The following is a 116081-nucleotide window of genomic DNA, read 5'->3' on the forward strand; positions in this document are numbered from 1 at the left end:
CCTCCGGCTCCAAGCCTTTGTGAGCGTTATTTCGATTTTTGGATTGTTAGGCCTTGTGCCACAGTTTTTGTGTAGTTATTGTATATTCTGTAAGTAGTGTTACTCCTCACCATCGCCACCTATTTACATAACTGTAAATAGTATTGAAGCTGTAGGGGGGAACTGCCATTTTCTTTCGACTTGTTTTGTCTTGTTTTCACACTTGGGGAGGTTTGTTTGTTTGTTTAGAGACTAGCTTGCACTTTCTTCGGTAAATAACTTATTTTGTTTATTATTTTGGCCTCACAACATTCACAGTTCCTACTCTCACCTCCAGACTCCTCGGCTTTCTCCTCTGCTGCTGTCTCAGGACATGCCTTTGTCCTTCTTTGCCCAAAAGTAGCATACTTGGTCTGCAGCAGGTTTTACGCCGGATCCCCTTCCTGATTCAACCCTCCCCATTTATCTGGGTGTGGGATGGGCACAAAAGGTGCACTGGCTTGTACAGCCTTCGTTGGTGGGTAAGATAATACATTTAAATGTTGTATTTAATTTAAAAGGACGAACAACAAATGTTCTGTACTTATAAAGTGCTTTTCTACCTATTTTACTGAATCTTATTCATCCATTCGCACTCACAGTTACGCACACTGATGAGGGAGCTCTACCTTCCTGTGCCACAGTCGCCCCAAGAAAGGAAGAGAATGTGGCAGGAAACAGATTTATGTTTAAATCTGTTTTTTACCCTAGAGGCTGTAAGATGATTCATATAAACGTAGCTCCCCCTTAGCACCCGCACATCACTGTGCTGCTAAAAGAGCAGCAGGTGCTATCCCAAGGTTGCTATCCCGAGATAATATGGAAATTGTTCTGAGATAAAGGCATTAAAAAGTTAACTGAAGCCATGGCTCTACTCAGCTTCCCCACATCAGGCACGTTCTCACAGGCAGTTCCTCCAGGTAATGTCATGATGAATTTCAGGGTTGTAGTTCAAGTTGGAAACAGTCACTCTAACAATTTGATGCATGCAATGTTTTTATGATGTTTTAAATTGCAAGCTTCTGCAAAATTTAAAAGGGAATCATTTGGACTCATGTTTGGATAGAAACACAACAAATTCCTAGAGGGACTGGGGAAAGCAAGCTTAAGAATTGGAACAGCACCCCCTACCCACTAAGAGAGTTCACCAATACTAATGCGAGTTTAAAACTTATAATGTTGAAGGAAAAAAACAAACTAAACAATGTTTAAACTTTGAGCTCACACAATCTTGTCCTGTTGGGAACATCGAGTATGCATGATAATTCATGCCAAAGCTATTGTAAACTGTAAATAGCAACACACATATATAGCACTTTTATCCAAAGCACTTCACAATGTTGATTCCCATACACTCCGATGGCGATGGGTGCCATGCAAGGTGCTCTCCTGACCCAACAGGAGCAACTTGAGGTTCAGAATCTTGCCCAAGGTCACTTTGACATGTAGCCAGGAGCAGGGATCGAACCACTGACACTGTGGTCCATGGTCAACTGCCTTACCAACTGAGCTACAGTCGCACATACATGGTTAATGGTTACACCTTCAAAGTAGCATTGTTTCTTGAATATTATGCCATAACATTGTGATTCTGAAAGCTGACCAAGCTGCATTTTCATTATTAACCTAATTTAGATTTTGGGAAGGAAGCAGTAACTTAATACACTGTGTCCTCATTACATTCTGGAAGAAGACATGTACAGCAGTAGTGAAGCAAAAGAAAACTGTTGCGATAAAAGTTGTAGACCCAGCAAAGGATGAAAAGGTTCCTGTCTCTGGACATTGAGATTTCCAGGTCTTTGAAACTTCCCAAGATTGTCATTACTCTTCACCATAGCACAAAGCTGGTAATACACATAGTTAAAATAATTTCAGTTTTAAAATAATTGCATAAACAGCATGAGAGTTACTGTACCAAAGATGGTAGATGTTGTTCACCTAGCCAGTGTTCACTTAAAAATATATGATAACTGGATGCAAATCCCAGATGTAAGATCAGACACCAGTGAAGACTGTGGCACCTCAAGACAAAACAGTTAGGGGATCTTATTTTGAGCCTTGGTTCCCCACTAGGGCATCATATCACCGGAAGTCCTAGTGAGGTACAATTCCTGTGGTTGAGTTTTTCTGACTAAAGCTTTGAGCAACATCTTGGAGGCATGGACTCTGAGGAAGAACACCTGGAGAGGAGATTGAACAATCTGGACCAGTTGGCAAGTACTACACGAAGCACCATCCACAAATTATTTTCTACAAGAAAGATACACTTTCATAATTCTCTGTCTATAAAATGCAATAATATAGTTCTGACATTTTCTTTACTGGACTTGTTCACACAGTGTTTGCTGCTCATAGCGTCTCTTCTACTGCTCATGGACACAACTGTGATTCTCCTTTTTTAATCGTTTAGTCATACAAGTTGAATTTTCTTTACCAGTCCTGTCACACATAGTATGAATAACATAATTCTGCATGGAAAACTGCTTCCAGCTTGATATGTTAGTGTTTACTTGAGTGCTTTAGGTTTCTGCATGTTGAACCATGTTGTCTACTGGTGTGAATGGTCAAGGTAGATGGGAAACAGCGGAGCTACTGTACATGCTGTAGCTTAGCTTGCTAAGGCTGCGAGATGCTTCCACCAAGTGGCCACTTACTGCCATTGAACTTGGCGGTGACCAAAGAAACTTATGGAAACTAGTTATTTCACGTGTCTGATTAGAATTAGAATTTTTGTCAATACACATTGTGTTTTTACTTTTTGCGACAGGTTTTAAAGGGAGTAAAGACAGCATTTGCTCGCGTTTTTTTTTTTTATATTTTCATTCTTAGTTCACAGAACACGTTTCAGTCAGGAAACTGACGCTAATAGGAGTAAAATAGAGTCTAAGCATGTGCATTGCTTTTATTTCGAAGGCCGGAAGTTTGATTCCCGCTACTCTGACAGACTTTGCGTTTCTTCATCACAGGTACGATTCAACTTAGGCCATTCTCGATGCTTTTACACCTGAATTTGTACGTAAGCGAATCGCCCCTTCAGGCCCCGTTTTCCGCCTTTTTTTAATTATTTATTTCCGTGTAAACTGCAGTCTTGATATAAAAACATTGATGGTGGATAATTCAGCCGTGCGCTGAGGGCCCCGGGGAGAAACGCAAAGGATTATTAAGTCTTCTCAAACGTCCGATTTTCTCCAGCGACATGGCTCGACCACGGCCGCGAGAATACAAGGCAGGAGATTTGGTTTTCGCTAAGATGAAGGGTTACCCGCACTGGCCGGCGAGGGTGAGTCTGGGATGCGGCCGGGCTGGGAGCACAGGGAGGCGGGGTTGATTTACACAATACGGCCGCTGCTTTGCGGGGGGAACTGAAGGGATGTTAAGGTGCTCCGAGCTCGGATACAGCCTGTCTGCGCATTTTAGTTGCCGACGACCAAAATGTCAAGTCCATGCGTTTGATTTTCTACATCATAATTCGACTTTAGGTTGTTTTATTGGGCTTCGTTTTTTTCAGCCCGTTTCCTGTTCCTTTGAGCTGGGTTGTAACGCATTTTGCCATGTTATTATTCCATTAATTCTCCTAATTAGCTCAGCGTGTGTTTTTCATTCACAGTTGACCTCGGTTAACCCGTAGCGCCTTTCTTTTAACACCACTGTTAAACCCATAGGTGTCATTAGCGTTGGTGGCCGTTACACTACACACAGCACATGCCTCTAATAAAGGGCAGGGTCTGCTCTTCATTTCAGTGGCCCACATAGACCGTCATGTCATCACTATGGATTCCCAGTTGTGCAGTGGGCAGCCAGGCTCCATTTGTAGCCTTACAAGTTACTACAGCAGCGTCTCTCTCTCTCCGCATTAGTTCAGTTTCATCACGCTGTAACGTTAGACAAACGCGCCAAGTAGCTCCTCGTTTATCCTTAAGGTAAAAGCCTGAGTAGACATTAGCACGATGATGGCAATCATTAAAAAAAAAAAATGTTGCAATCACAAAAACTACATGCTTAGCATTAGGATGAGTAGAGCCTATAATAAATATTTAATTACGCTTTCTCTCTGTGTGTCGTTCAGATTGATGAACTTCCTGAAGGAGCTGTCAAACCACCTGCCAACAAGTATCCCATCTTCTTCTTTGGGACCCATGAAACGTAGGCACTTCATTTTCCAGCATGTGCAGCATCTCTTAGACTGTAAGAGGAATTACGTTCACATGCTCATAATAAAACAAATATTATAGAGTTGTGATATGGTGCGTCCCATAAAAGTGTGCAATTTTGATCATGTGGTTGCAATCTGACACCATCCGTTTTCACTTGATCTTCACAACAGATTTTAATCTTTTTTATTTACGAAATATAACAAACTAAAAATTAAATTCATGCGTTAAATGAAGAACTTTGCCATAATAGGATATAGTCAAAGTTAAGTTATTTTCAAACAAAGCAGTGCACAGCTTGTAGACAACCTTCCAAGAACATTTCTGCCAAACTTAAATGTACTAGTTTAAGTGTCTGAATGCTTGTATGAAAGAAACATTTCGGTTTTTGATTTTTTTAAAAACTTGTTAAAAAAAAGGAAAAACTGTGTTTTCACTTTTTCATTATGGACTTCTAAGAGTAGAAAATTGCAATTTTATCCATTTAATTTGTGCTTTCAGTGAATACTTTCTAAAGACACTGTCATTACCTTTCTACACACTGTGCACACACCCAAGTTGTTGAGCTAGATTTGCACCGGTGGGCATGTGTCCAGAACACTTGGCAGTCAGGACAAGACAACTTAAACAGACTCCAAAGGACACTAACGATTAACTGAGTCATAGCAACAGTAACATGCAAAGAGTAGAAATCATGATCAATTGTTTTGCTTGTAATCTGAACAGATTAGTAAGATAGTGGGGGAAAATTTTTTTTTCAGCTTTTGTGGTTTAGAAGAAAAAAGGAAAACACACAATTAAAGCATGTTCAGCTGATATGAACTTTGTTGTTGGAGTAGTTGGTTTCTTTTTTTTTTTTTGGTTCTCTCGGTTTATCTCGTGAGTTCAGTGTCGCCACAGCAGATCATTGTCCGCATGTTGATTTGGCACAGTTTTTTTTTTTTTATGCCGGATGCTCTTCCTGACGCAACCCTCCCCAATTTCTACCGGGCTTGGACCAGCACTGCACAGCTGGGGAGGGGAATGGGCTGTTAGGGGTTCAGTGTCTTGCCCAGAGACACTTCCACATATAGCCCATTTGAAATTACAGTATGTAAAAAGTTTAGTTGCTGTATGTAACAAGTTTAGTTCTTGCAGTTTCTAAGATTTGATTTAAGTGGATAATATAGATGCACCCATAGTTGTTTTTTTCTGGCCCTCTATCCAAGTGGTTTCTGCCAATGTCAAGACCAATTTACTACTTGTATTCACCTACAGTAAAATTCCATTAAATATGCACCTTGTGCATTGAAAATAACAGCTGTGTTGTTCTTACTGGAGGTATTGGCTCAAAATTCTTAAGTTCATAAAATTTAAAATTTCATTTGAATGAAACAATAACTAACTATGACAATGAGAATTCTGAAATTGAGATGATCTCTAGAGAGAAGATATCTTCCTCTAGTATTTTCCAAATTACCGATACACTAAGTCCACTTGTGGTGTTGCAGTAGTGCCTTTACAAATTGGAGTATCTTACCTCACAAACAATCTTTGGCTGAGTACAAACTACACACAGCACATTAATAAAGTTATTCGTAGAATTATTGTTCATTGGTAACAGCTGAAACAACCTTCCATTGGTAACAAACAATATGTGCTATTAATAGTAGTAATTAATGTCTCTTCCCTTATTTAGTGCATTCTTAGGTCCAAAGGACCTTCTCCCCTACAAAGATTATAAAGACAAATTTGGCAAGTCCAACAAGAGAAAAGGTTTCAACGAGGGTCTGTGGGAGATCGAGAACAACCCCGGAGTAAAGTTCACAGGCTATCAGGTTAGTCACTGTTATGTGTTCAGTGGGAAAAAAGGACGATAACAGCAGAGATGGCAAAATAGCCAACAAAGCCACATTGTTGCAAACGATAAGAAACAAACGAAAGGACTAAAGCAGAGAGTATGTTTTTGCATATCTTAAATTTGAAATGAATGTTGTGAAGGTAGTCATTCCATCTTTAAGTGCTGCAGAACAATTGGTGGGTATTTTTTCACACACAGGCCATTCAGCAACAGAGTTCATCAGAAACAGAAGAGGGGGGGAAATCTGCTGATGGCAGCAGTGAGGGCGAGGAAGGAGACTCCATTGAGGGAAAAGATGAGAAGGAAAAGCTGAAAGGAGACAAGACTGGATCCAAACGGAAAAAGTCAGCCAGCACCAAGGTACTTTAGTCTAGCTGAGAAACATGCTAACACAGATGCTAGGACTGTGCAAGTACACCCACAGCACTCACAAGAGTTTATGTGTCATTCATGTTTCTGGTTACTCTCTTGGAATCCCATTCACCTATGAAGGTGAAGACATAGGTGCATTTACGTTGGGATCATTTGTTTTGAAATAGGCTTCATAAACTCAGCTTTAAAACAAATGCTGGGGTCTGATCATATATCTACAGTTGATACTGGCACTGGCATCTTAAGTTGTGTCACTTTCAAGCAAACTAGTTCATTTAAGTTGTTCGAATAACAAGTGTGGGTTTAACATTTTAGTAGAGTTTAACCCACCTTTTGTTGCTGCGAGGCCAGACGGAGGCTATTGTGTGTCCCAATCCTCAAAAGTTTCTTCCTCTGCTTACACAGCTCCATTGTGTCCAAAAATGATTTAAAAGCACCAGTAAGCCACACTGCACACGTACACTGTCGGTTATTGTGACTCGGTCCACCTGGAAATACATACTAGGATGCCAAATGTCAATTCATCTACCACAGAAAATATTGTATTTCTAGATGGACATGTGAAAGTTAGAAAATTTGAAAATTCATTTATGCAAATATTTTGGTTAGCTTGTTTGCCTTTGTTTTGAAAGGAGTATAAAAACTTGCACGTTTGAAGGGATCGAGTTCTGCAGCACCACCACACTGTGTTACTGTATTAGTGGATAAGCCACTGCTGCTGTAAATGGAAGCAGGTTGAAAAAGTCACTAGCATCCCACTCCTCGCTTAGCAACCACCGTTACCTAGCAACTGGGTCCCATTACGTACAGCACGTGGTGCATCCAAAGGAATGTGGCACTGCTGGGGAGCGGTGCACTGATGTGTGTATGTGTGTACAAGAAGCACATGAGGGAACTGGAATCTCTCGGCAAAGAAATGATTAAATGTGATCTCTTCATTGGTGGTTGGGAAGTGTGGAGGATGTAGTCATCTGCCTTTTCTAACTCCCCTTTCAACCCCACCCCCCTCACACACACACACATATACATGCATGCTGATTAGTGTTTATATGTAAATAAAATAAAGTTCTTGAAGTAATAGGCCTTTATTTTTGCACTAAAAAGTTGGAAGTGACCAGAGGTTTCAAACATGACTACTGACATTTCTTTGTATCTGTGGCAGAAATCCTCTAAGTTGTCGAGGATCTCGTCCGGGGACGATGACCTGGAAAAGGATGGGAAAGATGATGACCAGAAGAGCAGCTCAGAGGGAGGAGACCCTGACAACATTATCCAGAATGCCACAGACAGCAAGGTGGGATTCATAAACAGCTTCATTCTCAACACCCTGATCACTCTTAGTGCTCATTTGACAGTATTTGTGTCAGTGGCAATATTATTAGCAAAACATACCCAATTCTGTAAAAAAACCATCTCATATTTAATGACTAATTTAGGACCTGTGCATATCTGTATTTTTATATTATAGGTGTTAAATATATTGCTTTATATACTGTTTGGAATATTATTAATTTTCCAAACTTTTGTTTGTTTTTAATATATATGAAATTATTTATCCGATTCTACAAATTTAAATGATCATAATGATCAAATGATCATAAAATTAAGGGAAATAATTTAAAATGATGTTTCCATTCTGGTAAAATTTTGTGTTATTTTTTTCATGGTTCACATCATTCTGTCTTTACTGTGCTTTGTACTAATAACAGAATCATTTCACTAGTTTCTCTTTTAATTGTTTGTCTCTTGCATTGCACTTTGGTTAACATTTAACGTGTGAACACAACAGTGTAATATTACTATCAGTAATACTAACAATTGCTGTGTTTCTTTCTTACTTTGCCTCCCAGAACCAGCTGCTCATGGAAGAACATTAAGGAAGAGAGCATCAAAGGGAAATGATTCATTGTAGCTGTGATGTTGATGGAAAAGGTGAATTTACAACATGATTTCTCATCAGCACCATCTCCTGGCTGCCATCATCACCCCCCCATTTCTGTTGGACTTGTACATGCTTGTATGAAAGATGCACCCATACTGATACAATCAGTCATCATGTGTCTACCAGGGTAAGACTGGGCATTATGTCACACACTTTTTACAGCACTTAAAACAAATGTCTATGGCTTTGTCAAAATTCAAATTAAAGCCTTCGTCATCCTGAAAATAGAGATTTGGAATGCTTTTTTTGTTCAATTTAAATGTTATCGTTAGGTAAACATAAAGTATAGGATATGTAAAGGGGCATTAAGTACTAAAAGACATTTATCATGCTCTGTTGGCTTCTATTCAGCTTTGTGATAACTTCCGCTGTGTTTATATGGAAGCTTTTTTCTACTGAGGGCCACACTAATCACCCCGTCAGAATAAAATCATGTTTTAAATTAAGAAATACCCTTGAAGAATCTGTTATGGTATGTTTACTTGTCAAGGAATTAGTAGCTCAGTTATAATTCCAATTTTAGAATAAAAAAAACATTTCATCCAAAAAATAATGTCAATTCAGTTAGTTTGCTTAACCCTTCAGAGATCCTAGGGACAATTTGTGCTATTGAGTGTTTTATTTTCAAGTCACATGGCTATGCTGAATAAATATAGCTCAAATCTGCCAGAGAATATTTATTTTTTAAAAAGTTTAGAAATGTCATGTCATTTCCTTAAATTTGCTTAAAATGGCTTGGCTACATAAAAATCAACACATTTGATCTTAACGACTACATTTCCCATTAAAATTCATTGAAAATGTCTTTTCTGCCCCCCCCATGTATCTTAACTTTAACTAATCGATTCCTTTAGGTTATTTCATTTTTGACTATTGGCCTTGTATTTGTAATTTTAGATTTGTCCACCAGATGGCGCTACCTTTCCCATTCAAAGCATGCAGGAACAATCCCCACTTTTTAGGATCTTTTTCAAGGGTGCCTTGCTAATGAAGTATGAGTGTGTCACTACTGACGTTAGATTCATGGTGTGTGTGTGTGTGTGTGTGTCTGTGTGTGTGTGTGTGTGTGTGTGTGTGTGTGTGTGTGTGTGTGTGTGTGTGTGTGTGTGTGTGTGTGTGTGTGTGTGTCCAAATTCATAAATGCTTTCTCTTAGTAGGCCGCACTTTGTTTTGGTAAAATAATTGGGCTGTTATGGTAACATATTGGCTTTTAAAAGGTTAAAACCCCAAAAAAATAATTAATATTTGATATGTATACTTTACGCTGAAGTGGTTTTAAAAGATTGAGTCATTTAAAGTTGAAAAAAAAATATTCACTATTTTCACAGCAGTTTTTGAGAAGGTGACATTTTTGTCTTTAGGATCAAATATAGATTTTCTTTATTTTAAATCTAACACTGCAAATAAACAGAACAAAACAATGCATCAATATCAATTTTGCTGCCAATCATTGACCCATCTCAGGGCCCAATAATAATAATAATTAAATCCTCCTGAAAATAGTGTGGCTGTAGCTCAGCTGGTAAGACATTTTTTGTCATTAGGATCAAATGTGTGAGTGTTAACCTGCATCTCACAGTCATCATAGAGTTGTTGGCTGGCATGAAAATAAAGAGAAATGTATGGATACAAATGATAAATTTAGAAGCAAAAATATGTGTACTGTCGTATGTATGTTTTCACAATTTGACAACAGACTGAGCTAGAGATGGAGTCCAGTGAAGAAATGATATATTAGCATGAATTCTGATGACAAAGCTATGTGGTAGCAGTAGTGTGGGATGCTGGCAAACAGCTAAATTTACCAGTTAGTACTGAGTATTGAACTCACAGTCAAACACTTAGACGTTCTGTTTTTAGTCAGACTTCTCTTCCCCAGCTGACTGGCCACAGTTGCTCCATTGTACATCTAGTGTACTTTTATGTCCCTTTTGGCTTTAAACAAAAAGAAGGGAAATGAAAAAAAAGAGTTTGACACATGCCCCTTTTTACGTTTTAAGACATAAAAGGAAATGTATTTTAGGGACAACTCTAATGATGTGTAAAAAAAAAAAAAGATACACAAGATGATATTTTTATAATGACAGCTTAAGTATAAATTGTGTTTACAATGGTATTTATTTAATACATTTGTTACAAAAACTAGAATGGGGACAAATAGATAATAAATAACAAAAAATCTGATGGAAAGTGAAATAGTGTCAAGGTGTGGACTACATTTCTAAAACAGTAATTAGATACCTGTTTTGTCAGGGGCATTAAAAGCTCAGAAATTCATAAAATGGGTTTGTTTGAATTTACTGTATTTATATCGTTATCTAGTCTTAATCACATGTGTGTGAAAGCCATGTTTAAAAAAAAATCATTTAAAATTCAAATGTCTTTTTCAGCTACAAGCTCCTATATATTTTATTTTAAAGTATTTTTTCCAGATCCTTATCACTCGCTATCTACTTATGTACTATTTAACTTAAAATAAGCTTAGTTACTGCCTTCTTGATTCTTGTTAAACGGGAAACTAAATGTACTTAGAAGGTAGTATGTGAAATTTTTGTTATAATACAAATACAGTATTGGTGCATCTCTACCCTGAATGTGACATCATATGATATCAACATGTCACAAAATGTGATACTTTGGCCAGATTAAATTGGGTTTAAGCGGCTCGTGATCTTCCCAGTATGTCACAATCACACAGTGTAAATAACCATCATTCTGTATTTATACTGGCCCGTACATACCTGCCTGTATTGTATCACTCATGGTCACCTGTCACTGTCGAAACGCATTTGATACGACCTCCATATGTATACTCTCCTACTGTCCATGCTATATATTGGGTATTGCAATGTACTGATCACTCTGGTTGTAGCTGGAAATAGCTTTTCTACAAGGATAATCATTGGAAGGACTTACGGAGTTTTCAGTAACTGTCAAACATGATCCATTACGCTATATGTTGCTCTTTTATGTAACCAGAAAAAGAGGAATGGAAACACATAGATAAATGTATGAAGTGTTGTGCACAATTGGGTTACACATTGTAACTCGATATTAACTATATCTGTATATTTTACTTTGTTGTAGAATATAGGACCACTATTCTATTTGGACTGCACTAGATAATGGCTCATCTTTTTATGGAAAAGTGATACATCTGTTCTGTGTATCTGTGAAATAGATCACTGTATATTTCAGAGATTTTTATAGTGGCATGCTGTACTGTTGTACTCCAGGTCATTCTTTTTGAACATGTCCATTGTTTCTTAGCTTAAAATCTTTTTTTTTTTGGGATGGAATGGACTTGGAGAAAAAAATGACACACAATCCACTTGTTTCTGTTTCTTTGCCTCAAAGTCCCAAGCTGACAGTATATTGAACCACATTGACTTTCTAAGAGACTGAGAGCCCCAAAGATGGGTTTTCACCTGAAATATTCTGAACATACAGTGTAAGAATGTGATGCATTTTCACATCATATTGCCAAACCTGTTTTTGTCCCTGTGGGAGTTTAACTTTGAGGTTGATGACAACAGACTGCTGTCTTTTAACTCTGTGCTAGCTGCCTTTATGTTGCTTTCATTATTATTGCCATGAGATATAGACTTATTTATTTTTGATGATAAGAATAAGACAACTTCTGTATTTAATGAATGTTTTTTTTAATTTCCTTAAAAATAATTATGCTCATATTTGGAACATGTTTTGCATTTTCAAGGTTTGTAATTTACTGTAAACTGTTTTTGCTGTTTATGGAGAAACCTTTTACTAAATAAAGTCATTGGAATGCATAGTGTGGTTGTAATGCTGATTTAACACAGCACATAACAAAATTGTCACTTGAAAAAAAATGGAGATACGTTTCCACTCTGATGCTATTCAGTTCTTACATCTCCTTAGGTGCTACAGAAAAAGCTGTTTTATGAATCCAACAATGGCCATGGAACGATATTCACATTTCCATATGGTATAGTTGGACAAGTGTTCGTCTCGGCTTTCAGGTACCATTTAACATGCTTACATTAGCATCCTGTCATTTCTGGAACTAACAGTAAACTGTTTTTTCCTGAGGAAAGACTTGTGGCAAAACCTAAATAAGCAGCATTGCGTCAAGAAATTATCACTAGATTTGCTTTTTTAGCAATACTAACCTCAGCAGAGTTGAACCTACTAACAAACCCTCATTTCTGAGAGAAGAAAATGCTCTCAGAGAATAATAATTGAAGTGTGGTGTTTGAATGAGTCCTTTGTAGCCTTCCCCGAAATGTGGTGGAAGGTCTGTCAGAGTTTGGGGCTGCATTTGTATTTTTCATTGGCCAGTGGTTCTGGTGATGCTTATCGGAAATTATGGGATTACAAATGCTATAAAGTACAGACAGGATTAAATTTATCCTGCCATTCCTTCTTGACCAGTTTTATTTTTCAGCATGACACTAGTCCCCAGCACTTTACTAATGCGGTAAAATTATATTTGAAAAGAAAAAATAAAATGCTGACAGTTGTGGGCAGGTCTCCACAGAGCCTAGACTTGAATATCTAAAACGGGATCACCTGGACAGAAAAAGACTTAAAGTCGGCCTTTGTTTTAAAGAAGACCTCTGGGAAGTGCAGAAGGAAGCCTGGTATATAATATACTAGGAGATTACTTTAAAAAACTCAAAGACAGTCTCCCCAAAAGAATTCAATATGTGCTAAGTGCAAATTTACAAACTAATATAGACTAAATAATATATTATATTTTATACATAATCCCTGGATTTTTGGTTAAATCTTTTCAAATAAAAGGAAGTTCAATTCAACTTTATTTATATAGCGCCAATTCACAACAATGTCATCTCAAGGCACTTTACAGAATAAAGTCAAGACTATAAAGATGTATAGAGATCAACGGCTTTCGGCTTGTCCCTTCAGGGGTCGTCGCAGCGTAACATGTTCCGCACGTTGATTTGGCTTGTGTTTTTACACCGGATGCCCTTCCTGCTGCAACCCTCCCATTTTTTCTTCCGAGTTTGGGACCGGCACAAAGGGTGCCCTTGATGGCTGGGTGGGGCCACACCTGGTGGGATTGATAGAAAGAACCCAAAAATTCCCCCTTGAGCAACCCCTAGGCAACAGTGGAGAGGAAAAACTCACTTCCCCTTCAGCAGAACCAGGCTCAGGGTGGGTGGTGAACTGGGTGCTGGTTCCACAGGAGAGGACGTTTATAGCTAAAGGCTCTGCCTCCTATTCTACCTTTGGAAATTCTGGGAACCACAAGTAGGCCTGCATTCTGAGAGCAAAGTGGTCTACTGGGATGATATGGTGCTATGAGGTCTTCTATATATGATGGAGCCTGACCATTCAGAGCTTTATATGTAAGAAGCAGGGTTTTAAATTCTATTCTAAATTTAATGGGAAGCCAATGGAGAGAAGCTAGTGAAGGTGAAATATGATCTCTCTTGCTAGTTCCAGTCAGCACTCTTGCTGCAGCATTTTGGATTAATTGCAGGCTCTTTAGGGAGTTACTGGGGCATCCTGAAAGTAGGGAATTACAGTAGTCCAACCTAGAAGTAACAAATGCATGGACCAGTTTTTCGGCATCACTTTGAGACAGTATGCTCCTAATTTTGGCAATGTTCCGTAGGTGGAAGAAGGCTGTTCTAGAGATTTGTTTTATATGTGAGTTAAAGGACAGATCCTGATCAAAAATAACTCCAAGGTTCCTTGCAGTAGTACTGGAGGACAGAATTATGCCATCTAGAGTAATGATATGGTTGGACATCATGTCTCTGAGATTTTTGGGCCCAGATACTATGACTTCAGTTTTGTCTGAGTTTAGAAGTAAAAATTGTGGGACATCCAGGCCTTTATGTCTTGTAGGCATGAAGCTTAACTACCTTTTTTTTAAATCTGGTTCCATAGATAGATATAGCTGGTTATCATCAGCATAGCAATGGAAATGTATGGAGTGTTTTCTAATAATGTTCCCTAAAGGAGACATATATAAAGTAAAAAGTATTGGTCCTAACACAGAACCCTGTGGAACTCCATAGCTAACCTTTGTGTGCATGGAGGATTCATCATTAACATGAACAAATTGAAATCTATCAGACAGATACCATTTAAATCAGTTCCTTTAATCCCAATTTCATGTTCCAGTCTTTGTAATAAAATCTTGGGCCCAATGGTATCGAATGCAGCACAAAGATCTAACAGAACAAGTATAGAGATGAGTCCATCATCTGAGGCCATGAGAAGATCGTTGGTGACTTTTACCAGTGCTGTTTCTGTACTATGATGAACTCTAAATCCTGACTGAAAGTCTTCATACAAATTATTCCTATGAAGGTGATAACATAATTGTTTTGCAACTACTTTTTCAATTATTTTAGAAATAAAGGGGAGATTAGATATTGGTCTGTAATTGGCTAAAACACCTGGATTAAGACAGGGTTTTTTAAGTAATGGTTTAATTACAGCTACCTTATAGGCCTGTGGTACATAGCCTGTTTCTAAAGATAGATTGATGATATTTAATATGAATGTATCTATTAAGGGTAAAGCTTCCTTGAGCAGCTTAGTTGGAATAGGGTCTAGCAGACAGGTTGTTGGTTTAGATGAGGTAATAATTGAAGTTAGTTCAGAGAGATCTATGGGTAAAAAGCAGTCTAACAGGGAGTGGGGCCTTATCGATGACTCTAGCACTGTTGAACATGAAGATCTATCTGTAATTTTTGGGGGGAGGATCTGGTGAATTCGTTCTCTAATAGCTACAATTTTATTCATAAAGAAAGTCATGAAGTTATTGCTGCTCAGAGTTAAGGGAATAGTAGGCTCAACAGAACTATGGCTCTTAGTCAGCCTGGCTACAGTGCTGAACAGAAACCGGGGGTTGTTCTTGTTTTCTTCTATTAATGATGATTAATATGCTGTTCTGGCATCACAGAGCTTTTTTGTACATTTTTAAACTATTTTTCCAGGCTAAATTAGATTTATCTAAATTTCTGGAACATCAATTCCTTTCAAACTTTTGTGTTGCCTGTTTTAGGTTGTGTGTTGGTGAACTATACCATGGAGATCACGTCTTCTGGTTTACTGCCTTCTTTTTCAGAGGGACAACACTATCGACTATTGTACGTAGTGAGGCGCCAGGATTTTCAACAAGGTTACCAACTAGTGCAGGAGTAATGTTAAGGTGGCTACTTTCCATTGTATTGACATATGGTGAAGCAAATGATGAAAGGGTAATTTATTTAAATTTGTTTACAGCTTTTTCCCTCTAAACATCTGCTGAGGATTATGAGGAAATACTGTTAAATTATCTGTTTCAATTCCATATATAAAGACAAGGTCTAACGTGTGACTAAAACAGTGAGTGGGTTTATTTACAGTTTGGGAAAAACTAATTGAATCTAACAATGAATTAAACGCAGTGCTCAGACAGTTACTGTCAGCATCTACATGAATGTTAAAGTCACCCACTATAATGACTTTATCTGTACTAAGCACTAAATCAGATAGAAAATCTGACAAAATAGATATTTGGGAGTTGTTTCCTGGGAAGCAAGGTTTTTGAAATTTCACTGCAGGAGTTGCGCACTCTGCACGCTGCGTAATTTGCGCGCAGTTTTGGCTCACGTTGGTTTGCGTCCACTGACGCATGCGCAATACGTTGAGAGTCATTCGGCGCTGAAAAGGAAGAACCAGTTAGCAGTGATACAACACCAAAGCACTACTAGCCGGGAAATAGCTGTGTCGGCTGTCATTATAAAGGCATCTAGCGTTATCTAGTTATTTTGCTTTTGGGCATAGTGACGCAGCGCAGAATTTTTTAACATGGCTGATAAAGAGGGTAGGTATTGTAGTGATGGTCCATTTCCTCGTGCACGTCTGTGTCTGTACCACCACATATAACGTTACGTCTGTGGGAATCACGGCCGAAATGAAGTGTGTGATGGAAGCTAGCGCGGGATGTTAGCATAGTAAAGTCCTAACTGGAGGTTCATTGGTTTTATCCAGCCTTTAACAGGCTGTCATGTCAAACCTGTCGTTTTAACCCCAGTAACGTTACCAAAACATTGCACCCAGTTCCTCAAACTTTACCAATTTCAACTTGGCGTAAACAAGATGTTTGCTTGTTTTGTTCCTTACTCCGCCGCAGCTCTTTGCCAAACACTGCGCAGTGAGCGCACAATAAATCAGGACACTGAACAGTAAATACTAAACAGAATATGTGGTTAATTTATGTAACGTTAAAACAAGCTAAAGTCAACGTAGCAGTAAACCTGTTAATTAGAAACGTAAGTACTATTGTGATAAATGTAGATCAGAGGAAAACACCTGTAACTTCCACAATGTCTTTCTATCCAAGTGTATGATGATACAGTGGAAGAAAGAGTCATCAATGAAGAGTACAAGATCTGGAAGAAAAACACACCTTTCCTCTATGACCTGGTGATGACTCATGCACTAGAGTGGCCCAGTCTTACTGTACAGTGGCTTCCAGATGTTGGCAGGTATTCATCTTTTCATCATTTAAATTACAAGAAAGATTAACAGTTACATTTCTGCAGCATGCAACTTCAAATTGTAAAGCATCATCAGCCAAAAGTAAATCTAAATATTTAAGTGGATATTCATGTTTTCTAAATCGAAAAATATCTATGTATGGACCATTCCTTTTTATTATTATTGACTAAATTAGAGACATCTACATCTTTGTCTTTACTTTGATCTTTTTTTTTTTTTCAAAACCTTAAAAATTCTGTCTGGTTGCATTGTGTGTGGGAGTGAGAGGCAAACTGTAGTGATTTGTCTGTTAAGGTAGAACAGCTCTGTATAAGAGCAGTACTTTTTTTTTTTTACCTTGATTCCAGATCAAAAGCTGAGGACAGCAAATCTATCTTACCATGCAAGTGTATTTTAAACTTATGTTTGTGTTGTGTAATTCTGCAGGCCGGAGGGGAAGGACTATACCATCCACAGACTGGTTTTAGGGACACATACATCAGATGAGCAGAACCACCTTGTGATTGCCAGCGTCCAGGTACCAAATGATGATGCCCAGTTTGATGCCTCACACTACAACAGTGAAAAAGGAGGTAAATACAGCAGCATTCATGCTGCAGAGTACTACAACAGGGTACTTTTTCAATATACATTTTATTTATATGCTTTACATACCACACAAACAACTGGATAATATCATATTTGTTTGGTAGAGGAACAGTTACAGTTTACTTGCTGACACAAACTGAAAAGTGAGGTTTCATTTTCATACATGTGTGCATGGCCACATGCAGCTACAACCCTGTTTTTAAAAAAAATTGGACATGGAGTAAAATGTAAATTAAACACAGTCCTATGATAAAAGATTTGGGACAGAGATGACAAAGAATGGAAAAGTTTTTAATAACAGGGTCTTAGAACATGAGATATGAATGCAGTCTTTAGCAACATTATTTTCCATCAGTGGTCAAACAATCCACAGAATATATTTTACATTTGATTTCACTCAAGCATAAAGTAGGCTCATAAGGAAGTCAGGTAGGTTTTAAGTTAACGTAGCTTAATCCTGACAAAATACAACCAGTTTTATCAACCAGGCCCCGTGTAGGAACCTGTCACACATTTATTCATTTAAACTCAGATTTATTGTCAAGTCTCAAGTTTTTTTAATGACATGCATAATTTTATTTTAGTTACGGATATTAAATATTTTAGGTATATAACATAACATTTCATTCATGCTAAATTAATATTTTGTTAATATATCATCAACATATACATATATCATCACCATACACCATACTGAGATATTTTAGTTGTAGTATTTTTATGGGTACATTAAGGTTCAGCAGCTTTTGCAGCTCAGTATAGTAACTTTGAAATAATATAGCGAATGTGTTTACATCTTTCTGTTGCCTTTCAGTTTTAATGCAGAACTTTTTCTACTGTAGTTATTATTCTGTCTCAGTGATTGTCATTCTCTCCGATTCCTCACACATCATTCATGTAGCGATTTGCATTATTTATTTATTTATTTATTAATTCATTTTTTTCTGCACCCCAAACCATTCCCTCTTGCCTTCTGGGACTGACAGCTACTTTGATATAAACATTTGATCTTTGTCATATCTATGATATGACTAATGACTCTGCTATATTAGTTATAGCTAGGTTGTAGCTGATTTCTGTCAGCAGAATTGAAGCAGCACACTGTAATTTTTTTTCCCCATGCATTTAACATTTTGCTAATGAAACTTTTGGGTACCAATTACAATTTTAGGGGTGTTGTTTATGCTAATGATCAAATATTAGGACAGCACAGCTAAAATTAGCAGTTTACATCAAGTGTGTGCAGTTAAGAGAGTTTGGTAAATCTAATGACGAACACTAGTGACAACAACCCTCCCACAGAAAAGAAGGATACATTTTGTACAAGAAGACAAATGTCTTTGTCTGACACTCGTTTAGTCAGTGATTAGCTTAGGTGTTGTAAATAGTGACAGATGAGCTAAGAATCAAGTTGTTTTCCGTTGAATTTGTGTGCTGAAAGTGTGTTATTGTGTCTTTCAGCAGGTAGGTTGATGCTACCCATCTCTGTGAACGTGTGCTGAAGGCTTACTGCTCCTTTGGTGTGTTGCCATAGGTATTTTAAGTATGTTAATGTGGCCACTGAACATTTTTAAGGTACAGTCATTGTTTAAACCTTAACACACATAAGCAGCATTTCAGAATAAAGTGTAACCTGAAAACTGTTGCTTAGTATATTGATACTGAAAAGATATTACGATACCCTGCCAGTGAAAACAAAAATATTCCCTCTTACTTTAGTATCATTAATATAGGGGAAAAAGTATTTTAGGAAAGCAAAGTTGCATTGATGTGCAACTGTGTGTGTGTGTGTGCGTGTGTGTGTGAGTGTGAGCAGTGCTTTTCAGTGGACATACTGCTTTTTCGCTCTTTTATGCTGCATGCAGTTCTCATGGTGAAGAGAGGTATGGCTGAAAGTGCAGGAGCTCTTCCCTCCCGTACATGCAAAACCTTAGGTGCAAAGTAAATATGGCATTGTTTATTCTGTCCAGCCAACAGTGAGAGTGAACCCACGGACACAACAAAACCCCTTTGTAAAAACAAACCTATGCAAATCATGGGCAACACGTTCAACATGGCAAAGCCCCTTAGAGCAACAGGTTTGTGGGATGAATAACATGATCACAAAAAATATTAGTTTGTGAATGTGAAGTTCTTTGTACAAACTCAAAAGTGACTCTGAGATCAGAAACTGATGTTGGCTAAATGTTATTGTTGTTATTTGCAAAATGCAGCTAGCAGCTTCTTGTTTTTAGCCAGTACAGCCACTGGTTAGAGTGACCTCTCCAAAAGCAGTACGTCTGAGTGTGTGTGTGTGTGTGTGCTGTGTGTGAGCGAGTGTGCTATTCATTGTCAATGAATGGATTCAGGGCCACTTCCATTAGATGTTCATGACATATTCATTACCAGATCCTGGGGTTGACCTAGAATAAGCTGCATCTCATGATCCTGGTAACACCTCAGAATGTGTGTGTGTGTGTGTGTGATGGTAAGGGAGAAGCAGTTTAAAGTGCTTTGGGAACAGATAAGGCAGAAACTGCTATGTAAGCACAGAGCATTTACCATATGATAAAAGTAGGCATATTTGGAAATTGTCAATATTGTCTAGCACATGTCAACATGGTGAGAACCCATTTCATTAGGGCTCGAACTATAGGTTTTGTGCCATTTCAAGGGTCTGACACAAACACTGTGACAGAATTTAGCAGTTTACATATAATGCAAGTTAATCTTCCCTTTTTCACTCACTTTTGACGACTAATTGTAAGAAGCAATGACAACATGATGTAAAACATAGGCAGGCATCAATAGAGAGAGTAGAGACACAGGTATTTAAACTAAATACATTGTTTTTGTTCTGTTATCAGAGTTTGGAGGATTTGGTTCAGTAAGTGGGAAAATAGAGATCGAGATCAAGATCAACCACGAGGGAGAAGTCAACCGAGCGCGTTACATGCCCCAGAATCCATGCATCATTGCCACCAAGACTCCTACGTCTGATGTGCTGGTTTTCGACTACACTAAACACCCTTCTAAGCCGGGTGGGTCACTGCACTACAATACTTAAATACAGTACTTAGAACTATACGCATTTTCAATAGCCAGCGATTGCCACATCATGAAGGCAGTGTGTATGTCTGTGTTTCAGATCCTAGTGGGGAGTGTAATCCTGACTTGAGGTTGAAAGGTCACCAGAAAGAAGGGTATGGTCTTTCCTGGAATCCCAACCTTAGCGGCAACCTCCTCAGTGCTTCTGATGACCATGTAAGTGATGAAAATTAAAACCTAAGGAAGACGGAAGGGTGAAAAGCTAATAGTTATTTTCGTTATTGACTATCTTTACGTGCACTTACGTAACCAGGTTTCTCAGAGAAACTGGCTTTTACAGTTAATCTTGGGATGAGTTTACATGCAGATGTTTTTTAACTGTGTGTTGAATGGCTGAGTTGAAATTCACAAATTACTGGCATTTCTTTTTTTGCCTGGTCTGATAAGTGGAATTTAAAAACAGCATAATGATGAGAGCTAATGATACTGGAACACGGGCATAGTGCACCTACATGAGAGCAAGACACACTGGAAGTGTTGAGACTGCATATGTTCAAACCATTAACAAAGCAGTGACTTACCGTTTTTACACCACTCTCACTCATAGCAGACAGTTCTTTAACTAGTTCTGATCACGAATATGCGATAAGTTACAAATTAAAAGTACAAAAAAAACCTCCAGCACATCGGGTGTGTCCTTCAGCGGGATGTCGCACTATCTTCCCGAGCAGCACCTGTGACCTACACACTGCTGTGGTCATACGAAAACACTCAGAGCTTGACAAGTGTTATCAAGGAAGCTCATCTGTTAAAGCTGTGGCGTATGTGACACAAATCATTAAATCAGAGAAATCACTGCTGTAATCATCTCCGCACAGCTCATTGCTACAGCCTCAAAGTTCACTGGACTTTTTGGGAACAGGACGTGATGACAGAATGTAGCTGTTATGCAGAGTTTAACCAGCTGATTGTGGCCAACTCTGTGCTCTCCCTGCTAATACTCTCTAGACCATCTGTCTATGGGACATTGGAACTGGCCCAAAGGAAGGGAAGATTGTTGATGCCAAGACGATCTTCACGGGCCACACAGCAGTGGTAGAAGATGTTTCCTGGCATTTGCTCCATGAATCTCTGTTTGGCTCAGTGGCTGACGACCAAAAACTCATGATGTAAGCAAAGGGTAGTTAATACAAGTGGTAGTCACACTGTTTCATTTTAGGTTATGATGTCGTGCCAAATATTTTCTGTTTCGTCATCCTTTACTAGATGGGACACTCGATCGAACAACACCTCCAAACCCAGCCACTCAGTAGATGCTCACACTGCTGAGGTCAACTGTCTGAGCTTCAATCCCTACAGCGAGTTCATTCTGGCCACTGGTTCTGCTGATAAGGTAGAGAAAATGCAAAAATACCGATTTGTAAACATGGACCTGGGCTAAGATCTCAGCTTACGGAACTTTTGAAATAAAAGTTTTATACACAACTTGTTTTGTTCATCTCAGACTGTTGCATTGTGGGATCTAAGGAACCTGAAACTGAAACTCCACTCCTTCGAGTCCCACAAAGATGAAATTTTCCAGGTGAGATCTCGAATTGCATCCAACAATTGTGTCACAATGATTGTTAAATAGTTTTGTAATTTAAAGCGTAGTCCATAAGTTTCTGAGGGTGCTGTGTATTTCTACATTTATTTATGTGGTAAGGAGCTCACGTGTAACTGGCATGTATAATATATATGATACATTTTCATGCATTTATAAAGACACATTAAGGTAGAGTTGTCTGTCAGCATCACAGAGGTCATGCAGGTGAAAAGGGAAGATGTGCAGAAAAAGGAGCAGAAATCTCAAAACAGTGTTTTGATATTCATAATGTGCATCAAGACTTTTAAAACTTTCATTATTGTCCATTATTTATGAGCCACATAAAATGTATGTGTGAGTGTATTAGCTCTAATTTATGAAATGTATTAAACCCTTTAATTCAAAGCTGAAAGTTTTGACTGAGTGAGTGTTTGGTGAGTGTTTATTCAATGTGGTGGTGTACAAATCAGAAAAACGTATCGTTCCAAGAAGAACCTGACTGACTTTTCTAAGTCTTTTTTTTTACTTTTTAATTCATTAGGTGCAATGGTCCCCTCACAATGAGACAATCCTGGCCTCCAGTGGCACTGACCGACGTCTCAACGTGTGGGATCTCAGGTAAAACCTGAAAAAGTAATAGATATTTGTTCAGATCAGAGTTGGGTGGCTAAGACTTTCTGATGAATGCTATAGTATAAAAATAGAAACTAATTTTAAAATAAAAATGGAACTGCATCAACACTATGCCTGTGATCTTTAAGAACAATAACTGATGGCTGAATCTCTGGCATTTTCTCTTTCTAGTAAAATTGGGGAGGAACAGTCCGCAGAAGATGCTGAGGACGGGCCACCAGAGCTGCTGGTAGGTGATTTAAACATTAACACCACTGACTCCTTTTAGATTTGTAGTTGTCATGAAGTCCTTGTTGTGTCACAGGTATAAAACCTTATTAAGTGTAAACACAAAAAGTGCATGAAATGTGACTGGACAGTGTTGATCCGGTGTGTCTGGTGGTATCTGCCCACAGTTTCAGTTAATGATTAAATGAACATATTTTGTCCATCAGTTCATCCACGGTGGGCACACAGCCAAGATCTCAGACTTCTCCTGGAACCCCAATGAGCCCTGGATCATCTGCTCTGTGTCCGAGGACAATATCATGCAAGTCTGGCAGATGGTGAATAAATTGGTTGTCTATCAATCTCACACACTCAGTTTAGGTTGTTACCAGTACACAGAACCACACACTCTCCAATTTAGACTTGTATTATTGTTGTAGTTAACTGTTAACAGAAGGAAGCAGACTCACATAGGCCTCTTCTGCCCATTCAAGTCAGGCTTAGGTTCCCACTTGCCACCTCCGTGTCCGGTATTAAAAGTACTGGATAAAAAGTAGACTGGGACGTGGGGCTCATTGTAAACTCCTTGATGCCATGATATGTAGAAAAATTGGTGCATCTGTTCTGCCTCTGAATAATATAAGAGTTGTGTTTTGTGATTTGGGGCAAATAGGTGTGAGATTTTGGTGAAGTTTGATAAGGCATTATGATTATGATTATGATTAAAGATGACTCAATGCAGTGAACACAAAACTAAAACCAAAACCAAGAGTCTCATTTTGAAGGTGGGCAACGTTACTGCCCAAATGGGCGGCTGTTAAGTCTTGTAACATGTTCTACATGCAGTAACTTCATGCTGGAATGGTGAAATAACATGGAGCTAACAATAGCTCACATAGTATTTTAGTAATAAGCCCAGTAACATTATAGTTATTAGTCTATTACTGAGTTTCTTTGTCTTAATGGCAACATTCCCACACTTTAGTTAACTCTAGCTGTTTCTTCTTTGCTGCAGATGAAAGTTAAGCTAGAGGCAAGTAAATGTAAGATTTTCTGGTGTCTTTCTACAAAGAATCAACCCAAAGAAAAGGCTTTAAGATACCATTTTAAATGTCACAGGTAGTGAGAAGTTCTATACACATTAGCTTTCTAGAAAAGGGCTGAGTGATACTCAGTGTAGTGTTGGATTGGACTTTGTACAGAAGTTATGAAGAAAACGGCAAATGTGGAATTTTTTAGGGTTAACAAACAAGGGGAAGTCAGAAATAGGTTTTCTTCCTGCCACTGAGGTAACTATTTGTTCATTTGCAGAACTGCCAGCTGAAATTTTAACCACATAAATACAGTTTTACCCTCCTGTGAACTGGCTCAACTCTAAATTTCAATACTTTGAGTGTAATTATCTTGTTTCTTCACCTTCCAGGCAGAGAACATCTACAATGACGAAGAGCCTGACAACACCCCAGCATCAGAACTGGAGGGTCAGGGATCATAACCCAGCTCTATAGGTCTCTTTCTGCAGACACAGAACCTCCATTGTTCAAGACCCACAGTCAGCCTGTCCTCTTCCTTTCTAACTTATGTCAATTGCAAAAAAGAAACATTTGCTTGTGGAGTGTTATGTGGAGCGTTAAGAGGCAGCATGGACTCTTGCAAACAGACATTTGGATTTAGACTCCTCTTGCTTACACATCACCATGGCCCAGGTTCCCATAAGCAGATAAGATCCCACTTGAGTGGTAGCGTCTCCAGTGTTTGGGGGAATTTAAAATTTGGGGTGAAGGGCCTTTGCCGATTTCAGGAACTTAAAACATTTATGTGCACAGTCACAAAGTTCATTTAAAATACTCCTGCAGGGACAGAAGTATTATTTTCCATAGTGACTGAGGAGTGAGGAAACCACTAAACAGGGTTCCCTTAGATCGAAGTATCGATGGTTACTTGGACAAGAGTTTTGAGGAACCTGCTGCTCACGTACAGGGAAGCGTTCTTTTCTACCTTATTTTTCCACCTGCAATTGTGGCTGTTATTTCTTACATAATATACTTACATACTGTGCTTGAAAGAAACATTCCCTGCTGTTTGCCTTTGTTCTTAAGGTACATAAACTCTTCAGTATAAAGCTTGAGTGAGTGATGAGACTTAATGCACTTGAGGGATCTTTTCCTCGCCTGTTATTACATATAGTGGATTACTTTTGTGTCCTGCACTAAAAATTGCAATAAAACTAATTTTTTCAAAAGTTCTTGTGTAAAATTTCAATGCCTCAATAGAATTGATGGTTCTTTTATATTTTAGAAATACTGAACATCACATTCACCAACAAAAGACCCAAGTATTACTTCAAATGAAGATATCGGTAGCAAAGACAAATTCTACAAAATGTTTATTGAAAAGCAAGAAAGGACTATAAGAACATTGTACAATCAAAGAGGTGTGTGGGGGTTGGGGCTGTGGGGTCATTGTTTTTTAGTAAAAATAAAGCTTTCCAAAGCTATGGTGACTCATGCCTCTTCTTTCACAGTCTCACCTGCAGAGGTAGATTCTGACATTACCTGAGAGTTAATCTGGGGCAACGCCTAAGAAAAAGGAAACTGATGCGGATGCTTCCCTCAGCTTGTCCTCTACCCAACAAAAGTACACACACACACACACACACACTTTACTGCTTACATGCATGTTTTGAATCCACAAAATGCAAAAACATCAGAAAAATTAAATGGTCAGGAAAGATCATAAAACCAGCTGGGAAGGCAACACCTTTGAGGACATCATACACATTCATGTGGCTTTAACAGCCAGTCTGCATACATTTCAGAAACATTAATGCGTCTCATTGTCATTGATTTGACAATATACAGAGCTCAATGATTACTGGCTGATGAGCATTAGGGACTTGTTAACGAGCACTTCACTTGCTGACTAAAAAGGAAATTTTAGAGAATGCTGATCTTGGATCAGCGTTGCAATGACGACAACGAATGAACACATTAAAGGGGGTTAGCAGACCAGGACAGGGTTAACAATTTGACAGTAACCACAAATGAAAAGTAGTGAATACAATATGCAAGCCGGGTGTAAACACGGGAATTTTTATACCGAACAAAAAAAAAAAAAAAACCTCAAACACATTGTTTCACTGATCAAATAGTCCCCCCCCCCCCCCCAAAAAAAAAACCAACAAACAAACCAAATCCCAGAAGTTGACCCTGCTTATGGTAATTTCGTACATTCATATTATGACTCTACACAGACTGATCAGTTTCCTCATCAACGAAAAATAGCCCCTTTTTAATATACATCACTGATGGAAATCAACATGTTTATTTAAATGCATTAGAAAAACAAATCACATTCAATTTTCTTCCAGTATAATTTTTAAAGATAACAAGGTTCATTATTATGACAGTACTAAAATGTCTCCATATTTCCAAACATAATTTACATAAAAATGATATTTCAGTGGATGAAGACATTTCAAGAACTGCTGAGTTGGTTCTAATCTGAACATCCTGTTGACTGTGCAGATAAAACCATATAGGAAATCATATTACATATTTAAATTAAAATGCTGAGATGCAGACTTAATTCGAAACATTTACTGAACATCATTTTAATTATTTTTTCTAGGGGGGGGGGGGGGGGGATATTATTCCAAAAACATTTTCCCTAAATGCCTCAAAGATAAGATGAAAATATCAAACTGAAGTTGAATCCTGGATGAGGTGGAAACATCTATGGTAAGATGAGTTTAACAATACATGTCAAAGAGTTCTGCTGGAACGAGTCACAACCACTTCACACAGGCAACTCCACCACTGGTATCTAAAACAGTCCAACGTGTATCTGAGCCCACAAAGTACTTTTAAGTATTAAGATCACTGACAGGAAACAAAATCTGAAGACTATTTCAGATTCTGAATTAAGTCCTCTAAAACATCATATTTAACAACTGTAAAATAGAGATTTGTAATTTGTTAGCAACAAAAATGGGGTTTAAAACAAAATTACCAACTTAATAAATTTAAAGAGCTTCAGTGACAGATTTTGTCAGACTTGTGGTTTTACCATCAATTCAGTTTAGTTTCCAGGGACTCTGCAACATTAGTCAGCTCCACAATGTAAACAAGCAAGACGACAAAATGTGGCACTTCAAGACCTATTTAGCTGCCAGTGAGTCCAGACAGTTAGTGGTTTTAGCCACTCACCAGAGGTTCGACCTGAGCTCCTGTGTTTTTCCAGGCAGACTGAGGGAAATTGAGGGATGACTCTAGGGAAAGACATAGGTATTCGGAGGCTGTCAGTCGTACACGGAGTCAATTCTAAAAGCTCAACTGCTGTTTGAAGCTCAAACTTGATGACGTTTGCATCCCTGATATTATATATTGCACTAAACAATTTTCTAACCCTGCTCCACTAAATACCAAACAACCACAGCCTCCTGTAGTATGGTTAACATTTTTAGCCAATAATCAACCAATCTAGCTAGTAGACTCTCAAACTGACTTAAACAGGATCCACAGACCACATTCCACAGTTTGGGTCTGTTAGTGGTGCCTGTTCACTAACTTCAGTCATGAGCTGATTACCCTGGAAAGCAGGTTGTGTGCTCAAATCAAATTACCGTTGGTTTGTTGGGCAGCCCCCAACCGTCTCCACCCCTTCCTGATGTTGGACACTTTTACAGCCACTTTACACCACACCCAGCTGTGCAGCAGCAGGAGTGGTTTGATCTCCACTTTAGCCAGTTTTTATTCTTGGAGCTCTATGGCAGCTGCATCGTTGACCAATCCCGCCACATCTTTAGCCACCATTTTTGAAGCCCAATCCCAAAAAAGCTCCCACATATTGTCAGATAGTGTGGCCATGTGATTTATTATTTTTTCTAAACTTATAACCCACATTCACACGGAAAAAATGATATCTCTACTAGCTGGTTGGCCAAGTGGCAGGAGCTCAGCAACTGTCGCTGAGATGCAGACCATTCTTATATGTTCCCCGGCTTTAAATGAGTGTCACCTACTTTAAGAGGACTTGCAGCTTAATTCTGCTGACACTTGCATCTCTTACCCGGAAAAATAAAAATTCAGATTAAATCACTTTCAAAATGTGATATGATAAAGAAAAAAAAAAAAAAACACTTAACTTGGATACAAACTCCGCTAAGGATGTGACTAACTGTTCCAGGTTTTCCAGCCACATTCTGACTATAGAGTTATAGTAATAATATTAAAAATAATAATAATAATAATAATAAAACAAACCTGATGAAAAGCTGGAAACTGCACAAACTAATAAAATGTGACATCTGGGGGTTAGGGTCTGGGTAAACAGCTTCAGTTTGACTGTGCGGAAGTTTCCTAGGAAAATATAGTTGTGGTAGAAAAGGGAGCATGAAGCGGTTTCCACAAAACCAATTATTACATCCAACATCAACAAGGATAATCTTTGACATAAGCATCTTTGATACATACAGTCATTTTGCTCTTCTGAACCACAAAAACATACAGGTTCTGTTTTGGGGTAGAAACCTGGTTAGATTAAAAAGATGAAAATAAATTTCTATTTCCATTGAAGATGGGTTGTCTGGCTAGTTCTCAAACTAGGAAGTGTGTCGAGCCCCTGCTATCACACACACACACACACACACTCTGTTTCTCTCTCTCTCACTCACTCTCATACACACACACACACACCCCCCGACTGCAAGTTCACTCAGTCCTGCTGTGTGCTGTCTGTTTCTGCAGACTGGCTGCTGGCCATCAGAGCAGTAGTGGTTTTGTTGGCAGCAGCCAGTGAGGGGTCAAGTTCAGGTGGTCTAGGAGCTTGTTGGATGCCATCTGTTTCCTGCTCAACCACCTGTACAGAGCCCTCTGCATCATCATCATCATCATCATCTTCCTCCTCCTCCTCAGCTGAAGGCTCATGTAGCTGGGCTTCGGGGGTTTCTGTGTCTTTGTTTCCCTGCTCCTGGAGGAGGCAGAGCCGGTTGTTAAGGTCATTCCTCTCCTTCTGCAGCGCTCTGCATAGCCTCTCTAGCAGCTCCAGCTTCCCCTGCAGGGCTTTGAAGTGGCCATCGCGCAGAGTTTTCTACAACACACCATCCAAGTTTACTAATTAATTTTTTTTTAATATTTCGTCATTTTACAGAAAAAGTAGGAAACACATCTGAAAGTTTGTCAGAGCTTTCAACTAGAGATGTTAACGGTAAGAATAATTTCAACTTATTAATTCCAATTCTGCTTATCAAGTACCAGATTCGGACATTAAATCAAATATAAAAAAAGGCATCAGGGATCCACTGAGGAACTGCGGGAAGAATCTAAACATTTGTCCTGCAGTTTTGGCTCGGTTCCAGAACCTGTACTCCCCTAAAATGCCAAAGTCAGGATCATTTGTGACATAAGAAGTTCACTCTAACACAAATATACAATCAGAGCTGTGTGTCTATAGTTCCAACAACTCCAAAAAAGTGAGACATCACTTCCATATTCCCCTTTTAAACTTTTACTTAAGCTTCTAAACTCTAAGCTGTTTCGAGCAGAACTTCAATGTTTGGATAGTTTTACTTTCCAAAATCATCAGCTATTCTTTAAGATTCTATTTAATTATACTGCACAAACTTTTCACTACACATTTTGCATCTTTAACATGGAAATGTTATTACTGTGGGAACAAAGGCTTAGCTTGTCTTAATCCTTCCATTCTTACTACCACCACAACAACCAGAGAAGAGAGTGGATAAGAATCACCTCCTCAGCCATCTGCAGCAGAGCCTGGTTGTTACTCTCCCATTTGGTCCTCCACTGCGTTGTTTCCTTCTCCAGCTTCTTGATCTTTTTGGTCATCTTTTAGGTCAGGAATATACACAAAGTTAACATCATAAGACAAAGAGGGAAGTCGGTCACTAGTGGCGACGCAGTTTCTCACCTTTTCCATTTCTTGTCTGAAGGTGGTGAAGACCTCATTGCTTTTAGCCAAAGTGCTCTGGAACTCCTCAAACTTGTCCATGTAAAGGGAGAGCTGAGGGATGTGAACAGTGACAAGTGACAAGTTTGTTTTGAGACCTTCAGCTAAAATGTCGTAATGTAGCTTTAGAAAAAAAGCAAATTCAAATCAAAATTTTTTAAAACAAATGATTGAAAATGTAAACCTGAGTACAATATGGAGACACAGCAAACTCTCAAATTTTCAGAGACTAGATAATGAGCAAAACAGAAAATCCAAGTACAACTGAATCTTCAACAAAGCACAAAAACTGACATGGTCTGACTTCTTTCTGAAACTACAGAGAAGTAAAAGAAAGTCTTCTATATTACCAGCAAACTACAATGCTAACGTCTGCAGAAACGCGTGTGTGTGCGTACACTAACCTGTTGCTTGAGCTGCGTTTCTTGCTCTTTCATCAGCTCACACTTTCGTCTGGACTCTGTGGCGTCCTTCAGGAGCTGCAGTGCCACAGTACAGTCAGTTCTGTTGCCTCTCACTGGTACAGCACATACCTTCAGAGTTTCTAAAGTGCTTTTTAATATTTTTATGTTTGCTCCACTATGAGCTAGTTACTACTAGTATCTAAAGAAATAATGAAAACAGACCCTCAGAAAAAAAAGATGTACTCACAAAGTCTCTCTCTCTCTGCTGCTTCTCCTCAACCTCCTTCATCATCTCTGTGATTCTCTGCAGCTTAGCATCCATCAGCTGCTGTTGCAGCTCCTTGTGCTTGAACACCTTGTCTATGTGCTGTAAAAGTGATACACATCAACACTACAGCTTTTAAACGGATCTGCACTTTAACACCAAATAAGTCCAAAGGGGGAGAGATAGCAGTTCTAATGTCTTGGCTACCTCCTTCAAACCTCTCTTTAACTAATTTAGCCAAAGTTGTCGTTTGCCACAACTCCTTTGATTCTTTTAGTAGGTGCTGCTTTTCTTGTGACTAGAGTAGCACTGGCCAGGATAGACTATACACAGGCGAACATTGAAAGTAAAGACACTGACTGCCATCTTACCTCCTCTCTGAGCTCATACTGCTCAATGAGCTTTTTTAACTTGTCTGCCAGTTCCATGTTCTCCTGCCTCAGCTTGGTGTTGTGGGAGCTGTGCTGCTCCATCTGCAACTCAATATCATTTAAGGTCATCTGAAAGTGCAGCATTGCCTCCTTCCTTTGCTCCTCATACTCCCTTGACCGCTGAGCATTCTCCTCCTGTCAGGTGCCACATGTGGGAATAAAAGGAGGTCAACAAAGACATTCTAGTAAGGATGGGAGAAGGAAAACGTAAAAATGGGCCTTTATTTTCAGAAGCTGGAGGCACAGTGACAGTGACAAGAAATAAAGGGGTTCCAAACAAAAAAGGAAAAAATAATCTGTGGGTGCAATGGGTTTATCAGTCACGTTAGTAGCAAATAGCCATTTAGATTTACAATAAGGTCTGTTATTTTTAATACCAGCTGATTATAAGCCAGACAAGAAACAAAAGATGAAACCAAAAGCAATGAGAACAATGGCAGCAGGCTAAGTTGTACCTTCAGTGTCTTGTTGTGTCTCTGCAGCTCCCTACAGAGACTTTCCAGCTTGCTGCGGGCCAGGATGGCCTTGCTGTGCTCCCCCTGCAGGTGGACCTTCTCCTTCACAATCTGAGACTGCTTCTTCTGCAGGGCTTTCAGCCGCTTCTGCATGCAGCGGCTCTCCTCTAGCTGAACACACACAGTAAGCATTACTGTGACTACATTATGGTTAAACTTGGTAATTTGCCTACCGCTACATTCATTTGGAAATTACTATATAAATTGATCATATCATTTGCATTTGAAAATAGAATCAATTAAATCTTAAGTTTTTTTGGTAAAAGACAGAAGAAACTGCTACAGATAGTGTGTTTTCATAGGATGTGTGACAAGGCATTATATTCCCTGAGACCACTCTCAAGAGTTTTGTTGTTATTGAATATACATATTCAAGCATGTAGAGTAAAAAATGTTTATCGGTTAATCACGACACACAATTACGGATCATGTGACAACTAAAACCATTTTTCAAAAAGGGTAAACAAGCTGATAATCTTATATTACAAGAGTCAACAATCTCACGTTTCAGGTCAATCATAGGCCAGACCGTTTTTATGCTGAACTAAAAATATTTAATTGATATTATAATTTTACAATTATTCTTCCATGTTTGCAACAATCCCCAAACAAACACTAAAAATCAACAACAAATTGCTTGTACTTATGCTTAGTGTCTATCAGAGATCTTGTACACGCACATTACAGTGGCTTACTACATACAGTGCATCCAGATTCCCTGTGCTTAACTGTTTCAACATTTTGTTACGTTACAAGCCTTATTCCAAATGTATCAAATTCATTATTTTCCTAAAAATTATTTGATTGGAGTACAACTGGGGGAAATTCAGTTAATTGGACATGATTTTGAAATGCATAAACCTGTCTATTGAATGGCGAATGAGAGAGAAGTGCCTAAGTCAGGGAGGTGACCAAGAACCCGATGGTAACTCTGAAAGAGCTCCAGTGTTTGTCTGTGGAGAGAGGAGAACCTTCCAGAGGAACAAGCATCTCTGCAGAATCCCATAAATCAGGCCTGTATGGTAGAGTGGCCAGACGAAAACCACTTCTCAGTACAGCCCACCTGAAGGACTCTAAACTCTCTGGTCTGATGAACTGGGAGACTCAAGGGAAAGATGAATGCAGCAATGTACAGAGACGTCCTTGAGGAAAACCTGTTCCAGAGCACTCGGCACCTCAGACTGGGCGACAGTTCATCTTCCAACAGGACGACCCTAAGCTCACAGCTAGGATAACAAAGGAGTGGCTATGGGACAACTCTGTGAATGTCCTTGAGTGGCCCAGCCAGAGCCCAGAAATGAACCCAATTAAACATCTCTGAAGATCTGAAAATGGCTGTGCACAACTGCTCCCCATCCAACCTGATGGAGCTTGAGAGGTACTGCATAGAAGAATGGGAGAAATGCCCAAAAATAGGTTTGCCAAGCTCATAGAATCATACTCAAAAGTACTTGAGGCTGTAATTGATGCTAAAGAAGCTTAAAAAAAAATAGTAATAATCAAAAGGAGGTGAATACTTATGTGTGATTTTATTTTTTTTAAAATTTAGAATAAATTTGCATAGATTTCAAACAAACTTCTTTCACGTGGTCATTACCGAGTATTGTTTCTAGGATTTCTAGGAAAATAAGTAATTTTGTCCATTTTGAAATAAGGCTGTTACATCACAAAATTTGAACGAAGTAAAGCACTGGGAATACATTCTGGATGCACTATACATGTAATGTAGCATTTGGGGTTATTTTTTTTCCTCGGGGCTGAATGTTGAGACACACAAATCCTACTCACCAAGTCTGCATATTTTTTGCACAGCGCTGCCAGTTTCTCTTCGGGAGTGGTAAGAGAGTTTAGGGCCTGCATCAACAGAGAAACTTCCTTTCCTGAAACATAAACCACGAGAAAAATTCAAAAACTAAAGCTATGGTTCAATTCATTCGAGTACAAATGAGCAAACAGCGTTTATAACCAGGGATAAAGTAATGACCAAAAAATATTATACACCAATCAGGCATAACATTACGACCACCCATGCAAATCAATGCAATCAAATGCAGTAGCTCTGCTATGAATTCTACTTTCACAAGGCTATAATTTCCCAATATTTGGTTAAAAGGGTTGGGAAGGTGATAATTCTGCTATTTGTTTATTATTAACAAAGTGGGTAGTGGAGTTGTGCTGCAGTGCATTATAGGAAGAGGTGGATCTAATGTTTTGTCGACCTCATTAATGTTAAATAGGGTGGTCGAAAACCTAAGAAAGGAGAAATTATAACATTGTTAAAGGTAAAACTCATGGCAGAGCCACTTTATTTGATTGCAATGAATTGTGCAAAACTTAACTTGTAGCCATCATCCCTCTACTACCATCTACCATCCCTCTAGTGCCCTCGATGGCGAGTGGCTTTAGAGGAGAGGTTTTCCTTCTAAAGTCAATGACCAGCTTCCTGGTCTCGTCTACATTAAGGTCAAGGTTGTTTTTCTCTACATACACAAAAATGTTGTCAACCAGCTTCCTGTACCCAGACTCATCCCCATCTTTGATGTCCTGGAAGGGGACGCGGTCATGCGTGTAAAGGGTGTAGAGTTGAGGCTGAGACAGCAGCCCAGGAGTGTTCCTGTACTCACTCTGAGATTTGCTGACCACCTTCCTCCCATCCCAACCACCTGTGGTCTGTCAATGAGGAAGTCCGAGGTCCAGTAACAGGTTGTAGATGGAAGACCAAGGTTTGTTTTCCTGAACAGATTGTATTAAAGGCCGAGCTATAATACAAAAACAGGATCCTTGCATGTTTTCTTAGGGTCCAGGTGTTGGAATCTGTGATCTAGAGCGAAGGGCCACTGCATCATGTGGCTCAGAAGGTTGAGCAGTTATCCACCAACCCCAGGATTGTTGGTGCGATCCCCAGCTCCTCCGGTCACATGTCGAAGTGTCTATGAACAAGGCACTGAACCCCCACTTAGTTACTCCCAGTGAGTGTAGGCCAGCCACATAGCAGCTTCTCCCTCGGTGTGTGATTGTGTGTGAGATTATGTGAATTAGAAGCAGTGTAAAGCACTTTTGGTACTAATAGGAAGAAAAGCCTTATAATTGCAGACCATTTGCAATATCATCGATTGATCTATTGGTAAGATAGGCAAATTGAAGTCGTTCTACAGTGTCTGGGATGTTGGAGTTTATGTGTTTGAGTAGAACAGTTTCAAGACAATTCATGACAACTGGTGTAGGAGCCATAGGTCTAAAGTCAGAAGTGGAACTTCTGCTTGTGATATAGAAGTTGAAAATGTCTTTGTACAATCCTGCCAGCTGTTCAGTGCAGCTCTTAGGGAGTCTTGGTGACACAGCGGTTAAATTATCTCAGTGCCTTCAGAACCTGTGTGTGTTGCCTGGAAAGCAATGTCCTCAGTGTTGCAGGGAAGTCTGGAAGGTGTGTGTGATCATTTTGTCAAATCGGCTATAAAAGCTGTTAAGGCTGTCCAGCAAGGTGGCGTCATCCTCGATCATGATGGTGCTCCTACAGCAGTTGGTGACAGACTGGAGTCCCTGCCACATAGTACATATGTTGTTTCGTAGATACAAACTTGCAAGTTTTGGTTTGGCTTAAGTAAGATAGTCACGTGAGCTAATTTTCCAAAGTGGGGTTCGTGTTCAGCTGCATGACTTTTTAAATATTACAGACGTTGGTAAGTATGTTGTTTACTCTAGTAGGAAAGGCTACATTTTGATACAGTTTTGGGACTGTTTTGTGGGGACTACAGTGATTCATTTTTCTTAAGATAGTAGAAACAGCATCTGGATACACATTTTCTTGCTTAATGATCAGGTTGTGTAGAAGCTTTAGTGCAGCCTCCCCCTTGGCAGAGGGTGGTATATAAACACTTACATTAATGCACTGCAGTTCTCTGGGTAAATAGAAGACATTTTAAGGTCAAATACTCAATCTTCTGAGCAGTTCTGAGAGATAACCTTATTGTCAGTGCACCAGGTCCACTAGAATGGTTGTTTCTACCCAGTGGCTCTTACCGCAGTGCTTCTGTCAGCTCTGAAGATGATGTGGCCCCTCTGGTGTTAAGGGCTCATCTGGAGCATCTTCACCGAGCCACGTTATGCAAAAATACATCATGGTGCAGTTTAGTAGGAATCCCTGTGATGATATCCTTGCGTGTACTTTATTTTCCAAAGACTGGATGTTTGCATGGACGTTAGTATGACCGGTAGCTTTAGCTTCCCTTTGCTAATCAGTCAATGAAGCTTCCACCTAGCTCCTCCCTGCCGGCCCCGCTTTCACTTCAGCCTGGTTTTGTCTGTTTAGGTCAATTAACGTATAACAACCGTAATTATTTTAATTATTTCTCTAGGTTGTGATTACTCTTACATGCCACGTGAACAACATTTATCTATGCAATGTCACACAGGTGGTCGTCATGTTATGCGTGATCACTGTATATAGAGAAAAGTAAAATTACATTGTAATAATATTCCACACCTGCTGTGTGTTGGACAGAGCACTAACGGTATTGCCTAATGCAATGGCTAATGATTTTACTGTTACATTAATCACAATGATGTCAAAGCTCTGTGGTATGAGCAGGACTGTGGGTTTTTTTGAGGATGTGAAGGTGTTTATATTCTGCATCAAAACAAATGTATAAAAAAGAAAAGTCAATATGGAACCAGGCTATTTTTAAAAACATAACTTTTTGTTTAAACTAACGCTTAACTCCGCAATACATAGTAATTATACTGAACGATATTTAAATAAAGATAATTTCTAGACATCTAGCCATGATTTGAGTAGAAGAACAGCATTTATTTTATTAGCAATATAATGGTGACGGTTGCGCAGGAGGTAGAACAGTCATCCACCAATCCTAGGGTCGTTGGTTCGATCCCTGACTCCACCTGTCAAATGTCAAAGTGTGCTTGAGCAAGACACTGAACCCCAACTTAGTTGCTCCCGGTGAGTGTTGTCCATCTGCATAGCAGCTCCCCCATCGGTGTGTGAGTGTGTGTGTGATTGTGAGTGTGAATGGGTGAATAAGAAGCAGTGTAAAGTCCTTTGATTGCCAATAGGTAGAAAAGTGCTATTCAAGTGGAGACCATTATTCCCCATGTTTTATAAAGTGTCAAGCTGAATGTTAGCTATATTTTTGATTTAAAGACATTTTATTCCAAGCTCCTTCAAAAACCTAAGCCAATTCTTACTCCTTGCTAACTTCAATAAAAAATATCAGGACTATACCATTCTCTGCTCTACAGCCCTGTAGAGATACAGAAGACACACTGGTAAATGTTCTGCACTTATATAGCGCTTTTCTACCTATTGGTCCTCAAAGCGCTTTACACTGCTGTTCATTCACCCATTCGCACCCGATCAAACAGCGATGGGGGGGGTCTGCTCTGCAGGTGGCCAATCCTCACCGGTAGCAATGAGGTTGGGGTTCAGTGTCAAGGACACTTCGACATGTCACCGGAGCAGCCGGGAATTGAATTATCAACAGGCAGGACTGGTAGACGACCACTCTTCCTCCTGCACCACAGTCGCCCCACTGCAGAGTTTATCTGTACAAGCAATGGCTGTTGGTTATTTTTGTCACAGTCAAGTTGCAAATTTTATAGGTATATCCTACCGAAGGCCTTGTCCTCTCCAGTCTTGGAATCTCCTCCGGGGTCCAACTCCGTCTCCCCCAGGTGGCTGGGGCTGTCCTCCCTGCCTGGAATTTCCCCCCTCTCCTCAGCACAGCACAAGCCCAAACCAAACTCTGCAACCTCATCCTAATGACAGACAGACACATGAAGTTTACGTAACTTTAGAGGATATTCCATTGACTTACAAATCATTTCCTGGAGACTTACCCTAACCCACCCCAAAACATACGCCAATCTTAAACCAAAGTATCATTTAATGATTTCCTCATGGGGACCAGCATATTTTCCCCACAAGGAAAGCCATGTCCCTACATTTGACTTTGTAGTCAGATCTTAGTCCCCACAGTGTGAGTAATACACCACAAATAACTACAAAGCATTTATAACATCTCACTGAACAGCTGTTTCAAACGGGCAGTTTTTCCCTAACTTAGAGGGGTTCTGTGTCTTGCCTAATTGTGCCTTAAAAGCACATGATGGTGAAAATCTGGTGAACCTACATCACACCTTTCTCAGTTTTTCCATCAATTTTCCAGCCGGTCTGCAGTTTCAAACTTATTTCTTTCCCCACATTTACGGCCCTTTTCAGGCATTGAATACACAGCATTGGTGAGTTTGTCTGTCCGGTAAAGTGATGACATTTTATCATCCAGATACAGATACTTTTACCCACAAGACATTTACGAAAAGTCCTGCATGGTTGCAAGAAACAGGTGTAGAAGAGGCAGCGAATTAAAAAATACTGAACAGAGTAAGAATGTTCTTTCACATGTCTCAAGCTGCACCACTGATTGGATTTAAAAGTTATTTTGTATTTACGCATTAATTACTTATGAGTGCAATGAGCACTCACCTCCATCTCTAACTACTACTGACATATCAGTTTCATCATTTCAAGTAATATCAAACTATGCACAAGCATTGAATGACCAATTTCCTTTTTATTTTTGTGTTTTGCTAGATATCCTCTATTCATGCAACTGACAAGAGTAAACACTGAAAATACAAAGAGACTGCAGTTAAACAGCTCATCTCACATTTTTTTGGTCAGGCAAAACCTGTGGATAATACCTGATACACTATGGTTTTATTATTACCTAGATCAAGGTTCTAAGTGAGATGAGGCAATACCAAAAGGTGGCGTGGAAACACAGTAGTTTGTTCCGAAATCCTCCAACATTCTTATGTGTGTCACACTGAAGAAGACATCGCCACAGTTCCATACAGCATCATTATTATGACCAGCTACACTGAGATGGTGCTACATTTGCAGTGGAAAAGAAAATACCTGGTAGCAAATGCAGATTACGTCAAGTCAAGTTGCTAACATGTGATGGAATAACGTAGTAAAGTAACAGCAACAGTAAGGAGAATATGTTAGAAAATAATTATCTGATATGTCAGGGTCCATCTCCTCAGCACCTTAAAATAATATATTTTACAGTATTTCAAGCAGGTTTATTAAACTGAGACGATGACTGACATGACACATTTATTACAGTTATGTTAAAAGGCAGTAGAACACATGCTTTTAAAATCTCTCTGCACCATCTTCTTGTTTTGTTGCAGCTTTTACATTGATCTGTCAGCTTTCACTTTAGACTTGTCATAGTTAAAGTGACACAGACAAGTTACAATGTCTGACCTAGTAAGATTGTCACTGTGACTTCAGTCCAAAAGACCCAATCAAACCAAATCATTTAGATATCATTAGGTAAAAGTACTTGAAGCGGGTTCACTTTAAAACCACATTTAGAACTTTTGTGTCCACTTTTACTTTATCTATTGCTAATAAGCATTAAAGACAGCATATTTGAAATTAGGATGAATGGCATATGAACACACACACACACACACACACTCTTAGTGTTTACCTGACTTGGGCTGTCCAGCTCAGGTGGAGAATCACTGCCTCCCACCATTCTCCTGGATGCCACCTCAATTTCACAAACTCCTGATGTCTCCATTAGTTTCAATCAAAAAACTAGAAATTCAGAGTAAACCACATTGTTAGTAAATGTTAATCAGTAGTAGTATTGCAATTAAAACTTCAAAAATTTGATTAAAATAAAAACAGGGCTGCATTTCCGTGGATCCCTGTTACCTTAACAGTGCCCCAGCAAAGCAATAATACTTATTCATAACCATACAGAGACATCAACCACGTGTGTACTGTAGTGACAGGAACAACATGAAGACCAAAAATGGCAGTGCAACACTCAGCATGACCCAAAGAGCTGAAACCAGTATGAATTAGCATGATTTCAGTCATTAAGTCTCCCACAAAGTCCCCCAACCAGAGGAGTGCAACTGCCGTCTCAGACCTACAAACACCAGCGTTTAAACTTCCATATTATAATGTTAACAAATGGTAACGAATGCTAGCGGTTACCTTGGTAGCCTTGCACTAACTTTCATAATAATGCTAAATAATTTCAACAGGTTGAAGAAATTTCAAATTCAGTTAACTAATGTTACATAACGTTACGATTGCATGGTGATACAAGCGCAGGTAATTTATGGAAGTCAGTGACAAGCTAACAAACCTTTTGGCTGATTGTAGTTTATGATACAAGCTAACAAAGGGTAGAATAAAAATAAATACTAACTGTTGGTCAACTTACACCAACTGTCTAACATTAACACGACGGATGTGCAAGTGTTGCTACTGAAAATGGCAGACAAGACCAGAATTAGCTACGCGCACTGCAGTTTCCCGCAAAACGAACCAAGACTGGAAAGTACATTTTAACATGCTTATTTAACTTAGCAAGCCGGATTACTACGTCCATTTAAAACCAACTTTAGGATGATCTCATCTAACAAAACCAAAGGGAATCTTGTAACGTTAACAAACACTCCTAGTCTAAAATGCTAGTAGTATCAGTGCGTAACGTAATGTCTTAAGTTATTTAACTGTAACTTTGTCTTAATCCCTGGCGCTATTAACGTTAGCTTCTGTTAACAACTTTAAAAAGTTAGGGAAAACAACTGACTTGCGCACCAATTGAAGTATAATTCCCAGGCCGAATTTAAAAATGCCAAATTCTGCCCAAACATAAATTCTAATATATGGAGTATTACCATTATGGATTAGCAGATCGACTTGATAAACGTAAACCCTCGATACTCTTATGGGAATCTGGTGTGACGTTCCATCGACTCAGGTTATGTTAGCTACTTTGCTAAACGCACATGCCATTATTTAGCTTATCCCTGTAACTAAACTACCGTTAGCATTAACGGTGTTACAACATCCATTCAGAATTACTAAGCGTTGCCTTGTATAGTAATAAACGCAAGTGGTAAACTATCACTATTTAACAGCAGAAGTGTAAAACAAATATCTAACGTAAACTAACATTAGTTTGCTATCGTTAGCGAGGCTAACCCTGTGCTAACAGCTAACCCAGTTGATGGCTAACACTAGAAGTGAACTTTACTTCGCCAAACACCAAATTTCTTTTAGTAAATGCGAAAGCTACATGCTCATAGTGATATTTGCAGGAAACGTACCGCGTTGAGTTTGTGTAAAATAAGAACAATTTTATTCCGATAAAGCGAATATGTTATTGAAATAACTAAAGCCTTTACCTGTGTTTTCACTGTGGCGTAAGGGACAGTTATCAAGTTAGCGTTGCACTGCCAGAGAGAAAGTACGACGTCCGTTTAAATCTCTTCAAAATACAAGATCAAATTTACGGAAACAGTTAGAGGTTAGCTCCACTTTAACCATCTGCTGCAGCAAATGGCTGTTGACAAAAAGATCGGTACTAATAAGATTCTATTCCTATATCACAAATATGGGACTTTTCTACATTGACTTTTTATTATTTTTTCTGATTCAATATTTTATACTTTCACTTTGCATTTTCAGTGCAGCACATTTAGTTGTAATAGAGTATTTGTACAGTGTTGTAATAATAATTATATAAGAAATGCACCGTCTCCTTACTTTAAGTTCTGACCTTTTAATCCTCGCTTGTACACACGAAAATGTAGACATTAGACATTTTCGTACGCTCTTAATTTGAAGGGCATTTCGATTGTGTTTTGAAGCTGAAGTCAAAACCAAATGCAAGAATCTGAGAGCCCTTTTTTCTGGGAGGACAACAACAGCCACTTGTTACAAAGCCATTCATTTACTTAATGAACTAAATAATTAATCCAATTGAAAATATCTCAGTAGAAGTGCAACCCTTTATGATGAAGCTATCATCACTGCCACATATAGAAGAGTAAACTAGATGGAAATAGCATTATGAGGTGGCCATACCTTACTTCTTGTTCTTCATGTAAGGGATATGTACTTGCAGTGGGGAACACATGATATATGTTACCCTAAATATGACAGTTAGACTGTGATAGGCAGACATTCACATTAAGTGGCCATACTGTTTTATGTACTGGATATTCTGTGCTATTCACAATACAGCATTGCCTCCTTTCTGATAACTGATATGTACCATAGCTTACATAAAAGCATACACAGCCATTGGAAATCAGATAAAATTCTCTCTAGCTACTGTTACATTGTTCATACAATTACCTGTTGGAAAACATGTTGTCACAAAAATGAAATAATGGTTAATATTAAGGATGTTGAAAACTGTAAAATATGTGACTGCAGTTTACAGTAAATTACTGGTTAAGCTGCATTATGTTGAAAGTAACTTTAAATGCTGTGTTTTGTAGTAAATTGGTAAATGCCAGCTGTTCGCTATGAGTTTACATTCAACTATGCCTGCAAATTATTGTGATTTAGACTGATTAGTAAACCGTTACTTTTAAGTGTTCGATTACTATGATTTAGCAGTATGCTGGTGTAGAAATATATGTTATAAATGTAATTTAACTCAGTAGCCATTAGGTTGCTGTAAATTAACATTAAAGTTAACAATGTAAAATATCCTAAATCTGACTAAATCTACACTACACAATTATTTTGCAATGAAACATAAACTGAACAAGCCAGTGCAACTACTGGGTTATATATTTATGAAGTCTTGGTAGTTAAACTTGCCCATGAAATAATGAGTCAAAATGCCTTTTTCACCTGGCTGCATCATAGATCTGTCCTGTATGATTCAGTGATCTTAAACTTTTTTTCTAGAAAAAACAAAGCAGTCTTTCTGCTAACCACCAGAAAATGAGCCCAGATCTGGACTGGATTAATTAATCAATGCAGAACATCTACAACACCTCCACCAAATATTTTACAGAGTCTGCTACAGTTTCATAGAACATGAAAGACTCAGCCCAAATTACTTATGGGACCAAAGGAAGAGGAGGAACTGTTTGCAGTTAGGCTACGTGAAAAACTTGACAAGACAGGGGACACAGATTTCGAGAAGCCTAAGATGTCAGGCTTTAAGTGTTGTGTCAAGTGTTTTCAGCAATTCAATGAAAATCGTATCTGCATCAAATACTGTACAATATGAACAGTTTTCAGTGTACACCAGTGTCATTTGTTTGCCATGAGATGGCGCCAGTGTTATGTTTTGTTATGTTGTAGAATTTGTCCTATTTAAATCTCAGGAGACTTAGCTGATAATAGTTAGTTTAACAATTAGGTTGGTTAAGCCAACTCCAAACTGGTGTAGTGGAACTTCCATAACATTGATAGTCTAATAGCTGTTTAATCATTGTTGGATTGTGAGATGATGGGTCCTCTGGGGACACACAGCCAAACGAATCGTAACCACCTCAGCATACTACAAAGTGTACTTAACAAATCAAAAAAGACACAGTTAGATCCAGAAAATGCTCTGCACTTGTGTAGCACTTTTCTACCTATTGGCACTCAAAGTGCTTTACACTGCTTCTTATTCACCCAGTCACACACACACTCACACACAGATGGGGGAGCTGCTATGCTGCTGGCAAACACTCACCAGGACTCACCCAACACTGCCCCAGTCAACATTAAAGGATCAATAGGACTGAAAGATTGTGACATGCCTCATTTGTGATTATCAATGCTTAAAAGCCTAATAGCCACTGTGTAAGACTGTCCTAACAAGACATTTAAAAAAATACTAATATAAATCCTGCACTTAACATACTAGACCTAAAAAAATATTTGCTCAAAAAACCCCAAAAGTAAACAAGTTCTTTATGTGGAAAGGTTCTTTTCATAGGCCTATATTATTAGATTACTGATGCATTAATGCTTTCCTCAGCTTTGCAGGTGGTAAAGATAGACCATAACAACCTTTTGTGACATTTTGGTGATGATGATATGCTTTTAATCTAATAATTCCAACTTGAATTACTCTACATACTGCTGGGTACCTTTTGCTACTGTATTGTAAATTGCATACTTGAAAGTATCCAATAACGTTATTAGATAAACGCAGTAATTATACAATATTGATGTGAAGATGTAGCAAAATTAAAGTTGCCTTTGTAAAGTTACTGTACAACCGAGGCATGCTTCAAATTTGGTTTTCAATATTGATATTTGTAATATCCAGTAATTGATGGCTCAGTCATCTACGATTTTAGCTGTAGTAATTTGGACTGGGAGGTCTTTCTTCGCCAAACCAATAAGCAATCGACACTGCGTTGGGAACAAAACCAGATTGGTTCAAAACCGTAGATTGTTGTCACATCGATACCTGATTGGTCAAACGGGTTGCCCAAGCTTTCGAGACCCACCCCAATGTCTCTCCTTAGTGAGGACGTCGTTTCCATCCAGAGCGGAGGGAAAAAACAGCGCAAAGAAAAAGGAGTTCTGGACGGAGGTTTGGCAGGAAAAAGGGGGAAACCAGCGGTTTCACCAGGATAAAAATATCTCTTCCGAGAGAAGAGAAGCTGCAGCCTTCAGCGGCCTTTCGTTTACGGTACGTTCACCTCTGCTTTTGTTATAGGGGCTGGTAGTTTGACTGACCCCGCTGCTTCGAGACGCACTGGTGTCAAATAACACGAAAATCATCTTGTTCTTCCGTTGGGTTTTCCATATACAGTACATTGGTTTTTTAGGAATTGATTTGCAAATAACAGAAACTGCAAAGACCCGTTCGCACTGTGAAGGTAGTCTGTAGTTACTTTATTTCATCCACCAGGTAATGTTGTGTCAGATTCATGGACAGAAGGAAATGGACTTTTTTTGAAGTTTACCCAGTGAGGCTTTTTCTTTACTTAAAGACTTCTTGAAATACTGAACTCCCTGTTAAGGATTACGGCAATGCAACAACCACTAATGGGTTCCAGAGAGCAGACTGTATCAGATCCTGAAGCTGGGAACTCCAGTGCTACCTTAAAGGGCAGTGTTTCCCCCCCAAATACTAAAGATATAACTGAATGTCAGAGCTGCCTTATTAAATATGAAAAAAAAAAAATGAGTGTTGCCTAATCATTCCCTAAGTTTGCACAAACTGTTATAGATAATAGCTGGAATCATGATGTAATCCTGGTTTTATGTTTGTATTCGAAATTTGTTTGTAATAAAGTTAATATTATGTAATCCCCATTTTAACCCTAAAATAATATTAAGCCATTTTCCCATAGCTGCAGCAGTGAATTCAATGAACAACAAGAAAAGAAAATCTCTTAACAACGATATTTAAAATATAAGCAGGGGGGTGGTGGGTTCACAGTTTGTGAAAAGCAGCTCACTAGAAAACTCACTTTAGTTGTCGTCTGTGATGACTGGGAATATGCTGAGTTGTAGTCTTTTTGGTTCTAGTGGTGGGAGACTGGCTTCATATTAAGTGTGTCACCGATGTAGGGCAGGTTTTGCCCAGTTTGTGCATGTGCTACCCAGGTAACAGAGCTTAACATTGCCCTTTTTGCGTGAGCAGCCCCTGGAGGTCTTTGAAAAAAGAAGTAAATTTAATGACAGTTTTCATTTTTAGGATGTTTAAAAACATCATCTGATTATTCTAAATTCAGAGCTCTTTGTGCCAGTGCAAACAACAATGCATTCCAGATATATGTTAAGCAAATTGTATCAGAAAAACAATGATTTGGCTCAGTTATGTAGTGGTAATTTGTATTTCTGGTACCAATTGGAATAGGTGTCCACTACAAAGCACGGAGTATTGTAAACTGACCAGTAGGGAAAGCAGTCATAAAATATCTGGTTGGAGTCAGGTTCTTCTATACTTGTTCTTTTAGTCAGGTCATATTTCGCTGATTGTAGACAGTTTTAATCTTTAAATTTAAAGAGTTTGGGCCATTTCTTGTGTTAACAGTATTATTTTGTAGGAATGATTTTAGATCCTTCATGGATCTGATAAATGCAGAATACCTTTCTATCATAGTACATTTAATATCTTTGAATTTCCAATGGTTGATAAAACAAGCCTTACTCATAGAATTTATGATGACATTTTACACTATTACTGAAATGTTACAGGCCAATTGAATGATTTATTATGAAAATAATCGGTAGCTGCAGGTCCACCCTAAATATATATTCCACTCTACCACCTAGTTGTCCGAAAATTAACCTCCTACTGTCAACCCATCTAAAAGGACTTGTGATGTTTGTGCACTGCATTCCAGCTGCAGGAGAAAGGCATTTGTTAGCATTTGTTTTTGATTTACTGTATATGTTGAATTATTCTGGGTGGTCTTCAGGTTGTAGTTAGAGAGAGTCTTTTTGTAGTCAACTAAACTCATGCTAGTTCTGAACTAAATGCAAGTGCCCTCAGCCTAGCAGACTGACAAACTGTGCTTTCAATGGTCTGCACTTGTATAGCGCTTTATTTCCTGTTGGTACTCTACACTGCTTCTCATTCGCCCACACACTCACACACTGATGGGGGAGCTGTTATGCAGCTGACCATTACTCAAGAGCAACTAAGTTGGCGTTTAGTGTCTTGCTCAAGGACGCTTTGAAATGGGATCAAACCAGCAACTGGGGGAATTGGTGGCTGACCACTCTACTCCCTGTGCCACAGTCATCTGTAGAACATTTCATCAGGGGTACAGTCAGATTGTTTGCAGAGAGAGCGTGTGGCCACTGAACTTTAGGTCATCTAAACCTGTTTTGTTTATGAAGTGAACACAAGTGTTTGACCGCTTCCAAAGATTTGGCAATTCATCCCCAGACCACATAGTGGAATGAAAAATCAGCTTAGCATAGAGGAGAAGGAAGCGAACAGAAATGTAAGTATCGTTTAAGTCAGAATGTTTTATGACAAGGTGTAGATGAGTGGGTTATCCCTTTTTTTTCTTGCAGCATATCTTCCCCAAATTTTCTTAGGTTCCACACAGCAGACAGCACCATCTGTTGTGCTTCCTGTAGCTGCCTCTGCTTTGTCTGTGTGACAGCCCTGCCAGTCTGCACTCTGCTCTCTCCACATTTTCTCCTCCTTTGTCACCTCTCACATACTCCTGTCCTCTGTCTAATTAAACTCCGTGTGCTTTGCTGGGCCTGATTGCTGGAAATAAAATCCATCTGCCTGTCTTGCTCAAATATGTATATCACATTTATACACACTTGCGCTAATGGAAGTGGACAACATGCATACAGGCTGCAATCTGTACGGTGACTTATGTGTGTGGTTGTCATGGAAACAAAGACTTCTGAATGCAAAGAAAGAGCAAGATGCATGTGGGTCTGTGTTACACACCCTGTCTGATTTCTCTCTCTCTCTCTCTCTATTTCTCTCTCATCCCTCTCTCTCTTATCTATCTATCTATATCTATATTTATACATATAGGGTTTGTACATGCCCGTACAAACAGTATGGCAGACTACGTAGTAGATATTTAAGGAATAGACTCAGCCAGACTACCACTAGGCCAAGGTTTCCCAGAATATGAAACCAAGAGCTGAGCAATGGCTACTTTTCATCCACTTTCCTGTCATGGTTAATGCCATTTGCTTGTGATGGTTGTTCTTTACGAATGAGAAAATTTTAAAAAAACAAATCAATAAAAGTAACATGTACACAGAAATATATATACACACATATGCAGTAATATGCATTGTATTACAATACCCTAACAAACCAATACTCGGTCGTTCACCAATCCCACAGTTGTTGGTTCATTCCCCGGCTGGACCAACAACTTAGCAAATTAGCATCTGTCACACAGCCATTATCCTGTTGCCAGCTTCCTTTTCCATTTGGCCCTGGCGTTTCCCATTTTTCATTAGGTCAAGTCATTTAACCTGAAATGAAAGATCATGTACACTCTAAGATTGAACACACTGCTCGCAGCTCTACTGTTAAATATGATTTTACCAATTTGTGGCAGGGTGACACATATAAATTAATGCAGAGTGTCACATTTATTTTTCACATTCCACTTTCCTAAACATAGAGTTTACTTGCCCCAGGCAAGCTTTAATGTTGATCCCCACTGAAGCAGCAGCTTTCACTGTACCCTCACATCAGTAAAACTTAGTGAATTAATAGGGGGACTGGAGCCTATCCCAGCTGTCATCACGCAAGAGGCAGGGTACACCCTGTACAGGTCTCCAGTCTGTCTCATGGCCAACATAGACAGACAACCATTCACACTACCATTTCAATTTTTCAATTCACCAATTCACAACAAAGTTATCTTAAGGTACTTTACCTAATAAAATCAAGAGTATAGATATATATAGAGAAAACCCAACAAATCCCCCTCGAGCAAGCCATAGGCAACGGTGAAGTGCGAAAACTCCCTTTAACAAAAGAAATTTCTGAGAATTCTTTGAACCAAATACTACAGTGCATCCAAAAAGTATTCACAGCATTTACCTTCGTCTACATTTTGTTATGTTATACATTATTCCAAAATGAATGAAATTCATTGTTTTCCTCAAAATTTTACAAACAATACCCTATAATTACAACACGAAAAAAGTTTGTTTGAAATCTTTGCAAATTTTTAAAAAATAAATAACTAATAAAATCTTTGTTGAAGCACCTTTAGCACTAATTACAGGTTCAAGACTTAGCTTGGCAATCCAGTTTTGGGCAGTTTCTCCATAGCCACTGTTTCTTGGCTGTGTGCTTTGGGTCCTTGCTCTCTTGATGAACTGTTGCCCCAGTCGGAGGTCCAGGGCACTCTGGAACAGGTTGTCATCAAGGATGTCTCTGAACATTGCATTCATCTTTCATCTAGTTCCTGCCACTGAAAAACATCCCTGCTGCATGATGCTGCCACCAACATGTTTTACTGTAGGGATGGTATTGGCCAGGTGGTAAGCGGTGCCTGGTTTCCTCCAGACATGACACTTGACATTCATGCCAAAGAGTTTAATCTTTGTTTCACCAGATCAGAAAATTTGTTTTTCAAGGTCTGAGATTCTTACAGGCAGGTTGTCATGTGCCCTTTACTGAGGAGTGGTTTCCATCTGGCCACTCTATCATACAGGCCTAATTGATGGAATGCTGCAGAGATGATTGTTCTTCTGGAATGTTCTCCTTACTCCACAAAGAAATCCTAGAGCTCTTTCAGAGTTACTCTGGGGTTCTCTGTCACCTCCCTCTTGATCGCTCAGTTTGGTTGGCCAGCCCAGTCTAAGAAAAGTCCCGGTGGTTCCAAACTTCTTCCACTTACAGATGATGTAGGCCACTGTGCTCATTGGGACCTCCAATGCTGCAGAAATTATTCTGTTCCCTTCCTTATATGTGTTTCGATACAGTCCTGTTTTAGGGGTCTACAGTCAATTCCTTGGACTTCATGGCTTGGTTTGTGCTCTGACATGCACTGTTAACTGTGGGACCTTATATAGACAGGTGTGTACCTTTCCAAATAATGTGCAATCAGCTGAATATCCCACAGGTGAACAATTAAGTTGTACAAACATCTCAAGGATGATCTGTGGTAACATTATTGACCAGAGCTCAATTTTGAGCATCATGACAAAGGCCATGAATACATAAGTATGCGTGATTGTTTTTTTTGTTTTTGTTTTGTTTTTTATAAAGTTGCAAAGATTTCAAACAAACTTCTATTAAGTTTTCATTAGGGGGTATTGTTTGTAGAATTGTTTTCATCTGGTTTCATAGATAGATATAGCTGGGTATCTTCAGCATGGGAATGAAATTTTATAGACTGTTTTCTAATAATGTTGCCTAAAGGTGGCATATAAAAAATACATAGTATTGGTCCTATGATACAGCCTTATGGAACTCCGTAAATAACTTTTGTGTGCATGGAAGATTCATCATTAACATGAACAAATTAGAATCTATCTAATAAATAAGATTTAAACCAACCTAGTGCAGTTGCTTTAGTCCCAATTACATATTCCCGTCTCTGTAATAAAATATTGTATCAATGGTGTCAAATGGAGCACAAAGATCTAACAGAACAAGCAGAGACTAGGCCATCATCTGAAGCCAAGAGAAGATCGTTGGTGACTTTAAACTGCTGTTTCTGTACTGTGATGTACTATAAATCCTGACTGAAAATCTTCAAACATGTTATTCCTTTACAGGTGGTTGCATAATTGCTTTGTATCTACTTTCTCAAGAATTTTAGAGATAAAGGTGACATTGGTCGGTAATTAGCAAAACACATTGATCAAGACAAGTATTTTTAAGTAGTGGTTTGAATACAGCTACTGTTCTTGTTTTCCCATATTAATGATGAATAATATGCTGTTCTGGCATTAAAAGGCCTTTTTATATGTTATTAAACAGTTTTTCTAGGCCAACCATGAATCTTTAGTAGTAGAATTGGTAGCCACTTCCTTTCTTTTCTAACTTTCATGACGCCTGCTTTATGTTGCGAGTTTGTGAACTATGCCATGGAGATCGCATCTTCTGATTTCTTCTGATCACCCTTCTTTTTCAGAGGGGAACAGTATCCAGTATTGTACGTAGCGAGGCTGCAGAATTATCAACAAGATGATAAACTTGTACTGGCGTAAGGTTAAGGTGGCTACTCTCCCGTGTAGCTGATGAAAGAATAATTTCCTTAAACCAAGTTTTAGTAAGACAAACTAAATCGAATTGATGATCGCTTATTACAGCAGTGGCCAACCAGTCAGAGACTAAGAGCCACATTTTTTACTGTTTTATCGCAAAGAGCCACATCATACACATGGTCACACATGAACATCACCCCATCCCTTCATCACACACACACACACGAACACACAGACCTCTGCTCAGCCAGATTTATTGTAAATGTCACACACCAATATGATAAAGACAGAAATTGACTCCTACAGTACTAAGACAACAGGCCAGTCATTTTCAACAATGAGCTTTTTGTGCACTGCCTCACACACACAAACTCTCAGTTCAACCAAGCCCACAAATAAAAATACAATAATTTAGAACAATGTTTTTCTTTTACTATGCGTGTTGCTTAGTGGGACTTCTGGCATTCCTTGCCTTGAACAATCCTCTTCCAATCTGGCTTGTATTCCGTTGTTGCCACTCGAAGCAATTCTTTCACGTGGGTGTCAGTCAGAACAGATCAATGCTTTGATTTCACGTGTTTCAGCGTAGAAAACAGACTCGCAGACGTATGTTGACCCAAACATTGGCAGTATCTTAAGCGCAGCCCCTTTGACATTAGGGTATTTTTCCATTGGCACACTTTTCCAGAACTCAATGGTACCTTCCCTTTAGTAGGTTTCAGTTGGTCCTCCTCACAAAGATCGATCATCTCCAACTCAGCCGCAGCCTCATCTGTGGCTTTCAAACAGTCTGTCTCCACATTCAATGGGTCGACGAGGAACGTAATCTGTGGCCTTTTCAGTTGAAGATCACAGAAGCTTTCCAGCAGGTTAAACGATCTTGTCCCAACTGGGAAATTTTGAGGTATTTTCATCTCACGCACATGCGCGTTTGACAAAAACATTGAACTCAAGCGAAGCGAACACGCAAAAAAAAAACACAAACACAAACTTCGATATAAACAAAAGAGCCGCATGAAACCAAGCAAAGAGCCGCGGGTTGGCCAGGCCTGGCTCATTAAGTAATTTACTAACAGAGATTTAGACGAGAGATCTGATGTTTAATAATAGTAAATGTTGCACTGATATAGAGCTTTTCTACCTATTGGCACTCAAAGCACTTTACACTGCTTCTTATTCACCCATTCACACTCACAATCACACACACACATACTGATGGGGGAGCTGCTATGCAGCTGGCCAACACTCACCAGGAGCAACTAAGTTGGGGTTCAGTGTCTTGCTCAAGGACACTTCGACATGTGACTGTAGGAGGTGGGGATTGAACTAACAACTGTGAGATTGATGGACAACCGCTCTACCTCCTGCACCACTGTTGCCCCATTTATCTATTATCTGTCTATTATCTGTCTATCCATATCCATCTATATGCTGCATTTACACCTACGGGCAATTTAGAGTCACTAGTTAACCTAACATGGATGTCTATGCACTATGGGAGGAAACCCATGCAACCCGAGAGAACATGCAGACTGCACACAGAAGGCTGGCCAGGGCACAAACCCACAATCTTAACACCAAGATGTGAACAAAGCGCGTCAGGTGAAGCTGATGTTAATTGCAGCTGATGCTATTAAGAAATGTAACGGAATTAGAAAATTGCGTTTGCCCTGAAGAGACTCACCAGATGTTTTAGCAGGCTGGAAGTGACATTTATAATTCTTTATGCAAGAAAAAACCTTGGTTTCATAATGTGTCTTTAACAAATATTGTATCAAGAATATTATATAAATAATGTGTTAAAGAAGAATCTGTAAAATTATATTGAATCTAAAACATCTTGTTTCAGTTCTTCTTTTTGACTTTCAAAACCAGCTAAGCAGCTCTGCAACATAAAAAGTCTATACAGCTCTGGAGTGTAAACACTGCTCTGTCTGTTTTGGTCTGTTCTTTCCAGTATGTTGCCTGTGTGTGTCCAGCCGACCTTTTGTTTGCTTCACTTCCTGTGTGGAATATCAACATCCTCTCATTTGCTGCCCCACCCTCCGAAACTCACTCAAACCACAAACCACAAGAGCTTCTCCCACTGTCTGCTCCAACTCACCTCTTTGCCCCATCTCTCACCTGTTTGCTTAAATTGCTTTTGATCTGTTTGCAGAAGATGAAAGTGTCTTTCTCTTACTGTTGGACTGGATTTGATTCTTGAGGATTGTAGTACAGTGGTAGGAATGCTGTCATAGTTATGCTGGTGCCGTTAGAAGCAGTTCTTGTGTACCTTCGCTCCAGCTGCCTAAACACATTCCAGCCCTCTCACACTGCTACTTTTCTCTCAACATCTCCTATCTGTCCCACACTCTTACACTCGTTTTTTGTTTTTTGCTCCCCCATGTGTTTTTGTCTCTAGCTCAGTGACTGTCGGGCCTCCCAAGATCTTTGAAAGTAAATTGTCCTCAGCATGGAGCGATAACAGATTTACTGTGTGATCCAAACATCCTGACAACTGTGGAAGTCAGCTTCTAAAATGATCACCTTTGAACTCCACTTTATCATGCTTGGTACATTTGAACGGTTAACGGTCAACTCTCTGGAAAGTTGATTTCCCTATTTGTTGATTTCCATATATATATATATATATATATATATATATATATATATATATATATATATATATATATATATATATATATATATATATATATATATATATATATATATATATATATGAATGTTTGTATATATACGATATGAACATATACGAAAAACCTGATTTCAACCCGATTCTTTTCATCCATGCAGTAATAGCCAACTACATTACTTCCACTCCTGTCCATCTGTAATGTTATTGCCTGAGCCCAATTCAATTCAATTAAAATTTATTTATATAGGACCGATTCAGAATAAAGTCATCTCAAGGCACTTTACAGAATCAAGTCAAGACTATAAAGATGTATAGAGAACCCAACAATTCCCCCTTGAGCAAGCCCTAGGCAACAGTGGAGAGGAAAAACTCCCTTTAACTGAAGAAACCTCCAGCATAACCAGGTTCAGGGTGGGCGGCCATCTGCTTTGACCAGTTGGGGGGAGTGCAAAATGAAAAGAGAAAAGAAATACAACAACAAAACATCGGGCAGGTTGATAGGACCCTGGAACACTGGAAAACACACAGCTTCAAAGCCTGGGGACATCTGCAGAAAGGGACACGGAGAGGGAGACAGAGAAGGAGAACGACAATTGCGGGAAAAAACTCTCATAGTTAATGTCATACAGTGGTGACAATTGTGGGGTGAGAGAAGAGGAGAGAGGGTCAAGAGGAGGTAAGGAGCTCAGTGCATTTGGGGGGTTGTCCCCCAGAAAAAGCCTACAGGAGCTTAACTATAACTAAGTATAAGCTTTATCAAAGAGGAAGGTTTTAAACCTAGACTTAAAAGTAGAGAGGGTGTCTGGTTCCCGAATCTGAACTGGGAGCTGGTTCAACAAGAGAGGAGCTTGATAGCTAAAGGCTCTACCTTCCATTCTACCTTTAGGAATTCTGGGAACCACAAGTAGGCCTGCATTCTGAGAGCGAAGTGGTCTACTGGGATGATATGGTGCTATGAGGTCTTCTATATATGATGGAGCCTGACCATTCAGAACTTTATATGTAACAAGCCGGGTTTTAAATTCTATTCTAGATTTTATGGGAAGCCAATGGAGAGAAGCTAGTGAAGGTGAAATATGATCTCTCTTTTTAGTTCCAGTCAGCACTCTTGCTGTAGCATTTTGGATCCGCCATCCAATGGCACAAACAGTAGAATGCTCACTTTTAACACCTGTACTGCATAGTTGGTAACCTGGATGTTTTGGGCTAAGGTAATTTTGTTGTCTAAAGAGTCAGGTTTGGGTCAGATTTAAGTGTAAGTAATTAAGAAACGTCTCTTTTTCTCTCAAATTGTGCTGATTGTTGAGGGTTCATGTATGACATCTGCTGTGAGTAAATACTTGTATGGACTATTCAGTTGGATGATTGTGGTCACTGTGAGTTAGCTGTGTGTTAATAGTCAACAATTGATCGCTTCAGTTTTAGGATTTTGCAGAACACTAAAGTGGACTTACTTATAGTGGGTAAAAGTCATTTACAACCTCTTTTTTTATTGTAAGTAGTACAAAGACAAAATATCAGAAGTTAAAACTGAGAATGTTTTTAAATACTTACTCATTTTGAATTTGATGTCAACATATTTCCAAAAAGTTGGACAGATGTTTACCACTGATTTGCCTCATCTTTGAATTGCACATTGTTTTGGGGAGGCTAATTGGTTTCTTTGCATTCTTATTTATAATAGGACTTCAGCTGCTAAACAGTTTGGGGTCTGCTTTGTCATATGTTTCAACTTCTAATGCTCCACATGTTTTCAGTAGGTGACAGGTCTGGCCTGCAGGCAGACCAATTTATGATTTGGACTCTTTTACTACTGAGCCATGCCGTTGTGATACCTGCAGAATCTGGTTTGACATTGTGATGCTGATATAAGCAAGATGTTCACTAGAAAAAGAGTTTGTCTGGATGGCAGCATATGTTGCTCAGAAACCTGTATATATTATTTAGAAGTAATGGTGCTTTTACAGATGTGTAACCTTGTGGAGCTTCAGCCTATACCATTTAAGTCTGCAATAAAGAAAATATATTTTATACTTTTTAAAGAAATGAGTGCCATCGAACCCATATTAAAGCTACAGAGTGGTAAACATCAGGCCCACAATCAACAACTATATACAATTTTTTTATTTTTACTACTAGTTAATTCACAATATTTAAACTCTATAATATATTCCTCCATCTGCCTGTTTCTACCTCTAGATAATGACTTGAACATCTGAACAAAAACCTTACTACTGCAAACCAAATAAAGACGTAGTGTTCTGTAGTATTTGTATTGGGAATATACGTGTATATATATGAATATAAGTATATATAAATATACGTATATACAAATACGGTAAGGCAGTTGACCATGGACCAAAGGGTCAGTGGCTCGATCCCCGCTCCCGGCTACATGCCCAAGTGTCCTCGGGCAAGACAATGAACCCCAAGTTGCTCCCGGTGGGTCAGGTGAGCACCTTGCATGGCAGCCACCACCATCGATGTGTGTGTGTGTGAATAGGCGAATAGGAAACAACATTGTAAAGTGCTTTGGATAAAAGTGCTATATAACCTCAATAATAAACATTGAGTAGGATTATCACCTTTCTGACAGTTTCATTTTAAAAACTAAGAATTTATAACATTGTAAAAGAAGAATTGATGGCAGAGCTGCTATATTGGATTCCATTAGAGTGTACAGGTGTAAATAACAAAGTGGGCAGTAAATGAGCATATTAAAACCTTTTTTGTGGATACTGATGGTGAGGAATAGATATAAATTGTATCCAACACATGATACATGTTTTTATATAACAAGTGGAAAATGTAAATTTACCAATGTCACATTAATCACACTTATTTTATTTTATTTTTTGACAATATCTGGGTTTTGTCTATACATTCTACTGGCTCTAGGCCCTATATTTCAAATCCATAATACATAATGGGAGCAACCATCCGTTTCAAGAAAGCAAAGCTTGGTGGTAACTCACTTTGTATTTACGAACAAACCCTATTAGGAAAGCGTAGCCTCTTATCCTCCACTGTGACCGCCTTGGTGTAAACCACCTTTATGTGTTTACCATTGAAAACCTTTTTTACATTCTTAATTAGAGAAACCCCTCTTCTAAAAAACAAACATTTTTTGTTATACTAAGATGAACTTTTATGCCACAAAGAGAATATAGAATATTTCCAGTCGTTTTATTTGTTTCTGTAAGTCCCTGCCTGTATCTTACAACTTAACCATATTATCAGAATTCAACAAGGTCGGCACTGGCACCATCATGAAGTCATGAAGTGTGTAGATAACCTCAGGTCACAGTACAGTTCAGGTGAATGAAAGTGTTGTGGTTTTATGTTTTATATTATTTACTGATTTTATTTATTGCCAGCTGAGTTTTGGCATGGCGGGCCACCACACAGAAATTTCCTCAGTAAACAGTTCAGTTTCCTTTAGTTTAAATACTGTAACAGAATAGAAGAATGAACATGAAAGTCACTTTTAATGATCTATGTTCTCTTCTGCTGCTGAACTGTCTCAGTGTCCACCAACACCTGTGACATATTAGGCTGAGCAGTTATTCATTATGTGGAGCATATACAGCTTTCTATGACTTCCAGCTTTAGGTGGATGCAAACAAATGTGTGCGTAGCAGTTAGTGATTAACCAACAAGCTTGTTGTGGTGAACACGTGACCATGGATGGGGAACTGCAGGCTCTCGTAAATTTATTGCTTTTCTGCACGTTTATGATCATTTAATGAGTGGTTTAATTGTTTCTTCTTATAGACCATTAGGTTGCGCAGCATTACCTGAACAGGTATTGATGTTGTCTGGTTGAGTTAAGGAGTAACTTTGACTTTACCTGAGCTGTCTGCTTCCTCTCTGCTGCAGACAGGGATACTTGGCTGAGCTGCACCCTCGCTCAGACTCAAAGAAAAGAAGCCGCTCCACAAGTTTCTTTTCTTATTCGCTATTGTCAGTGATGTCTTTGGAATTCATATCTGGTGATTTCAGAACACAAATATATGTTCTAGTTAACCTTTGACAACTAAATCTGCACACTGTGAGGTAATTTCTTTATTTGTGTCAATCCCCATTTCGTAAATGGACGTATTTCTGTAGTGTGGACACAATGCCCCACCCCTAAAGTAGTGTTCTTTTCTCCTTGTCATCACAACATTTTAATTTATTTTTTTAAATCTGAGCTCCAAATGTTTACAGAGTTCAACTTATACATAGGAGCACAAATTAAGATTGTGCTTGTAGAATGGAGATTGTCCCACACATACAGGGCAACAGGACATGCAGGACTTTTAGTTTGAAACCCATAATCCGTGCTACCTACTGATTTACCATAACACATACTTAGTAGTATTTAAGTTTTTAAATAAATCCAAATGCAACAGAACCCAGTGGTTTAACTTGTTGCATAAAGGGTTATCAAACTCCAAACAGAGGCAGCAAAGACAGCGGCTCTGTGCACAGAGTCAATGTTTTATTCTTGGAGCAAGAGTGTTTCCATCGGGGTGGAAGAGAGTGTATGTTTGTGTGTGTGTCTATGTTTAGCTGTGTTTGTTTAGTACTCTGTAATTATGGCTGGTAGCAAGAGTTATAGCAAGAAAAGGAATGTCTTTGTTCTTCTCCTATCACTGAAACCCAACTATGGTCTTTTCAAACCTTTTCAAAGTTTAACCTATATCTGTGTGTGTGTGTGTGTGTGTGTTTAACATGAGAGTTTTGTAAGTGTTTTTGTGTCTTACATGAAAACTTATGACCGAAAAGATGTGTTTTATATCCTTATATCAGTAGATGTCAAGTTTATTTTCATAGCTTATATATTTGGTTGTGAGAGACTCAGACTTGGAATAACCCAGGCAAAACCCCCTCAACACAAACCGTCTCTTTCCAGGCTTCCAACAAGTAATAATCCATAACTTGCCCTGTAATGCACATCTTGATCAGGTGGAATCACCAAAAGATGAAATTGGCTGTTCTAAGTGCATTAATTACCCAGGTTAGGTTTCTCGGGAAAAGCTGAAATGATTCGCTAATATTACCACCACAGTGGATTTGAAATGAGACATTTTAAGTACATTGTGAACTGTAATGTAATGGTCAGGGGTGCAGTGGTTCACCACATTCATGGTTCAGTGAATCAGGCAATTTTAGCATGCTGTTCGCTTAGATTTTGGTTCTGCAGATATTTCAGCCTATTTTAAGCTGACTAAATAGTAAACACATTCTCTGGACCATGATTAGCAAAGCGTCTTAGCTTTTTTGTTTAAACTAGAACTGTCCCACTACTAGGTCACATCATCAACACTTACAAGAGGCAGCCATCCTTCCTTTGGCAGCCATCATGAACAGTTCCTCTCTTCTTTGAACTCTTCTATTGCCATTGATCTGGTGCAAGTTGAGCTTTGTCTTATCTACTAAAAAAAGCCTCTTTATTATTTGTTAAGTCTTCTTTTAATTGTTGACTTTTGCCGACCTCCTAGACTGTGGTTATTTATCTGATCAGCTGTGATAAAGGGGTTTTTCTTTTCTAGGCAGAGAATTCCTCTGTCATTCATCACAGCTGTTGTCCTCTAGGTCATTTCCATGGTCATTCAGCTTTGTTTGTGTTTTGTGTTCCTAAACTCATCAGTGTTGTTTTTTTATGATATACTCAAAATGTTTTAGCTATATCTGATATTTTCTAACCATGGCTTCTTTATAACTACCATTGTTTCATTGCCGATGGAAGGTGGTGTAATACAGAGCCATACAGTTAAAATGTTCCACTGTCCATATCTGTTTTTTTACCATGTTTCAGAGCCTGGAATTCCAGGATTTGCCATTGGGTTCAACCAGATAACATTATTTGAAACCAGCTGGGACTATGCTGCTGTAGAACTGAGCCTATAACATCTGTCTAATTTATTTACAATGTCTGTATGTCTTTGTTGTTTTAATATGTATGGTTATGTAAGTGTAGGTTTGTTTCAGGTAGGTGTTGGGGGTTTGAAAAAACTGAAACTAGTTGGTGCTATATTAACTAGTCAGCTGTGTGTCTTATACATATTAAGTCAATATGTAGTAGTGTGATTACTTTGGAAATTCAATTGGACTCAGCCTCTACAAAGACCCAATTTTAATAATTTTAATGGATTAGACCTGCTGGAACAGTGGGTTTATCACAGTTATGCAAGTTAAAAAGCTGTATCTGTATCTCTTCCTTGAAGCACATAGTGGTGTGCTTGTGCATGTAAATGACACACCATCCCCCACCCCCAGGGTGGTTGCAGACATATTTGCTCAACTTCAGGGCTCACTTGCCTCTGCTGATACTGATAAAGCCAAGCCCACATGCTTAAATGGAGTATCTGCCTCAGAAATCAAATAAAAAAAATGTCCCATCAGGTTCTCCAACATGTTTTTGCTGCTGTCTCTCTATCCTTAGCTCAGTTCTTGCCTGTACTATGAGCTATATACTGTTTGTCTTTACAGCTAAGTCAAGTGTAAAATATAGTTTACACTGCAGAAAACATGCATAACACACAGCTGTCTCTTCATCTTAAAGATCAGCTTTATTTTTATCATCAGCCCCTTTTACACATGCATTGGAATCCTGACATTCTGACATTCTGTTTCCACAGCCTAAGTTTTCTATCATGTTGTGCCTCCTGTGTGCGCTGATCTAGCACTGAAATCAAGCAGCATTTCTTGGCAGGACCTTTTTGACTTTCGAACTTGATTTTCCACATGTGTGAAACACAACTCCGGACAATGTCCAGGGCAGATTTTTCAGACATTGTCTGGAATTCATATTTCAAACAGGCGTGTCAATGCTTTTACATGCAATTAGGTAACTAGGATCCTCAGATATATCAGCTTTCTCTGGTAAACAGGGAAACGTGTTTACATGAAAACCCATATATACATGCAGCAGCTGAGTAACGTGATTTCTCCTCTAGCTCTGAATTATTTTGGAAGCCTGGCTCTCATATTTATACTGTACAGTACAATCTGGGGGGAATTTAGAATTTTATGAGGCACTTACAGTTTGTAGTCTGTAGTCAGATTTTAGCTGTACTTTGTTTTAAAAATGAGGTGGCAGTGCTCTGATATTGAACTTTCCCTCATTCAGCCTTTCACTCAGCTGCTTCTTCCCTTCTGCAGTCTTTTTTTTCCAACTGCACATGAGAAACTGGATTATGTATATACAGTCTTTGGGGAAAATTCCCCAGTGTACATGACAAACACATCCACATTCTCTGGCAGAAATCCACCTGGGGAAGTCAGGTTTCCCTAATCCCCTACCCCGAATTCAAAAACTAAGCTTTTCCTTTTACTTAGTTAGTAAGAAATCGTCCTTCCTCGAGAAAGCTAACTGTAACCTGGCTACTTGAGTCCATGTAAATGCACTGATAGTGTCTTGATGGTGCAGAGGATTTGGTGACCAGCAATTAGCCACTGACAAACCCATATCAGTTGACCACTGCTCTGTAGTTCCAAAAACTTTGTGAGACCTCTTTAGTTTTCAGATTCTTCAACTTTAAATGTTCATAAAATTTCATAAATCAATAAATTGACACAAAACAACAACTTTCCTCTGTAGAGGTTGTTGGTGATGTCACAGTTTTTTTGTCAATTGAATTTTAGATATATAAAAGACTTAAACTCACTAAAGATGAGTAGGTACATGCAGCTGTGAGAGAGAGCCCAAAAATCAGTCAGTGTGAATGATGTTATCACTGGAAACTCTGGAGACTCTGGAAAGGGACAAAGGATTTAATAATTTTTTATGTATTGAAGTAGAGTATTGATTGGAATCCAGATTACTTGTATTTAGATGACTGTGAATGTTAAGAGCAGGTGTTCGCATTGAAGGGGTCTCAGGTCTCACCTCTCTGCTTCACCTGCCTCAATGCTTTATTAACCTTAAATCAGTTTCTAATTAATGGCTCATCAAAGGGCCCTCACACACTCATCAGCACACACCTCCAACATTGTGGGGGTATTTTTGCTCAGAAATGTACATTACATTCGAAACGTGCCATTATTGGACCACATTTGGAAATAAATAATATTTGTAGTTGTTGGATGTGGGGTGGGGGAAGGGTTGGAGCCTTAAGCCAGTGTGTGCTCTCATGTCTTTGTCAATGATACCTTGTTTGGCTGATTGTCTGGCGTTTAAAAAGTGCCTTAATCCGTACAAGGGTCTGTTAAAACCCCACCCTCTCCCTCCATCATAATGTGCCTGGCTGCTGACTGAGCTTAGTGTCACATTAGCTGTAAACTCTGCTTCCTTATGAGAAAAGATTAGAGGCAAAGATTAGAGACAAATTCTAGGTTGTTCAAGAAACCAAATTAGATAAAAACAGACTCTGAAAATTCACATTTTTTTTCTCAGCAGAACATGAACCCTTGCCACAGTATTTTTTTTCAGTAAAAAGTCTATTAGATACATCTAAAATTTAAATATAATATTAAGAAAATAGCACAAGAAATAATATTTCTATGGCAACCTGCCACGGCAAAAGGCAAAAAATCCAACCCCTTAGTCACTTGCTCAGGCAATGACTCTTGTCTCTTTCAGTAACTACTTTTTTGTAACCTACACTTTAAGGCTAACTAAAGCAAATCATGAACAGTCTTACATTTTGAGATGATGCAGAATAAAGAAAAAGTTATTCGGTGTCACTGAAAAAATATGGGATTAGTAGAACTAGAATTTAGAGAAAGGGACGGTGTGTGTGTGTGTGTGTGTGTGTGTGTGTGTGTGTGTGTGTGTGTGTGTGTGTGTGTGTGAGACACACAGCTAATGTGGGGCATCACGTCATAGTGATCAGTTTATATTTTATGAGCAAGTCATGGGCAGCTAGTCTGTTAAACCTCTGTATGAGTGAGATGTGGTCCACTTGTGTGCTACACCGGGTTACTGTTTTATTTCTGTATCTCTTCTTCAGGTTAGAGGAGATGATTAGCGAAAAAACCCAAGTATTTGGTTGATAACCCCATATCAGTTGACCACTGCTCTGTAGTTCCAAAAACTGTGTGAGACCTCTTTAACTTTAAATGTTCATATCATGTCATAAATCAATAAATCAAATTGCTCTTCCTCGGTATTTTCTTTTCTCTTTCCACTTTTTACTCACTCCAAACACCATGAAAGATGACCAGACTGAGTGTACTTCAGGTGCAGCCTGAAAAGTAATAATTGTGATAATTATATTTTAATAACTTGATAATAATTTTGAAAACAAGCTGCAATGGGATACATGTAATGACTGCAATAATATCCCCATTATTAGATTTATAATGAGCTTGTGCTTTTTGTTAAGCCGTGAAAAGTCCCCAGTTATTTAGAGTTGGTTCAACTTTTTCTTCAACATGACTTTATTCGGCAAAGTATTGACCAGTCATGAACATGCAAACATTCCTGCTGTTGATTTTGTGAGTTATACACTGTGTGTTTTAGTATTTAATAAGGTTGTTAAACACACTCAGTGGTTCCCCTGCAATAGTACAGGCGTGACCTTTACATATAAATGCAACAATACAATACAAGACAATTATAGGAACAAATCTAAAATGTGAATTGACAATAGCACAGTGTATTACTTTATTCCAAACTGGCCAATTTCTGAGCTCCATTATGACTAAGAAATTATCACTGTGCACTGTAGTTTAACCCCAGCTTCAACCAGGTCAATTCCATTACTACCCATTTTTGTCAGAACAGTGCATCTGTACATCTGTTCATGAGGGCCTTGATCCTGGCTTCTTGGTTATCACTTCCTCTCATATGTAGGCAAATATTATCCATGGTGTCTACAATAAAATGTGTAACACTTAGTTTCCCAGTCACCAGCAAATGTTGAAATCCTTTGTTTTTGCAGAGCATCGTCCATCAAGAATGATGGACAGAGATCAGCTGTAGCATGTCTCATTTACTGTTAACATAATTCAGTAATGTTTATATCCTATATCTTAAGGCATGTATTGCTTATTGAAGTGAGCAAAGTTCTGCCAAAAGCACCAGGCTGTGCAGACGCCTAAAATAATGAGTCAAAGTGAGTCAAACAAGAGACAAAAAATGTAATATTTTAAGAGCAAGACAAATAAATATGTTTGTCTTTAGTACGCACTTTAAGCAGTAGAAAAAATTCAAAATGACTTAGATGTCATGACGTCATACGTACACTGTTATGGGAAAACACATTAAAGCACTTCTACTCAAATGGCAATGCCAAGTTCAGTGTTTCCCATATAATAGTACAGGCACGGCAGACCACAATGCCTACAAGACAGGCATTTTAAAAATGTAATACGATCAAACATACACTCATTTGGAAATCGTTTGTGTTTAGAAGTCTCTCTCAGTTGCCTCTTCCTGTTTCTCCTCCCATGATTCTCCTGAATCTGATTCGGTTTTGAAAGCTCTTGATTAACCCCATTATACGTACTCATTGAAATACTAAACTTTACATTTTATTTCTAGAGTGTTATTGGTGGATATGAGAGGACTTTTTTTCTTTTTTTTTGTTTTAAAACGTTTCAGATTTGTGTGGGAAATCAAAGTCAGAGAATTTACCATATATGGTTCCTTCCCCACCTAGGGTAAAAAAAATTTAATAATATTTGGATCAATTACTGCACAAAATACACACATAAAGATGAAGGAATATTTATTTCCAAATGTAGACATTTATCTTACGGAACCTATGACATTGACTGTGTCAAAATATCAAGCACATGATAAAGTGCAAAACCAACTGCAATTCGTAATTTCAAACCTTATGTAAACATTGTAAAAAAAATAAGTGCACTTTCAAAAATACAACTTGTAAATACAAACCTTAGTAATCTATAAATGTAATCATGTTAGAAACCTGCTTTTAAACAAGACCACTCTGATCAGCTGTCATGGTCAATTCCAGTTCAGTCCTGCCTCATGGTACTTTATGAAGCAGTTTGAGTTGTGGGGGTGATGTGGAAGTTATATGGTTCCTTGCCTGATAAAGGCATAAGGAGAATTGAATGGAAATGACGGACTTTCCAGTAAGCCCTAGCAATTTCGGCAGTTAATATTAGGGATGTGAAGTTTTATCTTATCTCATTTCGGTTTTTATTTGTACCTTTTTTCCATTTCAGTCATGAAATTTCATCATCTGCCTCATCTTAGCTCTTTCAGTACTGATGAAGAATAGGATGAGTGTCTGTTTGCATAACTGTACACATTATGCAAAACTCTCTCAGGCTTTTCAACCGGGCGAAGCTTTGAAGCTGTTGTGCCCTGCAGACCTGAACCTTTTTTAGCTCTACTTACTCAACAGCTGAAGGGCGCTGAACATGCTCCACTACCCTAACATCATGAAGGTTATAATAGCAAAAGATAAAACAAGATGTTGTATGAATGTTGCTTTTAATACTGAAGCAGCAATAGTACGCCTGAATAATCTGGTCTCTTCCTGTACCTGACTAAAATACGTTTTAGGCAATACCAGCAGTTCATTACTCAGCAGAAAATTAATCAGCAGCATTTCGGGTGTTTTGCTTAAAACAAAATATTTATTAAATATTTTCCTCTTCTAACTTTTTTCTTTATTTCTGGTGCTCAGACAGAGTTGGAAAGCAGAGCTTACATTTAGCTTTACTTTTGTAATAATAATTTAAGAGATAATATGCTCCCAAATAAATATTATTGTTATTGTTGTTGTATTGTCAGCCTCACCTGAGGCTGCAGCCATATTACTTTCTAAGAGCTTTTTAGTGGGGCTCATTCCTCTAATCAGAGAATTCTATCAATTTCTGCTGTTTATCGTTGCAGCCCCTTATTTATCATTATATGGTACTGGGTAAAATCGTGGTTGAGCACCACAGACAGTAGAAGAGTAAAGCAGAGCAGAGAGGAAGATGTGCAGTTGGGGCAGAGTGGCTCTATGTTGAGTCTTAAGTTGCATATTGTAGCTTTAAAACTGCTGGAATTTGTCCCCTGTTTTTGTCATAAATCATTTATTAGAATCAGTAATATGAAACATAGTGTAATATTTATAGTTATTAGTGTCCTGTGTTGCTACACCTCAGTAGTGGTGGGAATTGGAAATATGCTCTTCCACATAAAGCAGGGGCAGTACAGGTTTCATAAAATGTTTTCATCCTCATACCTGAAATTCACCAATTTCATTAGTGTTTAAAACAGCTGTTACCTGTTTTCACAGACATCAACACCTTTACAGTAAAACTACAAGGATCTGATGAAAATGGCCACATTTTCACACATTGGTCAATGGTTTGTCGTGGATTAGGAATGTACTTTATAATTTGCTGAAGTGGAGCCTCTTGCTGCAGTAACACCTGGGGCCCAGTGGGATTTGAAGTTCTCTTCTTTGATATTTTTGGCACAGATGTGTGAGCGATGTAGTAACTGTGTATACAGACAGTGGATGCTGATGTTAGACATAGTGTGGGTGGTCATTAAATGGTCCAGACTCAATGTTTTGAAAGTAGGCTAATTGATTTGAGTCTTATATAGTTAATAAGATTGCGAAAAGCTGATTTTCTAGTAATCTCAATATTCAGAAAGCTTTTTGCCTGCTGCAAAGCAGACTTTGCGGTTTGCAGTAGTTGTGGGTATTGACTGGGTAAATATCATGTGATTGATAGCTTTATGGCTTGACAGTGCTACCTGGCTAAACCAACTGCTACTCTGTCTGGATATATCCACATTTTCACTTTTATGGGCTCGCTCGATATGGTTACCATTACTTGTGTGCTGTGCTGACAGGAGTTGCAACTAATTACGAGAGAAACTACTAATAAACAATTAAAACCAATATCTTTTTATGTGCTTGTGTTGAATTTCACACTTGAAAAATTGACTATTAAGGTTCCACATGATGGCAGTTGACTTGACTCAACCTAAACTCTTAATATACTGAAATGAAACTTTTCAGACATTCAGTTAACTAACACACTTAACTATGAGGGTAAGTCTTGTCAAAATCATACCTAGTAGACATCTGCATAATTGCTCTTTTAGTCAGCATCTTTGCCAATTTAAGTAAAACGTTATAGTTGTACTTGCTTCGTCATTTAATTCTAAATTCATTTGTTATGCAGGTACAGTAAAGTAATACAGTATGTTTTCACGGAGCATTCTGTTTCCTGTGGGAGATTTGTGTAAAGAGCAGACTTTCATGACAACCAGGGCTTTGATAATGTACAACACTGTCTTGTCAGGATTCAGAAATTCTGGACTAATTGAAACGAACCAACAGAAGGCAACTGTCTGCTTCATATTTTCCTAGAATTGGTGGAGCTATTTAACAGTTACTTTAAAAACAGCAGGTAAACAGCGGAGAAATAATTTGCCTGAACACGTTCCTAAAGAGTTTTGAATTAAAATGCCCCATAGTATAGTAGTGGCATGGTTAACATTAACAAGTAGTTAACAAGATTTTCTCAACATCAAAAAAACACTCATTACGTTAAAGGGAATATAAATAATCAAAAAAAACGTTCTTAAATTACATGATATTAATATTTCTACTAGTTGGCTCACAGCATAGGCCAAAAGGACAAAAAAAGAGCTCTATAAAATGCAGTAAAATACCAATTATATTCACAAATGTATTTATTTTTATTTCTTTTCTTTTTAAATGGACTACACTTATTTAGCTGTCTTCCACTTTATTGGGTAAAGTGTTTTCAAATTTTTCCTATTATTAAGTGCACGCCACATCATACCATCCACGATAAGACAGGTAGAAATCCTAAGGTGATAAAAGTGTCATCTCACAAACTCATTGATATAGTGATGCAGTGACGTGTGATGTATTTCCATTCCCTAGCATGCACAACACAAAGACGAGATCAGTGTGTCTGCTTTTAAGGAGGATTCAGTACCCAAAAAGAGTGCTGTTTCACTAGTGTCTCCCAGAGGACACTGATTTCTCTTTCATGTGTAGGTGTAACCAGGTTTCTAATCACCTTTGTCCAACAGCACACGTGCATAACAAAAGGCTGCAGACTGGACAGTAAAATGAAAAACAATATCATTATTTGTGCTTCATTAGTGAGAATAATGCCATTATTTGAGCCTTTAAGACAATCAAAGTGCCTAAAACACTTTCGAAATAAATACCTTAAGATCGGAGGTTCCTCTTGAGGAAAGTGAAAAAAAAGTATTAGTCTCACTGTAATTAACTTTTTAAATAAGGACCTCGTTGGTGAGTTCCTGTGTAGCTTTGTAATAACATCCACAATGCTTACTGTGCTGTGGAGCAGAGATTACAGTTTCAGACAAGGGGAAGCTTCTTGGTAAATTTCCAGACTTTTGTGTGACCTCTCTGTAAGGTCAGACCTCATTACAGAAGCAAAGTAAATTACACACCTATCACAGTTTTTGTCTGGGCTCTAATAACCTAATGCACAAACAAAATCTCAGAATAAAAAGCAAAATATCAGTGTCTTATATTTGCTGTCCAGAGGTACATGGAAGCTAAAGCAGTAACTTCAGCTCTGTCCTGAATCGTCGGGAGGAGTAAAAGCGAGCAAATAGGCGATGACGTTTCGCTGAACTGTTGTTGTAGTCAAGTGATCAAACCTTTTTCTTTTTTTTTTCTTTTTTTTATTTTACACATTTTTCCACAGCTTAAGTCACTCTGGACAGTGTCCGAGGCTGAATTGTCCTAACACTTTCCTTCAGTTCATATGTAGTGAAACAGGATTAATTGTTATGTTATGTGACTACAGCGCTTACATTATAACCAATAATAGGTGAAGTGACTAATATTGATTATCCGTTAATTGTTCTATTAAAGGGTGGGATATACAGTATCACACAGTGGGTAAAGGGTCTTGAAGTTGAGGTGTAGAAAAAGGAAAGTGGTCTCTAATGGAAAGAGGTTTCCTGATCTGGGAATCACATTTTCTTTTCCATCAGTGGACACCTGGGTGAGTCATTTGACTGGTAAAGAGATGTCAACAGGGTGCTCTATGCTAAGCAGAGGCATAAAATGAATCAACTCAACTTTGTCAATTTCAACTTGACAAAGTCAACTTTGATTTCTATCCTATGTTTCTTATGTGGATGTGTGTAAAGGTGTGTGGTTATTTTTTGTTTTTTGCACCAGGCTTAAACAAGGTAAATGCAGTAGATGGTCACATGTATAACCATTTTGTGTGTTTGCCTTTTTTTATTAATGTCCAAATGTTGAGTGTGTAAATATGGTAAATGGTAAATGGTAAATGTTCTGCACTTATATAGCGCTTTTCTACCTATTGGCACTCAAAGCACTTTACACTGCTTCTTATTCACCCATTCACACTCACAATCAAACACACACTCATACACCGATGGGGGAGCTGCTATGCAGCTGGCCAACACTCACCGGGAGCAGCTAAGTTGGGGTTCAGTGTCTTGCTCAAGGACACTTCGACATGTGACCGGAGGAGCCGGGGATTGAACCAGCAACTGTGAGATTGGTGGACAACCGCTCTACCTTCCTGCGCCACAGTCGCCCATTATATCCACTAGATCCAATAGAGTGTAAACAAAGTATGTAACACTCAAAGTACTGTACATGGCATCTACACTACTTTTTGCAAACAATCCGACAATGCAATGCTCCCCGTTTTAGAGACCAAACTACATTTTCTGTATTTTTCTTTTCCAACAATGGAAAAGTCTGCTGTTCAAAACTGACCTGTTAACTTTAATGTTAGGGGTGATAAATTTTTGTTAATTACCACTCACTGCTCGAGGATTTTCTAAAGTTAAGACATTGAGGTTTTTTGCATAATCTCATAAGAACTGGGACATTTTTAGGTGTTTTGTAGCGAGCTAAGAAAGTGAGACATGCTCTTAACCTGCCAGTTATATTTCATAACAATGCTACAGCTCAGATACTGAATCTCTGATTTTTTTTATTTTACAAGTAATTAAAATAATTCTACTTGATGAGGCATTTCATATACAAACTTTTTATAGGCCTACACAGTTAGATTTCTTTATGTGAAAAGCTTTTATTTTAGTTGTGGTGGGGAAGGAATTTCCAGCTCTGCTTTGATGTTTGGAAATCTCCCACTGGCTCAGCTTCAACAACTCTGTAACTTGGTAAGGGAAGAGGTTTGATGCTGAAATGACTAGACTTAAATTAGGGTTGGAGAATTGTACAGTCAGCCATATAACGGGAAGGCATGTAGAAGTAATTTTTTTTCTGCAAATTACCAGAAAAATTCCAGTTTTATTCTTTTGTGAGGTTTAGACTGATACAAGAAATAGATTAATATTGTATTAAGTATCTTTGTTGATTTGTTAATGTATGTATTTTTTACTGAGTTAGCTAACAAAGCCAACTGTATGTTTTTGTGTGAATAACGGTTAATGAATATTTATAGGATGGTGTCTTAAATCTGTTCTGCGTATTTCTGTAGTGCATTGTGTTGACAGCTTTGACTTAAGCCAGGAGACCAGATCAGTCTCAGTCCAAATGTGTTGAAAAGGAGATCTAGCTGTGACAGACTGATCTTGTGTTTAAAGGTCAACTTGTAACTACAATACTGTAGAACACTGTTCATGTCAGATCACTGTAACTGTATTTTGGTGTCTGCTGTAACTGCTTCAATAACAGTACTTTATGAAACTGACACTGACAAAGATTGGCTTTACAAAAAAAGATGCTGTTTATCTTTGTCACAACACTTTTTTACTTGATTGGCTCAAAACAATGCAGGGACTCAGTGCATCTAGTTTTATATTATATGGCAAAAATGTTATCAGTAAGCGTGAACAGATCAACAGTGGTATATGCATGAATTGGGGAAATGTCATGTACCAAAAGGAAGCCACAGCAGCCACATGATCAATACAACAATAAACCACATAGATGAGGGGTAAAGTATCAGAGTTTATGCCAAGTCACAGAACAGCCAGTTGCGGTGCAAGGTGAGGGGTAAAGAGAGTTGGAGACTAGCTAAGATAAGCTGCATTTCATTTGCCTCCGAATTCACACGTCAGACCTGGGAGTAACACAGCACCTGAATTACAGGATGCTATGTTGGTAAACTAAGAATTGGGGGAAGTGGGGTTTGCTTTAGCCAGGTTAGCCTTTGTTAGCAGTACCAGTTTACAGCAATGCCTTTGAACTTGCACATACAAACTGTAGCTTGTACTTTAGAAGTTAGTCTAAACTTTCCAACCATTTTAATGAGACACTACGAAGACGTAAGTGCTATTAAGCAGTAAAGGACCCAGAGCCATCCGGGATTCTGAGATCAGGCTGGGTGTTAGTCTGACTTCAGGGTGCATTAGTTAATATTCATGCCTCATAATTCTGAAATACCAGCCTAAAAATACCAATATCCCTGGGCCCTATGCTAAAGAACAGAAGCAGGGAAACAGTAAAGACTCTCAACACAATGAAGACAACACAACCACAAACGTGTAGGCATTTACTGGAGAACAGTTGTTTGGTGCTATCACAAAAGTAGTTGGAATTCATTCAGTGGGAGTGGAGACCATCATTGCCTATATCAAATCCAATAGCAATGCATCCAGTATTTGTTGAGATGTTTCAGTCTGAGGCCACACAGAGAGTGAAACCACAAAGCCTGGCTGTGTGCTTCTCCTTACACATTACATTACGACCACTTTAGCTCTCAGTCTGTTTCTCTAGACCTGCATACTGTGAATTTTACAGACAGATTCGTTCTCTGTTCCTTGTATCATCTGCACTGATGTGACACGCCAACATTTAGACCTAATGATAAGAGAGGAGAAAAAAGAGGAGAGACATTATTTAACATCTGCATGAAATGATCAGTGGCAGTGAGCCATGTTTGCCTTGTAGCAGCCATTTGGAAGTGAAGGGCTTTTCTACAGTATTTGTACACACCATGACACATTCTTCTAGTGGTAAATAAAGAAATAGGTGAGATAACAAATGGAGTGTTTCACAGCACCCAACATGTTAATGAAACCCAAAATCCAGATACCAGTGTGATTCTTGTTTCCTTTACTATGTGGCTGAACCCTGCAGCCACATAGTGCAGATGCTATCCAGAGCTGTTTCTCATTTACAGAAATAAGCACACAAGCTGACTCACTTCAACATGCACATGTGGCTGTGCACACACAGAACTTTTGGCGAGTACTAGGGGAAATCCTTTGTAGCAACGTACTGAATGTCTTTATGTTCATTTCACATCAGTTAACTGTGTGAGAGCACAACCCCTTTGTCACCTATGGTGTGTGTTTTTGTATTTGCTACGATCGTTAGTCATTTCAAAATGATTAAAAAAATGTGGTTCAAGTTGTAGGGGTAGGTCACTGATTTCCAACACAGACTCTTATTACATGTTTGTAATGATGAATAAATGACACTTTGAACATAGAAGTTTGAACATTAACATATGGTCAGTGAGGACAGATGTTCTGTCAAAGACTTTATTACCCCATAGTTTGCTTGTGCATTTTATGGGCCTAGTGTGTGATGACAGGGTGGGGTTCATTTGGAGGTTCTGGGAAGAAAGCAGAAAAAGGCAAGAATTAAGGGAAAGAAAGATGGTGAAATATAGGAAAAAAAGTTGTAAAATAGAAATAACAATTTATCTCTAGCTGAATAACTTAAGTGAGGGTATCAAGGTAAGAATGAAAGAGTGAAAGTATCTTTGAAATGAGACACCTCGTTCAGCTCTAATGCTGAAACTACTGCATGAATTTACCTTCTAGTCTTGTAAAGTTTAAAAATTGAAAAAAGTAAAAGTGACAATTTGAAAAGATAAAAAATAAAAAATAAATAAAGTTTGATGCATTAACAAGACTTCAGCATTGTCTGGGTGATAATTTTAGTCAATTAAAATGCACAGGTTTGTCTCATTTCTATATTATAACCAGTCCCAATCAGTTTAGTGGGATTTTAGTTGCCTAAAATGCATGAATGCCTGAAGTTTTCTTAGAAACAAAAAAAAACAAAAACAAATGTTAATAAATTATATAATATAATCAGACAATAAGCCAACTATAGCCAAAGTCATCAGTCACTGTACTGACTGGACTTAAGAGTGGAGTAGGTGGCAAGAGCAAACAGGGAGCCAGTGTATAAAATGCTATAATATTTCTCTATATTTAAGCATAGTGTAATTAGCATAAAGGTTACTGCAGGTACAACCGTAATACTCCTTTTATTCATCAGAATAAACCTCCATATCCAACAGAGGAATTTGTAGAAGATTCTGTTGGACTTGGTTTGGACCTCTTTGATTACGGTGAATTTGATTTAATGTAATGTTATCAAAATCAAAATCAACCACAGTACACAGTGTCTTTGTGAAGACAATGTTTCCTTCTAACTACATGTCAACATGTCTTTGGGCAAGATACTGAACCCCAAGCTGCTTTGGGTGCTGTCATCATTGTCTGTGTTTACATGCACTTAATTAACTGGTGTACTCAGACACTCAGATCATTTTTTTTTTCGCTTTTTACATGCACTTAGGAAACCTTGTTACTGGAAAACTGTGTATCCATGCAGCAGCAGAGTAACTTAATTTCTCCTTCAACTCAGAGTTATTCTGGAAGATTTGCTCACAGATTTTAACTATCTAGTGACAGAAAAAGCTTTCTGACTTTTATTTTCTTTTTGTGTGTTTGTGTGGCAGCAGAGTAAAAGCCAGGGGAGAGACACGCAGCTGATCCACAATGGGAACTGTCTTAATCAAAAAAATATATATACGGGGACTGAAAGTAACTTATTTTGACTTCTACTATGCACTTTGTGGTAGTCAAGTTTCCTGTGGGACTTTTGGCAGACTTTGTTTTAGAAACGAGGTAGCACGTTAACAATCTCTAGTTTCACTCAGCTGTGTGTTTTAATCGTAGAATTATTATTATTTCCCCGTTGTGGAATGTCATTGTTGCATCAATTAAGTCTTCTCTTATCTCTAGAAACCTGGTGAAGCATATACATGGCAAAGAACTTGCATTTTCCGACATAAATCTACCTGGCGAAACCCGGTTTCCCTAATCACTTTTCTCAGTTTCAGAAAACAGCTTTTCTTTGTACATGACAGTTAAAAAATCAGCTGTACAGAGAAAAAGAACACTGTAACCTGGTTACTAAAGTCCACACACACAGACAGTCTGTGTGTGCATGTGTGTGTATATGAGTGACTATAAAGCAACATTGTAAAGCACATATTCCTCTGTAGACTACAGTTTTTGTTGTCTGCAACTCTCCGTCTACAATCTCACCCCAAATTTGTGCCTTGTTAATCTTTTTTTCTTTTGTTCTTTTCAGCAAAGGTTGCTCTGTTTACCTTAGTGTCTGTTCTCAATCTGGAAAAAAGTGGTATTGAGACATCCCTAAGAGAAATCTGATTTCCTCTGCTATGTGTACTTGAACCACACCACCATCCATCTATTATCTGTAACCACTTATCCTATTTGGGTCACGGGGGCTTATCCCAGCTGTTATTGGGTGAGAGGCAGGGTCCACACTATGCAGGTCGCTGGTCTATCTCGGAGCCAACACACACAGACAGACAACCATTTACACTCACGGGCAATTTTACATTTACCAAATGACCTAACATGCATTTCTTTGGACTGTGGGTGGAAACTGAAGTACCTGGAGGAAACCCACCCAAGCATGGGGAGAACATGAAAACTCCACCCAGAGAGACAGACAGAGGTGGAGATGGAGTCGCTGCAGAATATAGAGACCAATCTCTAGTGTGTTGGAATTAAATAAGATCCAGATTTTTTTCATTTGGGTGTGCAGTGACAAGTGTAGACACACACACACACACACACACACAGACACACACACCTAAAACATTTGTACTAGGGTGGTGAAAAGACGGGATTTCAAAGCAAGTTAATACAGGTAAACTGAGAATGACACTGCTTTACACATTCCTACATAGATATGCAAATGGTCAGTCATGTCAGCTATACACACACTTACACAACACAGCGTATAGGCGTTTTATTTTAATGCACTTGAGTAAACCATCTGTGTGACTTCCTTTTAATAAATGTGTGTTCTTGTTTTTTGTTGTTGATCAACTAACAAAAGACCAGCTCTGAAAAGGTAAAGGCTTCACAGTGAGTGGATGTCTGATTGCTGATTTTTATTTTCTTGTTGGAGAGCCTGCCTTTCATTTGATTTAACTTAGTATTAGAAAACCATGGGCAGCACAGTGATGGATTGGTTAGTGCTGCTGCCTTACAGCTAAAAGGTCCCCTGTTTGAGTCCCCGGTCAGATGTAGTCTTTCAGTTAGGAGTTTGCATGATTTCCCCTGTAATTGTGTGGCTTTTCTCCTGGTACTCTGGTTTCCTGCCACAGTCCAAAGACATGCATACGTAATGTGATGTAATGTAATTGGTGACTCTAAATTGCCTGTAAGTGGGAATGTGAGCGTTTCTGTATGTCTCTCTGTGTTGGCCGAAAAATAGACCTCAGACCTGTTCACAGTGGACCCCGCCTCTCGCAGAATGACAGCTGGAATAGGCGCTAGCCCCCCTGTGACCCCAAACAGAATAAGAGCTTACAGATAATGGATGGATAGAAAACCCAAAATTTATGAAAAATTCATTATTGTTAAAAGCACTAGACACCTAAAGTAAAACATTTGATAGGGTGTGAGAACTTATTGTTGTTCACTGACTGTAAATTATTACCAATGGTTTAATTACACAAAGCTCATTGTTAAAAGGCCTCTACTAAACCAGATTTTATAACAACCCTCTTTTCAGAATCGCTTGGGGTTTTGCTCTATGAGCACACTGCAAACAGTATATTTTGATGCATATACTTTCAGTTACATTTTCAATAACATTCCCCACCAAAGCTGTTCCCACAGTTCCAGAGGAGCTCTGGAACTTCCTCTGGGGAGGGGAGAGGTGAGGAGGCAGCAGGGGGAGGAGACAGGAAGAAGTAGAATTTTTCTTGGCCCAGAGAAGTTGAGGCCAACTTCACCACAGCTAGAGCTGGTATTTTTCATCCAGGATTTCCCAGTCCAAACCTGCCACTGACAGTGAAGATAAGATCAAAGTTTCCCCACAGATGCCTGAAGGGAAATTGATTCAAATGTATCTTATTAGGCTGCACCATAGAATAACAAAACATTCAAACTACATATATTACAAAAGATAATAGGAACACTAGAGAGAATTAGAAAGCAAAAAAGTAATATGTGAATGAACAGTGTTTGTGTATGATTCTGCTCATCAATGAATATAATATTAAAGTCTAGCTGAATGTGAATTAACATGTATCTATTGCATATCTATTACAAAGTAACACACAAAAATATAACATTATGTCTTTTTAGACATTGATTCTCAACAAAGGAGAAAAAATTGCAGAGCTATCTGAGGGAAAAAAGGAAGTGATAGAAGAGAGGATGATGTGCTTCAAATGTATTTCATGTCAAGGCTCCAGGTTAATAAGAGCTAGTGACTGTCGTACCAAAAGTCTGCTTTACACATTTTGATTTATAACATACATAAAGACATACGGTTTAGGTTCTGTGAAAAACAAAACTGACATTAAGCACTAAAACATTATCAATGTTCTTGGTCTTGTTAGCAGCTCAGCTACCTGAGCAGGCCTTTAAAGTATTAGTTACAATATGGAGCACTTAATGACACAGAGTGTCTTAAAAAGTAGTAGCTATGATAAATGATAAAGAAAAATTAAAGTCAAATTGAAATAAAATGTCATCATGGGTTATTTATCAGGGAGTGTAATGTTATCTACTCTCAGTATTTGTAACGTTGGATCAGGATGCAGTTTTTATTTGTATTTGTCATGGCTGCTTCTATGTGTTTGCACCTTATGTGTAAAAAACACCTAATTCCACAATCAGAGATCAGCCATTCTCAATTCGTGTCTGAAGTTTGCCTCAGCATCTATATACTTAAGCTGCCTCATCACTTATTATTAAAGATTAATTTTAACATAAGAAGCAGAGATGCCTTAAAATGCCTTGTTTTCTCTCTTCAAGAAAAAAACTGTATAACACAGTACGATAGCATTCTGCTAAGCACAGCATATATGTGAAGATTACTTGTTTGCTGACCAAAAGTATTTAGACAGAATAAGGTAATAACAATAAGCCACACCAGTGCTGCTGTTATGTGATGTCCACAGGCACAATAATGATGATGATGATGATGATGATGATGTCTAATTCCAGGGGTGATATTGTACATTTGATTGAACAGAGACTGTGTCTGAAATCTGTGATATTGGATACACATTATGTGTCACTGAAAGTGCTATGATGATCTATGAATATTGATATTGTTTTTTATTGAATATTGCAACAGTTTTTTGGCTTGAAGAGAGGGGCAGAGATGAGTGTGAACATGGAAGCGTATCTGCTGTAAACCTAATACATATATTTCCTTTTCTAGTGAGCCTGGCTGGTTGGAAAAGTCATACTTACTTGTCAAGGAAGAATCCATACACATATCTGTACATACCATCGGTACTGTGTATGTATGTGCCTATGTGTGTGTTTTACTTTTAAATCCATCTCTCCAGTCTTTTTTTCCCTTGTGGTCATTATATTTTTGTTCAGTACTGTGCTGCTTCCTGTCAAACAGTCTTAAGTGGTTTTAGTCTCAGTCCTATGCACCAGCTGCCCAGTCTCTCTTTGGATTTATTTGATTTGGAGAGAAAAGCTTTTCCTCTCCAATTGTGGTGCAGTGTGTCTGTCAGTGATTTCTGTCGACTGATGTTCTAAAGTGGGATGATTTTCATTTTTTATTATTATTTTTTTTTTTGATGGACCTTGAAGAGTTTAAGTCTTAAATAGGGCTGACTTGCAACAAACATGAGGTACACGTGTCTTTTAAAAGCTGCTTACATTCCTCCCTTTTCTGTCTGATTCCAGGTTGATTGGTGACAGGAGAAGATAATGCTTTCCTGAATCTTCCAGCTTACAACCCCCCACCCCCTTTGTCCCCCTCTGCATCCTTATCCACAACACCAAGTTCATCATGAACCACACTCCGAGCCCCCACCTGTCTGAAGGTGGTAAGTCAGCCGGAGGTGGCTTACTGTGCAGTTTGGGTTTGGGGTCTGACAGGGAGATCCGCTCCCCAGACAGCCTAACCCACACCCCGAGCCCCACAGGAGGAACCCCTAGTTCCAGTCCCCCATTGTTGCTGTCACCCGGGCTTGGAGGCCTTGGGCTTGGATCCCTGGGGGCCATGAGTGAAGGAGCTGGCGCCGACTGGGAGAGCAGGGAGGAGCTGAGACTCAGGGAGCTGGAGGAAGCTCGAGCCAGAGCGGCCCAGATGGAAAAGACAATGAGGTGGTGGTCAGACTGCACCGCCAACTGGAGAGAGAAGTGGAGCAAGGTGAGCTCCTGGTTACTGAAGCCAGCAAAAAAAAACACAGAACATGGATTACTATACAAATACTCAGAGATTTCACTCAAACATACCCTTATTGTTTCCTTCTCATTTGCACAGTGTCATAATTTGTGTCACATTGCACACACAGTTTATTAAATGGATTAAAGGTACAATGTGAAGAACTTATTTATGTTTTTAATTGACCACAGGGTCAGTGGTTCGATCCCTGGCCCTGGCTATATGTCAAAGTGTCTCTGGGCAGGACACTGAACCCCTAACAGACCATTCCAATCCCGGTCCCGGTCCAAGCCCGGCAGAAATTGGGGAGGGTTGCTTCAGGAAGGGCGTAAAAACTGTGCCAAATCAACATGCGGAGAATGATCTGCTGTGGCGACACTGAACTCACTGGATAAACCTAAAGGACAAAAAAAAAAAAACACCTGAATTTCAGCTTAAAATGAACATTTAATAACTTCATAGGTCAAAGGTCACCCACTCATGGACATAACCATGCCAAATTTAGCTCTAGAGGGAATTTTATGTTTGCAGGTTGAAGTCACAGCATGAATTTACCGAATGAATTTGAAATTTACAGATCATGTTTCAAGAAGACTTTATGTGAAAAATGCAAACAAAGGTTAATGCCCAGGTGAAAGCAAGAATGACAGTGACTTGAAATTTATCAGTCTATGAACAGCAATTAGCAACAAACAGTAAGAGTAACAATTACCATTAAACAAAATGAACAGTAACAAAATATATGGAAGAAATAGAGCATTCATTTTACAAATGAACATCTCCACGGTTGTTTTTCTTGTGCATGATATTGGTTTGTACATGTTTGTTTATTTCCGAGATTACTTGGAATAATTGTGCTTAATATAATATACACTTACTGGCCACATCACTAGAGGCACGTGTACAATTTAATGCCATGTAATACAGCAGCTTTTCCATGAATTCTGCTTTTACAAGTTTATAATTTGTCAGTTTTCAACTTGTAACTCTTAAACAGTAAAATTATTACCTTTCTATTATTGAGGCCATAGTGGGAAGTGGAGTCATGCTGCATTATAAGTGGAGGTTTGTGCATCCTTTATTTGAATGAACACATACTGTTTTTTATTTTAACCCAGTCCCACTGACACTGTTCTGCTGTAAATAATCACCAGTGCACCAAATGAGGATTATGTGGATTAAGAGAGGACCCCAGTAAATGCTATTTTCTCTTATCGATGACAAATATCCAGCTGATTGAGGAAAGCAATGAGCCTTTTCTAATCTAAATAACATAATAGTAATCAGTGAGACTGGGCCTGTTTAGTTTGGCTTTTATCAATCAGCAATATATATGTGTCCCAGGTTCGTGCAGAGCGAAACAGAGCTCGTGATGAGGTTCGTCAGCTGAGGCAGCGGCTGGACACCCTCACCAAGGAGCTGACCAGTGTTCGGCGGGAGCGGCAGGAGCTCGCCTCAGAGAATGAGATGCTTCGGCAAGAGGCACTGCTCCTGCGCGGTGGCCCCACCGCTCCATCGCCTGCCACCTCTCACTCTTCCTCCACGCCACATCACTGCGGTGCCAGCTCCTCCTCTTCTCCATCCATCCCTCCTTCCTCCCCTGCATCCTCCTCCTCATCTCAGGTTCACACTGTTGCCAAGCTGGAGGAGGGACCACCAGGGTCTCCGGAGCCAGAACCAGTAAGAGATGTAGACTTGGAGAGACAAAAGATTGATCAACAAAAGGTTCGTCAGTGTACACGTTGATTAGAATAAATTATTTATTAGATCAGCTGGTTTGAGCACACAATCATAGATGATGGAAACTGTTATTGCTTTAGATATATGCTGTGTGTGGTTCTGTGAAGGTACTGGTCTAGACATAGAGTGACTGTCTCCTTGATATCAGTGAGCTCATGTCCTCTGCTGTTACATGCTCAGTGTAACCTGAACCTCAGAGAATGGAGGCCAGCTAGATCACTCAGTGTGTGTGTGTGTGTGTGTGTGTGTGTGTGTGTCTGTGTGTGTAAGAGATAGATGGTCTCTAAAATAGGACAATACAGACACACACAGACATTTGTACTTCCTTATCCCTGAGGAATCAGTGATGCTGTAGTACTACTTCCATCACATTGTAATGTGGACAGTTAGTGGGGCAACTGTGTCTCAGGAGATAGAGCGATCATCCACTGATCGGTTGAAGTGTCCTTAAGCAAGACACTGAACCCCAACTTAGTTGCTCCTGGTAAGTCTAGGCCAGCCGCATAGCAGCTCCCTTATTGTGTGTGATCGTGAGTGTGAATTGGTGAATAACAAGAAGAGTAAAGCCCTTTGTTTGTAGGTGGAAGCTCTTACCTACCAATAAGATTGTTTTGAAGATAAGATTCGGGGACCAGTTTTCTTTCTTTTGTCCGGAGGCTTATATCTTAATAAATACATTTATAGAATATACCTTATATAAATAATATACATTTACTGATTAAAGGTCAAATGTATACTTTAATAACTTCAAATTGATAAAACTAATTTATAGTGATACATTTATTTAAATTTAAATAAGTAAAGTATACAGTGTGATTTCAGCAATCTAGGTTATTTACTGCATAAAGGTGTGAATTCACATAAAATATAGTTTCTATAAAATAGTGGCTCAAAGAAAAATAGTGTGATAAAGAAACAATTTAGTTCAACTGGAAATACAGAGCCCACAGACAAATACTTTACTGTTTTAAATGTGTTAATATGTTTCTCCTGGAGGGGAGAAGACAATATCTGAGTGAGCAATAAATGGTGTAGGCAGCTATTAACTACACAGTATGTGCTGTGTGACACTGACTATATGAGGCTGTACTTGCTACATGGAGATTTCTCTTTTTATGCTTTTGCCCTGCATCTAAAAAAAACAATGTACGATTACTTTGTCTACCCAGTGACAGCTGGCTATATCCAATACAACAAAGCTCTGTTGTGCTTTATGAATTACAAACTCATTTGGTGACATCGTTGAATTACAAACAATCACTGGCAAGGGCCTGACTTCTGCTAGGGAGAGAGGTCACGTGTCGCCTTGCGCTTTGGGGAACCCTAAAAAAACCCTATTTTAACAGACTTTCACTCTCCATACATTCAGTGCAACACTGTTGACAGGCAGAAGTGTGATCCTCTGTATAATTGTCTTTCTGGCTACATGCAGACACTAGTCTCTTTCACATATGAACTCTGAAGTATATTTGGATAATCAGTTCCAGACATTATCTGAAGTTGCTCTTTCATACTTGTGTCCTTGTGAGACCAGTTTTCACTTGTTAATCAGGGTGAGGGATGGTGCTTGGGTAGGGTGTGTAGTTAGCAGGGCATGACACAAAAAGTAGGATGCAAAAATTGCAGTGTTTTCTTTACAGTGCATTTAAGATCAACGTCTCATGCTGTTCCCTGAATTTGTCTTACAATTTCAGTGTGTGCCAACGGTTAAGTGTATTTGTTCCATAATATAAGACATAATAGACCTGTGATAAATTCTCCGAATAATTACCTGTTGTATGGGACGGTGGTGAAGTGGTTAGCCCTGGCACCTCACAGCTAGAAGGTTGTGGGTTTGCATCCTGCACTAAGTCGCCTTTCTGTGTGGAGTTTGCATGTTCTCCCAGTGCTTGTGTGGGCTTCCTCCAGATACTCGGGTTTCCTCCCACAGTCTAAAGACATGCATGTTAGGTTAATTGGTGACTCTAAATTGTCCGTAGGTGTGAATAGTTTTCTTTCCCTATGTCTCTCTGCGTTGGCCCTGAGAAAGACTGGCAGCCTATCCAGGGTGTACCTCGCCTCTCACCCCATGACAGCTGGGATAGGATCCAGCTCCCCAGCAACCCTAAACAGAATAAGCGGATACCGGCAATGGATGGATGGATTACGTAATCTATTCACATTCCGGATTTTGTACTAGGGAGCTGACTGGGTTAAATCCGTAGAATGTCCAGAACAACTGACTGGGATGTTTGCATTCTCTCATAGAATACAGCCTGGGGGTAATGGTAAATGGTAAATGTTCTGCACTTATATAGCGCTTTTCTACCTATTGGCACTCAAAGCGCTTTACACTGCTTCTTATTCACCCATTCACTCACAATCACACACACTCATACACCGATGGGGGAGCTGCTATGCAGCTGGCCAACACTCACCGGGAGCAACTAAGTTGGGGTTCAGTGTCTTGCTCAAGGACACTTCAACATGTGACCAGGGGAGCCGGGGATTGAACAAACAACTGTGAGATTGGTGGACAACCGCTCTACCTTCCTGCGCCACAGTCGCCCCTGTCAGGGGCTGTACTCCCCCCGCAGTAAGGATATCTGGATAAACTCAGGGTTCCAGTGCATGTCTGAAAGGTGCTAATGACTTTCTTAATCCTTTTAGCCAATGCTTTTTTGGATAAAACACGTTGAACTGTAATTCTCTGCCACAATAGTGGCAATGAAACATACAGCACTGTTCATTAACTGGTGATTTCTGCAGTCATATGCATCATATTTTGGACTGAAGGAAAATAGGAGTGAGAACATGCAATATGCATGTTTACACAGTAAAGCAGTAATTAACTAGCTAAATAGAAGCCACAACATTTTTATTGTTAGGTGGGAGCAACCACCAACCACTGCCTCCCTCTCAGCCATGTAAACATGTAAACTTAGTGAGCTACTGTTTTAGTAAATCCGGCACTGATTACCCACAGATTGTGGCTGCAAACTCATGGAAAACTGTACCATTGCCTCAGTAACCTGGCCATCAGATATGCTCTACAAGAGCTGGAAGTCAGCACACAAACAGTTCCATCTGATAACACTGCTTTGACCTCCTGTGTTTTTTGTCTTACTGTTGATCTTACTGGGCTGCTTGTGTGTGTTTACAACAGTGGTGCTTCTTGGCAGGTCTATACCATCTCACCAAACACACACATATACAACTTCTTAATTAAAATGACAGTAAAGGTCAGTATTGTCACCAGTCCCACTTGGGCCTTTGTGTTCCTCAGGTAGGATTTCTGTGGAAATGCACATAAATACTTGTGTGCTAACTTAGGATTACACATGTAGGTGGTAGCATTCCAACATTACGTGTGTGTCGGTGGTGGCAGCGAAGATGATCTAACTGTTACTCACACACTTACCGCCTCATTTCCTGTCTCCCTCTGTTGTTCAGGTTCTGACACACATTGACTGCTTCCACATGTTGCACAGTATAATGTGTGTGACGTTACTGACATGTTAAACACGGGGTCCCTCTGTTGGGGTTGACCTGCAATGACAGCAGGAGCATCACAGCTTTGTGTTACATTTTGCAGACCTTGATTGTACATCAATAATGCAATTAGTAATGCAAGCAAAACACATAATGTTTTTTAAAATGGGTGTGACTTAATCACTCAGTTGTGTGTTAAATGTTTCTGAAACTGAATGCAGCCTAGTTTGTACTTTGACTCCATTGCATTTTTTTAAACAGTGATAGATCATCCCAAAGAGTGCAGAAAAGTCCTACACCACAGTTATGTAAATAATCCTACCTTTAGCATTAGTGGATAGTTATAATATTAGTCATAATATTCAAATTATAGAGTATGTGTTGTCTTTTTATGACATTTGATAGTAACATTTCTAGGATCTTGGACCCCTCTACAGTTGACACTGTTTTGGTTCAGATAACTAGGTAGTGGACCCCACAGGGACCCAAATTTGACCACACCCAAAAGTTAAACTTATCCAGTTAAATCTAAGTTGAGATAAGTCCAAATACACTGCCACTGGTCTCTGTACAGAGAAAATCCCATGGATCTAGGGTGCTGAGTATCAGATCTGATAATGTGGCTTTGAGCATTGTCATACTTACAGTACAGCAGGGGATATTATTTTAGGAATTAAGAAGCCTATATTAAATGTATGCTCTCAAATGACAGTGATTGCATTTTGATTACAGATATTGGTCCTGAAATGATTTTCTTTTGTCTGTCTATGGCCCAGAATATTTAATTAGTAATTCAGGAAGCAGAAATAAACTTTAGGAAGTAGTTTTTGCATTTAGTTTAATTATCCTCTGGACTATTCCGGTATAACCTCCTTGTTTGGATTTTCCATGGCTCACTTTTGAGATATGATCCAATATATTGAACCTAAACATATTGACCTCAGCTCTACAGTTGCTGCATATGAGGTCATTTCAGGGAGATCTTATAGTGCATTCCATGAGGAATATTTATTAAGCTTGCCACAAATTACTGTCAGAGGTGCCAACTCTTTGGACTTGGATGTTATTTGCTAAGAACACAGATGTAATGAAGGCAGCCACAGTTAATCTGTTTAGCAGATTGTTGTGCTGTTAATGACACATGACACATTTCTAGAAAGTAATGAAGCACGGACGCCACAGATCTGGTCATGATGTGCAGCTGAAGAAGAACAAAAATGATGGAAATAAAAAGGCAAGACTGACTGTTGTCTCATTGTTTTTCTGTTCTTTTAGTCAGGCAAGGTGTATGGGAGTTTTGATTTGTCAGTAGGTTCGGTCATATCCAGATACAAATTTATGGTCCAAAGATGATGCATTTTACTTACAGTTTGGGTATAAAAGTTTGAATCCCCTTCATGTGAAATGGGAAAAAGTGTATTGTTCTTTCATTATCAGAAGTCAAGGGGTGTATAAAATGTTATTGTCAAAAAATATTTTAGGAAAAAAAGTTTGCATCCCCTTGATTTAAAAAAATAACTTTTACACAAGTTGAAAGTACAAAGGAGCATTGTGCTGCATTATTTTAAACAATTTTTCTCACACAGCCTATAATGCAGTAGTAGATTAAGTAAACTGGACTTAAGTAAAAGTACTAATAAAAATACAATAATATACTCAGGTAAAAGTATAAGTACCTGCTGAAATTTCTACTTAAGTATTCAAAGTAAAAGTACTTGACTTTTTTTTTTTTGTGCTTTTCTGTGCACCAGTGCTGCTTCGTGTTTAGGGGAGTCAGTAAGTAATTAATGGTAATGAAGATCTCACACTTTTTCAGTTTTATTTTTAACATTTACATTTACATTTAGTCATTTATCAGATGCTTTTATCCAAAGCGACTTACAAGTGAGGTACAAGGCAGAAAAAAATCTAAGTCAAAGAGAAAACATCAAAGCAAAGTCCTATCAGAAAAGTGTTCACAGTTCCCGAGATGCAAGTGCGAGAAAGAGCAGGAAAGTTTTATTTTTTTAAATAGATTTAAGTGCATAGGAAGATGTGTGAGAGTTCTGTTTTCAGCAGTTTTTTGAATATTGGGAGAGAGTCTGCTGAGCGTGCAGAGTTTGGTAGCTTGTTCCACCATCGTGGGATCATTGCGCTAAAAAGTTTTGCTTGGTTTCATCTGTGCGGTGCTGGGACCACCAGACGTCGTTCGTTGGCAGACCGCAGCGGGCGAGAAGGATTGTAGACTTGAATGAGTGAGTTGAGCAAGAGACAGAGCTTTGAACCTGATGCGAGCAGCTACAGGAAGCCAGTGTAGAGATCTAAAGAGTGGTGTGACATGGGTCTTTTTTGGCTGATTAAAAATGAGGCGAGCTACTTTATTTTGGATCATCTGCAAGGGTTTGATTGTGGATAGTAACAAAGCGTTGCAGTAATCAAGACAATATATGACCAGCATCTGTACAATGAGTTGGGTTGTATATTCCGTGATGTAGGGTCTGATCTTCCCGATGTTGTAGAGGGCAAATTTGCTGCCATAGAGACTGAGAAGATGTGGTCCTTAAAGCTTAGTTGGTTGTCGATGATGATGACCCCCAGATTTTTGGCCGATTTATTGGGGACAATCACTGTAGATCCAATGTTGATGCTGATGTTGTGTTGTGTCGAAGGTCTGGCTGGGAAGACAAGGACTTCGGTCTTGGAGAGGTTGACTTGAAGATGTCTCTCTCTCATCCAGGCTGAGATGTCTGAGAGACAGGCAGAAATGCGTGATGAGACCATGTAAGGAGAAACTGACACTGTGCCTGTGTTTTCAGTGATTTGTTTTAATAAAAAAATTGGAAAAGGTGATTTATTATGAAATGTGTAAAGTGACGTGATTGTAACGCAACTTTGCTTAGAAATGTAGTGGAAACAGTATGTTAGATTTTATTATATTATATTAAACTGTAGAAACAGTTTCTGAAGAACTCCTAAATGCAGTGTGATGATAATGTTAAAGAAACATGCAGTGCTTTGGAGCCTGTGGGACGCAGAGACCTTCCATATTACATCTGGCAAATGCAATGAAAGATATAGGGTGGGAAAACGTTTGGACTTTTACTGTTAGGGTGCCAAATCAGAGAGATTTACTATAAGGACAACAGGAAAAGGTCTACATTTCCAATTTAATATCTGTTAAGACCATTAAATAAAATGAGATGTGAAAATGTTTGGCCATGAGAACCCACCCAAGAGTCTCAGGGTTCTGGTGTGACAGCACGTTGGCAGAAACCTGATTTCATCCACTGGAATAAGCTGTTTGATTTGCGACCTTGGATAGGAAGAATGCAAGGTGGAGTGGAAAATGTTAAGACAGAAGAAAGAAATATTGTTACAGATGAGGCCCACATTTCTGACAACCCCTTCAAAATCAGGGAGCTTCACATAATTACAGATAAGACATGTGGCTTGGTCAGAAGGAGAATGATACTATGTTTTCTTGGATTAAAAATGAAAGGAAGCCTTTATCCCAGCTGATGTTTTTGTAAGGAGTTATGGAATGTTAGAGGGAGGTTTTCTAATAGATTATTCAGATAAGTGTTGGAAACTGCAAATAAACTCCAATGATTGCATTTTCTCTGGACCCCTTTTCTCGACTGTGGCGCAGGAAGGTAGAGCGGTTGTCCACCAATCTCACAGTTAATGGTTCAATCCCCGGCTCCTCCGGTCACAGTGTTGGCCAGCTGCATAGCAGCTCCCCCATCGGTGTGTGAGTGTGTGTGTGTGTGTGTGATTGTGAGTGTGAATGGGTGAATAAGAAGCAGTGTGAAGCGCTTTGAGTGTCAATAGGTAGAAAAGCGCTATGTAAGTGCAGAACATTTACCATTTAAATCTTTTCTGCGTATTTCTGTAGTGCATTGTGTTGACAGCTTTGACTTAAGCCAGGAGACCAGATCAGTCTCAGTCCAAATGTGTTGAAAAGGAGATCTAGCTGTGACAGACTGATCTTGTGTTTAAAGGTCAACTTGTAACTACAATACTGTAGAACACTGTTCCACAACTGTTCCAGTTGCACAGAATGGACTGTTTGGTGATGGTGGTGATCTCTGCATTTATTCATTACATTTTAACAATGTCTGAAATGTCCAATCAGGTTGTGTTCCTTCAGTAACTAGCACTGATAAGCAGAACATTAGGTCATTCCTGCCACCAGCATCCAAGCTGACACACAAACATACAAATATGGTCACTCAAACAGGTTACTAAGTAGTAAAACATTATAAACGTAACATGCTGTTTTGGTTGTTATGAATAAATGTGCGTAGCTCTGCCCTTGTCCAGAGGTGATAGAAGTGATCTGATCCAAAATGAGCTCTGATTGGTAGCGTCCTCAAAATATTGTCTGTCTATAATTCCCTTTAAAACTGACCGTGGGCTCTGCTCCATGCTGGGATACATTATGGGATTTTTGGGCTGAGAATTGGTGAATAAGTGGTTTTGACTGTGGTTTACATGCACTTGCATTAAGAAACCAGGTTACTGGAAAATTGCGTCTACGTGCAGAAGAAGAGCAATCTGATTTCTCATGCAGCTCACATTCAACTTCACAGACTGACTCACAGAATGTAACTGTATATTGACAGAAATTGCTGTTTTCTTACTTTTCAAAAAAAAAATTTTATTTATTTATTTTAACTTGCTCATGCCTGCACAATGGAGAGGCAGAGTGACAGCTCAGTGGAGGAGAGAGACACGGCTAATCTGCATCAAACTGAATAAAAATTCAGGGTGGAAAGTGACTTATATTAGACTTCTAGGAGGGACAGAGGGACACTCAAAGAGACACACACAGCTGATCCACAGCAGGAACTGTAAATTTAAAAAAAAGTCTGCAGTGAAAAACTTTATCTTTGTGTTTATCTATATAACTTTACATAGATAAAATGAATTAATTTTACAGGGCTGGAAATATGCCATATATATCACTTTTTTATATGGGATCATTGTCTTTTGTCAATATCTCACTTTTTTTGAGCGCTGGGATCTAATTTTCTGCTTCCACTCACTGTGTTTTTTTGCTTTGTCAGGATATGGAGCTACTGGGCTCTGTCCTTCATTCTGGAGCCGCAGGCGCTGATACTCAGGAGGCCTGGGACAGTCGGGGTGGTAACAGTAGTGTTAACCCGGCCATCTCCCGCTCATCCTCGGGTCTGACCAGACAGGAACGCAGCAGGCAGTTGTGGGAGGACATGAACACAATAGAGGAAGACTCCAGTAAACTCAATGCCCTGCAGCTTCGCCTGGATGAATCCCAGAAAGTCCTGCTGAAAGAGAGAGAGTAAGAGGGACTGGACATACAGTGTTACAGTTTGAAACAGCTTGTGCTGTGCAGACCATATAAGTGCAGACCATTTGTGGTTTGTTTGTTTTTTTTATTATTATTATTTATTTATTTATGGTGACAAAATGTGGATTTGCTTAATGGTGCATCCAAAAGCACCCAAATGAGTGAAAATGAAAATGTGACCTACACTACTGACAAAGAGGTGTAGAGTTTCAGATTAAATTTATGGAAAATGTTTAGTGAAATTATATCATCAAAGAAAGGCATTTAAGTAGCAGCGTGAAATAGTAATTTCTTCATTTTAAACAATTTATTGAAGCAAAAGCTATCAACAGTGGTGGCCATACCACAACAAAGAATGCCTGTGTCTCAACTTGATGTCAAAACGTGAATAGCATGATGGAGAGGACTATTTAAATACAAAATGTCATTGAACCAGAACGTTACGTGGTTGATTTATGGATTAGACATGATCCATAAACCGCATGTTACACAATAGGTACCGAAACACTGAACAGCTGGACATGTGCATTCAAAAGTTTAGACAAGGTCAAATTAAGTTTAACTGTAAAGGTAGTGCAATTTAGGTGCATTCTGAAATTTCACCCGAAAGTCAAATACCCCAGAACCAGAGGGTTTCTGGGTAAAATACGCGACTTGGCTGGTACGCAATGGTTGTGAGAGGTGATAATAACTAGCTACTGCTGCTGAACTGAATACATTACTGAATACAGTCACTATTGCTATATCCCTTCATCAAACTGTGAAGTTCAGAAATCCATTTTCATGCATGGCTGCACTAGGTCATGTATGTTCACCATTCATTTTGATTACCAGACCCAAAACTGGGTGAGGTGTAATGTGTTAGAAGCGGGTGCCTGACATTTCATGACATTTTTTGATAGTGTCTCTTTGTTGTTTGAAATGTGGAAATGTAAAATTTGAAAAATGTCTCTGCAGACATTTGCTAACTCAGAGTAATAGGCCAGTCAGAGACTAGAGCCATATGGTTTAGCGTTGAAAATCACTAATATGTCTTTGTGTCTTCCCCAGAGACAAGCTTGCTCTTAGTAAGAGCATTGAGAGGCTGGAAGCTGAACTCAGTCAGTGGAAACTAAAATATGAGGAGCTCAGCAAAACCAAACAGGAGACTCTCAAACAGGTGAGACTACCATGAATTCAGTCTACCATCCTGCCAGTCACAAAGAATACAGTGCCTGTTTAAAATGAATGAGTTGACCAAACATTAAAACCAGCTCTTGTTATAATACACTCCAGTACGACTCAACGAACCATTTTGACATCAATAATAATCACCTTTCTGTAACTTCCACCTAAAAACTGAGAAAATATAACCTTGTAAAAATGGAATTCATGGCAGAGCCGCTGTATTAGATTGCATTAAATTGCCCAGGCAGTCATTATTTTATGCCTTATTGGTGTATATCTAAGCCAATTCTCAAGTTGATTAGTGATGCGCCAAAAGAAATAAAATAAGCATCAGTACATCACCATGAACTACAAGGTCTGCATGATGGACCCACATCTAATTTTGTATATTGATTGAATTACATGTTATTTAAGGCCAAATTTTGTATCGTTTTCCATTAGAAGAGTCAGACCATGTTTTAGCACCATGTACATAGACTTTATGGAAAGCTTAATTTAATAAAAGAATTTCTCATTCTGGATATGTTTTACTCTTTTCTAACTTTTGTTGCTTTATGTTTGTACTTCTTTTACGAATAAAAAAGTTGGCTTTTGTTTACAAGTTTTTTCAGACTTATAAAGCCATTAATGACACTTATTAATCAAGAGAGGAGTTTACTGGTGTGCACTGCCTGACCAGAAAAAAGTAACAATAATGGTTTTGTTGGATTGCCTTTTACTTTCATTGTGGCACACATTTGCTGTCATCATTTTGATGAGCTTGTGCATTTATTTCTGTGTGGAACTGCAGTCGTTGTTCACCAAGATATTACATGGACGAGAGGAGAGGCTCTGTTTGTTAAATCCATGTGTTGTTCTTTTTGGCCAGGTACTATACTGTGTACTAAATGTACTTAGATAGTACAGGAAAGGCAGTTGCTAATAAAGGTACCAGACATTTAATTGATATTTTCTGTTAGCTTTAATGTAATATTAAATTCAAGCAATGTTAAACTGACTAAAGAAAAATCTATTCAAAAGTGATTTACATTGTACCTTAATACAGACAATAGATCTAATAGCAATAGATACAGATACTCTTAGTATAAATGACAGAACATTATATGCGTTAATATAAATTGTTTAAATGTGGGAGCTTTTTAAACCCAGAGTTAAATACAAAACTCACTTCTAAAGAACATCAAGCAAAGAATCTTTCCAGACAAAGCTGGACTTGCCAGAAATGTCTGAACGTGGGGTTCAAACACTGTTTTACTTAACACATTTGTTCTTGATTTAGGGCCCTTTTTGCAGTATGAGTAAGCGAAACCTTTATTGTTTGGATTCAAGTCTTTATTGGTTTCAAGGATCTGGAAAGTGTTTGTTAAATTAATCTGAACCAAGCTTTAAACTGTAGCTCTAGCTGGCAGCGGGGAGGCAGTCTGTTAAACACAGGGCTGCATGACACTGCCTTTGTTTAAAGTCCTCTGGTTTTCAAGATTGCTACAGTGCAGAGAGATGAGTTTAAGCTACACCTGGTTCCCAGGGGCTGACTGACTACAGCAAGTTGCTATATCAAAACCTCTGGTCCGATTTACAGCAAGTGTTGGTGCTGATTTAGCTATTTAATCAACTTTTTGCTTCAACAAACACAATGATCATTTCAAACATGTACTTTGTGTTTGTCAGGTTGTCTTTGTTTTATGCTAGATTTAGTCTAAAGATCTGATACAGGGTTAAGGTTGGTTTAAGATACACATAGAAAGAGAAGATATAATGGAGGTTAAATGGATGCTAGATAATCAAAGGGGAACCTACAAAGTGCAGTCCTCATACACACTCAAAGCCCTTTTGACTGAGACATGTTAATGTTTTGCCAGTGGTCCACCACTTGGGGGCAGCCCAGGCCCAAAGAGTGGAAATTAGTGGGGATTGAAGGCCAAAGAAGTCATAGGTCTCATAGAAAGTTAGAGACAAGTTAATTTAATAAAAACCATAAAGAGAAAGAAATGAGAAGGTGGGCTCAAAGATAAGAGATGAGTGTGGATGGTGGGGGAGCTGCTATGCAGCTGGCCTGCATTTACCGGGAGCAACTAAGCTGGGATTCAGTGTCTTGCTCAAGGAGACTTCAACATGTGACTGGAGGAGCCAGGGATTGAACCAACAACTGTGGGATTGATGGATGACTGCTCTACCTCCTGCACCACAGTCACTCCATAGAAGAGCTAAAGATGAAAGAAGGATAGGGTGAAGTGATGGAAGTAGAGTGGAGGCAGATGAAGCAGAGATGTAATGATCAGATAAAAACAAGGGTAGATGAAGAGCAGTAGTCTAGAAGATGGGATCATCCTTATCTATACACTTGTGTCCCAGATACATCAGGATCTAAGGACATGTACACCTATTGACATGATCATCTTTTGAGATCCCCTGATTACTTTAGAAAAAACTAAGTTTGATGGAGAGGTGCTGTTGAGATTGTGAAAGTTTGTATATTTGTTTGACTTTTAGAAGTATCATGTACAGTACAGTACATTTACTGTATGTCTGAAATAATCACTGATGTTATCCTAACTTTTCACGTAAGTGCGTCACTAATGTCACAGTCATTGGACGCTGGAGTTTTCAGTTGTTGAGTAAGTGAAAGAAGGTTTACACACTCTAACCTGTGAAATTAAAGGTCATGTTGCTGAAGTAAACAGTCCCATAACAAAAGTTACAAATAGCTGTTACAAGAAGTGACAACTTCATTACAAAAGATGACAACAGTGAAAGTAAAGTGAAGGTTTCGTTGTCTCCTAAACTACTGTAGATTTCCAGCTGTGTTTTTCAGTGACAGATACACGGTAGAGATAAATAGCAACATCATGTACACTGTAAATGTAAAGTGTGTACTGTTTGAATGTTGGAGTCACTAAAAGGAAGGTAAAATTATGAGGATATGCTTGACTCTAATCTTGCTGGTCTTAGCTTTCACAATAAAATGAAAGCAACAACACTCATGTTTTGTTGTTTTGTTTTTTTCCTCCTCTCCCTAACACCATCTAGCTGAACCTGCTAAAAGAAATCCATCAGGATGAACTCGGCCGTATATCCGAAGACCTGGAAGATGAACTTGGAGCCCGAACCAGTATGGATAAGAAACTAGCTGAACTGCGAGCTGAGGTAAACAGACAACAGAGCAGTAAAGGGGTGTTGAGGTAGTTGATAGCTGCATGGAGGAAGAAAGAGCAGAAGAGGAGAGGGATGGAAGAAGGGTGTGTAGACACATACTGTGACACCTGTTAATCATTCCCAGCAACAAAGTGTTCTTATGCTGACACCTGTCCATCAACATCCAAGCACCAATATGTACGACATTTGCTTTTTTGTGGTCTTCTCCTATTGCATAGTGTAATTCATTTTAAAGGGGGATGCAAACTTTTGTATTAATTTAATATTAATTTACAATAATTTATACATTGAATTGAATACACATAATAACAATAGTAATGTGCATTTAGCTATTACAGATGTTATTTTATATCAAGCTTTAATTTTTAAAAAATTACGAAAGGGGGTACTAACCTTTACACATTTTTCTTGTTGTGTGACATATCCTGGTCAAAAATAACTGTCTAGTTTGAGTAGAAGATGTAAATTATGTGTTCAAGACATCATAGATACTGACAACTACAATTAATTTGAATTTGCAAATGTGTGTGTCAATGCATGTTTACTGTGACGTTTTTCAAAGCAATTACACGGTGTCCTCTATACTTTAACTACAGTCCTGCACTAGTTATCACTGATCAGCTTCACTGCAGCAGGAAATGTAACTTTTTAATGTTACCACCATCTTTGTCAGATGGAGCGGCTGCAGGTGGAGAATGCTGCAGAGTGGGGTCGTAGGGAGCGATTAGAGACAGAGAAACTGGCCCTGGAGAGGGACAACAAGAAGCTGAGGGCTCAGGTTGAAGACCTGGAGGAGCAGCTAGCCAAGAAACGACGGCAGGCAGCCTCTGCACTTGACTGCGACCTCAAGGCCATCCAAAGTGAGCTGTTTGAACGAAACAAGGTGGGCACCACTGAGTTAGACATCTCTGAGCTTTTACAACTGCTTAACAGGATTTATTACCCACTGGCAACAACTGGCTGTTGTCTCGGTACCTTTGATTATTTTTCAAACATATTGTAAATGTTAAAGGATAATTCCACTTTCTTTTCGCAGTAAAATAGAATAATAATATATACACATACATTTATCAGTTTTTTTTGTATTTATTTTTTAAACAAAAATGTTACTTTAGGCAAAAATTCAATGAAACAATATATATCTAGAAAAGACAAAAGTATGTTTTGATACCTGTGGTCACCAGGTGGGGATGTTTATCCAACGCACACCTCCCTGGTAGGATTAGAACCCAGTCAAGAAGACCTTGACATTTTTTGCAACTTCAAAATTATATATATTCATGTGATACTTTCACTTTGACCAGAGCTTAAATCAACATGTCAGCGTGGGGCTCAAGAACAAAGTAGGGATAACTAGAGCACAGAGCTGAGTTTCTGCTCAGAGCTGATACAATAAAGCCTGTGTGTGTGTGTGTGTGTGTGTGTGTGTGTGTGTGTGTGTGAGTGAGAGAGAGAAGGAGAGTTATATGATCTCTGGTCTCTTTAAATGGCCTATTACCAGCAGGCTGGGTGTCAGGCCATGAACCAGCAAGCAGGTGTGGAAGCTTTTGTCAATGTAAGTGGCCCTCATTACCATCACCCAGGGTTATCTTTGAAGCTCTCTGGTTTATTTAATGCTGCTGTTAGAAATATACGTACACACACAGAGAGACTGAAAGGGAAAAATTTCTAAATTAATCAAAGGGGGAGTGGAAAATAATTATTCCAGACATGTTTGAGAGGAGAAGAAACAGGGTAAATTAGTAACCAGTCTCATAGGTCATGTAGGAAGTGTTGCTAGTGAAACAGTAAATTGTTATAACCTTTTTTAATCTAAAGCCAATGTACACAAGACGCACTTAGTATAAAAAGAAAGCGAGACAACCTTGTTTTTCTTCTTATTCTCTGTCCTGGAAAAAAAAAGTTACAGAAGACAGCCCAGATGTCCAAAGGAAATTAAAGAGACTTACTGCAGCATCGCCAGGAAGAAGTTTTCTTTTATCCAGTCGAAACTGGAGGAAATCTGCTGTATTGCTTTATAGCATAGAGATAACAGTGCCGTGCTGTTTTTGCCGGTCCAACACGGTTTGCTGAAAACATGGGGTTCAAACAGCATCCAGATGATTCTTTATTAGAAAGGGCCACTTAAAGGAACGCTTGCCATGACCCACAGTTTATTTTTACATAATAAGTAGGTTATACTTGAAGTTATAAATATATAGTCATGTAAAGTAACCTTGTCACATGACATTGCTTATTGATGTGGTCAAAGACAGTGACATGGAATCTGACAGAAACTGTTGACTTTTTTGAACGATGGAGAAGTAGGAGGTATTTTGCTGATTGTAGTCTGCAACTAAATCGAACACACTGCAGCTTTTGCAATTGTTTGTACTTCTTTTAACTTTTTCTGTCTTTTCAATTTCCTCAGAGATGCTCGAATGTAAATTTTTTGTGCTGACCCCTGAGATGTGTGTGTGTGTGTGTGTGTGTGCGCGCGCTGTTTTTTGTTGTTTTTTTTTTTTCCTTCACAGCAAATGACCTTTTTGTGAAGGTCATGAAAGCATAAATTTCTTGGCATAATGTTTATTTATATTTGTGCATCCATACGTGAGTGTATTTGTGTTACAGTGGAACAGATGTAGTAGCAGACTTCAGGGTCTCTCAAGTCAAGGACTGACAGGCGGTGTGGCATGACACGCACAAACACATACATTATTGTGCTTCTGTGTGTGAGCATTTATACACAGTCTGTGTATAAATACAAAAAACATGCATATATTTATGAAATTATTTATTCATAGTGATAACACTGTTTAGGGGTATAAAGACACATTCATGCTTCTCAGTCGTCCAGTATCCCTCGTGTTTCTGGTGTTAAGGACACCCAGATTCCCACCCTGCTCCCATTTGTCTTCTTCCTCCCCCTTTCCTCGTCCTGTCTGCCCTCCATACATTCATTACATCATCTTTAAATGATACAACCGCAGGGAATATTGAGGTTTCTGGCCTGCTTGTCTGCTTTGAGACATACAGTAGAAAGTGGTTACATGTATCACACATTTGTCCGACAGATAACATGGCAGGGTAAGCAGACAGCACACTGTGCTTTCCTTTCCTGTGCAATTTCATTTTACTGCTTGCCTTGTTTTCATGGCTGAGGTATTTGTATAATATCTAATATAGACTTCAGTGGGTAGAAATGTTTCAAATTAAGTGGCAGTGAGTCATAATAATTTGTTTTTACACCAGAAGATTTTGTGTAGGTGTAACTTTGTCAGAAAGTGGATATTTTGGGATGTTATGTTGGCTGTGTACATTCAATGAATCTGTGGACTGACAAAGACAGACAGAAGGTTTTGGGGAGATAATGGAAGAAAGTTAAATGGTAAAAAGGACAAAATTAAGGGTGAGAGATATCTCAAATATACTCAGTGTAAAGCGACTTGTTTTTTGTGCAATGTATTAAATGACTATTGAGTCTATTTTTACTCTGTGTCGCAAACACTAAGGAGAACTTTGGTTGGAAAAGCACCTGGCAATGTTTCCCCTGAACAGCCATATTCTGCTACTGACATTTCACAAGGTTCATCCATATTCATGATGAAATGTACAGTAACCATAATGTTCCACACTACAAGTCATTTTAGACTTTTTTAAATTGTTTACTTTGTCACACTGCTGTTGAGGAAGAATAGTTTTTAACCATCTTCAAAGTAATCTTATTGTTCACAATCACCCAACAGACCGTTCAACACTGAATCTTTTCTACTCACGTTTGGTTAGTTCTCAGCCTAAAGCTTTCATTTGCTTTTTTGTAGATGCCATAGACCTCAAATTTTATCCAAAAAAACTATTAAAAACACAACACGCCAGACAAATCACTCCACTGTGTAACGGGTCTCTTCATTAGCTGTCGGTCTGATGTGTTTTTAAAAGTTTTTGGACAAAGACAGAGGTCTATGCAATCAAAAGTGAATCAAGGCTGCAAGCTAATAACTAACAAACTGTGAGTAGAGAAGATTCAATGTTTAGTGTCTGTATGGTGGCTGTGGACAATATGATTGATTTAGAAAATGACTGAAATTATCCTTTAAGATCGTTTCACAGTTACTCCCTCGCCAGCTCCTAAACTGCATCCACGCTGCATGTTTGAGTGCAGTTTGTTTTTAAATCCATGGCATTTGTTTCTATTCCAGAGACTGATTGAAGGGAGGAGGAGACAGAAATGATGGATAAAGTCAGGCTGCGACAGTAAGGGTGTTCACTCAGTTCGTGGCTCAGTGGTTTAAGGTCCCAGTGGTCTGTAAAAACATTGCTGGTGTTCCCTGGCCATGTATTCAGTAATGCAGTTTCACTGTTGATAACGCTATTTTTTTAATACATGTCAATGTAAAAATTATTGCTTGTGAATAATTAAATGTATGCAAATATAAAACATTTTGAATAGTAGTGCTCATCGAGTAGATCCTTGGTAACCTGTGCCTCATACCCTACAACAGTGGTTCTCAGGTTGTTTTTTTAGTCATAATAGTGGTCTCTGTGCCACAATAAGTTGAAAACATCTGTGCTACAGAAACAAGAAACTAGTCTACAGAAGAGAAAAAAATGTTTGAAAATTACATACGTTTTTACTTAATCTAACTCAAGAATATAACACGTGATGAAATAACTGACAGAGGTTTTAAAATAGTAATAGACATTAAAAAGTATGTGTGTAAACCTAGTAGTAGTAGTAGAAGTAGTAGTAGTACATTTACATTTACATTTGCATTTAGTCATTTAGCAGATGCTTTTATCCAACACAACTTACAACTGAGGTACAAGGCAAGATAAAAATCTAAGTCAAGGAGAAAACATCAAAGTAAAGTCCTATCTGAAGAAGTGTTTACATTTCATTAGATGCAAGTGCAAGTAAGAGCAGAACGTCTTTAGTTTTTTCAATAGATTTCCAAAGGAAGGTGTGGAAGAGTTCTCTTTCCAGCAGTTGTTTGAATATGGGGGGTGGGTTTGCTGAGCAAGCAGAGTTTGGTTGCTCATTCCACCATCATGGGATCACTGAGCTGAAGAGTTTTGCTTGGTGTCTTCTGTGCAGTGCTGGGACCACCAGACATCATTCACTGACAGAGCGCCGTGGACGGGAGGCCAGTGTAGTGATGTGAAGAGTGGTGTGACAGTCCTTTTGGGCTGTGAACACGCAACAGAATAATATTAGTAGTAGCAGTACTATTAATATTTTATTTCACAGCTACTAACATTTGCCTAGTTTGAATGAACATTGCTTTGGTAAATTAACTTGGTTAAATTTTTTTTTACATGCATGTTTAAAAGCACATTTTGAGTTATTCCGTTATATAAACCAATAATGAATCATACAGTATAGTGTAATGCTGACTTACTAGCTTACTTATCATCATCATTTAGAGACAGTATCACCCAGGTCTAAGGAGAATTTCTTTTAATGTTTGTGTTCATTTGATTGTATATTTCAGTGTGAAGATTTACAATTCACCCCATTCACTCATTCTAGCTTTACGTAGGATTTTAGCTACCCAACCATTCAGGGCCTTCTTTGGCATATTTTCTATTATGCTGGCTTTTAAACTGGTTACTGATAAAAAGTCTGATGGTTCCTCTCCTCTTTAACAATGAGGATGCAGCAACCATGTTTCCAAAAAGAATTTAGTTTATTTTTTCCAAAATGTTCCTTGTTTTATTGGATTTAACTTTCTGCTTTTACTAGGAAAGAGGTTTATAATGCACACAGTGTCAAATATGTCAGACACATCTAAGAAAAAGTCTGTCACTTTCCTTTGTTCCTATGCGTCACCTTTATTGTCCTTGAAGGAGACATGATGCATTACCCCACCACTTTCCATCTCTGTAAAATGGCTGCGGGTAGCATTTGTGTGGCATACAGGCATTGTGCCTTAAACAGTATTCAATAAACTGCCATTTCTTAAAGATTACATTTTTTTGAACACCAGTTTATTTTTCAGAATAAATCCATCTTCAAATTCAAAACACTATGTTATGTTCTTAGTGAGGACAAATTAAGCTAAAGCTTGATCAGTTAAAATTAGTTGTGATAAAAAATGCACATGCATAATAATAATAATGAGAAATATAGAAAAGATGCAGATATTGAGAGATGAGCAAAGAGAATTTCTTCATCTTTGATCGTCTTTTATTGTTCCTCGTAATAGCTAGTTTCAAGCAATCGCATTGCTGAAAAGTTTCAAAAAAGCTTCTTGGAAGTAGCTCTGTCTAGGGAGCCATTAGGTGTGAGAAAGCGGAGGAAAGAGACTGAATCTACACCATCAAAGGATATGAAAGTGCAGTGAGTGACTATGGTGCATTATTGATAATGCCATTAACTCCAAGTGCAGACTTTCCTCTGCTAACTCATGTGCAAACATTGGGGAAGAGCTTTTTGTTGGCTCAACCCTGACCACAACCACAATTACCTAAAATACCAGACTGATAAATGGATGATAAAACCTGTTTGAAAGCATTTGGAACGCAACCAAATTTTAGCTTTCCGGCATGTCTATTAAGTCTGTTATATATGGGCTGGATCAGGACATCCTGTGGTTGTACTTTGTTTGCTCCTGAAGGCTTCACAAAGCACGAAAAAAGAGGAGGAGAATGTCTCAGTTTCTATTCGATTCATGTATTGTTTCTCATATTCCACAGTAAATTAGTTCCAAACTGTTTTACGAGTTTGTCTTTTTGTTAATCTGGGTTGTCTTTGTTTCTCATTCTCTTTGCTACACTCAGGTTTCTATGCTAAATGTCCTGCACCTAAATATAGTGCTTTTCTAACTTACTAAACAGCTCTTTACAATTCATTCAGTCATTCACATGCACTCTCACACACCAATGGCACTCACACCTATGTAAGTATCTGGCCTGATATCTAATAATAATAGTAATGACTAATAACCAAACAAGAAACATTAGTAGTTGTGTTAAAGTTGTGTCCGTGGCTGCCCGAAGAAATCAGCTGTGGTGGAAACATTAATCTGTCTGTCTGCTGTGTCCACAGGAGCTGGCCGACCTTCGCCACATTCATGCTAAGCTGAAAAAGCAGTTACAGGAAAAGACCGCAGAGCTCGCTCACGCCAATCGGAGGGTGGAGAGCCATGAGGCAGAAGTCAAAAAGTTACGACTGAGAGTGGAGGAGCTTAAGAAAGAGTTAGGACAGGCTGAGGATGAGGTAGGAACATCTGTGTATGGGTAACTGAAAATACACAACAGTCATAACCAACCTCTTCTGTGTCCCAAACCTTACAACTTAAACAAGCGTTTGTTTTGATTAGCCATCTAGCATACTATGTATTTGTCTGCAGTTAAACTATACCTGTCATTTTATATATAATGTGATTGTATTGCCTAAGACTCGACAAACAAACTAAAAAGATCCTGAAATGCTTTGCAATTAGCGGTGATAATAGCTGTCGATTAACTAATGGACAGTTAACAATTTGGTCTAGTGCAACATATAACCTATAGTTGTTAAAATGTGTGTGTGTGTGTGTGTGTCCCTAGTTGGATGAATCTCATAACCAGACCAGGAAGCTGCAGAGGTCTCTGGATGAGCAGGTGGAGCAGACTGAGAACCTGCAGGTTCAGTTGGAACACTTACAGTCAAGGTGAGACACACACACACACAGTGTTGCCAACATAGGATTTTGAAAAGAGCAGAACAGATTTCAGATGAATGTGCCAGTAAGCTTCTCTATGGGAGCAGAGAGGATGGGTGAATCTGTAAAAACATTCTTAACATGAGCCTTTGACAGTTAATTTGTAAATTCTCACAGTATTTAGGTAACTGCACCTGCATGATGATTTGTTACAGAATAACATTTGGTGATGGACAAAGACAACTCAGATGTTTAGGACCTTTTTTCACCTGTTTTTAACATGTGATCAGTGTCTGAGCATTTTACTGTGAGCATTTAAAAAATCTTTGGGGTACTTCGGCTAAAGGGCTGCAGTTTGGTATGTAGAAAAAATGTCAACAGCAGTGAGTATGTGTGAGAGCAGTCAGTCAAGTGAAATTCAGTACAGAAATGTGTAGCACTGAACATTTTCACCAGTCAGCACTTGTTATACAAATACAGTAAGTCAGTAAGGTGAGACATGTGTTAGTCAGTCATCACCATCTTTCACTGTGCACAGCTAAACTCTGTAAACGGGAATGTTTGTACGTGAAAAAAGTTGTTATAACACATAAACCTAAAGTAGGGGAAAGTAGATGAAAACATTTTTAACTGCCTGACTCCGAATGTTGGGCTACAGCTAATTCCTAGATGCAGTACATTACAACAGACATACTGAATCTGTTCAGTAATTTTGTTATATGCAGGGTTTCGCACCACTTTGCACAGGAAATGTCGAGCTACTTTGATTCCTAACAACTAATTACAACCACTACCAGAACTGCTTCCTATTATTCCCAAATGTTTTATTTATTAAGGCAGCACTTCCAGCAGATCTGGAGGATCACTTTTTAAATGTACTTTAAGTCATTCAAGGATTCCTAAAAAACACAACATAAAATATTTTACACTTGTACCTTGTTTTTAAACCCCACTATGACATTTTAGTGTCTTACAAAAAAGGTTTTTGCTAAACCAGAATTTAGGAAATAATCTCCACTGGACAGCCATGAAGGTGATTACTCAAAACACAGGTGTGTGTGATGTGAAGTGGAGAGCTTGGTCATAGCTGCCAGGCTCCCTATGAGCCCCAGCAGTTACTTTCTTCCTACTGCATATAGAGATTAGCTTCCTCTGCTCTTTGTGTGTGTGTGTGTGTGTGTGTGTGTGTGTGTGTACTGCTTGTCACTCAGTTCAGCCTCTCACACTCTATCAGCTCTGCACAGTCCTCAGCTCCTTGCTCTCTGCAATCTCCCCATTTTCTTCCAAGTTGTTTCTCTGGTGCCTGACAGCCAATCGCAGAGCTCCCAGTCGCAGGTTACCGTAGTAACAGAGCTCTCTGTTGCTTAGCTCTGTAGAGGAGTGAGAAGTGTCGGCATGGTAACGGCTTTAAAGACTGACATAAATTTGTGTGTGTTCTTGAAGAGCTTGTAGTTTGAGCTTTTCTTCATTTTGCAATTTGTTTGATATTCAGGTATCAAAAACTGCATGAATTGAGTCCGTGTCTGTGTGTGTGTATGTGTGCAGCACATTTTGTCTTGTGTGTTTAAAAACTCATCATTCTTTTTGATGAATAGCTCTTTTCGCACTACACTACTTCACCCTGTCACATGTGCTTTGCCATGTGCCACAACCCAGCAGAATGTGTGTGTTTGTGTGTAACAGTGAGGTTAACGTGGAGAGGGGGTTTAGATTACAAGGTTTTGAGTCATTACATTTAGATAACATAGTCCTTTGGCAGACACTTCTAACACGCACACAGGAACAACTTTGGTTTCAGTGACCTGGTAATAGACAATTGTGCTTATGGACTAGATATGCTGGAGGTTAAACATCTGACCCGGTTGTTTGTAGAAAACCTGCTCCGCCTTCTGAGTCCCAGCTGCCCCACAATAGAAAAAAAGATGTGGCTGTGGAAAGCTTGTGAATGAAAGCTTGTTAATAAAAATTTCTGGAGTACCCCAGTATCTGTGGTGAAATATTCCAAAACAAAGAAGAAAATATAGCACTCAAGCTGTTCTGTTGGCTTTCAACTATGTAATATGACATTGAATTCTTCAACAGACGTGAACATTATATCATATATGTTTAGCTTAGGTCAAGAATGAACCTCAGTTTCACACCTGATGGATTAAAACTGAGGTTTAAATTGTTTAGATGAACATTTATATATTTAACTTAATTCCTCCGTTACACTATGCTAGTTTTCAGTTATAAAGCTTGGTGCCTTGGTCACTGGTGCAAGGAAATGCAATTGTGCCAGTACAATAAGTATCTAACTTGCCATTAAACATATTTCCAGTGCAGCTTTGCACATTAAATAAATGAATGAATATTTTTTTAGTTCTGCCATTTGCTTGTTTGGAATGCTGGTGTCATCAAAGTGTTTGGCACCCACAAAGTGCTCTGCTACACAAACTAGTACATCAGTGGCTCCTCATGTTTCCATCTGTGGTAAAAGAAATGTGATCTAGTGAATAATGGCTGCACTGTTACTTATTGAGTTGTTTTGTGAATGAAGTTGATCCTCCTCATTTACTCACTCAACAAATGACCACAACACAGTTTGAATCAAATGTATGGCAGGTTTTCTTGTCTCCTGATTCTCCCTCATTACTTTCTCTCCTCGCTCTATGTCCTACTGTCTCTATGCAGACTGATAGTCATTCATGAGTGTAGCTATGCAAAGTGTTTGTAGGCTCAGTCTAAAAGCTTTAATGGCTGAGTGGGTATTGTGGGGCAAATGTTTTGACGGTTGGTATAATAAAGAGAGAGAGAGAGAAAGAGAGACAGAGCTAGTGAAAGGAGAAAAAGGAGAGAGTTAGGGTAGAAGACAAGAATAAAGGAATTAAGGACAGTAGGAGATCCAAGCTAAAGATGTGGATATTAGCTGCCAGAGGTGCACCGGACTGCAGAGCTGGACTGTTAAAAGTAGATTGTCTGAAATCCATCCACCCATTATATGTAACTGTTTATCCTGTTTAGGGTCTGTGGGAGGCTGGAGCTCAGCTGTTATAGAGCGAGAAGCGGGGGTACACCCTGGACCGGTTGCCAGTCTATGTCGAGGCCAACACAGAGAGACATACACAGATAGACAACCATTCACACTCACATTCATACCTATTCACACCTCCGTTTAACATTTAAAGTTGAACCGTGGGAGGAAACCAGAGTACCGGAAACCCATGCAAGCACAGGAATAAAACATGCAAAACTCCTCACAAAAAGGCCACAATCGCACGGGGATCCGAACCCGCAGCCTTCCAGCCTTTAGCACTAACCACTCCAACACCGTGCTGCCCAGATCATCTATTATCTTTTTCGCATCGTTCCAGCTGTGGCAGTCTAGGAAACCGCTGAGCTTGCCTTTCCTGAAAATGGCCCTGTGCAACGTGAGACTTTTTCAAATTGGTACCTTCTTGTAGGACAAATATTATATGCATAACATACCATGAAAGGTTTACTGTTAGCACATACTGAACTTTACAGCAGGTAAATTTAATTACAGTAAAAAAAATTCCCCTTATGTCGAAATGGCCAAAAGAGTAAAATAAAAACAATTTATTCATTAACATGATATTTAATGCACATTCAGCGACTACAAATGTTCATTAATTAGAAATAAGGTTAATTTGGGATTAATGTATCAAGGGGAATGCAAATTTTTAATTTTCCGTATTTTACTAAAACTCCTCTTTAGTCCACAGGACATGACGTCCATGTTTTCCAAGAAAAATTAAAAATTTTGATTCCTATGACAACAGAACAGATTTCCATTTGTCCTCAGACCATTTTAAATGAGCTTCGGCCCAGAGAACACAGCTGCGTTTCAGGATCCAGTTCACATATGGCTTATTCTTTGCATGATACAGCTTTAACTTACATTTGTGGATTGGACAGCAAACTATGTTCACAGACAATGATTTCTGGAAATGTTCCTGAGCCCATGCAGTCATGTCAAGTAGAGAATCATGCTTGTTTTTAATGCAGTTTAATGCAGATCATACGCATCCAGTTTTGTCTTTCGGCCCTGTCCCTTGCTCACAGAGATTCCTCCTGATTCTCGGAATCTTTTGATTATATTATGTACTGTAGATGATTGGATCTTCACAATTGTACGTTAAGAAACATTTTTCTGAAATTCTTCCGCAGTTTGTCGCAGAATGGTAAACCTCTGCCCAGGCTCCGCCTCTCTGAAATGCTCCTTTTATATCCAGGCATGTTACTAACCTGTTGCCAATTAACCTAATTAGTTGTCAAATGCTCCTCCATTCTTTTTTTTATTTGCAGCAACCTTTTTTCTAGCCTTTTGTTGCCCCTTTTCCAACTTTTTTGATATGTGTTGCTGCCATCAAATTCAAACTGAGCTAAACTTTTCCATGAAATGATAAGATCATCCCTCACATCCAATACGTTTTTTATATGGAATTCTGAAAAAAATCAGCGCATTCAGTTTTTGTTTACGTTTTACACATTGTCACACCTTTTTTGAGTTGGGGTTGTACTTCTGATGATGAAAAAAACATTTGTACTAGTTGAATGCGCATTATTCATCAGGTTGGGATGCAGAAGGCCGCAAGATCGAATCCCACCTTACAAGTTGTGGCCCTGCCCAGCCATTAAGGGTCTACCTTGGTGCTAGTCCCAAGCCTGGACAAAATAGGAGGGTTGTGGCAGGAAGGGCATCTGTCCTAAAAAAAAATTCCAAATCCACTGTGGCGACTGCTGACTGTTGGGGTTTAGTAAATAATTATAATGTAATACGTAAATAAATAATGTATAAATAAGTAATACAATAGAGGCTATTGCAAAAAATGTTACAGAAATATTACAGGAACTTACATACTCTGTCCTTAGAAACTTTAACTGATTAAGGAAGCACCTCCCCATTACACTTTCTTCACAAGCATGTGCACACACACATACACACACACACAAACAAAAACCCTTTAATGCCATATGTCACAACCTCCTTCGACCTTATACAGGTCGCCCCCTTTAGAAGGATATGCAAGTATTCAGTCAGGTGGCAGGGAGCCAGAATGTTCAGCGGCATAGGCATAATGACCATTTTCATTTTTGGCTTTTGCCTGTGAAATAAATAATATATTGTATGTGTTGTAAATACAGAAATGAAATCTGTCACAACACATTGTCAATTCAAAATGCTTTTTACCAATCGCTCTAGCAGGATCTGCTGCTTGGAGTTCACCAAGTGAACAGGTTGTCTTTTAGTGATTAGGTATTAGGGTCAATTTTCACTTTATACTTAGAGAAATTCAGAAACACAAGTAGATATATTTGCATGTACAAGCAGTGGTCAATAGTTAATATGTTGCAATTCATTAAATAAAGAATAGTTTACCTAAAATATAGCAATTAAGTCAACTAGCATAAGAGAAAATTACAAAAACAATCTAAAACTGCCAGTCTACCTGGACAAGTCCACCGAGCAAGGACACTGTAGGACACTATTTCTAAATTCTTGCACTTACTCTTTTTTTCTTCCTCCTCTTCTACTCCAGAAAGCTTGTTTTTATCAGGTCCCTGTTATTCTCTGCAGACACATGACATGGCACTCAGAAGACAACACATTGCCCACCTGTGCACCCTCACCCAGACCACTTTGTCACACATCCCCTTTTCTCTGGCCCTGTGGAACTGCCAGTCTGCACTGAACAATGCTGACTCCATTCCACACTGGAGTATTCATTGCTGATGCCTGGAAGTTTTCCCCAACAGCACCCCTCAACAATCTGTCATCCTTGGAATAGCTTGGAATGCCATTAGGATTATGGTAGTCCACTTGATTGTGATCTATCCAACACCGGGCCAGCTGGGGAACCTCTGTGATGAGCTTGACATGCTGCTGTCCCGCTTCCCTGAAGACGGCACTCCTCGCATCATCTTGGAAGACCTGAACATCCACCTGGACAAACCTAAGATGGATGATGTGTTCGCTCTTCTGAACAGGTTTGACCTCAGACTGGTCCCTGGCAACCACCTGGACCTCATTCTCACCCAGTACTGTGCCACGGACAATCTCTCAGTCACTCCTCTGCATTTATCGGATCACTTCTTCATTTAGCTCACAGTCTTCATCCCTGGACCTTTGCATTCTCCCACCACACTTGTAACATTTCTTAGTAACCTCAGGTCACTCAATCAAGCAGTAATCTTCACTAGTCTCTGCCACTCTGGCTCCAGAACAGCACCTCTCCACCCACGACACAGATCCAGCCACTGACACTTTCATCCCGTCTGGATAGTCTCTGCCCCATGTCTTCTAGACTGAATAGTAGTAGGACATGCTCAGCAGCACTACGGACACCAGAAGCTGTTCTCCACTTTCAAATCACTCATCTACCCCCCCAACCACCACCACCACATTCCCTCTAACCATCCGACCAAATGCTCTCTGGAGCCTGAGCCCATCCCCTCTACTCTCCTTCAAGCAGTTGCACCCACACTAATGCCAGCCATCAAACAAATCATTAATACGTCTCTCACAACAGGCATTTTTCCTACCTCATTCAAGCAGGACAAGATTACCCCACTGTTGAAGAAGCCTTCTTTTGAGTAGTCTTCAATCAACTCTTAGACTTTTTCTCCCAGAAAAACCTCCTCGATGTCAACCACTCTGACTTCAAGAGTTGTCAATCCACAGAAACGGGACTCCTGACGGTCATGGAATCCTTACGGCTGCAAAAGCCACAGGTCAATCTTCTGTCTTAACACTACTCGATCTATCTGCAGCTTTTGACATTGAGGACAATCCAATCCTTCTTTCCACACTCTGACTTTGTTATATCTCGATCAGCTCTAGCCTGGCTTCGGTTTTACTTATCTGGATAAGCCTTCAAGGTATCTTTGAATACCTTCAAATACCTTTGGCTACCTTCTCTTAGCCTCTCTACCAGTGACTATACTATACTACATGACTGAGTTCCATCATCCACTCACATGGCTTTTCCTATCACTGATATGCTGATGACACACAGCTCTTCCTGTCCTTTCTCATCATGCATTTCTTCTTAGCTCTCTGATATGTCTGATTGGATGAGAGAAAGACATATTCAGCTCAATCTCTCCAAGACCAAAGTTCTTGTCTTCCCAACCAGACCTTCAATACAACACAACATTAGCGTCAACACTGGTTCTGCAGTGATTGTCCTCACTAAGTTGGCCAGAATCTGGGGGTCATCAGCGATGTCCAACTTAGCTTCACAGACCACATCTCCTCAGTCTCTAGGGCATGCAGATTCACTCTCTACAGCATTAGAAAGATCAGACTCTATCTCTCGGAATATACAACCCAACTCATTGTGCAGGCGCTGGTCATAGCTTGTCTCGATTACCGCAGGCTTGTTGTTGGGGATACAGTCCTGCACATTATCCAAAATGCGGTGGCACACCTCATTTTTAATCAGCCAAAGCAGACTCATGTTACACCATTCTTCAGATCTCTGCACTGGCTTTATGCACCTTTTTGCATCAGGTTCAAAGTTCTGTCACTTGCCTACAGAGGGTCAACTCAACAGTTCCTGCTTACCTCAACTTCCTCATTCAGGTCTACAACCCCTCCCATCTGCTGTGCTCTGCCAACGAATGACATCTCGTAGTCCCACCACCACACAGAAGACACCAGGCAAAACTCCCCAAAATGACCCCACGATGGTGGAACGAGCTCCCTTACTATGCATGCTCAACAACCTTATTACCCCAATATTGAATAAACAGAACTCTTTCACGGTTTCCTATGCATTTAAATCTAGAAACAAAAATTCCTTTCTACTCTTTCTTGCACTTGAATTTCATGAAACAGAAACACATTTCTTCTGATAGCACTTTGCTTCAATGTTTTCCCCTTCACTTAGATTTTGCTTGCTTTGTACCTGATTTATAAGTTGCTTTGGATAAAAGCATCTGCTTAATGTAAGTAGTCACCTTTGAGAAATCATTGGACAGTTTTATTGATTGTCATCCTGCAATATAAATGCTTAGTTTACATTCTAACTTTAACAAACCACACTAGTCTGTTTGGAAACAGACTCAGAGCTACTGGACCTTTTAAAGCTGACTCAGTTTGGTTCATACCATTTTAAGTGAACTGAAAGAAATAGGCAAATGCACCTCAGTTCATCCACTGTGTAACATCTGGCATAAGGATCAAAGGTGTGGCTTTTTATTGCTGTGGCTTTTAACTTTTATTTAAATACCGCCAATTCTCAACAAAGTCATTTCAAGGCACTTTAGAAAATAAAGTCAAGACTAAACAGATACGTAGAGAAAACCCAACAAATCTCCTTTGAGCAGCACTAGGCAACAGTGGAGAAGAAAAACTTTAAACAGAAGAAACCGCCAGCAGAACCAGGCTCATGGTGGGCGGCCATCTGCCTGTCTGGAGTTAGGTTGATGAGATATACTGTAATACCAATTTCCTTGTTTTTTGACATAAAATGGTCATAAAATGTGTTTTGATCTTCACTAAGTCACAATAATTTTAAGGTGATGAAGCATAAACACTTATGGTCTTTCATGTCTTTATTGAACACACACATTAAACATTCAAACAGATAGTGGGGAAAAAAAAATATTGTCAACACTAGGCTTCTGATATCACTAAATGTCAGCTCCAGTCAGGTGTTGGTCCACCTGGAGTCCAATCAATGAAATGACAATGAAAATGTGGTTGACAAAGAACAACACTCAAACATATCAGAAGCAGCATCAACCGATGTGAGCTATGCAAAAAACAGATCTTACAAGAACTGTGATCAAGAAGTGTTGATTTGCTAGTAGCTGGAAAGGGTTACACAGTATCTCATAGACATCAGATATTCATCAGTCCACAGTCAGACATATTACTCTCAGGTCACCAAAGACAAAGCTACTGCTCTATAGTTGGTTAAAAAAAAATCCAACTTGAATTACTTAAAATATTAGCACATTGATGGAAGTTTTAAAAATGAACATTTACAATTTGTTTATAGGTCACTCTGATTTTAACATGGCTCTCATTACAAAATTAACAAATTACACAACTTTTGTGTTTAGACTCATCATTTAAATGGTAAATGTTCTGCACTTATATAGCACTTTTCTACCTATTGGCACTCAAAGCACTTTACACTGCTTCTTATTCACCCATTCACACTCACAATCAAACACGCACTCACACACCGATGGGGGAGCTGCTATGCAGCTGGCCAACACTCACCGGGAGCAACTAAGTTGGGGTTCAGTGTCTTGCATGTGACCAGAGGAGCCGGGGATTGAACCAACAACTGTGAGATCGGTGGACAACCGCTCTACCTTCCTGCACCACAGTCGCCCCTTAACAGACAGGAATCCCAAACAGAAAATTACCCAGTTTGAAAATGAATTGAAATTAAAAACATTGAACATTGCATTGAATTGAAACATAAATTGGGAGAATGCATTAAAAATTAATGAGTTAGAATGATGCTAGAAATGAACACTACACAAACAACATGGGGTTGTGGCACAGCGACCAATCCCAGGGTCGTTGTTTCTATACCTGGCTTCCCTGGTCACATGTCGAAGTGTCCTTGAGCAAGACACTGAGCCCCAACTTGGTTGCCCCCAGCGAGTGTTGGCTGCATAGCAGCTACCCCTTGGTGTGTGTAGAGGCGAATCAGATGGTCCACCTAGTACTTCACTGCGATAGTTGTATGGAGAACATTAAACATTTATTCTATTTGCTTCTCCACTTAACCAATAGGAGACCAATTGTAAATACAAGTTTAAGAACAATAATATTACAAAGACATTCACAAACAGCTTCATACATACAGACTCGATAAGAAACCGTGTGCCTCTACAGCTACACGCTGGACCTTTCATTTCTACCTTGTTGCAGTCCCGACTACCTTGTAGTGTGCTCCTAAAGGCCCCTCTTGTAACAAAACCTTTATAGCACTATGCATTGTGCCTTTGACCACTGGACAACAAACTTAAGAGCTTCTAGCCTTGCTACCTTTCCACCTGGTCTCCTGAACCAACAGTATGTCCACCTTCATTCTCTGCATCATGTCAACCAACTCTCAATGCTTCCCTGTCTTAGTCCCAACATTCAAAGTCCCTACTGTCAGTCCTACACTCTTAGCTTTCCTATTCTCTCTCTGCCTACGAACACACCTTCCTCCTCTCCTTCTTTGACTTCGACCAACAGTAGTCCAATTTCCACCAGTACCCTGTCGGTCAACAGCACCGGTCGTTGTTAACCCGGGTCCCGTCCGATCCGGTATGGAATTCATTGTCATGATTCGCATTTTTAATTTGGCATGTGTTGTACGTCGGATGCCCTTCCTGACACAGGTAACGCCGGACGTCATCGGTGTTCGTTAAGGTACCAGCGTAAAAACACTGCATAAAATAAATCTATGAGTAAAAAATCAAAACCCTCGTTAAAGCGATTATTTCAGTTGTGTCTGTAGTTCCCCATTCATATTAGTCTGTAAAACACAGCGTACCAGTTAAGACTGGCCTATTTTTGGGAGCAGAAATATTGGCTCTGCAGTACATTTATTGCATTATTATATTGAAATATAAATAAAAATAAATGAATTTTTATTTTTAGTAAATTAATTGTTATGTTATTATATTATGTTATATTATTATATTTTGACCAAACCAAATTATATAATAATGGAAAGGTCAGAAGGTCATCAAATTTAAAATTTTCTTTGTATAATTAGCAGAACTTACAGAAATTAAAAATAACTATCTGTCATATGATCTAGTGGGAGATTCAACCTCCTCTTTTCACATTACAAAGGTTGATCAAGATAAAATTATTAATCAGCTAAATAGACATACTTGTTTTATAATAAACTCCAGTGCCATGCTGATAAGGCCAATATCACATTTAATAAATCTATTAAAGCTGGAGAATTTTCACACATCTAGAAACAGCTGGTGCACCTGATGCTGTATGTAATTACAGACCTGTTTATATTGTACCAGTAATCTCAAAGATAATTGAAAAGTTAGTGGCTGAACGTTAATAAAGCATCTGAAAAGAATCAACTTGTACATTGCCAGCAATTTTGATTTAAAGTATTTGTAAATGTGCCATTTTAAAGAAATCATAAAAAGTTGTTTAGATAAAGAAATTTTAGTGGGAGCAGTATTTCTAGACTTAAACAAGTTGTTTGACACAGTCAGTCATTAAGCACTAATATGTAAATTAAAATATTTTTTTTCAGCAAGCTCTAAGCTGGTTTGAATCACAGCTGTGTTGTAGACAGCAGTGTGTTAAAATTAAATACATGACATCATGACTCCAAAAATTCAAAGTAGGAATACAACAAGGGTGAAGTCCTTTGCTTTTCTGCTTGGAAGCAAATGATCTACCTGACAGTTGCAAGGAGGTTGGCTGACTAATGTATTCATATGACACAATTATTTATGTAGCAGAAACTGCTGATCAGGCTGGAGAGGTGTATTTTTACCACTGGCTGCTGTTTAACTGTTAACTTTAAATTATACTAAAACAGTTTCAGTGTGTGATTTAGTAAAAAAAAAAAAAAAGGGGACTGAATAAAAAAGGATTAGGGTTAAATTCAAAATCAATATTGCCCAAAAGGAAATTGAGGAAGTGAATGAATCCAAATATATAGGTGTCATCTAAGACGCCAAGTTCAGTTTGATGCCCAGGTTAGGAAACTTTTAAAGACTATTAGGACAAATGTAAATGTTTTTTATATGATAAGATTACGTAAATCTATTAATGCAGCTCAAATGTACATGCATGCTGTAATTAAGTAACAAATCTCTGATTGTTTGATTGTCTGTGGCCAGGCCTGTCAATCAGTTATTAAGTTATTAAGACAAACTTTAAAGGTGATGGATCAGACAACAATGAAATGACATTATTGTCAAATTCTTCAAAAGCACAGTCTTTTTAATTTATAAAAACAATATTCAAATGTATAAATAGCCTTGCTTCTGCTGTAGTCTGTGAGATGATACAGAAATATGAAAGTGAAGGTGTGAGAAGCACAGTGGCAGTAAGTGGGAACTATGATGATCAAAGGTGCAGAACCTCTTTAATAAAGCAGATAGTTATAGTTATGCTGCTATAGGCTTAGACTGCTGGGGGACCCACCCCCCGATGCACTGAGCTCCTTTCCTCCTCTTTCCCTCTCTCCTCTCCTCTCACCCCACAATTGTCACCACTGTATGTCATTAACCCTTTGTGTTCTCTCCCGTAGTTGTCTTTGTCCTTCTCTGTCTCCCACTCTGTCCCTTTCTCCAGGTGTCCCCAGCTTTGAAGCTCCTACCAATCTGCCCGATGTTTTGTTATTGCTTTTTGTTGCTCTGTTCTTTTCTCTCTCCCCTTTCCACTCACCCCAACCGGTCGAGGCAGATGGCCGCTCACCCTGAGCCTGGTTCTGCTGGAGGTTTCTTCCGTTAAAGGGAGTTTTTCCTCTCCACTGTTGCCTATGGCTTGTTCAAGGGGGGATTGTTGGGTTTTCTCTATACATCTTTATAGTCTTGACTTTATTCTGTAAAGTGCCCTGAGATGACTTTGTTGTGAATTGGGGCTATATAAATAAAGTGGAATTGAATTGAATAGATTTGAATAGAACTGCTTTGGCTCAGTCATCTTTTTAGTATAATCAGACCTCAGTTTTTCCCACAAAGCTGAAAAAAATGGTTCAAACAAACAGCCATTTTAACAGTGAACAGCTTTGGCTGGTTTGCTAGATTCACACTGGTCAAGTTTATACTCCTATTGTGTGCACTTACACAACAGCAGTGTTTACATTGTTGTGTGCAGTGCACACACAAACATATCTGTAAATACATGCTTTTTTTTAACATTTCTGTTTCATGGAAATTTCTTTTTCATCTAAAAAGCCAAACCAGGGACAGGAGCTGTTTGATATTTGCCCTATATACACAACATTGATTGTTTACTTGTAAAATTGTTTAGTTATTACGTCCCTGATTTAAATACACAAAACACTTGACACTTAAATGTTTGATGATGCCATGTAATTTACAAACTATTCATGAAATCCATGGTGGATTCTGAAAGTTGTGGTTGCAGGAGCCTAATTATCACATGTGCTAAACATCTTTTTACAAATGTCAATTATACTAAGTATGTAAGGTTGGTAAGGTTGCTTTGTTTCAGTGTTAGAATGTTGGCATCAGCATTTACAGTAGTATCACTGAGCCTAAAATGAGTTTTTAATCTTTAATCTTTTAGGCTCTTTTCTACCTTCACACTGCTTCTTATTCACCCATTCACACTCACAATCACACACACTCACACACCGATGGGGGAGCTGCTATGCAGCTGGCCAACACTCACCGGGAGCAAGGGTTCAGTTAGGGTTCAGTGTCTTGCTCAAAGACACTTCGACATGTGACCGGAGGAGCCGGGGATTGAACCAAAAACTGAGATTGGTGGACAACTGCTCTACCTTCCTGCACCAAAGTTGCCCACAGCTGTGAGACTCTAAATGTTTATAGCATTCTACATTGTGATATTATATTAAATCTTTTTTTCTCTGTCCTTCTCTCGTCCTTCCTCCCTTAGACTGCGGCGGCAGCAGCAGAATCCTGGTTTGTTTGGGAAAATGCGATCGGCCCGCTTCAGTCCTGACAACCCAGATGGTCCAACTAGTGATGTGGATGAGGAAGAGGAGGAATTGCAGCTCCAGATCCCATGACACACACATGAAGTGATGTGGGATATAACATACTTTTACACAAAAATCAGCAGTCTCATAAGTATTGTTTCTGGGAAAAACCTTGTATCATCAGGAAACTCTGTTTGAAACAGGAAGCAGCAGCAGAATTCCTCTGCTCACCCAGACTCCATTTAAAACATCACCTTTTCTCTGTGGCTTCACAGGGTCTTGAGATTTCTCAACCGCTGGCCAATTCATAATTCATTTGCATTATAAAGTAAGCAACCTAAAAGCAAACTCAGATAAAAGATCACAATTTTGGTCAGAAGACTTGAGAGAGATAAACTATGTAATTGTTCCTCTGTATTTTCCACATGAAGTGGCTGATGTGACTTGTCCACCTGGCAGCACTATGATAAACACAGGCATCCTGTGTGAGCAGACGTGATGCCTGTTCTATCTTTATTCAGAGACATACCTTTTCTTACACACTAAGTTTGACAAAGGGTTGGAATTGGAACTGGTTTTGAATAAAGGGATCTTTCCTTAGTAAATTTGTTAATAAACTTCCACCACAGTACACTAGAAGAGGCTGTCATGTATCATCCTCACTGTGTCCCCCATATAATCACAGGCATTCCAGCAGTCTCTTCTCACGTGTGCTACTGCATTCAGACGTGCCTCAAGCCCACATCTCCATTACCATATTAATACTTCCCCATAGCTGTCTGCCAGTCTACCACGGTTCATCCAGGGGTTTTTTAAAAGTGAGTATTTTTCTCCCAGAATACTGAAGCTAGTCGTTATCTTGTCTGATTTAGTCTCGTCACATCCCACCCTGGGAGCACACCACACAACATTTAGCCTCACTAAAACTGCCAGTTAGTTGGAATTACAACCACATTATGATTAGACTAGAAACAGCTCGTCTCCCCAGGTGTTTTGTTTATCACCACAAAAAAACAGGGTTAATGCTGTTTTTAAATTGCATTATTGGCTTTGAGCAAAAATTTGGGGATAAACTAAGAATAAAAGAGAGCCGAACATTCAAAAAGCGTTTTCACTGGCCTAAAACCTGATAGGCAAAGCTAGCCCATAGCCGTTCCTTTCAGATCAGATCTGACTAAATCCAACTGCTCCGGCAAAATCTATGTGATGCCCTGGATATTCGCAATATCAAGACTAGACACTAGTTGCCTGCAGCTGCATTCTGTAGCCGCTCTGCTTTTGTGTGATCCGGGCAGTCGCCTGCTCTGTGTCTGCCGCCGAGCATCCCTTCCCGCTGATGGCCGTTGCTGCTGTTTTCACTAAGTAAGCTCTGCTAAACAACAGGCACATACCACCCAAAATACAAAGTCTTTCACTGGGGGAAGATTGAGAAATCTTTCAAAAAGTGTACAGTTTCCAAATTAAATACATGAGCTTCCTTCTTTCCATCTCTGCTACTCTCTGCTATCAGTCTTAGCTCACGCTGGTAATCATTTCGATCAGTCAGGTCAGAAAGAGGGCTCTGACTCCTCTACTGGCCAATAAGGGATAGGCTTAGTGGCAGTAGTATTATATGTCAGTTCATATTTACTGCCACAGTGTCTATGTGAGTGAGGGTCACAATGGACCACCTGCAGCCCAACATTTCTGTCTGAAGTGCAAGTGCATTGACTGCCCAACTAAAAAAAATGAGCCATTACACATACTTTTGTTTGTTTGTTTATTTTTTTTCCCACCTTTTGATGTTTTTTAGATAAATACAGTAAACAACGGTCTATGTGTGTAACTACAGGGTGAATAGAAGGTAATGAATGTAAAGTCGTCTGTTGTCACGGTCATTGTCTGCAGAGGTATGAGTGGAATCAATTCCACTCCTCCTTTTCTGGTATGGATGTTAAACATGACATTCATAAAACAGAAAATGCAATTCCGGCAGTATTTGAGATAAAATAGAGCAAGTATAAAAAGTCTGGCACACTACAGTAGTACGCTCCCAGCATGACTAAAGCTGCTGTACCTCGTTCTGCTGTGACGGCTACATATTCAGAAGCTGGAGGTTAAGCTGATAAAGCCGAACTTCACCCCTTGATCCATTCGAGACCTGTAGTATACAGCTGTATATATACTGTACAGTATACAGTATTCCAGACAGCAGGAATGCTCGTTTATGCAGTATTCTTGCTGATGTGCAGTATTTTACAATATTGTTATTTCCCCCAACCCCCAGGGCTTTATTCAGCAAAAGTGGATACGTTTAGACTGTTATGGGGAAGACAAGCCAGTGAAATTCCTTTAGGCTCCTTTAGGAGGACCCACGTATTCAGCATTGGGGGAGTGTTGGGCTCTAGAGTTAATTTATTTGTGCAAACTTGGCTGAGCTAAATCTCATGTCTGTAAAAGCTCCAGTCTACCAGAGCATAGATGCAGCCGCAAAAGCAATAAAACATGCATTAATCCTCCACCACCATCACCAGTCACTCTTTGCCTCTGTCTCAACTCTGATGCTGGAAGGGGACCAAGATATTTTTTACTGATCAGGATTCTGAACTATTTATGTCATTGTTGTTATGGTTTAGTTTTTTTATAAATGATCTGTACTGCAGTGGTTTTGTATTAGCTCTATAAATGTCAGTTGTACATACAAAGAAACATGAGTCACTGTCTTTCTTCCTCAATATGATATGTAGCCATGTTTCCGAATAATTGTTTCATTTGTACAGTAAAACACTTTCCACCAACCTGTAGTGTCTCATTCTAACATCTACGTTCTCCTGAAGACATTTAGACGGATTCAAATATTCGGGTGAGCACAGTCCACTGGCTGAGCTGTGCCCACCCGATTATGACTACTTTGGTTGCCAGTGGATGAGGTGGTGGACTCGTTGCAACTTACAGGAAATTCCTTAAATGTAAACAGTTGTCATGTAGTGAATTCTCTTCCTTTGAATGGCTCCTGTTTAAACTTAGTGGCTCATCCCTGGTTTATTTGCCGTCTTTTATTGCCCCCA

At 38.9% G+C, this 116081-nt stretch overlaps 4 protein-coding genes across 5 annotated transcripts; 3 read left to right on the forward strand and 1 right to left on the reverse strand.

Moving 5' to 3' along the window:
- The first annotated feature begins 3004 nt into the window (after positions 1–3004).
- hdgfl3 (HDGF like 3) lies at positions 3005–10425 on the forward strand. Its single transcript, XM_067494997.1, has 6 exons — positions 3005–3298; positions 4085–4161; positions 5848–5986; positions 6208–6369; positions 7544–7675; positions 8232–10425. Exons 1-6 carry the CDS (start codon positions 3215–3217, stop codon positions 8256–8258), a joined length of 621 nt encoding a protein of 206 aa, XP_067351098.1. The 5' UTR covers positions 3005–3214; the 3' UTR covers positions 8259–10425.
- Positions 10426–15970: 5545 nt separating this feature from the next.
- On the forward strand, positions 15971–24507 carry LOC137109033 (histone-binding protein RBBP7). Of its 2 annotated transcripts, none has more exons than XM_067494358.1 (12): positions 15971–16154; positions 16674–16818; positions 17258–17403; positions 20263–20439; positions 20547–20662; positions 21455–21615; positions 21713–21839; positions 21951–22028; positions 22573–22649; positions 22836–22893; positions 23099–23209; positions 24295–24507. In XM_067494358.1, exons 1-12 carry the CDS (start codon positions 16139–16141, stop codon positions 24364–24366), a joined length of 1284 nt encoding a protein of 427 aa, XP_067350459.1. In that variant the 5' UTR covers positions 15971–16138; the 3' UTR covers positions 24367–24507. The 2 variants fall into 2 exon arrangements, with proteins under 2 accessions (XP_067350459.1, XP_067350468.1); XM_067494367.1 differs by having other exon boundaries at positions 20266–20439.
- Positions 24508–25240: 733 nt separating this feature from the next.
- Positions 25241–40808, reverse strand: txlng (taxilin gamma). The gene is made up of 11 exons (XM_067494346.1): positions 40696–40808; positions 38976–39085; positions 37083–37227; positions 33244–33335; positions 31396–31566; positions 30881–31075; positions 30492–30611; positions 30245–30319; positions 29802–29894; positions 29624–29719; positions 25241–28961 (listed from the first exon to the last, which is right to left on the reverse strand). Exons 2-11 carry the CDS (start codon positions 39066–39068, stop codon positions 28587–28589), a joined length of 1455 nt encoding a protein of 484 aa, XP_067350447.1. The 5' UTR covers positions 39069–39085; positions 40696–40808; the 3' UTR covers positions 25241–28586.
- Positions 40809–43752: 2944 nt separating this feature from the next.
- Positions 43753–115790, forward strand: ccdc102a (coiled-coil domain containing 102A). Its single transcript, XM_067494406.1, has 10 exons — positions 43753–43946; positions 76450–76918; positions 78278–78658; positions 87193–87443; positions 88503–88611; positions 91647–91763; positions 92446–92655; positions 98800–98970; positions 99303–99406; positions 112992–115790. Exons 2-10 carry the CDS (start codon positions 76556–76558, stop codon positions 113122–113124), a joined length of 1839 nt encoding a protein of 612 aa, XP_067350507.1. The 5' UTR covers positions 43753–43946; positions 76450–76555; the 3' UTR covers positions 113125–115790.
- Positions 115791–116081: the final 291 nt, after the last annotated feature.

Source organism: Channa argus, chromosome 2 (assembly GCF_033026475.1).
Source record: "Channa argus isolate prfri chromosome 2, Channa argus male v1.0, whole genome shotgun sequence".
In the NCBI taxonomy this organism is placed as follows: Eukaryota; Metazoa; Chordata; class Actinopteri; order Anabantiformes; family Channidae; genus Channa; species Channa argus.

Bases quoted from the DNA above. Each gene is read 5' to 3' on its own strand.
- txlng (XM_067494346.1), bottom strand. From the start codon at position 39,068: ATGGAGACATCAGGAGTTTGTGAAATTGAGGTGGCATCCAGGAGAATG. The intron at 31,567-33,243 runs GTGAGTAGGATT...GTGTGTGTTCAG, and splicing joins GCAAAAAATATGCAGACTTG to CTAGAGGAGAGCCGCTGCAT. The intron at 29,720-29,801 runs GTGAGAAACTGC...CTGACCTAAAAG, and splicing joins TCAGACAAGAAATGGAAAAG to ATGACCAAAAAGATCAAGAA.
- ccdc102a (XM_067494406.1), top strand. From the start codon at position 76,556: ATGAACCACACTCCGAGCCCCCACCTGTCTGAAGGTGGTAAGTCAGCC. The intron at 87,444-88,502 runs GTAAGAGGGACT...TGTCTTCCCCAG, and splicing joins GTCCTGCTGAAAGAGAGAGA to AGACAAGCTTGCTCTTAGTA. The intron at 98,971-99,302 runs GTAGGAACATCT...GTGTGTCCCTAG, and splicing joins TAGGACAGGCTGAGGATGAG to TTGGATGAATCTCATAACCA.
- LOC137109033 (XM_067494358.1), top strand. The intron at 21,616-21,712 runs GTAAGCAAAGGG...ATCCTTTACTAG, and splicing joins GACGACCAAAAACTCATGAT to ATGGGACACTCGATCGAACA. The intron at 22,029-22,572 runs GTGAGATCTCGA...TTAATTCATTAG, and splicing joins ACAAAGATGAAATTTTCCAG to GTGCAATGGTCCCCTCACAA.
- hdgfl3 (XM_067494997.1), top strand. From the start codon at position 3,215: ATGGCTCGACCACGGCCGCGAGAATACAAGGCAGGAGATTTGGTTTTC. The intron at 3,299-4,084 runs GTGAGTCTGGGA...TGTGTCGTTCAG, and splicing joins ACCCGCACTGGCCGGCGAGG to ATTGATGAACTTCCTGAAGG. The intron at 5,987-6,207 runs GTTAGTCACTGT...TTTCACACACAG, and splicing joins TAAAGTTCACAGGCTATCAG to GCCATTCAGCAACAGAGTTC.